The sequence below is a fragment of the Carassius gibelio genome, chromosome B2 (genome assembly GCF_023724105.1).
Source record: "Carassius gibelio isolate Cgi1373 ecotype wild population from Czech Republic chromosome B2, carGib1.2-hapl.c, whole genome shotgun sequence".
NCBI classification, from domain to species: domain Eukaryota; kingdom Metazoa; phylum Chordata; class Actinopteri; order Cypriniformes; family Cyprinidae; genus Carassius; species Carassius gibelio.
The window spans coordinates 30510045-30654223 of NC_068397.1; the positions used below are offsets into that span (position 1 = coordinate 30510045).

Below are 144179 nucleotides of genomic sequence, written 5' to 3' on the forward strand. Positions count from 1 at the left end.
TAAAGGGACTTTTTGTCTGGTTTAGTTCACTTCTAAACCAGACACACAAAGATCAAGCTACTCTTTCTTGCCTTGTAGTTTAAAAAATGCATGCTTTGTGTGTTTGAGAGTTGAAATGAACAGATGAGGGTTTATTTCAGCATGAAGTGGCCCGACGTTCCTGATATCTCCGGCCCAGGACTGATTTCTATTTAACTATGCTGCTCCTGCTGCTGCTGCTGCTGCTGATGATGATGATGATGAAGAGAGGTCATGTGACCAGGGGGCCCAGCTGCCAGTGAGGGAGGTTTCATCACACACACAGCTTGAATTGAAAGCGACCCCCATCAGGACGGTTCATGACCGGAATACTAAACACTTCAGAGTCTAATTGAGCATGTGAGGGGTTTGCTCTTAGTTAGGGCGGCTGCTTAAAGGAACAGTACACCCAAAAAAGAAAATCTGCTGAAAATGCGCCAAGATGTGGATGAGTTTGTTTCTACATCAGGTTCTTGCATCAGTGTCTAAGCAATGGATGCTCTGCAGTGAATGGGTGCCGTCAGAATGAGAGTCCAAGGGTCATTCCACTAAATGTTTTTCTTCTTCAAAATTAAAGATTTGTTTCAGTTTTGTCTTCTCCAGATGTTAACTGATGGACTGGAGCGCTGTGGATTATTGTGTTTTATCAGCTGTATGGACTCTCAATCTGACGGCACCCATTCACTGCAGAGCATCCATTGATGAGACACTGATGCAATGCTACATTTCTCCAAACCTGATAAAGAAACAAATTAATCTACATCTTAGATAGTCTGAGATTAAGGACATATTCAGCAAATAATAATAATAATAACAATAAAATAATAATAAAAATTGAGTGGCCTATTCCTTTAGCTAAACTTGCAGATTTCTTACCAATAAAAATGTAATAAATAAATAGTAAGGCCAGATAAATTAATTAACTTAATATGATGCATATTTTTCAGTCATACATAAATGAAACGGGTGAAAAAAGATTTTTCCTGTCAAAAAATCATGCATAGCTTATTATTAACTACTTGCATCTATTTTGAAATTTATATTTTCAAAATGCATTATTTTTTTTATTTTCAAGCATTATAGTGACTTGGTAAACAACACAACAACTAAATTTAAAATTAAATTAAATTAAATTAAATTAAATTAAATTAAATTAAATTAAATTAAATTAAATTAAATTAAATTAAATTAAATTAAATTAAATTAAATTAAATTAAATTAGTCAATAATAATGAGAAAATAAAAAAACAAAGCTCCAGTTTAGGAGCAAATGCAACTTTCTTTGTGGAAGGTGACAGGCGTTTTGTTCACCTCATTGTTTTGTTCCTCCACACAGCCGTGTTTCTGCTCTGGCTTCTCTTCTCAAAGCCATTCGATTTCCAAAAGCCCTCGAATTAAAATCTCATTAACATCTGGCATTTGATTCAGCAGGATGGTGTTTTTTAGCTCCAGACTGATTAAAATGCAGTTTGGTTCCTGTTCTGAACACAATCTTGCTGCTAACAAACACAGTCGGATGAATGACATAAGAACAATCTCAAATGAGTTAGGTTTTACCTCTCCAGCTGGATGATAACTAGTGACTCATTTCTGTTTACTGGTCAGGAGACCTCTGTGTCTTCTTAAACAGCTATTAAGTTTTCATCTCATACTGTATGCCCTACGTGTCATTACTTTGCTCTGAACAGAACGTTCACACCCTTCACGGTGCCATTGTGTTTGTTCATAAAGGTCTCATTTGCATTTGAAAAGCATTCATATTCAATCCTTTTCAGATATTAACAAAAATGTTTGATGCATCTGCCCTCTCGCGCTCGGATCCGTCTCTTCATATGAGCGCAAACAGTCACGCAACAATAGCGTTAGATTACAGAGCAGAGAAAGTAATCAGAGCTCACTAAACAAACACACCAGACATATGAAGAGAAAACACACGGCTGTGACCAGCAGACCACAATCAAGAAGCAAAAGCATTCCAGTCAAATGCATCTAAAATGCATTTAATTTAATCAATTATATTTAGTTAATGCTGTGCTCTGAGTCCAAATAACTGGGACAATAAATTAAAACCTAAGCTAATTTCAACATATACTAATGCAAATTAATTAAAATCAAAACTTGCATCTGTTAATATTATACAATGGACTTGATCTAACATGAACTAAAGTGTTTCTCACTTCTCAATAAGGTTGCATTTGTTAACATTAGTTAATGCACTGCATGCATATTCAACAAATGATTTATAAGTAAATCTTTAAACTGAGATTAATAGTCGCATTTTTTATAAAAAAAAAAAAAAAAGTAATTAAACAAATGTCAACAAAATATTTAAGTTTCTATTTTATTTAAATATTAAATTAAATATTCAACCGTGATTAATAAAAAAATATATTTAAAAATCTTACGTCAGAATATTCTAAATAATTCTGAATATTCCCTGCGGAAAATATTTTTGACATATGTTTATAGCTTTTTTTCTTTTCTGGATGTTAATTTGATTTGTGGCTGATTTGTGGATTATTGTGATGTTTTTATCAGCTGTGTGGACTCTAATTCTGACGGCACCCATTCACTGCAGAGCATCCATTGATGAGACACTGATGCATTTCTCCAAACCTGATGAAGAAAGAAACTCTTGGATGACCTGAGGATGCAAACATTTTCCGCTCATTTTCATTTGGGTTTACTCGCTGTATAAGGATTGCTCACTGAATGCTGTGTTTCGTGTTGGCTAAGACTAGCTCTTGGCAGATGGCTGATTGTTTTAAGTAGTCTTGACTCTATTTTAATCAACTTACTTCAGATGAGACGCTCAGACTCAAAGTCTGCAGAGTATATTTACACAGTTGACTGTTTTCACACACTTTTTCTGTCATTCAGAGCAAAGCGTTCACAATTCAACAGCAAATGACAAGATCACCCAGTAAACACTGCAAATATCCACCAGACAGAAAGAGAGACAGACACATTTCATCTGCCTCATAAATCTTCAGCATCTGTTTGTTTTAGCATTTCAATGTTTTGCTTGAAAAGTTTGTTTGTGATTCATATTGCACTTGCAATCTAATGCAAAGACATTTAGATATTTATATATTATTTTAATCTGGCAAACTCACATAAAAGCAGCAGGAATGGTTTAAAAGCTAATGAGGTGTTTTCAGTTTTATATGACCTCAGAAGTCACAGACTTCAATTAAGCAGAACTACAGAAGCAAAAATAGGCCTAATGATGATTTATTCTCTCTCTCCCAACAAATGGCTTCTTATAAAACAACATAATTATAAAAGTTAACCCTAAATTGGCCTATTTACACACATGCATAAGAATGCAGTTTTCATATCAGATATGACACACACACACACACACACACACACGTAAACACTGGCATTAACTGAGCTCTTTCATTAACTCCAGTGTAATAAGTTAGAGACTCACAAGCCTGACATCAAACCCGTGTTGTAATGTTCCTGTCCTGTCACTGCAGTTCAACATCAGCGGAGCAATAGCGCCATCTACAGGCTCCTCAATTCACACACTTTACTTGTACAACAACAGTATGATTTTTTTATGTTGCAAACAAAATTATTTTAATTAATTGCAATTATTATCAACACATATTATTTCAGGACACTTTGTTATTCTTCTAGTTTTTTTTTTTAATGCTTATTATTATTTATATGTATATATTATTTCCATATTAGTAGCTATTAAAACGGTAGTCTAGGAAATTTAATATAAAATAATATAAATGTTTAAAAAAAAATTAAAAAAGAATTGGTGCGAGTAATAGTAAAATATATATATATATATATATATATATATATATATATATATATATATATATATATATATATATATATATATATATATATTTTTTTTTTTTTTTTTTTTTTTTTTTTTTTTTTTAAAGATACATTTTAAATAAATTGAAATTTTTTTTAGAATTAAAATGTATTTTTAGTTCATATATAATTGAATATAAATTAAAATCAGTCAGACTTTCTCGACTTCAAATATTGCAGACAATAAAATCAAATCAAGTGTGATGGAGACGATTATGAACAAACTTTCACGAGCCAGTAATTTACCAAACTCGTTCATCCAGATGTCTTTAATGAAGTAAATCAATTTAGTGATAGCTGGCTTATACAATCAAACTACAATCAGTAAACGTGTGTGTGTGTGTACTTATTTATATTATGTATATGTATAATTATTTATAATATATAGTATGTAATTATTTAAGAAAATGTAGTGCAGTTTTCTAGTGTAATTCACACTTCCGCCACATGAGGGCATCACAAGAGCGCCACTGTCACAACCTTTGACCCCAGAGCAGATCGTCATCTGCATCTGAACAACATGTAATTCATTCAGTCTGACATTTAACATTTGAAGAACATTTAAAAACTAATGTCATGTTTGCAGATGACATGCAAACAAGGAAAGAAATATATATCTGTGGAAATAAAGACGCTAGAAAGTGTCTCAGTTCCAGATCAAGAGAAAACCCTACACTTGATCAGCCACAACCAGTATCCAGCCAAATCTGTCAGGACAACCCCCCTCGAGAATGCACACACACACACACACACACACACACACACCTTCATCTGCCCACTTACACACACATATATTCAGACAGACATACACTGATGTATGATAGTTTAAGTTGGCTTTACTCTAAGTTGAAAAGAAAGAAAAATCTCACTGTACAGAAACCAGTCACAGCTTCAGACAAAGTGATTCATTTTTAATGCACTGAGAGAGAGAGAGAGAGAGAGAGAGAGAGAGACAGATCAGGTCCATCAACAGGCTTGACCTCTGACCTCTCGGATCAAAAGGTCAACTGACCTGTGATTAGTGTGTGATCTTCTGTTGTTGTGTCACTAGTCCTGCCATTATTTCACTCATTACACAAGTGTTATACTTCATGATATATTCAAATCGGATTCTTAGTGGCAGATAACAATGAACTGACTGCAGATCTTTAGATATAAACATCATTCATGTGCCTGATGTGTTTTATGACAAAATATAGCTTTTAAATACAGCTTTTATATTAAATGTGGACTCAAAAAACAAAAACTAAAAAATAGGCCTACATTTAAGATTTATGTATTTAAATTGTACATAAAATGTTAATATAAACAAACTAATAAACTTAATGTGATGCTTATTTGTCAATAAATAAATAAAAAAGACAGTTGATCATTGTGCATGAAATGCATTAATTAAAATAGCCTAGAATCAGTATAAATCCATGAAAAATAGATATTATAATAATAATATTAAGTATAAGTAAATACATATAATATTAGAAAAAATGCAAGAATAAATGCAAAACTAAAAGAGAAACTAGCAATGCAAAAAATAAAATCAAGACTAAATTTAATTACAAATTTAATATTCTTTGGCAAGCTTATTTATTTATTTCATACTTAATTCAAGCAATATCTAATTAGTAAAAATATAGAGATTAAAACAAGATGTATTTATTGATTATACAAATATAAACCTGATTTATTGTGTATTTAAAACGCATTTGATTTACAGTATTACAGAAACCTGAGCTGTTTCATTGAGTCATGACTGACAGATATACACATCACATTATGTTTATTAGTTTATGTAAAACTGTGAAATCCAAGTGCATGGAGGTTTTAAATGCAGTGTGTCGTGGGAAAGACTTCAGGTCATATTGAGCGGCTAACACTCGTCTCCCCGGCTGTCTTTGGCATGTTCACACAACTTCCCTCGGCATTGTCCCGCCGACGAATGGTGTCTGGCTCCGTGACCCCGTGACCCCGCTCTGAATATATGTTTAATCTGGTGAGGAAACTATGGGAACGCTGTGAAAACGATCTCTCAGACACAGAAAGTGTTCCTGAAATATTACCATTGACTCATGAGCCACTGATATGACGAGTTCAATGATAAAAATTCATGCTTTCCTCCAGCAACAATTATTCACCAGTGAGACGGTTCAATGCACGAGAAAGCCTTCTTCCACTTGACCTCTGCTTTAAAATGGAATTGAAATGAGTTGAAGAAGAGGAAGACGTCCAGAGGAAGGAAACTCTGAGCTCTTCTGATTCTCTACTCAATTTTCTTTCATGAACTCTTAAACGAATAAACTTTCACATCCTTACATTTCTTTTTTACATTAGTTGAGTTGATCTTAAAATGAGTAAGTAATCAGAGAGTTCAGTATGTCATATCTCACCCCATAATCAAAAAGAGAGATATCATATTTTGCATAAAGGAGATACAATTTTAGAAACATTGATAAATATACTGTGTATTTGTGTTTGTAAAATTATATAATTATAATTTAAATCCCTTCTTTAATTTAGAGTTAAATGTGACCTAAACACTTCTGCAGGGATGTAGTGAAATGTCTGCTCATGCATTTGCGAATGACAAAAAATAACATCATTACAATATAATGTAGAGATTTAGAAATAAGCTCTGTAGAAAAAAAAGAGCAGCACTGTTTCTCTGACGAGTGTGGTATGTTTCTTCCTTTTGATAAAAACCAACAGTTTTTACAGGTTTTCTAAAATAAGTCATAAACTGTCCCAATGCAAATTACTGGTTGAAAATATCACACATGGCGTCCCTCTATAAGTGCTACATAGATTTATAAAATTGTAAACATACCATAAATACAATTTCGACATTTGTAAATTGTTTATTTTGCTGTTCATTAAATTGCAGAATATAGAGATTAAACAAAGAAATATTGAACGATGATTGCAATGATCTAAACTTAACCCTAAAAAACATATGCTCAGATATTTTGTACAATAATCCCACATACTTTATATATTTATTTCTTTGTTAAACAACTATGTGCATCATAGTTTAGATCAATGCATGGATCAAAATGATCAACGTGATGATAATTGTTGTTCTTTATTCTTCAAGTCATCTTCTGTGAAGCTGAGAGTATTTTAATCAAAGCACGCTGCAGAGTTTGATCTTTGTATGATCTTGTTTTCAGAAGTCTGCAGTGAACTCATTAAAGTGTGGCCCGTCTGTTTGAGAGAAGCTGAAGGACTTGAGTTAGTTTTGAAGCCAGACTTGAGCTTGAACTTGACCGTCGGAGTCGTCTGGGAAGCCAGACGTGAGCTTGACCCCTGCTATTATCATGCAGACGTGAGGGTCAGCCCTCATTTGCATATTCCCCCGCCTGCCTTCAATTAAAAGAGCAGAGCTGTGAGAAAACACTGAGACGTGGTCAAGGACTCGAGACGGACACATCAGCTTCAGTCGATCACAAGTAAGGACGCTGTTCCTCAACACACATTAAGGGAAATTATGTTGTGGATTTATATTAAGATTATTAATAAGAACATCAAAGTATTGCCAGGTTTGTTTTTTGTTTGTTTGATGAATCTGAAGCTCTGTAAGAGTAAATGAGGATTCATGTGATTTTAAAGAACATCATTGAGAGACTATTATTATAATTATTAATTCTTCTTGTTAATACGCATATATAGTTTGCATTCATTTTTATTTCAGGATTAGTTTATTTTAGTGCATCAAGTTGTAAATTATTAAATTAAAATGAGAAATGTTGGAAAACAAAACTACCTGAAATACGTTTTTTATATTTTATTTGTATTATATTAGTTTCATTTCATTCATTATGGTTTTAATCTCTAGTTTAGTTAACTATAATAACCCTGTTGAAGAATTTAACCCTTTAGGGTGCATTGTGCTTATGTTTAATTTGCCTCAGATCTAGCATCTAAATTTCTTCCTGAAATATTTGCATTCGAATTGAGATCTCTGGCTTCTGATTGCAAACTTTGGCAAATAAGCACAGTTAGAGCCATTCTTGAGAAACTTACTTGATTTATTTTTTCTCTTTTAAACATTTGAGTCTACTTCAATCTCATTGCAGCAGGAGAAATTAAAGGTTTGCTTTTACACACAGTGCACACATCTATTCCATGTTGAATGTTTTTGTCATTTTAAGACCTGCAAATAGTTCTAAATGTGTTTAGTTCAGTGAGACTGTGGATGTCTGTGTGCAATGAGAGTTCAGCGTTTGATCATGTGACAGCAGCTCACATCCAATCACAGCTGTTAAACGATGATGATCTGTGAAGAGCATCATAAAACATCTCTTTACTTTCCCCATGTGGAAATACAAACTACTGTGAGCTGTTTAAATGGGTTTGTGTTGGTTGGGATCTTTGTAATATTATGGAGAAATTGCAAGTAACGCATTGCATTGAAGCAGAACGACTGGATTTGGTTTTATTTACATCTTTGAAAAATATTTTACAGTGTATCTTACAAACAGCTTTTTCTGCTGAACATTTCCACTCATTTTAAACTGAATTTAATAGATTATGAATTTATGTCATCAGGATGTTTTTATATATGGCCTTCGTTTTAAATAAAACTGAGCATGTGTAGTCTGTGTGATGCATATAATATTTTATTGAAATAATTGTGTTTCTTCAAATGCATCCGAACACAAACAAACAGAGATGCCTGAATTGAATTGAAAGCTGTTAATGGAGTGTAAGAACCAGTTGTTTATATCAGGGTCAGTCACACACTTTATGAACAGAATAAAAACACAATGTAAGACTCCATTCAGATGATTGTAGTGGTTATTGCATCACAGAAACATTGCAATGGTAGAAAAGATGTGATAGGATTTTTACATTAGTGTGTAAAATAGCCTTATGATACCTAATGCTGCAAGTTTTCTGAAATACTTGGTGATTTGATGCATGCTGGTTTTGTTTTGTACCAGATGAACTGGATGTTCATGCATTAGTCGTGAGCTCTCAGGTGTGCAGTGAGCACAGGTGAGCAGGTCGTCCTGCATTAATGCATGTTTAGCGTTCGGTGTGTGTTAAAAAGCTTTAGGAAATGGTTTAAAAAGGGTGCAGTTGTTCTGTAATTTGCATTCAAATTTTTAAGTGAGATTAATGCACACGAAGAAGGGAGATAAACAAACTTTAGGGCTCCAAATAAGTGCAGTTTTGTAAAATATGTGGTTCTTTTGGGGAGAGAGAAAAATCACATAATTGGAGGACTGATAAATTATATATATATGTATTTTTTCAAATGTATTTATTGTTATTTTGCCTTGTGTGTATGCTAATAAAATTAATGCATGAAACAATATTTAAAATGCAAATAAATCTAGTCATTTCTGATGCTTCTGGACTAAATCATTGAACTGTTTCATTGGATATATGCTGGAATACATACTATATGCAATGATTTATTGCAAAAACATACAGACAAAAATACAGAAATATTATTTCTACCATTCTGTTTTAAAAAAAATGAACAAGAATATATATGTAGAGGCATATTGCCTGAGAAACAGAAATGCCTTCTTGATTTAAGATATTCAATTTGCTTACAAAGAACATAAATATAATTAAATAAAAATAAAGAATACTATAAAGTACATTTTGTATTAACATAGCAAACATTGTGTTTTGATTTCTATATTGAAATTCAAATCAAAATAAAGAGAGCAGATTAAAATATATATTGTTAAAATATTACATTAAATAATGTTTACATTCAAATGCATAAATAATTATGATGGAAAAGAGAAAGTTTTGATGACTGACCTTTTTAATTCGATGGGCTGATTTATTTATTTTTCTTAGCAATCTGAAATATTCAGAGGACATCTCCTTGTATTATTAAGTTGCTAATAATAAGACTCGAACCGAATTATAAATATACCCAATCTATTTTCAGTCATAAACCTTATTTGTAGGCTATCTCAAATCTCAAAAGGTCGAGAAAAAAAAAGAAAAGTTTGCTTGTATTTCAGTTATCGAATTTTAGATGGAATTTAATTTTAGACGTTCGTGTTTTTTAAACTCTAGAACTGCAGCAGAATTTTTAATAAAACAAGTTTAAATATTAACGACATTACATTTTAATCTGCAGAATTATCAATCCTCAAAAATGATTTCCTTGTTTATTTCTTCATGAAATGACGAGCACGAGAAACATTTGATTACTAAAATTAATCCTTCAGATTTAATCAGTTTAAATGAGGATTAAAACATTTCTAAACATATTTGATTTTTTTTAACGAAAAAAGTCTAAATAATGAATATAGCTTATTCATTTTGGCAATATTTTAATATTTATATATGTGCAGCTTCTACGTTTTTTCTCATTAATGAAATGTTGTGTAGCTATAAATGTAACAGACAGTGCTGAACCCAATTATTATAACTGAAAAATAAATATAAGCAGACGTGTGTTTAAACATTCAACACGAGGTTGAGATGAGCGCTTATATTGGTTAATTACGCACGGTGCAGAATGACGTCATCACGCACTTTCTCTCTCTAAAGTGATTTTATTCTGCTGCGAATCTCTCGTCTTTTGATCCAGTGAGGTCTTCAGGACTTCTGCATGCCACATTGTGATAATATCATATGAGATCAGAGAAAAAATGTGAGATCTGTGTCAGTAAAAGCTTTTAATATCTTTCGTCACTGTTCATGAATTTCTAAAATAAAATGACAAATTATTCTGAATTCAAAATATCAGCTCAAGGAACGTCGTTAATTAGCCTACTTTTTGTTTTATTATATTTAGTCTTTTTATTATGAATGAATCGTTTCTACACATGGATTACAAATGTAAGCTTATAATATTGCAATGTGAGTTCGCATGATTTCAAGTTGAATATAATAAATATATTAACCTGTATTTCATCAGTTTAACTCAACCTTATAAAAGCAAATACACTGCTTTGACGGTTTAAATTCTACATGCGATTTTATTTTATGTACTTTATTCAGGGTTGCAGGGTTGAGTTGCTTTCCTCTTAAATGGCAAAAATAAATCTAAAATTGCAGGCAAATTTGCACATTTAAAATAACAAATACATTCTAAAAAAAAGATTGCAATCAATTGTATTTTGGATAAGGAAACTCTTTTAAAAATCACAAATCTCCCCGAGCATTCAAACAGCACTTTTTATGTTATGTTTAATGTTTATTATTTCCATGAATTTATAATTCATACATCCGAATAATGCATAAGATGTTGCATAACAGCTTATTTTCTGTAATTTTATGCGTGGTATGATCACACTCTCTCCTCGCGTTCGCGTTTGGGGCGCGCGCGCACCGGTTTGAATGCGCCGCGCGCAGCGTGAATCACACCAACACCGGCCAACCGGAGCTCGCGCTCGCGCTGTTGAGTTATTCAACATGGCGAGCCGTGCATGTGCTCCAGACATGTGTGTCCTGTTACACACGTGAAGCATGCGTGGCTCGGTCTGTCATCTCTACACGCAGTTATGAGTGAAGTCCTGCAGCAGTCAAAGCATATTTAAGAGAGAATGCACTCGTAACCTATTTTCTTGTCATGAAGTCATTTGAGAGTTAGCAAAAAAAAACATATTAGCAAGTGTTATGATGCATCAACCCATTATATTATAAATAATTAGCACGATGTATTAATAAAACGCGCAGTTTTCCCTGACAACACACACAATCTGCTGCATTGGTTCTTTTCCCTGGGAATGGATGCTCGCTTTGTCTCTCTCTCTCTCTCTCTCTCTCTCTCTCTCTCTGCCCCTCCCCTCACGTTCTCTATCTCATTCTCTCGCGCTCAGTCCGTCATTCTCTCGGTTCTCGGTCTCGAGGCTGTTTGCAGACGAACAGAAACGTTAAAGGATGTAAATGAATGAAAGGAAAGAGCTGGAACAAAAGCAAACGAGCCGCAATGGAGGAGCGTCTAGCTGTGCTTATGATGCTGCAGAGCCTCCTCTAACTTTCATCCTTCACTTTCATTTGGAGCTGAAGACACGAGCACACGGTGAGCACTCACTTCAGCTTTCATGTGCATTCACGATGCTTCCGTTGCACAAGAAACCAGAACAGATAATGTTCTTGTTATATTAGATTTTAATCTGAGTAAAACAGTTTAATGCGCCAAAAAACTTCACGGTCGTTTATTATTTTTGCACGTGATGGATAGATGCACACACTCTTAAACTTTCAGACTTTTAATGCAATTTTTTGTGCATTTAAAGTAAACTCCATAAACTATTATAAGGTGAAGATATGCAGTTGCATTCTCAGTTTTCTGTTGTTGCATTAATTTCTGAGTTTATTCATGCTGTTCTGCTGTGTTTCTGCTCTTTGCATTGAAACAAATATTCCATGCATTGCCATATTCATAACCTGTGTATAAATCTACTCATTCCAACAAATAACACATTTAATTATGATGGAGAGGACTGTAGGGAAGGAAGGAAGTCTGAGGCCTGTATGTGTTCAGCTCTTCATGGGAAAATGTGGCCAGCTCTCGTGTGTCTGTGGCCCCTCGCTGCTCCCAGACTGTATTGTGATGATAATGAGAACAGCTCGTTGTTGAACTTGATGTTGACTTCTTTCTTCAGGCCTCATTTTACTCGGTCACTTGTTTGTGGTGTGTGTGTGTGTGTGTGTGTGTTTTCACACGGTTCTTCAGCGAGGATTATTTGAGAGGAACAATAGACTGATGAATAATGACAGTCGCTTCTTCTTGAAAAGAGAAGATATCTTTAGTAAGATTTGCATACGAAATGTATTTTATTAATTTAATCTCAGTGGTTTATGAAATTAAAAAATACTACAATTATTTAATGTTCATTTCAACAATATTAAATAATTGTAATAGGCGTAATTTATTTTTTAATACTAAATATGTTCTTCTTTTACACACACACACACACACACACACACACATGTATATATATATATATATATATATATATATATATATATATATATATATATATATTCACTAATCAGAAGTAGATATTTACGCAAATATATTTTCTATATATTATTTTTATATTTAAGTGCATTTCTATTCGATGTGATTTGTGTTTCGTGCAGTTTTAGATCAACAGGTGCTGATGAGGCTCTGTATTCACTGTTCAGATCATCATGAAGAAAAGCCTTTGATGTCTCATGATGCATTATTAATTTAGGCCCATTTAGTTATTTTTGCACGGACTAAATCAAAATCATTTAATTACGAACGTCTTCCACAGCGGCTCTTTTGAGCAGCTTTTTTATTTTAATTGTTTGGCGCTGATAATTAAGGTGATGCAACTCAAGACTTTTTAATGCATGCTGAAAAAGATCACAGACTCATTTAGATGAATTAAAAATGAAAGATATAAACACAAAATAAGGTAACACGTGCACGCACAATGACTCTTCAAAGTGTGGCTTGTCATATGTATCGATCATATTTAATAATCTGTAATACCTGCAGCTGAAGCTCGTAATAATGCACAGCTGATTTTAGACTGAAGCTCCATGCAGATGCACCTGTATTTAACACGGATTTCTGTTCGAGACACACTACTTTTATACCATATTCCACTTTAGCATATCAGTATTAGGGTTAGATTGTCTAAGCAAATACAAAAGCATCTTTCGTATATAAAAAAAGAAAAGTTAATGTAAATATACACGTAAATCATTCTGTGAAATCGAAAAATTTCTGTCGAAAAGTGAAAACATGCTGCAGGGATGAAGCACAAGGAAAACAAGACAAAAAGGCAAAAAAATAAAACTGAAAAAGAGAGATCAGAAGAATAAGAAAAGAAACAAAATTCGAAACATTTTAAAACATTAGAAAATATAACAAAACGCGTCACATATGCACCTTATTAAAACTATAGACATTTCTTTAATTCAGTGCCAAATGTTTTGTTCTGTTTATTTTGAATTAGTGTATTGTATGATATTAAACTACAGGTTATTAATGTCATTTTACTCTCTGACAAAAAATAAATAAATAATAATAAATAACATAAAATAGAGATAAATGAGATAGAATGGTGTAGAGAGGGTTGCTTTTCAAAATGAAATAATTAAAATTAATCTTTAATTTTTTAAGTAGGCTATAAAATGTAACAATCCTAATAATGTTTAAAATGTGTCGATAAAAGGACAAATGAAGTGTGTTTGTGTGTTATTGAGCTCGTGAAATCATCTGCTCACAGTTACTTCTCATAAACTCCGGCTTTTCACTCCGTTGATTAAATAGTTAATTTAATTTAAACCTCGATTAATGACTGTTCTGGTGCTCGGATTGTTTAAACGTGAACGTCATTCTAATTGTGTTTTTGTAGAATCATAAATGATTTTAGATCTGAAGAGCTGTTGTGTGTGTGTGTGTGTGTGTGTGTACACTGCATGCAGAGAATGGAATATTCCACCATGTAAACCAATAGACGTGGACGATCCCATTATTTGCAAACCAGTGTGTGTGTGTGTGTGTGTGTGTTTGTCTTTGATGACGTGTTCTAAAATATTTCACCTAAATATAGCGCATTAAGGGGAATGGTGCAGTTAAAGGCCTCTATTCACAAACACAAGTCCTGCAGGATCATAAAACCTAATTTAACAAATCATAAAGGCCGAAATAATGCCGATAACTGATTAATACATGCGTAAAATAATAAAAACAGTTTATGTGTGATGCATGAAAATAGATTTTAATACAAACATATTGAGATTGAATCTATTTTGTGTGCGTTATATGTGTGTGTATATAAATGTATATATATTTGATTTATGAAAGCAATATGTAGCTATATAGATATCATCACATAAAATATATTGATATATTGAAATGTTTTTGTATTATTCTAAAAATGCAAAAGGTTTTCTTTCAAAGATTGGGGTGTTTAATGCATGTATAATACATGCATAAAGTACTTTATATAAACAGAGGAAGTCTACGGTGTGTCCCCATTTATTGAAATGCAAGATTAAGTAGGCCTAGACTTGTGAGAAAGAGGCGGAGTCACAGGATGTGGGAGGGGCTTGTCATGTGTAATGAGGTCAGTGCTTCTTAGATGCTGCTCTGAAGATTGAAGCATGTGTGGGTCTCATCTTTAGTGTCTAGCATTATTAAAACAATCTTAACCAATAGTCTTTGGATTTATAAAAGCAAGTGGAGTGTACCAAATGATCTGAGCATCACAAATAAGGTATGTCTTTGAAAAGTTCATTTGTATCTCTTATTGCATCCATGCAAGTGAAGTCAGCTAGCGCTTTATATAGAACTGATACTTGCACTACAAAGGTGCAAACACATTCAGTTAAGCTATGTTATGTGTTAAAAGATATAGATTTTAACTGAATATGGAAATAAAGTCGATTCTGTTGATCAGTTAATGTAAACAATAGACCATAAATATCTAAATTCAACATCAGAGCTCCACAAATGTATAAATGCTATCTGTTTTTGTTATTAGGTCAAATCACAACCCTATACTGAGTTTATTGGAGTTGCTGCATGCACTTGTGTGTGTGAGGGAGTGATGCTGATGAATGGAAATGACATTGTCTAAAAGCTCTCAGTGTGTCTCTGCCTCTTTAACACGCACGGGCTAGTTTTTCTCTTTGGTTATCTAGCTGTATGAGTTCATGCATATCATAAAGCTAGAGAACCGAAAGCAGAAACTAATCCCACTGACTTCATGAACCACAGAGAGCGGAGGCACGGAGAGAGAGAACCGGGACCGAGCGTGTCATACAGGCTTTTGTGGAAGTGCATGAACAGAATCCATGCTTTAAAATGAATTACTGCAGAAATGTGTGTGGGATGCGTTGATGACGCAAATTGCGTTCAGGGAGCGCGTGCACGCGCAGCGTCATTCATCACGCGTGTGTTTCAGGTGCACGCTGTTCCTCTCGGGGCCTTTCACGGTGTCGGTCTTTTGTGCGGTTGTTGTAAATGCATGAGCCAGCAAGGCTGATATAATTCACTTCAGTATCCATATTGCATGTTCTTGAATCCAAGCTAAAAAAAAAAAAAAATGCGTTGCAATGAACGTTATGCAAACGTGCAATTAACCATTTTGTGCGTTTTGAAAGTAATCTAAAGTCAGATGGCTTAATGTATTAAAGCATTCATGCACAAGGAGTATACAAGTAGCCTACATTATCAAAACTTAAACATTTGTGTCTAAATGGCCCAAATTGGTACTTTAAATGCACATATTAAAACCTGAAAGGTACAAAAGTGTACCTTTTAATCTGAAAAAGTTGCTTCCCCATTAACAGCTTTTGCACCTTTTTTCTGAGACTGCATCAAAACATTTAAGTGCATATTATATGTTCTTGAATCCCAGCTGACAAAGACTAAATATTTTACTAATGTTCCTATTAAGTCGATTAATATTAAATGCTGTGATTTCTGAACATCCAGTTTTTTATATATATTAAGAAAATGTTGCAATTTATGATTTGCAAGCATTATAGAAATGTTGCTTTTTGATGTTCAAATAAAGTTTTTATCAAGTAGTAACATGAAAAAGAAAAAAAAATGTTGCATAAACTCAGAATAAAGGTTACTTGCATAAAAACCCTTTAGTAAATCATAGTAAATCAAAAGCAGTCTTTAGTCGCTGGGGTATATTTGTAGCAAAATCCCAAAAATACTGTATGGGTCAAAATTATCAATTTTTCTTTTATGCCAAAAATCATTAGGATATTAAGTAGATAATGTTTCATGAAAATAATTTGTACATTCATTATCATAAATGCATAAAAACGTAACTTTTTATTTGTAATATATATAATAGTAATATGCATTGCTAAGAGCTTCATTTGGACAACTTTTCTCAGTATTTAGATTTTTTTTTTTTGCACCCTTATATTCCAGATTTTCAAATAGTTGTATCTCAGACAAATATTGTTCTATCATGATTCTTTCCAATTGCAAAAACTGCTAACCTAAAACCAGTGTTAATCTAGTGTTAAATAACAACAAAACCCCATAATCATTAATATTCCCTCTCTTAAACAACTCTTTCTGCATGCAGCACAAAGAAACAGTGCTATTTTAGTGTAAATAACAACACAAATCCAGAATTCTTAAGCGTGCTTCCTAAAATCATTCTTCCTAAATGCACAGAGCTAAACTAAAAACAGTGTTATTTTAGATTTAAACAACAACAGATCTACTATTCATTATATTGCACTTCAATAAAAAACTCTTTCTGAATGCACAGCTAAACTGAAAACAGTGTTACTTAAAGAACAATAGCAAATACTCATAATTATTCAAATGCACGCCCTCAAACAACTCTTTGTAAATTCACAAACAGCTAAACCGAACACAGTGTAATATTAGGGCTATTGAACAATAATAAAAAACATTAATACATAAAAATTTATGTCCAGAACCTACTATTTCTGAATGCACAAACAGCTAAACTAAAAACATTATTCTGGTGTTAAATAACAACTAAAACTCATAATTATTCAAATGCACTTCCTTAAATGGCTCTTTCTGAATGCACATCCTGCTAAACTGAAAACAGTATTTTGCTTGTATGAAGAATACAACGAGCACGTTTAAGGTGGCTGTTCTTTGTTACGGATGGAAAGCAGTCCCCTTTAACATTTCTATGCAAACTAGAGCTTGAATAATGAGATGTGTTTATGAAGGTGGGGGTTTGGGATGGGGGGGCTGGGGCTTCCATTGGTGCAGTGCAGCTGTGAAAAGATTGGGCTTCTTTTTCCCACGACCAGCCAGACACAAAACAGCCAGGGTCATGTCACAGAGCTAATATATACGTACAGAGAAAGAAAAAGAACATATCGAAGTTGTGCAAATTAACGAGCTGTCTGATGAGACAGAGAAAGAAAGAGAGAGAAAGAGAGAAAGAGAGAGAGAGAGAGAGACGGAGCTGCAGCTCATGCATTTCATTTTGTTTGTCTGTTTCTTACATACAGCTTCACCTTCACGTGTGTATTTATGAAACGTTTACTTGAATTTCAAAATGTTTTGCCCGTTTTCACATACAAACACGGGTGTTTTTTATTGCATTGCTTTGTTGAATTATGAATTAAATAAAAATTTACTGATATGATTTATTTCATCATTTTACAAAATCAATAATTCACTAAAATCTGTGCATTACAGTGATTTCAACCAAAGACAAGAGGTTGTTTAAATAACTACAAAATCAAACCACATGGATATAGATAGAAACAGAAAAATATATATATATATATTTAGCACAATATTTTAAATGCAATATTATTTTTATTAGACTTTTTATATAGAAATTTTATTATTTGTAAATTAAGTTTACACACATACACACACACACACACACACACACACACATATATATAGATATATATATATATATAAAATATATATTTTTTTGTTTATATATTAAATATATTTATCTGTAATATAAATATAAATATATACATGTTAATGCATGTAAATATTTTCTAAATATATACTGTATATGTTTGTATTTATACATAAAAAATATACACAAAACTTTTATTTTGGATGGATGTGATTAATCGCGATTAATCATTTGACAGCACTAATATATGTGTGTGTGTGTTTTATTTTATAATTTGTAAATGAAATGTATATATGTATGTGTATATGTAGATTTACTAAAAGCTTTATTAAAAAGCCCTAAAAACCATAAAGTACAGGAGGAAAGAAATGTATTAAAACTGATCTCAACTCATCAAGCAGCAAAGGTTTATTAATTCCTTCCCTTCACCCATTAGTCACTTTAAACTTGGCCTTGTGTCTCAGGACGCAGACAGACAGACGACTGTGAGACTCACACATAGCAACTCAGAAGGAATGTCTCTCTGCCACACATTCAATACGATCTGTGATCTATGTCCAAATAATAGGGGGCCAGCTGTGTGTGTGTGTGTGTGTGTGTGTGTGTGTGTGTGTGTGTGTGTGTGTGTGAATGAGCAGCGCTTCGGAACCTTCTTGAATTTGAATTTGTCTCACTTTTGAATGTTGGAAAGATGTTTGGAATATCATTATCAGCTTTAGGAATAACTCGAGAAGAGCTTCATCACACAAACAGATCAAAAAGTGACGTCAGTTCTGAATAAAATAATTATTTTATGGTATTTTACATTATTTCTTGGCGAACATGTTTCGTGTATAAATATGATCGTATATGACACTAATCTTAAATTTTTAAAGAAATTTATACTTTTATTTATCAAAGTTGCGTTAAGCTGATGACAGTTAAAGAAATTATAAAAGATTTCTATTTCAAATAAATGCTGTTCTTTTGATCTTTTATTAATCTGTCAATCCTGCAAAATAAAATGTATCACAGTTTGCACAAAAAAATATTGTGCAGCACGACTGTTTTCAGCAGTTATAATAATCAGAAATGTTTCTTGAAGCATTAAAATGATTTCTGAAGATCATGTGACACTGAAGACTGGAGGAATGATGCTGAAAATACAGCGGAGCATCACAGAAATAAATTACACTTTAATAGATATTCACATAGAAAAGAGTTAATTTAAATTATAATAATATTTTACTATTTTCTACTGTATTTTTGATTAAATAAATGCAGCACTGATGAGCAGAAGAGACGTTTCATTGCAGACTTTAAGACAAAGTTTGATCAGGAGAAACATCAAAATATGTCCCTCTGCTGAAAAACAGAAACAAATGAAATATTAAAATCCATTTAACACATAAAAACATATAGTATATTTGCTGTAGCTGTGTGTTTTTAGTCTAATGATCTGACACTCAGGCCTCAGCGTCTCTCTCTTTGGCTCTTTTGATGGTTTTCCCTCGTAGGATCCGCAGGGATGCCGTTCCGCTCAATTAGCTCGCCAGGGCCTTGTTTACTCTTCTTTATGGAGGAGATCCTCAAAGACACAAGCCTGTCCTTTCAGTAAAGAGGACCCAGCGCGTCTCTCCTCCTCTGTGCAGTGATTCAGATGGAAATGGGACGGGGGTCTCCCTGTAATTAGCTCAGTGTGTGGATGCTTGTGTGTGTGTATTGTGAGGAGATGTAATGTGCTGAAGGACCGAGTCGGGCTCCGGCTCTTTGAGCAGCTCTTCACTCAAGCTTTTGAGGAAGGACTCGGGCGCAGGTGATTTCCCATGGACCCGGCGCTGCTGCACAAACAAAGCCTCAGTATGAATAAATGTTGGGTTTCTGGGGGCCTTTACAGACGTTTAGGGAAGAGAGATGCGCCTCGACTGACATTGGTGCTGTCCATGGTTCTTGACACATTACCATTCATATAAATCTGGTCAAATGACAAATTTCTGAATTTCTTTTTTTTATTTTATGGTGTCTCTTTTTATCTAAGCAGTGTTATAACTATTATAGTATATATATATAAAAATATATATATACTATAAATTTATTTTTATTTATTTTTTTCTTGTGATTTTTTTTTTATATGTATATATGGTTTCATACATTTTTATTCATTCATTTTAGTAATTTTATTGTGCATTATCTTTTGTATTTAGCAATTTTGTTTTGTGTTTGTATTTTTTTTAAACATTCTACACTGTTTAATGCTGCATATGAGATTATTACCAATATCACATGCAAACATGAAGCGTCAACATACAGACACATTTATTTCCCCTATCTGTATGTAGAAACATACATTTCATGAATTGTAACTCTTTGCATGAAGCACCTGAAGACATTAGCAGCAGTCTGACGTCTCACACTCGTCTCTGTCTGCAGGGAAGCCAGTGTAAGGAGCGCTGAAGGAGCATTTGGAGAGATGGAGAGATGAACGTGTGTTCTCCAGCAGGATGATGGGAGATGAGGAAGAGGTGAGTGCTTGAGTTTGTGCAGTTCACATCCACACAAACCCATAAAATTATAATTTAGGACATAAGAGATAATGTTTTAGTGCAAAAATATTGTTAACCCCAGCTCACGCTCATAGGTTTGATTTGAACACATCATATCCTGCTCGCGGTCAAACATTTTACTGTATCCAAAACTCAACTCAGATCTGAAAATGAATGGCTGCTAGTTGGCTGCTTAGTCGGAAGAAAAAACGATTTAATTAAACACACAGAGAGTCCTGACTCAAACTCATGTGATTGGTCAAATCAGAATTAGATACATTGGATCGAACAAATCAGCGTTTTGAAAGCATCACAGATTCACTTCTACCAATCTACCAATCACTGACTTACACATTGACATTTCCCTCCAAACCGATGAGAAAATGGATGTTTCCCTCCAAAGAGATGAAAAAATTGATGTTTCCCCCCCAAAGAGATGAGAAAATGGATGTTTCCCTCAAAAAAGATGAGAAAACGGTGGCCATTTCTCTCCAAAAAAATTTATGTTTCCTCCAAAAAGATGAGAAAATGGATGTTTCCCTCCAAAAAGATGAGAAAATGGATGTTTCCCTCCAAAAAGATGAGAAAATGGATGTTTCCCTCCAAAAAGATGAGAAAATGGATGTTTCCCTCCAAAAAGATGGGAAAATGGTAGCCACTTCTACCGACTGGCCATTTCCCTCCAAAAAGATGGAAAAATGGATGTTTACCTCCTAACAGATGAGAAAATGGTAAACACTTCTACCGACTGGATGTTTCTCTCCAAAAAAATGGATGTTTCCCTCCAAAAAGATGGAAAAATGGTAGCCACTTCTGCCGACTGGCCATTTCCCCTCCAAAAAATTACAAATGGCGGCTCCTTTCTGCCGACTAGCCATTTCCCTCCAAAAAAATTTATGTTTCCCTCCAAAAACATGAGAAAATGGTAGCCGCTTCTGCCAATTGGCCATTTAAAAAAAATGAATGCTTCCCTCCAAAAAGATGAGAATATGACGGCTCCTCTCTGCCAACTGGCCATTTCCCTGATGAGAAAATGGATGTTTCCCTCCAAAAAGATGGGAAAATGGTAGCCACTTCTACCGACTGGATGTTTCTCTCCAAAACAAATGGATGTTTCCCTCCAAAAAGATGAGAAAATGGTAGCCACTTCTGCCGACTGGCCATTTCCCTCCAAAAAGATGGAAAAATGGATGTTTACCTCCTAACAGATGAGAAAATGGTAAACACTTCTACCGACTGGATGTTTCTCTCCAAAAAAATGGATGTTTCCCTCCAAAAAGATGGAAAAATGGTAGCCACTTCTGCCGACTGGCCATTTCCCCTCCAAAAAATTACAAATGGCGGCTCCTTTCTGCCGACTAGCCATTTCCCTCCAAAAAAATTTATGTTTCCCTCCAAAAACATGAGAAAATGGTAGCCGCTTCTGCCAATTGGCCATTTAAAAAAAATGAATGCTTCCCTCCAAAAAGATGAGAATATGACGGCTCCTCTCTGCCAACTGGCCATTTCCCTGATGAGAAAATGGATGTTTCCCTCCAAAAAGATGACTGAAAGAGCTGACAAAAATGACAAAATGGTGGCCACTTCTGCCGGCTGACCATTTCCCTCCAAAAAGATGGCGGCTCCTTTCTCCGTTTGCCATCTGTGCCACCCTTAGCTGCTCACAATCTCTGTCTAATTTCATTTGCATATCCTTGATTTAGCTGTAGGGGGAGGAGAACAATGCTAATCGCTCGTGAACGAGCATATAAATCTCTGGACGGGAGAAACAATCCATTCAAAGAGGCATTTTTGAGCAGTCAGCACGGTTGAGATGGGGCCGCTCTCGCTGCCGTATGGAAAGTGAGACAGAGACCCCTCGTATGCAAATCCCTCACTGTAAACACCAATGAGAGGGAGGGAGAGCCAACTGCAACCGGCTAATAGATGAACAAGCTTAATTAGTATGTTCACTCAGCGAGTGAATATAAACCCCAATATTACTGAGCCTTGGAAATCGTTTATGGTGGCTGTTTTGATTGCAATTATCATGATTTAGAAGCAAAAACACATAGTAAATGATGTTATTGAGTAGAGCTTTCTCTTAATGGAGATTTCATGTGTGTTTCAATAAAGTTTCAAGATGTTTCCTCCCAAACATACATAAAAATAAGCCAAAATGGATCAATAGTTGTCTTACTGTAAGATATTAGTGTAGAGCTAATATAGAGAGTAACATACAGATATGAAATACATGTGAAAAACAGCTCATATAATTTTGTATGCACCATAAATTTAAATAAAATGGAAATCACAATGACATCAAATGGCAAATTCGGAAAGGTAATTAAAATAAATATATGCGCTGCAGGTTTATGAGTAATTTTATAGCTGTATTATACAAATCTTATTTTTATTCTATTTTCTTAAATACAAATTTTTTGTTTTCTTTTTTATATTTTAATATTTTAAATATATTATTAAGTAGTAGTTATATTATTATTATTATATTTATATTTTATATATATATATTTTTTTTCTTAAATATTAAATTATTGTATTGTACAATAATATAATAAAAGTAATAAGATTTATTGTTTAGTTTTATATTTTTATTTAGCATTAGTAGTATTAGTAGTAATTATATATATAATAATAATGTTATATCTTATTTTACTGTAAAATAATAGTTTCTTATTATTCTTATTTTGTTTATTATTTTGTGCAATGATAATAATAACGTATAATTATTAGGATTATTTAGTATGTTAATACTTATTTATATTATAATCACAGCATTTTTGTGCAGCCAATGAATTATTGAATATTTATGCAGATGAACAAAGTTTGAGTCATTTTTGAGATGTCATGGTCTGAAGCAGGAGGCTTCAAATGGGGCTTCATCAACATTTCTGTCGAGAACGAAACACTAGAAACATTAGAGACGTCAATGTAGGTGTCCAGTCACAGTCATTTCAAACTATTAAAACAAATGCATTTGAGCAGTGAATTCAAATGAACACAGGGTTAAATTAGCTTCTAATTCTGTCACTTCACATTTATTTTTAGATGAAGCGAAGCTGTCCGAGATGTAGGACAGAATCGGTCTGTTTTGTTCCCCTTGTGGAAACAGGACAGAGACAGAGACAAACTCAAAACATCAGTACCCCTTTATACATCAGTAAGACTAACCCCAGTCTTCAGTGTCCCTGCTCCTCGTGTTGAGTTATAAAATACGATCAAAGCCACAGTAAAATAACAAGCTGTGCAAGCAAGCATTACAACTTTAATATAGAGTTTTACAGATTTAAACATTAGTAATTCTAATATGCAATTTAAATAGCATGTGACACCAGTGGCGTAGCCTGGCACACCTAAAAATAGATGCAGAATTATTTTTCATAGTCTCAATAAAAAATGTTTACTAAACTTGGACTATTGTTGTTTACTTAGAATATATATATATATATATATATATATATATATATATATATATATATATTTTTTTTTTTTTTTTTTTTTTTTTTTTTTTTTTTTTTTTTTTTTTGTTCGCGACTCGGTTGATTCAGATCGGCACTTCGGAGCCTGTTCGCGACTCGGTTGACTCAGATCGGCACTTCGGAGCCTGTTCGCGACTCGGTTGACTCAGATCGGGACTTCGGCGCATGTTCGCGACTCGGTTGATTCAGATCGACACTTCGGCGCATGTTCGCGACTCGGTTGATTCAGATCGACACTTCGGCGCATGTTCGCGACTCGGTTGATTCAGATCGGGACTTTGTAGCATGTTTGAGATTTTTTTAAATTCAGATTTGGACATCGAAGCAGGAAGTGTCTGTCAAACAGTTAATTGGTGATAAATTAATATTTGGACTTTTTAAGGCTTTTTTTACCTGCCGATTCAGCATGTACATGGACCCACACACAAAGGTGGACACACTCTAGACGGGTGTGCCAGGTAGGGTGCGCGCACAGCGTTTGAAGCCCAATACATGCCTCCCACAAATTGAGACTGTGTCACGCATAATCAATGCTTGCTAAAAAAAAAAAAAAAGTCGGTCGCTATATCTGGAGTCACCAACCCGTCGATCGCGGTCGACAAGTCGATCTTGGAAGCATTTTAAGTCGATCGCGAAGATTTTTCAAAATCTGAGAAAAAAAGGTGCAAACCTCCGGTGCGAGTTGTGAGGTGCGAGCCTCCTCTGACTGCGCGCGCACCTCCCGAAACAGACGAGACATTTATACTTGACACAACTGTTTTAGACTGAAAACCAGACCATACAACTGATTTAGACGCGGGTGCCGGTGTGATGAGATGTACTAATATCTGTCTGCTCGGACATGATTGTTTTAGGCCTGTAATTGATTGATTATTGAGGTAATAGGGATGGCACAGTTTGCTGAAATAAAAAAACCAAACCGTTCGGTTCACCACACACGTTCGGCACGCGCTTCAACTTAAATCTGACAAAGCATCTGTAATATTATCTGTAATATGGCTTGCTATAAATGGCACGTAAAAAGACAGGGTTCAGCTAATAAATGTTTATGTTGATGCATGCGCATTCTGGCTTCCCAGACATTACAAAAACATTAAAAAAAATATCTATATTGAGCAACTACAATTCATTTTAATCCTATAATTATATATTATAATTGATTTAAAGTGAATAAACTGTAATGAAAAATAAACAAAATGAAATAGCTAATATTTCAAAATTATCGTATTTGGAAGAAAATTATTAAATTTAACAATTAACTACATTTTGACACGACCTGCAAATTACCACTAGGAGTATGGTTGGACGGAAGAAGTGTGACAAAAATACTATCCCATAATTTTGCACAGTAATCTGACAATAAATGTGGCACACCCAGATTTTCATATGCACACCCAGAGTCTCTTTTCTGGCTACACTACAGTGTGACACTGAAGACTGGAGCAATGATGCTGAAAATGCTCACTGCATCTTTGATCAAATAAATGCAAGCTTCATTAAGCAATAAAATAATTATTTCAAAAACATAAAAAAACAGGACATGCTCATTGAAAAATATAAATATCTGTTATATATAGACTAAAACAGCCAGGTGAAAATTGCATGCATTCAAGTATTAAAATGTTTAATAGTTTAAAGGTTTAAATATCATTAAATCTAATATGCAATACTAATAGACTGGAGTAATGATGCTGGAAATTCTGCTTTGCATCCCAGGAATGAATTGCATTTTAAAATACATTCAAATCAGTTATTATAATTGTAATTATGTTTCACAGTTTTACTGTTTTAACTGTATATTTATCAAACAAATGCAGCCTTGATGAGCATTAGAATACTTCCAAAACTTCCCCAAAAAATTTTTAACAGTAGTGCACATTGAAAAACTTTTTCAAAATATGCTATATATACACGACCGAAACCACAGTAAAACAGCCAGGTGAAATCATACGCATGCAAGTATTACAACTTGAATATGCAAACACTAATATGCGATACTAATAGCGGTAATAATGTTAATGCATGACTTATATTGAATCACACAATAGTGGAGACGAGAAATGGTGCTTGTGCATTGTGTCGGTTTGTCTGCGCTAGTGTTTGTGTGATTTGGGGGTTTGCACTTGAACATGAGGGTTTGTTTGAGGGTTCATGTCTGGGTCATCAGAATGTCTGTCTGGGTATGAATGACACCTATTAAAAGCATCCACGTGTGTGTGTGTGTGTGTGTGTGTGCTAATGTGGGGGTCGCCGGACAGAATAGTGTCTGGGTTGGTGCATGTGTCCATTTGCATATATACTCGTCGCTGGCCGCACATATGCTGCTCAGTCTGAACAGATGCAGTGACAGGCAAATGAGACACAAGCCCCGCCTCTCTGTAAATTCAGCACAACACACATCAGCTGCCGGGGAAAGCATTCACCAAATGTGACGCATATGCACAAAACACCCTAAATAATAGTAGTGATGTCACTGTGATCTCCTGAGTACTACAGCAGAGCAGCGCATGACGGCAGCCAATCAGAGCAGAGCAGGAACAGGAAGTCAGCTGAGAGATGTCGACTTCATATAATAATACATAATATATTTTTTATCTATCTATCTATATTATTTTAATTATATTAACTAAATTGCTTTATGTATGAATGGAGCTGATAGTGACCAAAGCGAAACTATTAACCTCACTGGTAGACAATAGACGTCTAGACGGATCTGAACATAAATATTAAGCCGAAGGTGCTTTTGTGGGGCTTGAAGCATGAGAACGTGGCCTGAATGCAGCGCAGCAGGTGAAGAAAGAGCCTAGAGGTCAAGGTCAAACCCGTCTGGGGTCGCATGCTAATGAGCCGGCTGATTAATATGCAGCGAGTTATATCTGTGTTTGCTCAAGTTCAGGCTTCCTTTGTGTGATTCTGGTCTGAAGAGAGCAAACACGTCTCCTGTTCATTTAGAGTCTCTCTCTCTCTTCATACAAGTGCATTTTACATTAAAAGCGACATTATTTAAAATGCAAATAATGCAAATACATGTTTTATGCAAATGTGCTTAATTTTCATTCTAATTTTTTTTTAATAATGTTAAGGCTTTTTTTCTTTATGCAAAATATTAAAAAAAAAATTTAGTGGTGAAATGTGACTCGTGCATGAGACTCTGTCATGTGGATATTTCATTCTGCAATAATTCTCCTCGGTTTTTCTACTTTTTTTTATTTCACATCATTCAGAAACATCCTCTTCGTGGGGTTCAAACACATCATCTGACCTACAGAAGTTAGTCTTAATCTGAAATAAGACCATTCTCTCCTCATTTTGTGACGCTGGTGTTTCTGAGGAGAGTTTTATTGCTCATTTAAACCAAAAGAGAGTTTGTTTTATCGGAAATGTTTCCTCTGAGATGAAACCAGAGAGATGAGTCAATTAAGCAAGCGTTGTGTAAAATCAATGTGAGATGCTGAGAGCAATGAAGATGTAACTCTGTATAGCAGTCTCTCTCTGTAAATTCATTTTTATTGGTGTGACTAAAGCTACTAATGTTACGATCTGCAAACAGCATCTGTTCGGATACAACATCAGCAGTAATAAAACGACAATGTTAAACATTTAACAGAGCTTTTAATTGTTTCTGAACTCAGTAATACTTGTCTGTCATCTCTCTGTCAGCTCAGCCCTTCTCTCGTCCGCTGTTTTTAACCTTTCCTCCGTGTCAGCAGAATGTCCCGTCAGGGGCTCCTGTCCATCATAACGTCCATCTGTCTGTCTCTCTGCGGCTCTGTGTCAAATCCTAGTGACCCAGAGACCTATGTAGGCAGCCTTTTAAGGTTACATCTGCAGCACACTACACCTTTAGAGGTGTGCAGAATAAGTCGTACACACAGCTGTTGTCCTGAATGAAGGTCAGTTTCTGCTTTCTCATCACTACGTTATATTTGGAAGCAGATGACCAGTGTGTTTGGGCCACCTGCTTTTACCATCAGGCATGTGGATCGGACAGCTATGAGGACAAACCCAGGGGTCCTGATTTCATTCGTGGGAGGGCATGCAGGAATATTTGTGTCTGAAAATGAATACTAGTGAACTGCAGTGAAGTGTGTCGCCCACAGTTTAGAATAGCACGTGAAAGTAAACGACATGCACATTACACACTGTTGCAACAAATTAAGATTTTTATTTTCAATTTTAATAGTAACTTAATAGTATACACAACGCTGTATTTAAAAGTTTAGGGTGTGTAAGATTATTTGTTTTTTTCTGCTCACCAAGGCTGCATTTATTTAATTAAAAATACAGAGAAAAATGTGAAGTATTATTAAATTTAAAACGACTGTTTTCTGTGTGAATCTGTATTAAAGTGTAATTTATTTCTGTGATGCGCTGCTGTATTTTCAGCATCATTCCTCCAGTCTTCAGTGTCACATGATCGTTCATTTGTAATCTTTTAATCTGTGAAATTGCTGTAAATTCAAGAGTATGCTGAATTTCTTTGTAGTGTTCTGGAGTTTCTCTCTTTCTCTCTCCGCTGAGAGCTGGTTTCTGCAGTGGATGCTGAATAAAAGATTTCAGGGCTTTTACAGACAGGCGTTGACCTCTGACCCCGGCCCGCCGCGGGGATGCGGTTCCCATTCAGCACACAGTCACAGTCTGTTAATTCAGCTCACAATCTCTGGATTCAGTGGAGGTGTGATCCGATGACATGTATTTTTAATGAGGGGCGACGTCTTTGTTGGACAGACACAATGTCCCGGCGCTGGAGAATGAGAAAAAATTAGAAAGCATGCAAAATCCCACTAGATGTTTTCCTTTTTAACCGATTTTCAACACTGTTTATAATCAGAAATGTTTCTTGAATCATTATTCTGATTTCTGAAGATCATGTGACACTGAAGACTGGAGGAATGATGCTGAAAATACAGCTGTACATCACAGAAATACATTACACTTTAATATACATTCATATAGAAAACAGCTGTTTTAAAATTCTAATAATATTTCAGATATTTTGCTGTATTTATGAACAAATAAATGCATCCTCGGTGAGCAGAAGATACTTTTTTAAAAACATTTGAAAAAAAAAATCTACATTTGAACAGCAGTGTAAATCTGAGAACATTAAAAGAGTAAATGCAGTAAATTCCTCAAATGTTTGGTAATCTTTCAGATCTCAAAAATGTCTCAAACTGTCCTTGACTTTGCCACAAATCTTCTATATTTATCTTTTAGCTCTATAGGACTCACTTTTGTCTTCTAAGGAACATCTGAGACAAAGTTAATCCTTCTATCAAACAGAATTGAAATCTTATACATCTTGTCTCATATTTGGGAAGATCCACACACACACACACACACACACACCTGTCATTGGTGTTTAAGTGTCTTTCTAATACAGATCTGCTCTTGGACACACTTATAAACCCCTTAGCCTCACAAACACACACACACACACACACACACTCTCTCTCTCTCTCTCTCTCTCTCTCTCTCTCTCTCTGTCTGCTCTAGTGTGCTCTTCAGACATTAACACACATCTGTCAGACAGCATGTCATCAAAACTCACTATTTATTTATCAAAGCTATTACTCACATTGGGTTCATGGGTGTAAGTTACCATGCTAAAATATGTCCTTGCTGTTATATCATTACCATACACAAATATTTATTAATTTTAAATTGCTACACAGATTTAAAAACTTAGACAAACTTGTAAAAATGAACAAAAATTTGTTTTTTTTTTGATCTGCAGAAATCCCTGATTGCACTGAACTGAGTGATGTTAGAGATGCTTGATTTGATGGGAGTTTATCATCTCTGTGTGTGTTTCCGTTAAGATGAGCTGTTGACCCTGATCTCCCCAAAATAATGATGTCTGGGTCTAAACACACACACACACACACTCACTCAGACATCCTAGACGATGACCTCTCTGTCTGTCTATAGGCTCAGGTCACTGAACAGTCTGTCTGGCTGCTCCCGCACACACGCACACACACACACACACACACACACACACACACACACACACACACACACACACACACACACACTTTCTGGGTTCCTAAAGTGACCTCTGGGTCCGGGGTAAAGAAACCCCCTGAGACCCAAATAACATGCCCCACGGGACAATAAAAGTAAACACACACACCTCCAATGTCTGGCTTTCATAAGCGTCACATGATCTAAACTACACACATAGACTTATTAAAGCGACAGTTCACCAATTTACTCACTCTCAACATGTCCCAAACATTTTTAAATATTGTAGAAATAGCAAACAATTTTTTTCCAGTGAAAGCAGTTGCATGAGACATTAAAGCTTTGTTTTAACATGGTAAATAAGTACACTATAAAACAGAAAGTTCCGGTCCTTGATTCTGATTGGTTGAGCCACGTTCAAAGCTGTTGTAAATAACTCTACAAAGTAACAAACACCTTTGTTTACGTCTGTGTGTTGCTCGGCAACCACTTAGAACTGTTTCTGAGGAACTGCATTGCTTGGTGGAAGAATACTTGTTTATATTAATATCATTAAAAATTAAATAAAAAATATTTTTAATATCATTACACTTTATTTGCTCTGTTTTATTCTGTGAAACCTTACTACGTATATGGACTGACCGTTTTATAAAAGCAACAATCTCCGTGAAGCCATGGTTTACAGTGGATTTATAACAGCTAAGAGGGTTTTAGACACGTTATAAATTCACGCGGTTTATTGCTTTTATAAAAACTACTGTTGTTTTATCTGTTAAGGTGGAAAAGATCCCGTTTTTGATGTCCTTTCCCCACAGACACACACATCTCAACTGTACCATGTGGATGCGGTTGAAAGTACAGCCTGATATGAAAAAAAAAAAAAAAAAAATTATTAAAATGACCTAAACAATTACACTTGCAAGAAAGCACATAACTTGTACTCAAAATGAGTGTAAAATAAGCCTAAGTGTAATCATGGATAGTAAAGATATCCTTCCAAAAGCACGAACATTACTATATATTCACAGTGCAAATATTATTAGAAAATGTTAACAATACATTTAAAACAGTTACAATTACAGGTGCATCTCAATAAATTAGAATGGCATGGAAAAGTTCATATATTTCAGTAATTCAACTCAAATTGTGAAACTCTTGTATTAAATAAATTCAGTGCACACATACTGAAGTAGTTTAAGTCTTTGGTTCTTTTAATTGTGATGATTTAGGCTCACATTTAACAAAAACCCACCAATTCGAAATTAGAATATGGTGACATGCTATTTTTATTGTAAGAGTGTGAATAAATTCCATGCATTTCTTTCTGTCATTTTATGAATCATTTCATGCTCTTCTCCGCAGTAAAAATGTGAAAGACAAACTCGGATGGATCCGAGCTGATCCTGTATCACTCCGAAGATGCACTGATGTCACTTCCTCTGCTTCCTGTTGTAACTTCACCTGAACACAAACAAACACCATAAGACACTTTTTTTTAAAAAGTGGAAATCAGTCCTATCTCTGGTTTTTATGATCTTGTTCATTTTATTTTTAAAACCAGGTAAGTGAATCTAGTAATGCACATGCTGTTATTTTGTTGCATTTCGATATATGCACATTCACCTCAAGCTTTCTGGATGGATTACAAAATCTGTAAATTATCATAATAATAACACCTGGACCTGTAATTTAGATTCACTAATGCAATGACCCTCAGAAGTGCTTCATTCACCTGATTCAGTAGTTAATAATACAATGAGCATCTGCTGTAATTCATCAGTGTGTGCTTGAGTAATACTGCATTGTGATGATTTTAAATAAAGCTTCTACTTGTGATTTATGACACTGCCTGGTGTGAGTTTTTGATGTTGTGGTTTATGCCATCGTATAAGTAGGTTTTATGTATTTGATTGTATTGAAGTGTGTTTGTGCATGTATATTCATCATGTAATGAAAAGGCATTCAGTCATTCGTAAGTGTGAGATCAGAGTGTCTAATACTTTAATCATTCATTCGCTAACAGCCAAGACATTAAGACTTATTCTATATGCGCTGACATAAATAATGATTAGAAATAACTTTAAGACCACAGAGTAAACTAGTCAACTACTAATACATATATAAAGCCTCACATTTGTGATATTAATGTTATGATGAGTGTTGATTTGGAAAGGTCAAATGTTGATATAAGAGAGAAAAGAGCTGAACAGCTTTGCTCTTATCGTTTTCAAATAAAAATATATAAGAATCACAAATTAAACATTTGTTGTGTTTTACAAGATTACATGCCATTTAATAAACTACTGGGAAATATGGGAAGAACAAAACAAAATACAAACTGATTTTCTGGTGGTGTTGAGTTTATATTGGCATAATAAATGAAACGCTTCACTCACCATTTCTCTGGTGGTCAGCCATCTGTCAATCATCTTTCAATGTACAGACGTGCACATAAAAGTCACGCAAATGTCACTATACTTTTGAAAACAGATGATTTATGAAAAATCACAGTGTTTTCTTTCATAATTGTCTTTGAAGATGTAATTGTCTTACTGCTTTTTTTTTTTTTTTTAAGTATTGTGTAGTAGCTTATTCGAATATCAAACACACAGCCTACATCTAAGAATATTAAAATATAATAATAATAATAATAATAATAATACTGATCAGAAGTTTTTTGTATTTTGTGTGATTTCCAAATTAATCTGCTGGTGTGCAGGTGTCCGGCCCTTTAAATAATAATAATAACAGAAAAAAGATTATTTATGCTCCATTGTGGACACGCCCCTTTCTGACATCCTCCAGTTAGCTGTTTCCACAACTGTGACATCATTTCCTGTGAAGTACAGTGAGCCAATAAACCAAATACAGTACATGCAATAACCAAGTTTCTATAAAAAATTCTGCATTTATTGGAATTTAGGCCTAATGTTTTATTAAACTGCATATTAAAAGAAATTAAAAGCAGTGATTATAATCTATCCTAGGTTAATATCTATATATTGTTATTGTGGGATCTTCTGTGTAATACATGAGAGAGTGTTGGACTGTAAAGATATCTCAGGTGTAAGGCTCATAACTTGTGTTTGCAGTGATGGATGAGGAGCAGAGGACGCTGCTGTGCTGTAAATTATTCATGAGCAATTTGAATACATGCAAATACATTGGCACAGCTCCAGGTAGCTATGGCAACGCCCGATGACCCCGCCCACAGCATCAGCACCAGCAGAGTGCTTTTGTTCATCTGTGTGTGTGAGAGAGCTCGATTCAGTGATGAGGACAAAAACATTCAAATCAGTGACGTCATTCGATCACTGAATATTCAACAAATGCATATTCAGATGTTACTTATAATAATAATAATAATAATAATTATTATTATTTGACTTAATTTAAAAACATTATAAAAATATTTTTAAGTCCTAATAAAATTTGTATATATTGTTTTGTTATTCATTTATTATTAATAAATAATATGTAATTTTATTGTTACTTTATGCTATAATATTAATATTCTTTTAATCTTTTATTATATATATATATATATATATATATATATATATATATATATATATTGCATAATTAATAATTTTATGTTATTTTAAAACTGTTCTTGTTATTAATTTATTATTAATGAATAATACAAAATAAAGAGTAAATCATATTTTATTAAAATATAATATTAGTAATATTATTTTTTAGATGATGATGATGATGTACTTTCACCCTTAAAGTTGTTTAGTTTGTAAAAATGTTTTAGATTAAACAAACTATAATTAACTAAAACAGCATTCAAAGAAAACTATTCATTGAATTTAACTAAATGTGGTTGCAATCAATTTTAGTTACATGAACAACTGTAAATACAACATTAATTACAACTAAATGTATTTAAATGTAGCTAAAATAAATTGATTGCAACCCCTTTCCTTTAAAAAGTGTGATTTAAATTAATTCTAATAAATTATTTTTTTCTACTTTTTATTGTTCATTTTATTTCTTATGTACAGTACCCTTTGATGCAATAATTTATTTTAATGTTTGATGCTTATGTAAAGTACTTTTCATATGAATTAACAGATAAATTCAGTACAAGCACATCATGATGTTATATAGAGTTGATTGGGGCAAGTTGTCACAGTGTCTGAATCAGGTTTTGAATAAAAATCCAAATAATACACACTTTTTTCACTTTTGTCTGTTGGTTTGGAATTCTGATCTTTAAACTAAAAATGAATGTTAATATCTGTTGGGAATCATGTGAACACAATTATTGCAGTGTATTCATTACAATTTCAGTTGTGCAAAACAATAGTTTGATGTCTATTTTGCTATTATACATTTTTTATGGAAGATGGCTTTTATTTTAACCCTAGAAAGTATATTTCATGCAAGGAGATTCTTAAACAGCAGAGATAAATGACAAAGAAGCTCATCTGCTGCTTCATGCTGCCATCTAGAGGACATTATGACTCCTTAAAACACACATTTAATTCAAGTCATCAAGCAAATATAAATAATTGACAGATAAGGCTTGTTTACAGTGTCATTAGTTTAATATACATTCATTTGCCACGAATCATTTAAATTAACAAACAATAGTCTTGACTCAAGACTCCAAACGAGTCATTTCAGTGAGAGATTTGTTCGATTCCTTTGAACCCGAGAGAATGAATCACTTTAACACGAATCATTTTGTAACGAACTCCACAATGAATCCCACCAGCAAACGATTCTGCACCGAGACATTTCAATAAACATGAAATCTTCTATCAAACACTGAGAGGTTCCAGAACTGAATCTCCAATGAACAAGCAGATCACCCGTGACTCGAAACATCGAATCTTTGACTCGATTCAATTGAATCAGCGGTTCATTCGATGCCTGCGATGTTGGTTAACGTTACAGTGCATTTAATGCCATTTACAACATTTTAAATGCCATCTGGATGACAATCATTATGCTTTTCTGCGATTTTCAGGTTAGTATGGGTCTTAGTTCGTTCAGAAATGAGTCATGAGTAAATACGACGTCCACAAGAAGTGTCTTAAAACATTCAAAATGTCTGAATGCCACTAAATGAGATGAGAAAATAGCCAAATAAATGTTATTTGTTATAAAGAAAGATATGCAAACTGGTTTGTTCAGTTTAAAATGTAAAACAGGTCAGATTCTGACACATTTGTAATGAATGAATATTCCTCGGAGTCACTGAATCAATACTGAATCAATAATGTAATACAGTCACTGTGAGTAATGGTGTATTTTATAACTGCTCATCTCAGTAAATGAACAAACACCACAATGATTAAAGACCAAACTTTTTTTTTTTTGGTCATAATCTAAACAACTAGTTGATCATTGGTTAGTTACAGCAGTCAGTAACACTGTTATTGGTTTGTGTGTTTATGTGTATGTGTCTGCTTTCTCTCTCCAGCCACGGATTCATATATGTGCAAGATGCTGCACACACACACACACACACACACACACACACACACACACACACACACACACACACACACACGCGCACACACACACACAGCTGTAAACTCAAAATGCATGTGTGGAGAGATGAACATTCAGCGCGTCTCTGTACCAAACACACCCCGCAGAAATCAGCTTCTTGACCAGTGTTCTTGTCTTGCTTTCCCGTACAAATTCGAAACACTATTAAAACAAGATACATGCAAAAAGATGCACAATTGTTTTTTGAATAATTCATCAAAATGAAGTAAAACAAGAATAAACACGTGCCAGTGGAGTAAGAAAAATTATTTAGCTCTCACTTTGAAGTAAGAACTTGTTTCTGACCCTTTTGGCAGATATTTGTTCTTCTTGTTTGAAGCGTAAACTCATCTCATTTTGAGAAATTCTGATTCTCAAGTAAATGCATCTTAATTTAAAAATGTTTATACATCTGTATTGGAAAACAAGACTAAACTACCATTATATTTGCTGTGCATATGATGTTTTTGCATCGTAAAACAGAACTTTAAACTAGTCAAATAACCCCAGGCATTCCCCGTCCTCCTCACTGGCAGCATTTGCTCAGGTTAAAAACAAAAAAGCTATAAAATGTTGTTTTTTAGCTACCGCGCACTGTGGTTGAACTGCTGAAGTTTGCTCAGCAGGACCTGCATGAGGTCAAAGGTCATGAAGCTGATGCCGACGGCGATGGGCCCTTTGACCCAGTTCATGCTCAGGCCCTTGTAGAGGCCACGGATCACGCCCTCCTCCCTCACGATGTCCCGTATGGTGCCCGAGATGCTGCTGTAGGTGCGTCCAGTGACCCCCGCCGTCTGCATGCGTCTGCGCACCACGTCCAGCGGGTACGAGGCCGACTGACCGATCAATCCTGCGCATGCACCGAACGCCAGACGCTCGTACGAGAACGGCTGAGAGCGGCCCGTGTGCTCTGAAACAGACAGAGGAGACTATACTGAATACTACTACCAAAACAGGGCTAAATAATAATAATAAAATAAAAGATCGACAATCTCTTAATGCACATTAATAATAATAAAAAATAAAAAAATATTTTTTTATGTATAAAATTTAATAAAACAACATACATGCTTATGTTAATAATAATAATAATAATAATAGTAATAAACAAAACTATATATATATATATATATCAAATATAATAAATCAAAATATACATGATAATGTAGGTTAATAATAATAATAAATCAAAATGGCCAAATATTTTTTTTTTATAAATATGAAATTTACTAAATATAATATACTTGTTAATGTACTTTAATAATAATAATAATAATAAATAAATAAAAATGGCCAATTAAATAAATAATTATACATATATATATATATATAGTTTTAATAATGTTTTATTAAATGCTGGAATTCACATTAACTAAGATTAATAAATTATTTAAAATGTTCATTTCAATGTTTATTAATACATTATTAAAATCTAAAGTTGCATCAGTTAATATTATTTAGCAGAGCTGAGCTAACATGAACTTAAATGAACAGCCATAGTTTTATTAAATAACATTAACAAAGATTAATAAATATTGTAACAAATGTAATGTATATTGTTAAAATTAGTCAGCCAATGAGATCTTTTTGATAAATCTTGCTGTTTTATGTGGTACAATTAAAATCTAAACTAAACACAGTCAATTATTTGAAACTGAAACTAAAATATAGATAATAATTGAACGGAAGATGGTTAAATTTCAACACTATAATAACCCTGAATCACACAGAGTTGGGCTTTACCTGAGTGGATTTTCTTGAAGGTCTCGTAGGTGAAGAAGCTGAGTCCCGCGTACGGCATGATGCCGAGGATTGTGGGAGTGAAGCCTTTGTAGAGCGTCTGCAGCCCCTCTTCACGAGAGATTCGGACGAACACCTGCAGGATGTTACTGTACCTGACCAGCAACGACATCACACAGTGACATCACACAGTGACATCACAGATGCATATACGCATAATAATGTGTAGACGTAAAGACAAGATTTCCGATGTCAAAATAAAAGTCACATCCATATATATCATTAAATATACACACTTTATCATTATATAACCATACACATTATTTCTAATATTTAACCTAAATCAGCGAGTAACGAGTTTTATGTTGCATTCATGTGCTTTTATAAATACAAGCTTCCTGAGTTCAATTCTAGAAGAACTGGTCATGCTATTTCATGAAGAACTTGAGTATCAACTCAATACTTCCTACTGCAGAAGCAGCTCAACTAAATGAACGTGATGATTATAATGGAAAAATTATAATAATGAAAGTACCACATCTAAGAAGGGGTTAAATTGGGATTTAAAATTGTTAATTTCCAGCTTATATATATATATTTCTCAATGGTAGTGTAAAAAACACTTTTTTTACCCTGTCAGAAACAGCTCTTTTCAGAGCAAGCCATTTTGTAGCTATATCCTTTAAATGTTAATGAGCTCCACTGACTCCGCCCCTCCCTGACGTCTCAAAGACAGGCATCTGAGATCGGCTCGATTTGAGAAAGGGGAAATCATTTAAAAAAAAAAAAACACTGGATTTTTATCATTATAGTGTGGCTTGTACACACACTGTCAACATGCATTTAAGTTCAAACGATGTGCATACGATGACCCCTTCAAGACCCTAGAGCAGTGGTTTTCAACCTGTGGTCCGCGGCCCCCTAGTGGGCCGCGGTGGTATTGCAGGTGGGCCGCCAATTATTTTCTGTTTATTTCCAGTCCATTCTAGGGCTGTGCGATTAAAAGAAAACGTCCTAAAATCACAATTTGAGCGTGCGCATATGCCTAACTCCAGGTTCACACACTGTCTGTGATGCGCATTTTTTCTGAGCCAATGTTGACGGATCAGAGCGTTCTCACTGCGGTAAAAGGCTAGAAATAAAAACGTGCAAAATAATTCATGTCTAACACATGAGCATAGAGTGAATTTGTTAGTGAACAGGATACAGTTTAAGTGAGAGGAGACACGTTTTAAGTGTGCACACTCTCTCCGCGCAGAGCAGCGTGTATCTGAGCAGGCACGACCGGTTTTGTGACGGAGCAAAGGAAATCTGCTGCGAACAGAGAGATTCGCACTCGTGCATTATTTTAATGTGCTTTCGCGTTATATTTATGCGCTCTCACTGCTGACCGCATACACATACTACACACTGCAAACACCTGAGGCACCGCTACAATTAATGAGCTCTATGAACAATGCATGGCAAAAAAGAAAAAAAAGTCCCTGTATACAGGTTTTTTAATTAATTTTTTTTTTTTTTTTGCCACAAGTCTATACATTTTTTTTACATCTTCACTATAGTGATAATTTTGACTTATGTCTGTTCTAGAGATGTTACAACTTTTTGATAAAGCTCTGATTGGTTTTCTTTTGGAAATATGTTTCAAATTAATCCTGAATGCATTTATGACTGTAAAAGCACAATTGCAAAATTGATCAAAAAAATCGCGATAGTTTATTTTTTATTTTTTTGTCCATATCGCACAGCCCTAGTTTATTCAATAAATATAGTTTAAAATCTAGCTTGTGAGTACTAAGTTATTAACCCAACAATAGCGGGGTCAGTTAATTTTTTTGAAGTGGGCCGCGCAAACATATGTGTTTGGTTGTGTGGGCCGCGAGTTGAAAAAGGTTGGGAACCACTGCCCTAGAGAATCATGTCAACTTGTGGAAAATGGGCATTTCCTGTAGCATTTTTGCCTCATGTAGATGATGCAGGTCTTACATCTCTTTGGGTGTGACGGCCATGCGAGCTCGGACCATGTCCAGAGGATATGTGATCATGGTAGCAGTGGTTCCTGCCAGCGAACCGGCCAGCAGCCGCGGCACAGGAGGCAGAGCTCTGCAAAACAACACACGGTTTCATTTCTTATTTGGAAGTCGTTTCAGCTAAATGAACAGAAGAAGCTCCATTTAAAATTATAATAATTTTTTGTATAAGTCAGTCCAAGTAAAATCAATATAACTGCAGTTGGGTGATTTGATTAAGTACTAACAACTCAAACAAATACAGGTAACTTACAAAATTAAAGTTCATTGAAAGTATGTGCTTTCAAACGATTAATCGCATCCAAAATAAAAGTTTTTGTTTACACAATATAGGTGTGTATACTGTGCATATTTATTATGTATATATAAATACACATACATGCATGCATGTATATATTTAAGAAAAAATGTTATGTTAATTCACTTTTGTTCTTTAAAACTGGAATTTATACTTTCTTTTTTTTTTGCAAATGAACTCATGTGAATGTCTGTGTAAATGTGCAGTAATGAAGCAGCAGAGAGTATCATCTCACTCACTTGCCCTGGAAGCCGTAATACTGTCCCAGAATCCTCTTGTATTGTTCATGACCGCAGAACTGGATGGCTGCGTATGGAATAACTCGCACCATCGTGGCCGAGTTTCCCCTCCACAGACTGAAGAAGCCATCCTTCAGATACGTTCGGTAAATCAACCTGTACGCCTCCTGCAGGCCACAAACATCCCAGAATGAAGTTTTTGTGCAATCCAATACCATTTTACATCACAAGCATTTCAAATCATATTCAAAACCACTGACACACTACAGTACAGTATTACAGTATTCACAAACACAGAGGAAACACTCACCTTAGCAGAGAATCTATTTGACGACACTGAAATGAGAAGATTCAGAGTTGAGCTGATAAAGAATAAATTAAACTTTAAAGCACTATATAAAATATGGATTCCTATTTATTGTGCTACTATAAGGCTTATTAATTCAGCTTTAAACAGGATACCAGCTTTAAATTGTAAATTACACCAAATTTTTGTGCGAAGACATGAATAAAAATGGCTAGTAACATGCTAATCATGCTAGAAAAATGCCAGTCACTCGCTAATCATGTTAGCAACTTGCTAGTAACATGCTAATTTTGCTAGAAAAATGCCAGTCACTCGCTAATCATGTTAGCAACTTGCTAGTAACATGCTAATCTTGCTAGAAACACGTTAGTAGCTTGCTAATCAAGTTAGCAACAGGTAAGTTACATGTTAATCATGCTAGAAACAGGCTAGTCACTTGCAAACCATGCTCGCAAAATGCTAGTTACATGCTAATCATGTCAGAAATATGCTAGTAACAGGCTAATCATGATAGTAGCATGCTAATCATGCTAGAAACAGGCTAGTCCCTTGTTAATCATGTTAACAACATGCTAGTGACATGTTAATCATGCTAGAAACAGACTAGTCGCTTGCTAATCACAGTAGTAACATGCTAAGCATATGCTAGTAACAGGGTATTCATGCTAGTAACATGCTAATCATGCTAGAAACAGGCTAGTCACTTGCTAATCATGTTGGCAACATGCTAGTAACATGTTAATCATGCTAGAAACACACTAGTCACTAGCAAATCATGCTAGATACACGGTAGTCACTTGCTAATCACACTAGTAACATACTAATCATGCCAGAAATATGCAAGTAACAGTAATCATGCTAATAACATGCTAATCATGATAGAAACAGGCTAGTCAATTGCTAATCCCGCTAGCAACATGCTAATCATGCCAACAATATGCTAGTATAAGAGTAATTATGCTAGAAGCTAATCATGCTAGAAACCCGTTATCAACATTTATCTAATCAGTCTAAATTTTCAAACTTCTGGCTTTTACAACTGCTTTAAACTTTCAGGCCAGGTGTTCTCATGCCAACTTGAACTTTTTTTTTATGTAGTTATTATTATTAGTACTTTTACTCTAGCAGGAATCCACCAGAAGATCTAAAAGCTGTTATTTTGTTGACAGCACATTTATACATTTTTCTTATTACAAATTTGGAAAAAGATGACAGGTGCATCGTGCTTTCAGAAATGCATGTCAGAAGTGACCCACACTCGCTGGACCTAAACACATCACACAAATGACCTCTTTGAGGTGCAATGGGGACACGTTTGCATCATGGTTAAGTTCAGATGAACTGATCCAGTCACGCCTGACACTAAGAATCTGCACCTTAATGCAATGACATTCAGACATCTACAGGTCAGACTGAGTGTTTAAATACTTCAGCGCATCTGTAAATGTTTAGTCAGTCAGGGAAGGTTTTTAAGCATTCAAGTTCTCGCCTTGGAAGATAATCTTGGTTCGGTCCAGCGGGGCGATGGATGTTTTGGCCACGGCTCCTGCAAACGCCCCCGAGAGTAGAGAGTTCAAGACTGTGTGACCCTGATTAAAACCCTGCGCGCACACACACACACACACACACACACACACACACACACACACATACAGAGATCACACATTAGTTCTGATTCTTCTCATCAGGTCACAGCATGCTAAACTACTGAAAACTACAGACTAGTCTTCTGTTTGAGCAGCACTTAGTCACTTTTTATACAAAACAATGAATTTGCCATTTCAATCTAAATATGAAGGCTCTAAAAACAACCTCCAATATGATCCTTTTCCTGATAGATTCAATTAAAAAGGTTTCTACATGCTACAAATTAAGGCTGCACAATTTAAAATGTGATTTCAAATTCATTTATCGTAATGACTCTTATTCTAATTTTAAAATTTGTACATTATTTTGTGCTTCAAATCAACCCATACAATTTTGCATAAAGGAGCTGTGAAGTGATATGCACACCGGCTAACAGGATTATTATAATTAATGGAAACAAAACCCCACGCAAAAATTTTAATTTCTTAAAATATATATTTTTTAATGAAATAAAAAAATTATTATTATTATTTTATTTCAGCTAGTTGCTGAAAAGGAACATTTCTCATTTCATTTAACTGGATGCACTAAATTTGCTAAAACTAAAATAAAAAAAAAAAAATGCAAAAAAACAACAACTAAAAAAATACTTTTTGATGTAGATGTTTGTACATCTACATTCTTTTACAACTCAATGACTGATATGGTGCAATTATTTACATAGAAATACAATGCAACAGTCCTGTCATAATTCACTTGCCCTCAAGCCATATCCAGATGATCACAAAAGATGTCTACAATAACATAAGGATGTGTAAATAACGACAGGATTTTCTTCAATCTTTGTGGGCGGGTTCAGAAGAGAGTATTCTCACCTCTGATTGGCTGGAGGCGGGGAATGGCAGCACTTTGCCCTTTGACAGCGCCCCCTGGTGCTCTGCGTTCCCCATTCCAACCTGATCCATTCATAGACGCCAACGCAGAGTGTGCTCGCCGGCCCAGCACACACACACACACACACACACACACACACACACACAACAAACCTGGAACGACAATAGAGAAATATTGAAAGCAACACCATATCATATAAAGTTACAAATAACTAAATTAATAGTTGTTTTTTTCTCTTTGCATGTATGTACTTGAGTTGTGACCGACATCTGATTAAAATTCCATGTCAAACATTTCTTTAGAAACATATTTACTGGGAAAAATGGTGACGTGTTCAATACTTTATTTACACGCTGCATATATTAAAGAAAAATAATTAAAACGACAAAACTTTACCTGAAATTAAAGTCATCAATAATACAATTCAAAATTTAGAGATAAAGTTAATGTCCCAAATTGTTTTATTTTAGGTTTTGATGTGCTTAAGAGAATATATTTTGCCAAAGACCATCTCATTATATTTTTACAGCTCCTTTCTGAGGAGGTCTGCTAAGAACAGGTATGATTTGAGCCTGTCTAATTAATATTCATGAGCCTCTCTTCTGATTGGCCTGTTGTTTTCTGAGTGACGCATGGTCATGTATCATCTTGTTGTGATGTTGGGTGCCTGAATCAATGTCATACAGCCTCAAATTAGAAATCTGAATGCATATCTGCTTCCACTGCCAGACAAACAAATCGATGACAGCTGTGATCAAAACTACTAAATGTTTAAAACAAAGATTAGTAACAAAATCGGCTTTGATGCATTGTTCGTTTTTTTTGCATTATCAGATTTAAAAATGTTCTTCCTCAAATGCATGATTTTATGATGTCATGGGTTTGCAATCAAAAAATTTTGTTATAATGGAAGTCAATGGGGCAAAAACAGCCACGAACAGTAAATGAGGGGGATATAATTAAAATCTGCTGCTGCACAAAAACTTTTTTTTTTTTTAACAATTAGTAGTTTTGATGAGTTGTTTTGATCAGGACTGAGACAACAGATTTATGAAAAAAAAAATATATATATATTTTTTTTTTATCTGATACACTTTTACAGCAGTTTAATTTAGTGGATGTTTTCATCCCGAACATGACAAAAGGGTAGTGAATTTGGACACCCCTCAAGGGTATCTACCCTGAACTAGCGGCCAGTCAAACCTGAGCTCTGTTCTCAGCAGAGGAGGAGAATGAGGCTCAGTGGGTGAAAGGTCCTTCAGACTGACAAACATTCAGCGCATACGAACCCCTTCAGACCCTCTAAAGTCCTGCAGACGCACAACCTTGAAACGCTGCATGGCATGTCACATGTGACGCCCTCAGTCGCTGTAATCCTGAGAGATCCAGAATGTTTGGTGATTCATGATTAAAGGCTTTTAACAGCTTTTAAACCCCAGGCTAAGCAACATTTCACAGTTGAGGTTTTCATGCATGAAACTGCATTTAACTAAACTTGGTTTCAATGTTTCACAATGTTTATACACTGAAGAGAAAACATTTTCACTCAGAAATTACTATAGATTTCACAAAGAAACTGCAAGCATTAAACTGATTTTTTTTTAAGCTTAAAGAATTGATTTGAATGATTTTAGCTGTAGTTAAAACATCATAGTTAATGGGTAAAATATTGATCGTGTGAAACCTACAATAAGATTTCCTTGGTAACCCAGGCTTAAAAAGGACACAGGTTAAAGAATTTCAAGAGTGAAAAGGTTTTTTCATGATTAAATCACCAAGGCGACTGAAAGCAGAATCTGTTCCCCATTGGGCTGAAGTATTGGGACCTTTTCCAAAACTGTTTGCCTCGCTCTTTTATGTCTTTTATGCTCCCTGTGGATCCAATGACAGATCCACTGAAAGCTTTTTGTGATTTGCAAGGAGTGGAAATATCAAACAGCCAACAAAAATAACAACAGCTAACAAACGGTGACCATATAAACACATTCAACAGCTCATGTGGAACTACACGCTGTTATGCATGCATAGAAAAGTGACCTTAACATGCTAGCACAGGCTATAAATTTGACAAAGCAAGGCTTTTCAATTGTTTAGATGCCACTTAATATAATCACCCTTGTGCACATATTAAAATTTAAAAGACAGATACTGTATATATTTCCATTTATAAAGACCCAATTTATACTGTGCAAAATTATATATAGATGTGTAAAACATTCCATGTTTATTACAATATTTACTTTTTATTTTATTTTTTTAAATATTTAATTTAGTCTTTTTAATGCATTTTAATTCATTCATTTATTTATAAAAAAAAATACTTATATTTACATGTCATTAATGCATGCTATTTAAAAAGTATTAATAAACTTTCCAACATACCCCTAGACCTCAATCTGGTTTCTTATAACTATAATGTAATAAACATCACATATTTTTGATGCATTAAAACAAACATTGTGTTTAATAAAAATGACGTCAAATGAAATCGTCCGTCTTTAAATATTTAACGTCACTCGGATGAACTCATGATATATTTCTCAATAACAGTATTACAGTGCTTTAGCCTGCTAGCAAGACAACTGTTATCATGCTTACCTGACTGTCGGACAGCACCTATTGTAGCTCTCTGGGTAAATTCACGAGAAAAACACCGACTTTAACGGAATCTGGTGACGATGTGCTCAAACATTCCCATACTGCTGGTCTTCTAAGCTCATAAACAAACATATGATGAAGTGATAAACTCCAGTCACCATCCACTCACATACAGCAGGCAGCCAGTCAGTCACCATCCACACTACAAACCCGCTCGCGTCAAACTAAAGCGCGACTGCAGGCGACACAGTTTTGCAGGAGAGTCGTTTAAACACATTTTATTTCATTTTCCGCGACTTTAAGCTGATTTACTTGCGCATTTCACGAGTTTGAGTGCGAGTGGTGCTGCTGTCAGACTTGCATTAGAGCGTTGAAGGGCGAGACCCGGTGCATTGTGGGAGTTGTAGTACGGAGCGGGAGCGCGCTTGGCGTAGTAGAAAAGGGAAGGGTTTGGAGTTTAAGAGAATAAAACAGAAACAGCGAGAAAGGCGTGTATATTATATTTAGTATTATTATGTTATCGACACGAGTATTACGCCTTTGTACGCGATGTGATAATAATGAAAGATTGTACCAAATAATTACTACGGTATCTGGTAATCAGATCGTAATAATGACTTTATATTTATTTAAAGCACAGCTGAATCACTGCTCGTTAGCAGGAACTAATACTAAAAACCCTTATATTTATGGCAGTAACATTGACGTTTGATATACAGTATCGGTACTGTACTATATAGTACATAGAATATCACAATATTTTTACAATAAAATATATCACAATATAGTTTTATATATATTTTTTTACAATAAACTATATCACGATTTAGTTTTACAATATAAAAAAACATGGTAGGGCTACACATCTAAATAATTTAAATTTTTGTAAATGTAACATTGTTTCAGTTAATTTTATTATTTTTTATATTTACCATTTTTTGTAAATATCACTTCTTCATTGTAGGCTATATATATATATATATATATATATATATATATATATATATATATATATATATATATATGTGTGTGTGTGTGTGTGTGTATATATATATATATATATATGTGTGTGTATGTGTGTGTGTGTGTGTATGTCAGTATGTCTATTGTTTTAATTATTAAATCAAGTCAAAATAAATGTAAATACAAAAACATAAAACTAAAAACATAAGTTTTTTATATTTTATAAATATTATATTTATATATTTTTAATTCAGTTTGTTTATTTTTAGAAACAAAATTCAAGATTTTAATTTTATAAACCATACAGTACCATGGCATATTTATGTGTATTAATATCTAATACCACTACTGAACCACAATACCACAATAAGAAGTTATCAATGATAATTTCTACTAAAATACTTGTTACTATAATTATAAAATCTGCATGAATTAAAATTAAATTAAATGTAAACTTCATTTTCAGCAAAATAATTACATTTCTATTATGCTTTTAAACTTTAGACATGTTATTGCATTTAGTTATATTAATTTATTAGGACTTTACAGTTGCAACTATAGCGATCATGGCATTTCATATTCAATTTACGGTTCATGTTTGTGAGGGAATATTGTGGGAATATAGTGACTAGAAAATTGTGAGAGCTGCTTGATTTAATCACAAACACTATCAGTTCAAGCACAGTCTGGATTTAATCAGGGTTTAATATTGAAACACAGAAAACACTTGTGACTCATATTTTGGCAGGGTGATGGTTTTAAGATGAAATATATAATTAAGGGTAAAACGGCCACAGTGTGACAATCCAGCAATACACTTCTGAATTAAGTAAACTTGATTCTAGCTGTCAACATCAGCTCAAATGAATCTACAGAAAAAAAATTGGTCATTCGTGGGTAAAAAACATCATACAAACTATAAATAGTGCCAATAAAATGTTTAAAGTATTGCTGTCAAACGATTAATCACAATTAATCGCATCCAAAATAAACGTGTTTGTTTACATAATATATGTGTACTGTGTATATTTATATATAAATACAAACACATGCATGTATATATTTTAGAAATACATAAACATACACAGCAAGACAACATATATATTATGCAAACACAAACTTTTATTTTGGAAGCAATTAATCGCGATTAATCGTTTGACAGCATTAGTTTAACTCTTAAAAAAAACATACGTACACTGTAACCTGTAATGCATCCTATGCATGTTTACATCAGATGCACTTCTGCACATATATTTAGTATGAGCTCCACAGTTAAGACATGCTGTCGTATGATTATATCATGATTGTTTTGAGTTTGGCATCATTCATCAGCGACTCAGGCTTCCCTTCTTGCCCGTCCAGAGCTCTCGTAGCTCCACCTGGCAGCCGAGGTCTCTGAGCGCGGCTCGACCCACGTCTCCACAGTCTCTGTGAGCTGCCAGAGCCTGCGAGATCAGCGCCTCGGCTCCCATCTCCAGGATGAGCTGGCTGAAGTCACGTGTGCGGGCCACCAGGTTCCTCAGCAGCATGCACGACTGTTTCTGGAGCAGCGGGAAACAGTTACAGGACATTGTGGTCACTAAATGAATTTCATTAAACAATACAAGGTGCGGCTGGTTTGGTTTCCAGAAACAACAAGAAAGACAGGGATACTTGTTTAGAAGCTTGTTTTATTTTTTTTTAGAAAACAAAGGGAACAGAAGTATAAAGAGAACAAAAAATGCTTGTCAAAGTGTTTCTAATGGAAGAGGATTAGGGCCAAGCAATAGAAAAATAAAATAAAACCATCTCGAGATCAAAGTCCTTAAATTATGAGAAAAGCACGTTAAACTGAGAAAAATGTTAAACAAAATTCGTGTAAAAACTTGTTAAATTGCGATAATTACTAGAAGAAGTCGTTAAACATCAAGAAAAAAAATCTTTAAATTTTTGATAAAGTCTGAATAAAATGTTGAGAATAAATTACAAAAAAAAAAGTATAATCATTAAATTACTAGAAAAATTTGTTTGAATTGAGAAAAACAATGGATACATTGAGAAAAAAAAAAAGTTTAAATAAAAATGAATTCATATTGAAATGGTTTTATTTTTTTATGTTATTACTTGGCCTTAAACCTCTTCTGTAGTTTCTCAAGAAGCAAAAAATAAAGATATAAAAAAAATAAAAATAATAATAATAATAATAATAGTATTAAGAAATATGAGTATCAAAGTCTATAGCATATATATAAAATTAATTTTTGTCTGAACAAAGTTAGTCAAATTACTATATATGAGCTGGTGTTCTTTTTGTATAATACAAATATTGTTATAAAACAAAAATGTTTTAAAATATAAAACTAGAATTAGGTTTTATTTTAGATTTTCTATTAAATTTAGTACTTTTGTGATGTGTTTTTTTCATTTGAATTTCTTTTCTTAAAAAAATATTTTTGTATTCTTTAAAAAACATTTTTTTTTCTTTAGTAAATAAAATAAAACTAAATGAAAACAATAAATATTGCTAATATGATGGAGAGACTTTGAAATCATCTTTCATCAGTAGCTTGGCAACTAGCTGATTTTTTTTTTTTTTTTTAATTTTTTTTTATGTTAAAGTTAATTTAAAAGACATGTTTTATGCTTTTAGTATTTTTTTTAACTACATTATTTAATTTGTTAACTATAATAACTGTTATTTGAGTATTCACCAAGAAGCAAAATAAATTAAATAAAAAAAGTCTACCAAAACAGCATATTTAAATAAGCAATAAAATATAAAGGATTTAAATAATTAAAGGATTGTCTTGCACTAAGGACCAATTTTGTTATTGTTTTTGGTCTGACCTTAAGATGAAAAATTAGATGCAATTTCACCTAGTTTTGGATTGCATAAAGTTATTCTGCAACTAAAATTGTGAAAACTTGTACTTTGCCGTTACTGCATCAGAATAAAGTCCTGTTCCTGTAGCTGAAAGTGTAGGGCATGGCACTAGCAACACCAAGATTTTTTTTAAGCTTGAATGCAATCAATGTTAAGTCACTTTGGATAAAAGCATCTAATGCATGTGAGTCAGCGCACACTCTGGAGGTTTACCTGCACATTAACTTCAGCCGGATGAGTCTTCATGGCCTGCAGAGCCGCCAGCGCTCCGCCACACTCCACGATCACTTTACAGTTGTTGGGTTTACGTAGAGCGATGACACAGAGCGCCGCAGATCCCTGCTCACACACCTGAACACAAACAAGAGCCAAAGACACTGAGAGCAATTTCAGAGTTTAAGAACAGACTTAAAGAGTGACACTGAAGACTGGAGTAATGATGCTGAAAATACAGTTTGATCACAGCTATCACAGTTATATTAAATTGTAATAATATTTAACAATTTTACTTACTTTTTGAAATAAATGCAGACTTCTTTCAGTAATATAAAAAAAAAATCATACAGACCTCAGACCTTTGAACACTGGTGTATATAACTAGAAATTGAAATCTATTAATTATATAATAAATAACTAATTACTAAAAACTTTCGCTCATGCATCATGCATTTCCGTTGTGGAAACAAGACTTGTTTTTTAATTATATGATTATAACAATTACAAAAATGTTTATAATTAAAAAAAAAAACTCCTAAAAAAAATATATTCTAAATTCAATATTTTTTATTATTATTATTCTTAAGCTACATTTATTTTTTTATTCATATATAATTCTTAGGCAGCATTTTTTTTAAGTCTACTTAATATTTCATTTTTTTTTTTTTACATATAACTTTATAAAGCTACATTTATTTTTTTATTCTTCTATAATTCTTAGGCAGCATTTCAAACACTGATCATTGTCTATTAACATTACTGAATGTTTCTGAGTGTATGAAAACTCATTTACTATTAAACCGTTCATTTATAATTAAAAAATACACTTGAACTTACTAAAAGGTTTAAAAGCAGTTCAGAATCTGTGGACAGTAATCAGATAATTTTTTTAACAAAAAGGTTTGTTAAGACAAACTTTAGGTTGGCTTGAGAAAGCCTAGCCTGAAAGTTTTTAGCAGTTGTTGCCTGACTAGAGAGTTTGAAAAAGTTTAAAAAGTTTTAAGTTTGATGGCAAGTTACAAGCATTGTCACTAGCATAATTAGCGTGTTACTAGCATTTTCCTAGCATGATTAACAAGTGACTAGCATGTCGCTAGCATGATTAGCAAGTGACTAGCATGTTCCTAATATGATTAGCAAGTGACTAGCATGTTGCTAGCATGATTACCAAGTTACTAACATGATGCTAGCATGAGACTAGCATGTCATTAGTATAATTAGCAAGTGACTAGCATGTCGCTAGCATGATTAGCAAGTGACTAGCATGTTCCTAATATGATTAGCAAGTGACTAGCATGTTCCGAGCATGATTAGCAAGTGGCTAGCATGTTGCTAACATGATTATCAAGTTACTAGCATGTTACAAGCATGATAAGCAAGTGACTAGCATGTCGTTAGCATGATAAGCATGTTACTAGCATGATCAGCAAGTGACTAGCATGTCGCTAGCACAATCAGCAAAGTTGCTAGCATGTTTCAAACCTGATTAGCATGTTACAAGCATGTTCTTAGCATGATTAACAAGTGACAAGCATGTCGCTAGCATGTTTCTAGCATGATTAGCAAGTGACTAGCATGTCACTAACATGTTTCTAACATAAGCAAGTTACTAGCATGATCCTAGCATGATTAGCATGTTGCTAGCATGTCACTAGCATGTTTCTAGCATGATTAGCAAGTTACTAGCATGTCACTAGCATGATTAGCATGTTACTAGCCTGATCAGCAAGTGACTAGCATGTCGCTAGCATGATTAGCAAGTAACGAGCATGTCCGATAAAAAAGTTCGTCTTTCTCAAGCCAACCTAATTATTGGCATTCTACTGCACTTCTGAGGACACACCTGTGCATTAGACATGTGACGGTTCATCGCCATGACGATAAGCTCCGCCCCTCCAGCATTCACTATGGCATCTTTGACATCATCGTTTCCTGCAATGGCCTTCAGTGCGCTGAGCACCTGCTTCACAAGCTCCTGGAAGACAGACGCATCACAACAACAAGAGATTGGTTTGTGTTCACAGGAGACGATGCTGAAGCTCTCTCTGATCCTGCAGCTCACCGGACAATCCAGACTGTCAGCCAGGAGCGTGATCATGAACTTCAGGCCCCCCAGGTCTACGATGTCCTGACAGAACTCGTTTCTCACCGCCAGACGGGACAGAGTGCCACAGAGTTCACTGAGCACCGCTGCATTCTCTGGATGAGCTGAAAACAACACCATCATCACCATCAACATATATGTGTGACCCCGGACCACAAAACCAGTCATAAGGATCAATGTTTTGAGATTGAGACATCAACTTTCATAATGAAAGCTGAATAAACAAGCTTTCTGTTGATGTATGGTTTGTTATGATAGGACAATATTTGGCTGAGATACAGCTATTTGAAAATCTTGAATCTGAGGATGCAAAAACATTAATAAATCACCTTTAAAGTTGTCCAAATTAAGTTTTTAGCAATGCATATTATTAAGTTTCGATATATTTAAGGTAGAAAACGTACTAAATATCTTCATGGAACATGATCTTTAATTAATGTCCTAATGATTTTTGGCATAAAAGAAAAATCTATAATTTTGACCCGTACAATGCATTGTTGGCTATTTCTACAAATGTACTTGTGCTACTGATGACTGCTTCTGTGCTCCGGGTCACATTTATGCATTTATTAAAACTCTGCCCTGCATCATATTTCCTTCGTGAAATCCAATATGCTTCTTAATTTTTTTGTCGAATGCAAAAATTTTTCTCTTTTGTTCAAGCATGTCACACTTTCAAGAAAACATTATGCATTTCGTAGCATTCCTGCTTTCGAAAACCATTTGTACGGTAATTTTCATTGCAAAAACAATATAAAAAGTACAATACAACAAATGCAATAAAAACATATATACACATACATATAATTCCTTCCTTCTCAATTTCTATAGGCTTTTATTTTCACCTTTAGCAGCTTCAACGATGACTTTGAGTCCGTTGTGCTCCAGCACGATCATCTTGGCGTGTTCATGGGCGTGTCCAAACGGCACACGCACGTCATCGTCAAAGGTCATGACCCTCAGCGTGACACAGGCCTCCTTCACGACCTCGGGGTGATGGATGTGTCGTGTGATGCTGGCGGTGAGCAGCGGGAGCACACCTGCCTTCACCAGATCCTGCCGGTTGTTCTCGTGCTTCACACAGCAGTGTCTCACCACACGGATGCACAGACAGCTGAGAGCGGCGTCTGTCTGGTGCGCCGTCAAAGCACCCATCAGAAACTCTCGCCCTTCCACGTCCAGGAGATCCGGCTGGCCGTCTGTTAGCGCCGAGAGCGCGGCCAGAGCCACGGAAAGGGCTTCCTTCTCTCCAGCGGCTCTCTGGCAGCAGGCGAGGATCACGGGATACGCCTCTTTTTGAGCGGCCAGGTATCGCTGTGCGAAGCCGAGAGAGCACTGCTGGGTGAAGACCCTCAGATCCTCCAGAACGGATGCGGACGATGAAGCCACTGCAGTTTTGATAGACTCCAAAGCCTGGAAATACGCCACCATTAAACACAAAACATGCCAGTTTTTGGGGAAGCGAGGTTAGTTCTGCAGCAAAAACATCTGGTGTGAAGACTAGTAGTAAACAGCAGTGCTCATAAGTTTACAAAATAAGAGGGATCATGAAAACTGCATGTTATTTTTTATCTAGTACTATCTTGAATAAGCTTTTTCACATTACAGATGTTTACATATACGTCGCAAGACAAAATAATAACTGAATTTATAAAAAACTACCCCATTCAAAAGTTTACACACCCTTGAATCCTCATAATCCATGAGTGTTTTTATATTTTGTGATAGTTGTTCAAGAGTCCCCCATTGGTCCTGAACAGTTAAACGTCCTGCTGCTCTTCAGAAAAATCCCCCAGCTCCTGCACGTTCTTCAGTTTTCCAGCATTTCTGCATATTTAACCCTTTCAAACAGTGAATGTATGATTTTGAGATTCAAATTTTCACACTGAGGACATCTGAGGTACTCATGCACCACTATTACAGAAGGTGAAAAAGTTTATTGATACTGAAGAAAACAACACAATGCATTAAGAGCCGAGGGGTTGAAAACTTTTGAACAGTATGATGAAGCGGTCCCTATGTTGTTTAATTGTTCAGGACCAACAAGGGATTCATGAACAACTATCACCAAATATAAAAACAGTCATGGATCATCCAGGAGATTACACATAGAATTAAGATTTATGGGTATTTAAACTTTTGAAAGGGGTCATTTTTATAAATACATTTTTTTTATCTTGTGGTTATTTGAAATTGCTTATTCAGGACAGTACTAAATTAAAAATGGCATGCAATTTTTAGGATCCCTCTTATTTGGTTTCAGTTATTAACATTTTACAAGGGGGGTGTAAACTTATGAGCACAACTGTATTTTTATATAATGGCGTGTCAGCATCTTTTTCATGGCAAAAACTATACACTAAAAACCAGCGAACAAACAAACAGGTTATATTACACAAGACATTTTACATTTAACATATGATAAAATTATACTTAATATGTTTGACAGAAAGGAGAAACTTTGAGTAGGGTCTTCACCTTTAAGCAGAAATGCATGAGTCCATATTGTCTCCTATAAATACCACTTGATCAAATCTATTTTTAAAAGAGATAAAATATCTGTTTGAAATATCTGGATGGATTTTATACCTGAAGAACCTCATGGGTCTGATCCTCTGTGTTTTCTTCAGAAGAAACTTTGGGCACTGCTTTAACAATGTTGCTGAGATCCACACCTGCGAGGACAAATCAAACCACTTCATTGTTATATCACCGTATACAGCTACAAACCAATATTGTATAAAGTATTATAATCTGTACATTAATTATAACTGCAAAGATCCCTGTTATCACCATTTTAAATTACCTATAATATTTGTGTAGTTCACTTGAAAAGTCCTACGGTGTAAAAACTACATTTTATACAAGCTCCTAAATAAACCTGAGGAAAGTTTATATTGATATTTTGAACTCCGTATCAACAAATTATGATATATATATAACTTTATTTCTTCATTTACTCTGTAGTTTACTTAAATATTTAATATGAGCATTGATGTAACTTTATGCATGTATGTTCTGTTATTTATTTAAATCTTATGCAAACAATGTCCCATTTGAACATTATTTATACGATTATAAATCCGACTATTTATTTGTTTCATGCATGATTGATTGCATGATTTGCTCAAAAAATATTAGAAATTATTAGAAAATATATGCATATATTCACTCAGGGTAAACAAAATAATTAAATAGATATATTAAAGTCAACTAAAGGATTTTTAATTAACATTTTCTCATTAAAACACCAATGAAGCAGAGTTTTTTATTTTGTTATAATAACTCACCCTGAGACTCAAACTGCTCGATGGCCTCCTTCAAAGCTTCGCTCTCCTTCATGTCAAACTCCTCGATGTTTTCTCTGACCACTGCATCGAAGGTCTCCTGTGTGATCCTGCGCGTGGCCATGACTGCAGCAGCTGCTGGAAAACATCACAACAGAACTTCAGCTTCAGTGCATTCAAGAGGAAGAGGTAGATTGCATTTGGTTTATTTGGTTATTGGCTTAATGCATGCAACTAAGGCAGAGTTACACTAACAAACACCCACAATTGACCCGTTTCACATTTCGGGGTTTCTTAGCAGCGGAAGAGCAATGAATGGAAGAGTACCACAAATAAATAAATAAATACACACACACACACACACACACACACACACACATATATATATATATATATATATATAAATTGTATTTTTTGGAGTTCCCATTTTCTCAAATAGCTAAAGAAAAACTCCACTATAGTGTTTTCATGACTTTCAATAATGTAAGAAAAAAATGAGACTAAAAACGGCAGTCAGAAGAGACAACGACGTCAAATTTCCCGCCCCTTCAATGAGGCTGCATTAGAAACACCCTCGCGTTAACGTTAACTGTTTTTTTGTTGTTTGGTTTTTCCAGCAAATTTGATACAATACTAAGAATAGTTATAAATGTACATACATAAAAAAAATACAAATATGAAAAACTGTCGAGGATTTACCGTTAAATGACCGTTAAGCGCATCATTACAGTCTTGTAAAAGGGCTAACGTACCATGGTTTTGTTGGACATATACCACTGTATGCTGTAAAGTACCTTACAGAAATATGAAAACAGCATTAATCACTCATTAATACTGTGCTATATATCACGTTACTCTGGTATTAGCATCTGACAGGTAGCATCCATCACAGGCTGCACCGAGGTACAATTCAATGCTATCAAAGCGTGAGTAACACAAAAACGTGTTTTATTACCGTAAATCACTCGACGTTAGTTATACTACCTGAGCGTAACATTCACTCGAACCCAAAGGAAAACAAGCCGATTTAACACAAAACTGATAATAATCCTGAAACTCACCAACACCCAGCCCTTTTGATAAAAGGCTCCCTGGAGAACAGTGGGCAGTAACTTTACGCTAAAAGCGTAAGCATTGAACAACGTGTGAGCGCAACGCAATTTAACCGACGCTAGCGCTTCGTGAATCAAAGCGTTGCGTTTTCTTTAATGTGGCTCGGGTGAGAATCGCGAGAGAAAATAGGTTCCGCTTCATATACGTATGTATGGACAAAACATTTTTCATATCTTAAAAAAAAATTCTTATGCAACTGATTTAACTGAAATTCTACAAATTAATGTTTATTTAAAGTACCTTGAGGCTAATTTGGGTATATATTTACATTTATTCTGAATAATGATTAATGTACACTAACACTTTTCGAAACAAATTTACAAAACCCCCACCTTAACCTAAAAATTCGACTTTTAAAACTCTAAACAAAATGTGTTGCAATTGGCCCCCCAAAAAAAGGTTAAATGATTCAAATTTATAATAAAATTATCTATTTATTGCAATTTAACGATGTTTAGGTGATGTCCTATTTAATCATTTATGTTTGCATGGATGTAACTGTTTATTTATTCTGTTATTTACATAAATATTATGCAACTCTAAACTAAAGTGCTCTATTTAAGAATTTATATGACCATGTATTTGACTGCTTCCTTATTTACTTGTTCTGTTGCTTGCTTCAATATTATTCAATGCCCCACTTTATTTATATGTGCTTGGATGTGACTATTTATTTATTGAATAATTTATACTGTCATTTACTGAATTATTATACAATTAATGTCCCATTTAATAATTTATATGAGCAATGATGTGACTATTTATTTATTTAGCTAGTTTTTTACTTAAGTATTAGACAATTAATTTCCTATTTAAGCATTTTATGTGTATGGATATGTTTATTCACTTATTTACTTTTTTTTTAACCAAAATATTACATAACTAATTTCATATTTGACCATTTTATGTGTATGTGTGTGTCTTATTTATTTACTTAGTTATTCTATTTTTTACCTAAATTGTGTCTTATTTAAACGTTTACATGTGCATGCATTTGTCTACTTAATTATTTACTTATTCAGTTGCTTACTTAAATATTATATAATGTCACACTTTATTAATATGTGACTATTTCTTTCTTTATTATTTCATTTTTATACATTTACTTAAATATACAATTAATGTCCCATTTAATAATTTAAATGAGCATTGATGTAACTATTTATTTATTTATTTAGTTAACTATTAGAAAATCAATTTTCTATTTATTTATTTGTGCAGTCAAATAATTAATCGAGATGAATCGCATCCAAAAGTATTGTGTGTCCAGTGTATATTTAATATGCATATATAAACACACACATAAATATTTGAATATATCTAAGAAAATATTGTATTAATACATAAAATATTTATATTTATTTAATAATATATATATCCACATACACACACAGACACACACAATCAATCAATTACGTCATATTTTGCTGTTGTGTGACGGCAGGGGGAGATGTATTTTTCAGCCGAAGGAAACAGCGTAGCGTGCGTGCTGCGTCATGACGCTAGGCTGAAAGCTTCGCCTGAATATAAGCGCGCGCTGCGTGATGACGCGTTCTTCTACCCTGCCTCTCCCCGCCAGCGGAAGGCAGCGCGCTCTCTGTTTAATATCAGTGCTGAGTGAATCCTGAAACATCTGCCACAATGGTACGTATCAGACATATTATTTGTTTTAATACAGATGTGCAGCGAGCAGACTTTAATATCTGATACAGTATTTGTGCGTTTAACGGAATTTTCGGTGAAATACACGCGCGGGAAAAGGCCGGCTATACGTTTACCACAAAACAAAAATGGCAGCGGCTGTTTTCTTTTTTTTTTTTAATCCTTCACAAATAATTTATCGTTGTTTCTGTCTAGATTGTCTCGTTTATTAAATGTTCATCGAGTGCAACTCTAACCATATCATTAATGGGTAGCTTTGAGTCGTTTGGTTTGTTTGTCATTTTGGGCCTGGTTAGCATGTTAGCTAACGGTGCCACGTATCGTGAAAAGAATTGCATGCTTGAGGGAAAATTCTCAATTAGCTTTTTTTTTTTTTAACTCCATGTCCTGTTATTTTGATCCCAGTACTAGTCCTTATGTTTTCTCTTTGTTTGTGACGGACTGCGTGCGGTTTTATTCACCTCGCCGGTCTGTTTAACGGCAGGTGTCGGGTGTGTTAGCACCGGCTCACAGCGGTCACATGTTACTGTAGTTCCTGCACGTGCGGCCTATCAGCGTGGACACATCACGCACATGGCCGTCTTTTGTTTGCGCAATGGCTTCCGGTAGACCGTGAGATGGTCGCTAGTGTTGAATATCTAAGCTGGTAACGTACCTATGAGTAAAAGCCATTGTTTTTAACGGCGCGCCAAAAATACAAATTTAAAAAAGCTTAAATTCGTTACCGCGTTACTATAACTTAGATACAATTGCGTGTCATGTTCAGATTTGGCGTAACTAGTTACATGTAACTTATCGGAATTACGTCATCTAATCACAAAATAAATATGACTGTGATTAGGTACTGATTGTCTAATTAAATTAGTTACTTTTGAAAATTGTCACTTACAAAGTGGGTTAACTAATTTCTTTTTTTTTTTTTACACTTTTCAGTAGATTGTTGATTTCCCAAATTGCATAGACAGATTTAAAACACGAGACACTAATGTTTCAGGAGTTTAGGACACATGGTTTTTTCAGGACTTTGTTGGATGCCAGTGTTTTCTATCACATATGCAAGTATTTAATTTCAAAAACAGTTTCACATCTAATAAACTGTTTCTTATGATTTTGATTCTACATTTAACCTCAGAACGCTCTCAAAGTAAGAGTCAGATTGAGCTGTGCTTTAACACTCAATTATAATCTTAATTTAAGTAAAGTATTTCAAAGTTAACTCTTTGCACGCGTCAATTTTTACTGTTACTGTATAAAGTAATTGAAATGCTTACTATTATATTTTATAAAATTTGTAGCCTATTACATTTCCAGTTTGCCTTCCCAACATGATTTATGTTTAATATAAATTTCACATTTGATCTCTACTTCATAATGTTTAATTTCCTTTGTGGAAGAAATGAACCGAATGCTTTAGGCCTACAGAAGTTTTGATGTTTTAAGGATCAGGATAAGCTCATCTAGAAATCCTAAGAGGTGTTTGTCAAGAAATGCTTGAGTTTTGATGTTGAATGTGTCTTCCAGGTGAACTTCACAGTCGACCAGATCCGTGCCATCATGGACAAGAAGTCCAACATCCGAAACATGTCCGTGATTGCGCACGTGGATCATGGGAAATCTACACTGACCGACTCTCTGGTGTCTAAGGCTGGAATCATCGCTTCGGCCCGCGCCGGAGAGACCCGCTTCACTGACACGCGCAAAGATGAACAAGAGCGCTGCATCACCATCAAATCCACGTAAGACGCCTGCAAATAAAATGTATATATAAACATTATCATGCACAACTAAACCTGGAAATATCAGGCAAATTTATAAAATGACAAGTCTGAGTAAATGCAATTTAGTGGATGATGTTCACTTTTCCTGTTCGACTAAACTTAGAAATATAATATTAAATAGAATATTGCATGTGACTAACTTTGGGATTTTCAAAGTTTCAAGTTTGATAGGAAAAATATTTCATGCATTACTGTATCTGGAAATATCAGGCTGTTTTAAATTTGCAAGCCATTGAAATTGCAATTAAATAGATGTTTGTGGTATAACAAATTAATGTAAATAAAATGCTCTTAAGTAGATATGAACATCATGCATGACTAAATCTGGAAATATCTGGCAGTTAAAATGGCAGTCCTGTAAATAAAATAAAAAAATGCAGTTAAATGGATTATAATCTTTATAGTACATATAAATTATGTTCAGTAGGGTGTGTGCTTTTTTTTTTTTTTTTTTTTTTTAGTGCTTCATAGTGTTTAGTCATGATTTCATACACTGGAGGATTTTGTTAGGGGTGGAACAATGTATTGCAAAACAAACATGTCATTTATAATCCACCTGAATGAAAGTTTAGATAGTTTAGCATTGCATAAGGTAAAACCAGGAGGTCATGGATGTGAGGTTCCATGTTCATAAATTATAAAACTAAATGCATTATTCAATAAAATACAATGTTTTGAGTGCTAACAGTTATTTACTATGCATTGTCTTGTTCGTTTTCTTTATTGCTCATAGAAAAATCTATTTTGTTGTAACTAACGTAACATTCATAGTAGGCCAAAACAGCCAATCATCTATGACCTGCTCACTAGAACAAAGTGGAGTGTCTGCTGTATGAAGAGTTAGTTGTTGATTTCCCTGTCATGGCTGTTTCTCAGTGCTATCTCCATGTACTACGAGCTGGCTGATAACGACCTGGCCTTCATTAAGCAGTGTAAGGATGGATCCGGTTTCCTCATTAACCTGATCGACTCTCCTGGCCACGTGGACTTCTCCTCCGAGGTCACGGCTGCTCTGCGTGTCACCGATGGAGCTCTGGTTGTGGTGGACTGTGTCTCTGGTAAACCTCTATTATTATTATTATTATTGTTTTTTACTACTATGGTTTTACATCAAAGTGTTGTTTATTGGTCTGAAGTCAAATTAACAATTTTTAATTGTACCAAAAGTCTATAAATAAGTTTTCCATCGCTCTATGGTTTGTTAGAAGGACAATATTTGTTTGAGATATAACTATTTGAAAATCTGGAATCTGAGGACGCAAGAAAAAAAATCTGAATATATTGAGAAGTCATCTTTAAAGTTGTTCAAAATGAAGTTTTTAGCAATGCATATTACTAATCCAACATTAAGTTTTGATATATTTACAGTAGGTAATTTACAATTTACAATTATTAATTTGCAAATGAGTTAAGCTATTGACAATGAATGTTCTTAATGTTTTCATGTTGCAAATTCAACTGTTTCTGTCCGTCTTAAAACATCCTAAATTGCTCTTTCATAAACTAAGCTCTTAAATTTAAGCAATTCATGAAGTTGATTATGATTTTACTGTGTTTGTCTTGTTTCCCAGTATAGAAATCTAATCGTTCTTAAATTAAGAACCATTTAATTGAGATGCAAAATGAAGAAAGCTTATTTGATGACCATTTTGCACTATATTTGTTTATGCTTTAATCATGAACTCACTAGCTTTAAATGACTGTTTCTCCTTGGTCTTTAATTGAACTTCATGATGCCAGTAGTAGTCCGGGTTTATGTGAAGAGAATGTGCTTAAGTTTGTCTCCTTCATCTGACTGCATGTTAACTGTGTCTCCTGCTCAGGTGTGTGTGTTCAGACAGAAACGGTGCTGAGACAGGCCATCGCCGAGCGCATTAAGCCCGTGCTGATGATGAATAAGATGGACCGTGCCCTGCTGGAGCTGCAGCTGGAGCCCGAGGAGCTGTTCCAAACCTTCCAGCGCATCGTGGAGAACGTCAACGTCATCATCTCCACCTACGGAGAGGACGAGGGTGGACCTATGGGAAACATCATGGTGAGAACACGCTTTCATTCAGTAATGGATGAAGTGTTTCAATGCACCGTGTGGTCTGTGAGGAGAAACCATGCACCACTCTGATGAGCTGATGAGCAACAACCAGAATATCTGAGACCTGCGCTGATCTGTTAGTGAGCTGTAACCCTCATGATATCAGTTCCTTTAGCTTGTGCTCCTCTGTTTCTCTCAGATCGATCCAGTGATCGGTACCGTGGGTTTTGGATCTGGTCTTCACGGCTGGGCTTTCACTCTGAAGCAGTTTGCAGAGATGTATGTGGCCAAGTTTGCTGCTAAAGGCGAAGGTCAGCTGAGCCCAGCTGAACGCTGTAAGAAAGTGGAGGACATGATGAAGAAGCTCTGGGGTGACAGGTGAGATTCAGATCCATAGACGAGTGTGTAAACATGAAGCTCCTTTGTGCTGTATTTTCAGCATCATTCCTCCAGTCTTCAGTGTCACATGATCTTCAGAAATCAGAATAATGATTCCAGAAACGTTTCTGATTACCTGAAACTGTTATAAACTCGTGCAGGTATTTTGATCCAGCCACCGGTAAATTCAGCAAGTCTGCCAACGGCCCTGATGGAAAGAAACTGCCCCGCACCTTCGCCCAGCTCATCCTGGATCCCATCTTCAAGGTACCTTAAAGAGCCTCAAATCATAGTACAGATCTCCTGTTGATCCACCGGTGATCACACCTCACTTCCTCCATCTCTAGGTGTTCGATGCCATCATGAACTTCAAGAAGGACGAAGCTGCCAAGCTGATCGAGAAGCTGGACATCAAGCTGGACACCGAAGACAAGGATAAGGAAGGCAAGCCGCTGCTGAAGGCTGTGATGCGTCGCTGGCTGCCCGCCGGAGAAGCTCTGCTTCAGATGATCACCATCCACCTGCCGTCTCCCGTCACAGCCCAGAAGTACCGCTGCGAGCTGCTTTACGAAGGGCCAGGAGATGATGAAGCTGCTATGGGTATGATGCACTCATGTTCTTGTCTACTTTGCTGTATTTGAAGTGTCTGACTGTTGTCTTGTGTTCTGCGCAGGTATCAAGAACTGCGATCCTAAAGCTCCCCTCATGATGTACATCTCAAAGATGGTGCCGACCACAGATAAGGGGCGTTTCTACGCTTTCGGCCGTGTGTTTTCTGGCATCGTGTCCACTGGGCAGAAAGTGCGAATCATGGGACCAAACTTCAGCCCTGGGAAGAAGGAAGATCTTTACCTGAAACCCATCCAGAGGTGTGCAGCGCTTCTGACTCATTAACACTAGAGATGCACTGAAATTACTTCATTTAGCCCAAAATAGTAGTAATAGTTTACATTTATTCATTTAGCAGACGCTTTTATCCAAAGCGACTTACAGATGAAGACAGTGGAAGCAATCAAAAACAACAAAAAGAGCAATGATATATAAGTGCTATAACAAGTCTCAGTTAGGTTAACACAGTACACGTAGCATGGGGTTTTAAATAATATAATAAAAAGAAAATGGATAGAATAAAAAAAGAATGGAGCAAACTAGTTAGAGGTCTTTACACACACACACACACACAAAATTGCATAATAAATGAAAAGAAAAATAAAATACATAAAGATTAGATTGGTAGTTAGATTTTTTTTTATTTAAAGAATAGAAGTAGAATAGTGAGTGTTAAAGTTAGAGGGTCAAATAAAGATGGAAGAGATGTTTTAAGCTGATTCTTGAAGATGGCTAAGGACTCAGCTGCTCGGATTGAGTTGGGGAGTTCATTCCACCAGAAGGGAACATTTAATTTAAAAGTCTGTAAAAGTGACTTTGTGCTGCTTTGGGATGGGACAATCAAGCGACGTTCACTTGCAGAACGCAAGCTTCTAGAGGCACATGAGTCTGAAGTAATAAATTTAGGTAAATGGGTGCAGAGCCAGTGGTAGTTTTGTAGGCAAACATCAATGCCTTGAATTTTATGCGAGCAGCTATTAGAAGCCAGTGCAAATTGATGAACAGAGGTGTGACGTGTATTCTTTTTGGCTCATTAAAAATGAATCTTGCTGCCGCGTTCTGAATTAATTGTATGTAACAATGGGTTTTCTGGAATCACAAGCAGTTCTGTCTTGGCAAGGTTTAGTTGAAGGTGATGGTCCATCATCCAGGAAGAAATGTCTGTTAGACAAGCTGAGATGTGAATAGCTACCGTCGGATCATCAGGATGGAATGAGAGGTAGAGTTGAGTGTCATCAGCATAGCAGTGTATGAAAAGCCATATTTCTCAATGACAGAACATAATGATGCCATGTAGACAGAGAAGAGATGTGGTCCAAGAACTGAGCCCTGAGGCACCCCAGTAGTTAGATGTTGAGACTTTGACACCTCACCTCTCCAAGATACTTTGAAGGACCTATCTGATAGGTAAGACTCAAACCATTGAAGTGTGGTTCCTGAGATGCCATTTGCCAGTAGGGTTGATAGCAGGATCTGGTGACTAACTGTTTCTAAAGCAGTGGACAGATCAAGCAGGATAAGTACTGAAGATTTGGATTCCGCTCTTGTCAGTCTTAGAGCTTCAAGAACTGAGAGCAAGGCCGTCTCAGAATGTCCACTTCTGAAGCCAGATTGGTTGCTGTCAAGGAGATTGTTGTGTGAGAAATGTAGGGACTTGTTTGAACACCGCTCGTTCAAGTGTTTTTGCAATGAAAGGAAGAGAAACTGGTCTGTAGTTCTCTAAAAGAGATGGGTTGAGGTTGGGTTTCTTAAGTAGTGGAGTTATACGTGCCTGTCTAAATGATGAGGGAAAACACCAGTGTGGAGGGAAGTGTTGATGATGTGAGTGAGTGCAGGTACAACTGCAGGAGAAATGGCTTGAAGATGATATGGAATAGGATCAAGCGGGCAAGTAGTAGGGTGATTAGAAAGGATGAGTTTATATTCAAATATCAGACCCTTTTTTTTTTCTTTTTTTTTTTGAATTTTTTTTTTTTTTGAATTTTACTACAATCGGTTCATTCTATCTTAAAGCATTCTTTAGTAACACTTAAATGTAGGCTTTAAAAAAATAAAAATACAGAAGTGTGTAAACGTGTAATAGCGCCCCCAAGTGTATAACAGTGGAAACTCATCTTTGGCAGGGAAGTGTTTTCTTGTAAAAGACGAGAACTCGTCAGTGGCAAGGAAAGAGTTAAATGATTAAAACCAGGTCAGGAAACTGTGCACTACTTTTCTGATGCATAACGCTTCTCTATTCCAGGACCATTTTGATGATGGGCCGTTATGTGGAGCCCATCGAGGACGTGCCATGTGGTAACATCGTGGGTCTGGTTGGCGTGGACCAGTTTTTGGTGAAGACGGGGACCATCTCAACTTTCGAGCATGCCCACAACATGCGTGTGATGAAGTTCAGTGTCAGCCCTGTGGTCAGAGTTGCAGTGGAGGCCAAGAACCCCGCTGACCTTCCCAAACTGGTGGAGGGACTCAAACGCCTGGCCAAGTCTGACCCCATGGTGCAGTGCATCATCGAGGAGTCCGGAGAGCACATCATCGCCGGTGCTGGAGAACTGCATCTGGAAATCTGCCTTAAAGATCTGGAGGAGGACCACGCTTGCATCCCGCTGAAGGTCTGTGCATCAGTTTAGGGACTGATTTGTTTCCCCCTTGTTTTAGTTGATGTATGATGTGACCTGTGTATTTGGTTCTCCAACAGAAATCGGACCCCGTCGTGTCCTACAGGGAGACGGTCAGCGAAGAATCAAACCAGATGTGTTTGTCCAAGTCTCCTAACAAACACAACCGTCTGTACATGAAGGCCAGGCCGTTCCCAGATGGTCTTGCCGAAGACATTGACAAGGGCGACGTGACGTCCCGTCAGGAGCTCAAGGCTCGAGCACGCTACCTGGCCGACAAATACGAGTGGGAGGTCACCGAGGCCCGTAAGATCTGGTGCTTCGGCCCTGACGGAACTGGACCCAACCTCCTGATGGACGTGACCAAAGGAGTGCAGTACCTGAACGAGATCAAGGACAGCGTCGTGGCTGGCTTCCAGTGGGCCACTAAAGAGGTGAGATGTTTGGGGTTAACAGGGTTTGGTTTACTAGCCGTGCTCTTGATGTCCTGCTGGTCTGTGAGGAGAAATCATGCACCACTCTGAAGAAGTGATGGATAACACCTACCATTAATATCTGAGACCTCCACAGGAAATAGCCAATAGAAATTAGTTGTAATAGTAGTTTATTATGAATTTATTTTAATGCTTTTGATTAGATGTATAATACCAGTAACACAATTTTTTTTTTTTGTTGGATGTTGAATCAGTGTTGAGTCTCTTCAGTCCTCATGGTTGTGTTTCTGTGCTCAGGGTGTGCTGTGTGAAGAGAACATGCGTGCCGTCCGCTTCGACGTCCACGACGTGACCCTCCACACAGATGCCATCCACCGTGGTGGAGGTCAGATCATCCCCACGGCCCGCAGGGTGCTGTACGCCTGCCAGCTGACGGCCGAGCCCCGCCTCATGGAGCCCGTGTACCTGGTGGAGATCCAGGTGAGACTCCTCTTTCCTCTCGTGTGACTCCTCTTTATCATACGAGCGTCTCTCACCTGCGTCTCTCTTCCTCTCTCAGTGTCCAGAGCAGGTGGTCGGAGGCATCTACGGTGTGTTGAACAGGAAGAGAGGACACGTCTTCGAGGAGTCTCAGGTCATGGGAACACCTATGTTCGTCGTTAAAGCCTTTCTGCCCGTCAACGAGTCTTTCGGTTAGTATCAGTCTTCATCACATTTTCCTAGTCTCTATTAAACCATGTATGTCTGTGTCCAGTCTCTTAACATCTCTTGTGTGTAGGTTTCACCGCTGACCTGCGCTCTAACACCGGCGGTCAGGCCTTCCCTCAGTGTGTGTTCGATCACTGGCAGATCCTGCAGGGTGACCCCAAAGACCCCGCAACTAAACCCTACCAGGTCGTGGCCGAGACACGCAAGCGCAAGGGCCTGAAGGAGGGCATCCCGGCACTCGACAACTTCCTCGACAAGTTATAAATGGTCATTCCTTCCCTCTGCGCTCGCTTCCTCCCCTCAGAGTTCAGCGGAGGGACTGGACTGTACAGGGCACAAACACCACACCTTTATCACATTCTGACGGCAAATTCAAGTGGATTATGTAAATCTAACAAAGAAAATAAAAATGGAAAATCACTGGCCTGCTTGTGTGCTGTGCTTCATTGCCAGTGATGACATTTGTGTTTTCAATTTTATATTTCTAATTTAGTGTCTGTGCTAATGATCCAGTGCTGTAACTTAAGTCCAAATATTTCATGTAGTTTTTGAGCTCCGTAATTGTTCGTGATTATGTGAGATTTGTCAATCCATTATTTAAATAGTAACATCAGACCAGAAATTTTGAAAAGTTTGCTAGCATTAGCAATAAGCAAGTGACTACCCTGTCATTAGCACGATTAGCAAAGTTTTTATCATGATTAGCATGTTTGTTACCATGCGCCTAACATGTTTCTAACATGACTAGCATGCGAATACCATGTTGCTACCATTATTTTAGCATGATTAACATGTTTCTAGCATGATTAGCATGTCGCTAGCATGTTGTTAGCTTTTTCTAGCGTGTCTCAAGCATGATTAGCATGTTGCTAGCATGTTGTTAGCATGATTAACATGTTTGTTAGCATGATTTAAGCATGATTAGCATTTTTCTAGCATGTTAGCATGCGACTAGCATGTTGCTAGCATGATTTTACCATGATTAACATGTTGCTAGCATGATTAGCATATTGTTAGCATGTCGGTAGCATGATTTTAGCAAGATTAGCATGTTGCTATCTTGTTTCTAGCATGCCTAACATGCGACTAGCACGTTGCTAGCATTATACGCATTTTAGAATGATATAAGCATTTTAGAATTAGTATGTTGTTAGCATGTTTCTAGTGTGACTAGCATGTTGTTAGCATGATTTTAGTATGATTAGCATGTTGCTAGCATGATTTTAGCATGATTAGCATGTTGTTAGGATAGATAAGAAATATTGGACAGATAGATAGAAACAGTCATAGATAGATAGAAACAGATGGATAGAAATAGTCATTGATAGATAGATAAATTAGTTAGAGTTTGAATGAGTTTAAAATGATTAGCATGGAAGCTTGATTCAGGATTTGGAGCTTGGGTCATCTGAACATCCTGTCAATGAAAGTCTATGGGAAGAAAAAAACTATCCCCCCTAAAATGTTTAAATTCGACCACTGTATAAATAAATTTTAATATATAATATTAATATACATATAAATTAAATTACAATAAAGATTAAAAGCTTAATAATTTATTTTAAGTAACGTTTCCCTGGGGTCCACAGTTTATAAAAACGTAGTACTGGGGATTTAGCTGTTTGCTTTACACCTCGATCTAACCTGTTTTTTTTAATGCTTAGCTTAGCTCTCACTATATATTATAATAGTTTATATCATATTTTTTGTAACATTGTATAGGTATTAGCCTACTTATTTATGAAACTGTATGAAAATAGACGTTTAGATTATAGTTCAGGTTTATTTTGTATTATTTTTTACAAAATATATATATATATTTTTTTTTAAATATCTCAGTATAGCCTAGTGAAAAAGAAAAAAAGTTAACCATGCATTCAAAAATTTGCAATAGGCAATTATTTCATTTTATTTAAATGTCCACATTTTTGAATATTTAAATATTATATTTAAATATTCTCTTATATGTAATATAGAAGTCACTTCAATTATAATATTCGGTCCCTACATGAAGAGAGAGTCGGTGGTCTGCTGCGTGAGGAAAGTGAGTCTCCGGCTGCGCAAAGTGAGTCGTTCACTGAGGAAAGTAAGTCGTTCGCTGCGTGAGTCATTCGGTGCGGAAAGTGAATGGAAGTATGGTGCGGGTCTCTTTGACGCTGCAGGGAGCTCGTATGGGTCGATATTTTGGATGCCTGAGAGCTTCTTCCAAATACCACTATTTTGCACTTGGTGTAACCTAAAAATAACTGTATTACATTGTTCCTGATTGTTCCATATGTATCGTGTGAGGTTACTGGATCAGTTTTTAACGCAACAGTAACTTCCAGGCGTGGTAAAACAATGCAGAATTGCGAGAATCTCCTCTACTGCCGAGTTAACAACACACGTAAACAATCATCTTTCGCCGCAGAGCTCCTCGGCGCGTTGTGTTAGTGAGTCACGTGACGACATAACAACGAATCACACCAGAGCAGCAGGAAGGGGACGAGTAGCAAAGTGGGCCAGCCCGGAGACCTCCTAGTGGGAGGAGCTTTTGCCGCTAGTGGGCAGGACTTTACAAATGGGCGGGGTTTAAGCCGGGGTGAGCGCGAATGAGGATGGCATGAATTAGCGATACTAATGAAAAACAGATTTATGGTTTTCATTTGTTTAAATTTACATTAACAAGTGGTTGTTATATAATTTTGTGACAACTGCAAACATTCAAGTATATTAAATGATATTAATTTATAATTTTATCAGTATCAAGAAAATTAATGTGTAATTTAGAGCAATAAAATGTTTACTGAATGTTGTTTGTCTTTAATCTTTTTCTTTAATGCAAGTTTGAAATCTGAGGGTGAATTATATTGTGTAGATTGTTGCAACTACGTGGCTCTAGGTGAAGCAACATTACAAAAGGCCACACGTGGAAGTACATTTTACAAATAAACATTTAATAAAAAAAGAAAAAAAAATCAAAATAGTTATACAAGAATGAATTAAAAAAAACATTCCGAGACTTCAAGCTGCGGTAGGGAACTTTTGACTCTCTAGCGGTTAATAAACAGAACTGCTTGCGTCTTGCGGAAGAACATCGTAGCCGGAACTACTTCTCTCTGTTTATGTCTATGAAGAATCACAAAGGTACTGGGTTACTCCGCCGTGGTATCCCCGAAGCAATCTAAAATAGTCCGAATATAAACACTTATTAAAGGTGCACCCTAGTGATTCAGGGCAAGCTAAAAACACGGTTTGGAAAATGGATTCATGGTGTACTCGCTTATTATATACATTTTTCTACATTTTGAACACAAACAAAGTCACGGACCGCAGCTCTGATTGGTTGTTTCTTACCGGGAGCGATGGAGTTTCTGCAAATGGCAATAGGACACTGGGAGGAGCCAGAGGAGCTTGATTTTTTCACAGATTATCTGTCTCATATTCTACTGTCAGAACATAATGACAGGTTTAATAAATATGTAAAAATATATATTTTTTTAAAGTTCCCTACAGTACCTTTAAGAGGAAATATTAATTGTACTTAAGTCCAATTTAAGACAATCCTTTGCCCATCTCCTTTTTATCACCAACTCAATCACAGGTAACGCTCCACACCATTCAAGACTCAAGTTTTATTTGTTATATGACATACAAAAAGCGGTGAAATGTAGGTCTGGCATACTCTTTTTAGACTGTGCAAAAAATAAGAGAACATTAGATCCAAATAATGAAACAACAGGGGAAAACAATGATTTTTTTTTTGGAGATAATTAAATACAAATAATGAAATATACAAATTATTTTAAACTACTACACAGATGATTTGTAGAGATGTAAACAATGTGCAGTGAGGAGGAGTTGCATAGTTAGGTTGTGTCAAAAAAGTGCAGTGAGTTATTGGGTAGCCCTAAACAACCAGTCTATAAAGTTCAGTGGGTTTAATGTCCATGTTTAGTAGTCTGATAACATGAGGGAAGAAACTCCTCCTGAGCCTCTCCGTTTTTGCCATCAGACTGCAGAAGGGTCTGCCTGACTGTAGCAGATGAAACAGTGGATTTCCAGGGTGTGTGGAGTCTTTGAGTATCTTAACAGCCCTAGATTTACATCTTCTGGTGTGGATGTCATGTAGAGAGGAGAGAGATGTTCTGGAGATGTGCTCAGCTACTCTTTGCAGGGCATTTGCAGGTATTTGAAGCTGCTCACTCTCTCACACTGGGGTCCCGTTATTGATGATTGGGGTAGATCCACTGCTGCCTCAAATAGAAAAAGAGTTATTGTACAATATTATTACAATTTACAATATTACTGTTTCTACTGCATTTCTGAGCAAATAAATGAAGGCCTGGTGAGCATCAGACTTCAAAACCATTACAAAATCTGTTCAACCCCAAATTGTCCTGTAGAACAGATATTTAAGGAACCTGAGGTTTTAACCTGCTTGATTTTTTATCAGCATTGGAACACTTTGCTGCTGCTTTCACTATGGATTATATTTTTACTGGAATGAAGTGTCATTAGTCACTAAACATTCAGTCCAATGACATCGTAAAATAATTCACTGTTGACAAGTTAACATTAACTAAAGTACAATGCACATTTATGTGAGACGTCCACAGAAAGTAATGTCATTTACATTCCAACATTTGTCATTTAGGACAGTCTCTGACCATACCCCTAGAGCAATTTTAGGGACAAGCGCTGTTGCAAATGTCCACCTTTAACGTATGAACATAATTTATCCACACAAAGACCCACACACACACACACACACACACACTTTAGTCAAAAATCTTCAGACACAATAAATTACACATCTTGATGCATAGAAAAAAAGAAAAGAAAAAAAGCTTACAGGAAAGTGATCCTTTGGGTTTGCAGAGAGAGGCGGTAACCAGGTCACTGAAATGTAACTTCTGGCCACCCAGACTTGAACTTTCTGTAACAGAAAGTTTAAACATAATGTTTTTGTTTGTTTGTGTTTCCTACAATGACAACATTAATTCTACACCTCATACTGTTGATATGTAATGCATTCACAGCTTGCATTAACCCCATGACATTAAATAAACCAATCAAAAGACTCTGGAGGTTTGTACCGCCCACTTGGAGCTGAAGTCCCGCCCATTTGGAGCTGGCTCCGACCTCCGTTTATACCAGGATGTGAAAGCAGTGTTTGTTCAGGATTATAGAAGTAGAAGACACGAGCAAAGTATAATGAACGCAGAGGAGAGATATGTAAATTAAAATATTGATTCAATTACAACTGTATCCATCCGATACCAATACCAGGGTTGGCATCGATACTATCGATATTTAGATCGATCCGCCCACCCCTAACATCTGCCACAATGGTACGTATAAGACATATTATTATTTATTTTTAAACTCCATATCCTGCTATTTTGATTCCAGTACTAGTTTCTTATGTTTTCTCTTTGTTTGTGACGGACTTTGTGCGGTTTTAGTCACCTCGCCGGTCTGTTTAACGGCAGGTGTCAGGTGTGTTAGCACCGGCTTACCGCGGTCACGTGTTGCTGTCGTTCCCGCACGCGCGGTCTAATCAGCGTGCACACATCACATGTTTTGTAGGACAACCCGGAAGTTTGGTCTTCTAAGCGAACAACCATAGACGAAGCTAGCGACCCGGGAGAGACACTTCCTCAAACTTTATAAAAAAAAAAAAACACGCTCGCTCTTAATGATTTGCGCTGTGTATGAACACTTGTCCACTTTTCCATGAGAATATTGCCTATTCGTTTTTTTTTTCTTTTTCTAAATGTTAATAAACAAAACTAATTTTGTTTATGTGAGTCTATGAGATTTTTTAAAATCTTTTAGTAATTTTTTATTTATTCGTTTATTTTGTTATTTTATAAAAATCTTAATATTATTTTCTTTGTGATTAAGATTATTATGCCTTATCATTGTGCCTCAAATAAACATTAAAGTTTATCTTTCACTGTATTATGTTTGATTGTATGTTTGCATACCATTTGCTAATTCGCCAGAAAAAATCTCAGAAGCACTAACGTTAGCTATGGTCGTATCAATTTCCATTAGATGCTGGTTTACTTACCGGTATTGTAAAGGCCAGCATGAGGGACAAGGTTTATCGAGTCTCGGAAAGTAAAACTAGGGAGGGATACCGTTAGAGGAGTTATAATAGTGTTCTATGTATTTTAGATAAGTATACAAACAATGTCTGAACAGGCATAACACAGTTAAATTCCAAACATTTAATATAATAGTTGTATATAATTACATATGTTGAATTGAAAGAGAATCGTCCAATAGCATCAACAAATGCTTATTATAATATAATATAAATAAACCATATATGTTCCCTGAATAAACCATATATACTCATTTTGTTCACATTTTCTATATATTTTTACCTGATAATCCACAAGCCTCAATTGAGAGCCAGTGTAGTAATTTTTATCTCGCATTCACATTACCGTGAGCTGACTGGAGTGTAATAGTATAAAAGTAGTATACAATAGTTTAACATTTATTTTTGGTATTTGTCAGACAGGCGACTTACAGTGCATTCAGGCTATACATATCAGCGTGTTCTCTGGGAATTGAACTCGCAAACTTTTGCACAGTTAATAAAATTTTCTAATAACTGAGCCACAGAAACCTTACAGAAAGAGTTGTAGTAAACTTCTTTATTTTCATAAAATAAGTAAACTGAAAACAAACTATATACTAATTGCAAAAACTGATAATGCACACAACAGGTCTCTACAAGGAAAAATTGCATATTTGCTACAATGGGTGGTTGAATATTTCAGGGAGTATGAATGATCTTCCAAAATTTGTCCAGTGGGAACATCGTTTGTGGATAAAATCAAAACAGGGACATTTTTTTCCCCCTGCAGGAAAATGACAGCTGCAGATGCGAGAATGGACACTGGGCTTCCGGTCAGCTCGTCTATGGATAAATTCAAAATAAGCAATATTAGTTTTATGGAAGTCACACGTCACGTAGCAGCGCTTCCGTGTCCAAACGCTCTATCAGTTACCACGAGAAAACAACAAAAGGTGCTAATATAAACTCACAATGTGATAGAATACTAGCGAAAACGTTGTAATCTTAACCTTTAACTCCATACCTTAACTTTCATAACTTTCAATAGATTAAATTGATTTGCCAAATTGCATCGACTGCTTAAAAAAACATAAAACACTAATGTTTCAGGAGTTTGGGACACATGGTTAATAAACAATATTTAAGATTAAGTTTTTTCAGAGCTTTGTTAGATGCCAGTGTTTTCTATCACAGATATGCAGGTGTTTGATTTAAAAAAGTTTCACTTTTAACAAACAATTTCTTATGATTTTGAATCTACATTTAACCTCAGAACGCTCTCAAAGTAAAAGAGTTAGATTGGGCTGTGCTTTAAAACTCAATTATAGTCTTAATTTAAGTAAAGGATTTCAAAGTTAACCCTTTGCATGCTTTAAATGTTTCAAAATGATTAAATATGAAATCAATTACTTTAATAAATGTAATTGAAATGCTTACTATTACATTTCCAGTTTGCCTTCCCAACACTATTTATGTTTAATATAAATTTCACATTTGATCTCTACTTCATAATGTTTAATTTCCTTTGTGGAAGAAATGAACCCAATGCTTTAGGCCTACAGAAGTTTTGATGTTTTAAGGATCAGGACAATCTCATCTAGAAATCCTAAGAGGTGTTTGTCAAGAAATGCTTGAGTTTTGATGTTGAATGTGTCTCTTCCAGGTGAACTTCACAGTCGACCAGATCCGTGCCATCATGGACAAGAAGTCCAACATCCGAAACATGTCCGTGATTGCGCACGTGGATCATGGGAAATCTACGCTGACCGACTCTCTGGTGTCTAAGGCTGGAATCATCGCTTCGGCCCGCGCCGGAGAGACCCGCTTCACTGACACGCGCAAAGATGAACAAGAGCGCTGCATCACCATCAAATCCACGTAAGACACCTGCAAATAAAATGTATATATAAACATTATCATGCACAACTAAACCTGGAAATATCAGGCAAATTTATAAAATGACAAGTCTGAGTAAATGCAATTTAATGGATGATGTCCATATTTCCTGCTCGACTGAACTTACAAATAGAATATTGCATGTGATTAACTTTGGGATTTTCAAAGTTTCAAGTCTGATAGGAATAATATTTATCATGCATTACTGTATCTGGAAATATCAGGCTGTTTTAATTTTAATTTGCAAGCCATTGAAATTGCAATTAAATAGATGTTTGTGGTATAACAAAAACTTTAATGCAAATAAAATGCTTTTAAGTAGATATAGACATCATGCATGACTAAATCTGGAAATATCTGGCAGTTAAAATGGCAGTCCTGTAAATAAATAAATGGATTATAATCTTTATAGTACATATAAATGATGTTCAGCAGGGTGTGTGCTTTTTTAGTGCTACATAGTGTTGAGTCATATTTTCATACACTTAAGAATATTTTGTTAGGGGTGGAACAATGTATTGCAAAACAAACATGTCATTTATAATCCACCTGAATGAAAGTTTAGATAGTTTAGCATTGCATAAGGTAAAACCAGGAGGTCGTGGATGTGAGGTTCCATGTTCATAAATTAGAAAACTAAAATGCATTATTCAATAAAATACAATGTTTTGAGTGCTTGTAGTGAAGGACAGAGTGCTAGCAGTTATTTACTATGCATTGTCTTGTTCGTTTTCTTTAAGTTCAAGTTCAAGTCTGCTTTATTGTCAATTCCTCCACATGTACAGTACATACATACAGAGAATTCGAAATTGCGTTACTCTCAGACCCCCGGGGCACACAAATAACATTAACATTAAAGCCTAAAAATCTAGATAAAAATATAAAATGTAGATGCAACTATACAATAAGGGAATGTTAAAAAAGACATATAATAAAATTAAAAATAAAGTTAAATAAAGCAGCGCAAAGCAAAAGGCAGATAGAGTGCAAATCAATGAAGTGAACAACAGTGCAGATAAAAGATTATTTATTGCAAAAACAAAGCTTATTAATTCTGATTAAAGTGGCAAAGGGCTCAAGAGCAGTTATTTTATTTAACTGACTGATGAGGTAGTGGAATGACGTCAGTTCCATGGAGAATGAGGTAGTGAGCAGACCAATGCTGCACAAAGTGACTGGTGCATGTCATCTTATATTAGTGGTGGGGGGAGTGTCATAGTTCAGTGGTGCCTGGGGCAGAAGAAGGGAGGGGGGAAAGTTTGGGAGTAAGTTCAGCTTCCTGACAGCCTGGTGGATGAAGATGTCCTTCAGTCTGCTGGTCCTGGCCTGGAGACTCTGCAGTCTCCTCCCTGATGGCAGCAGACTGAAGAAGCTGTGTGATGGGTGAGTGGGATCACCTGCGATGCAGAGGGCTTTGCGGATGAGACCGGTTCCATAAATGTCCTGGAGGGAGGGGAGAGAGACACCAATGATCTTCTCAGCCACTGTCACTATGCGTTGCAGAGTCTTTCGGCAGGACGCGTTGCAGGCGCCATACCACACAGTGATGCAGCTCGTCAGGAGGCTCTCGATGGTGCCTCTGTAGAAGGTGTACATGATGGGGGGCGGGGCTCTGGCTCTCCTCAGTTTGCGGAGGAAGTAGAGACGCTGCTGTGATTTCTTGGCCAGTGCTGCTGTGTTTTCAGTCAAGGAGAGGTCCTCTGTGATGTGCACACCCAGGAACTTGGTGCTGCTCACTCTCTCCAAAGTCACACTGTTGATGGGCAGAGGAACGTGCTGAGTGTGTGCTCTCCTGAAGTCAACAACAATCTCCTTTGTCTTCTCCACGTTCAGAGAGAGATTGTTGTCACTGCACCACCCGGACAGGCGGCTCACCTCGCTCCTGTAATTTGTCTCATCTTTGTTGCTAATGAGACCCACCACTGTCGTGTCATCTGCAAACTTAATGAAGAGGTTGGAGCTGTGTGACGGTGTGCAGTCATGGATCAGCAGAATGAAGAGGAGGGGGCTCAGCACACATCCTTGGGGGTCCCCAGTGTTCAGTGTGCTGGTGCTGGATGTGTTGCTGCTGACCCGTACTGCCTGAGGTCTTCCAGTCAGAAAGTCCAACAGCCAGTTGCACAGCGAAGTGTTGAGCCCCAGCTGAATCAGCTTGTAGATGAGCTGTTGAGGGATGATTGTGGTGAATGCTGAATTGAAGTCTATGAACAGCATTCTGACATATGAGTCCTTTTTGTCCAGATGTGTGAGTGCTGAGTGGAGGGTAGTGGCGATGGCATCATCATCGGTCGAGCGGTTGGAATGATATGCAAACTGGAAGGGGTCCAGGGAGGGGGGGAGGGCAGACCTGATGTGGTGCATGACTAGCCGTTCAAAGCACTTCATGAGGATGGGGGTAAGTGCAACAGGAAGGTAGTCATTGAAGCAGGATGGAGATGGCTTCTTCGGGACTGGAATGATGGTGGTAGTTTTAAAACATGTGGGAACAACAGCCTGTCTCAGTGAGATGTTGAAAATGTCTGTGAAGACATCAGTGAGTTCTGCTGCACAGTCTCTCAGTACACGCCCAGGGATGTTGTCTGGAGCCGGAGCTTTGCGTGCATTGATCCTACTGACGGATCTCCTCACGCTGTCTGGGGTCAGCGTCATCACATGGTCACCAGGAGGAGGTGGAGTCTTCTGTGCAGTGGTGCTGTTTTGTTGCTCAAAGCGAGCGAAGAAGGTGTTCAGCTCGTTCAGCAGAGAGATGTTGTCACAGGTCCGTGGTGGGGGCTTGTAGTCCGTAATGGTCTGTATCCCCTGCCACAGGTTCCTAGTGTCTCTGCTGTCGCTGAATTGATGAGCTATCCTCCTGGAGTGCTGTCTCTTAGCCTCTCTGATGCCGCGGGACAGGTTGGCCCTGGCTGTTCTCCGGTCCACCTCATCTCCAGCTCTGAAGGCAGCGTTCCGTGTCTTCAGAAGTCTGTAGACCTCCCCTGTCATTCACGGCTTCTGGTTGGTCCGGACAGTGATGGTTTTTGTGACCGTTACATCATCAATACACTTGGTGATGTAGGCAGTGACAGTCTCTGAGTACTCCTGGAGGTCAGTGGTGTTATTGCATGTGGCAGCCTGTGTTGAAGCATTCTTGAAGAACCTCTGATGATCCTTCTGGCCACACTTTAATCTGTTTGTAAACTGGTTTGGCGACTTTAACGAGTGGTCTGTATGCAGGCATTAGAATAACAGTGATGTTGTCTGAGGCTCTGAGGTGGGGGAGGGGGGAGGGCTTTGTAAGCTCCTCTCTGTGTGGTGTAAACAAAGTCCAAAATGTTATTTTCTTGTGTTGGAAAGTTAATGTGCTGGTGTATTTTTGGAAACACACTCTTTAGGTCAGCATGGTTGAAATACCCAGCTATGATGAGAAAAGCATCGGAGTTGTGCTGTCTGTTGCTCACTGATGTGCTGGTATAGTTCATTTAGTGCGTCGTTCCTGTTGCTGATGATGTTGAACGGGGCAATGAGCAGTATTGCAGTATATTCCCACGTCAGATAGAACGGCCGGCACTTAATAATCATAAACTCCACCAGGGGTGAGCATTGTTTGTTGATCACAACAGTATCGCGGCACTTTATTGCTCAAAGAAAAATCTATTTTGTTGTAACTAACATAACATTCATAGTAGGCCAAAACAGCCAATCATCTATGACCTGCTCACTAGAGTGTCTGCTTTACGAAGAGTTAGTTGTTGATTTCCCTTCCATGGCTGTTTCTCAGTGCTATCTCCATGTACTACGAGCTGGCTGATAACGACCTGGCCTTCATTAAGCAGTGTAAGGATGGATCCGGTTTCCTCATTAACCTGATTGATTCTCCTGGCCACGTGGACTTCTCCTCCGAGGTCACAGCTGCTCTGCGTGTCACCGATGGAGCTCTGGTTGTGGTGGACTGTGTCTCTGGTAAACCTCTTATTCGTTTAGTTTTTTTTCTACTGTGGTTATACATCGAAGTGTTGTTGATATTGGTCTGAAGTCAAATTAACAATTTTAAATTGTACCAAAAGTCTATAAATATAAATAAGCTTTCTATTGCTCTATAGTTCGTTAGAAGGACAATATTTGTCTGAGATATAACTATTTGAAAATCTGGAATCTGAGGATGCAAGAAAAAAAAAATCTAAATATTGAGAAATCATCTTTAAATTTGTTTAAAATGAAGTTTTTAGCAATGCATATTACTTAATTACTAAAATTAAGTTTTGATATATTTACAGTAGGACATTTACAAAATATCTAAATTGAACATGATCTTTTATTATTTTTGGCATTAAAAGAATTGTTGGCCATCCATTTTCATAATCTGAAAACACGTTTTATATTAATATGACTTTGCATCTTGAGTCTTTATAGATTTGAACTGTAAAGCAAGTCAGAAAAAGATTAAGAACAGCAATGCATAAAAACTTTCCATATTAGTTTGAAAATGAGTTAAGCTATTGACAAAATGAAGAAAGCTTATTTGATGACCATTTTGCACTATATTTGTTTATGCTTTAATCATGAACTCACTAGCTTTAAATGACTGTTTCTCCTTGGTCTTTAATTGAACTTCATGATGTCAGTACTAGTCCGGGTTTATGTGAAGAGAATCTGCTCAAGTTTTGTCACCTTCATCTGACTGCATGTTAACTGTGTCTCCTGCTCAGATGTGTGTGTTCAGACAGAAACGGTGCTGAGACAGGCCATCGCCGAGCGCATTAAGCCTGTGCTGATGATAAATAAGATGGACCGTGCCCTGCTGGAGCTGCAGCTGGAGCCCGAGGAGCTGTTCCAAACCTTCCAGCGCATCGTGGAGAACGTCAACGTCATCATCTCCACCTACGGAGAGGACAAGGGTGGACCTATGGGAAACATCATGGTGAGAACACGCTTTCATTCAGTAATAGATGAAGTGTTTAAATGCACCGTGTGGTCTGTGAGGAGAAACCATGCACCACTCTGATGAGCTGATGAGCAACTAACCAGAATATCTGAGACCTGCGCTGATCTATTAGTGAGCTGTAACCCTCATGATATCAGTTCCTTTAGCTTGTGCTTGTCACGCTGTCTAGTCTCTGTTTCCCTGGGTGTCCACTAGTGGGCTCACTTCCCCTTAGGCACTTCACCGTAGGCACTAGAATTCCTCTAGTCTGGTCTTGTCTTCACAGTAATTGCACTCCTGTTAATTGCACCAGGTGCAGGAACTTTATTGTCATTAGCCTCCCTATATATTCCAGTCTTTTCCTGTTGTTTGTATGGAGTCCTTACCCTTCGTGTGAACAGCTTTCTCGTCCCCCGAGATTCCTCCTGTCTGCTTGTCCTCCGAGTCATCTCGCATTCCGAGTTCCCTTTTCCTGTCCCTTTCATTTGTTTGTTTGTTTGGACTGGTTTTGAGCTTGGCTGTATCCGACTACGATTTGGATTACCATATTAAAATACCTGCAATTGGATCTCTCACTCTCCCTGTGTCTTTCTGGGTACACGATCGTCACAGAAGGACTCCATCCCAACAGATCCAGTGGTATGTCCTTTCATGTCTCCTCCCCAGCCAGTATGGTGGAACGGAGGGTGAAATACCTTAAGTTAACCACCGACCACAGTTGACCCTCCAGATTCGAGTCATATTCCCGTTGATCCTCCAGAGTTGAGTCAGGTTCCAGTTGACTATCCAGAGTCGAATCAGGTTCCTGTTGACCATCCAGAGTCGAGTCACATTCCAGTTGACTATCCAGAGTCGAGTCAGATTCCTGTTGACCCTCCAGAGTCGAGTCAGGTGCCCGTCGAATTTCCAGAGTTGAGTCAGGTTCCGGTTGACCCTCCAGAGTCGAGTCAGGTGCATGTGGTCCCTCCAGAGTCAGGGTTAGTCACCGTTGACCTTCCAGAGTCAGGGTTAGTCACCATTGACCCTCCAGAGTCAGGGCTAGTCACTTTTGACCCTCCAGAGTAAGGGCTAGTCACTTTTGACCCTCCAGAGTCGGGGCTAGTTACCGTTGACCTTCCAGAGTCAAGTCAGGTCACTGGTGATCTTCACGGACAGAGTCAAGTCACTGGTGATCTTCAAGGACAGAGTCAAGTCACTGGTGATCTTCAAGAACCGAGTCAAGTCACTGGTGACCTTCAAGGACCGAGTCAAGTCACTGGTGATCTTCAAGGACCAAGTCAAGTCACCGGGGTTCTTCATGGGAGAATTCAAGTCACTGGTGATCTTCAAGGACCAAGTCAAGTCACCGGGGTTCTTCATGGGAGAATTCAAGTCACTGGTGATCTTCAAGGACCAAGTCAAGTCACCGGGGTTCTTCATGGGAGAATTCAAGTCACTGGTGATCTTCAAGGACCAAGTCAAGTCACCGGGGTTCTTCATGGGAGAATTCAAGTCACTGGTGATCTTCAAGGACCAAGTCAAGTCACCGGGGTTCTTCATGGGAGAATTCAAGTCACTGGTGATCTTCAAGGACCAAGTCAAGTCACTGGTGATCTTCAAGGACCGAGTCAAGTCACCGGGGTTCTTCATGGGAGAATTCAAGTCACTGGTGATCTTCAAGGACCAAGTCAAGTCACCGGTGATCTTCAAGGACCGAGTCAAGTCACCGGGGTTCTTCATGGGAGAATTCAAGTCACTGGTGATCTTCATGAACAATGGCAAGTCACCATTGATCTTCATGAACAAATACAAGTCACCAATAATCTTCATGAGCAGAGTCAAGTCAGCACTGATCTTCTGGAATCCAGTATAAACACCATGGGATTACCAGAGTCTCGTCACTCCTCTGTGGAATTACCAGAGCCTCTCCACGTCTCTAATGAACTACCAGAACCGTTCCACGTCTCTGCTGAACTACCAGAGTCTCTCCTCGCCTCTGCGGAACATCCAGAGACTCATCATGTCTCAGTCGATCTCTCTGAGCACCCGACTGTTCCTGTTGTGGCCACGGAGGCTACCCTTAACATGTTCATGTTCTATGTTTCTGACTTGCCCAACCAGACTTGTCCTCTGCTCTGCCCTGGGGGGCGTCCGTCCTGACCACACGGTTGTGGTGGTCTTCTGCTCCACCCTGGGGGGCTTCTGGTTCGGCCGCATGGTTGTGGTGGTCTTCTGCTCCGCCCTGGGGGACTCCGAGCTCGACCATACGGACTTGGTGGTCTTCTGCTCTGCCCTGGGGGGCACCCGTTCCGACCACACGGTTGTGGTGGTCTTCTGCTCGTCCTAGGGGGTTTCCGCCCTGACCACATGGTTATGGTGGTCTTCTGTTCCGCACTGGGGGGCGTCCGTCCCGACCACACGGTTATGGTGGTCTTCTGCTCGTCCTAGGGGGTTTCCGCCCTGACCACATGGTTGTGGTGGTCTTCTGCTCTGCCCTGGGGGGCGTCCGTCCCGACCACGTGGTTATGGTGGTCTTCTGCTCCGCCCTGGTGGGCATCACGTGATGTCCTTCTTGGACTTGTGTTTTTGTGTTTCTTTTTTTGTTGTTTTTCTGTCTGTCTTTCTTTCTGTTTCCTCCTCTGGACCTGGCCCTCCGTCCTTCCCCCTGATCCTCTGCTGGTCCACCTCCCTCCTGGGTTTCTTGTCTGTGTCTTTCGTTCTTTTTCTCTCTAAGGACCTGGCCCTTCGTCCCTCCCCCTGATCCTCCACCGGTCCACCTCATTCCTGGGTTTCTTGTCTGTGTCTTTCGTTCTGTTTCCCTCTAAGGACCTGGCCCTCCATCCCTCCCCCTGATCCTCCGCTGATCCACCACCCTCCAGGACTCCTTGTTTTGTGTTGCACTTCTCTTGTCTCTGTTTCCCAATTTTACCTGGTTGTCTTGTCGCTGTTTCCCCATGCTACCTGGTCCTCTTGTCTCTGTTTTACCATTTTATCTGGCCACCCCCCCCCCCAATCATCCTCCGACTCTATTGTCATTAGCCTCCCTATATATTCCAGTCTTTTCCTGTTGTCTGTATGGAGTCCTTACCCTTCGTGTGTCCAGCTTTCTCGTCCCTTGAGATTCCTCCTGTCTGCTCGTCCTCCGAGTCATCTCTCATTCAGAGTTCCCTTTTCCTATTTGGTTCTTTTTTTGGACTGTCTTTTTTGGTTTTGACCCTTGGCTGTATTAGACTAGGATTTGGATTATCATATTAAAATACCTGCAATTGGATCTCTCACTCTCCCTGTGTCTTTCTGGGTGCACGATCGTCACAGTGCTCCTCTCTTTCTCTCAGATCGATCCAGTGATCGGTACCGTGGGTTTTGGATCTGGTCTTCACGGCTGGGCTTTCACTCTGAAGCAGTTTGCGGAGGTGTATGTGGTCAAGTTTGCTGCTAAAGGCGAAGGTCAGCTGAGCCCAGCTGAACGCTGTAAGAAAGTGGAGAACATGATGAAGAAGCTCTGGGGTGACAGGTGAGATTCAGATCCATAAACAAGTGTGTAAACATGAAGCTCCTTTGTGCATAATTGGCAATTTAAATATCTTCTAGCTTATACACTTCCATTAGAATATTTTTAAAGTCTCTTCTGCTCACCAAGTATTTTTGATACAGCTGTATTTTCAGCATCATTTCTCCAGTCTCCATTTCTCACATGATCTCCAGAAACCATTTTAATGCTTCAAGAAACATTTCTCATTATCTTAAACCGTTATATAAACTATTTTTTTGTAAACCGTGATGCATAATTTTTTTTAAGGATTCCTTTAATGGGGGCAAAGGGCATTTTATTTGAAATAAGTTTACTTTCGATCAATTTAATGCACTTTTAATGAATAAAAGTATGCATACGAAGGCGTTTATAGGTTGATCTGTTGTCTTAAGGTTATTTGACTTGCACTATAAACATCTGCATGAACAGTAGAGTAAAAACGGAAAGCTATCTGTCAGCTATTACTCATTCTCTGCTGCTCGTGCAGGTATTTTGACCCAGCCACTGGTGAATTCAGCAATTCTGCCAACGGCCCCGATGGAGAAAAACTGCCCCGCACCTTCACCCAGCTCATCCTGGACCCCATCTTCAAGGTACCCCATCTTCAGCCTCAAACACTAGTGCAGGTCTCCTTCGGATCCACCGGTGATCACACCTCACTTCCTCCATCTCTAGGTGTTCGATGCCATCATGAACTTCAAGAAGGATGAAGCCGCCAAGCTGATTGAGAAGCTGGACATCAAGCTGGACACCGAGGACAAGGATAAGGAAGGCAAGCCGCTGCTGAAGGCTGTGATGCGTCGCTGGCTGCCCGCCGGAGAAGCTCTGCTTCAGATGATCACCATCCACCTGCCGTCTCCCGTCACGGCCCAGAAGTACCGCTGCGAGCTGCTTTACAAAGGGCCAGGAGATGATGAAGCTGCAATGGGTACGATGCACTAATTTTCTTGTGTCTACTTTGCTGTATTTGAAGTGTCTGACTCAGGGTCTCCGCAGGGTTGTAACCTTGGGAGTGTGTGTGTCTCTATTTCTCTTTCTCTCGCTCTCATGCAGTGGTGACGCGTTCATATAAACGGCACCTAAACGCTGTAAAAAATATTATGACATTTTCATTGTTTATTAATAATAAAGTTAATAAGATAATAATAATAATAAAGTTTTTCTGTGTCAGCTGCAGAGATGAAGTTGACACCGACTCGCGATCTTCGCAGTAGTGAACGTGCCGGAGAAAAATGCATTTCTTACGGATTAGACTATAGCCTACTTTTAGTTTTGAATGTTCCGTTTAAAAGTAGAAATTTCAAGCTTTTTGTAGATAATAGATATAGGATATTTCTAATGTGTTTAGGTCTGTGAGGCGAGTAGCCTAGGCTACCTATACGCTGAGTTTCAGTTCATGTCTGAACGTGTTGTGATTATACAAAATAATGAAACATGGATTAAAATCAAGATAAAATGAATACCAAACGAAATTAGTTTCAAAGGGAGGCTTTCGGAATGACGTCACGCGATGTGTACGTTGGGCGGTTCAAGCTGGTAGCTTGGAGGCAAACCTCTGCTCCGCGAGTTTACAAAGTAAATATGGGCAAGTGCAAGTTTTCGGATCTCTGGCTGGAGGACGCACAGTTTAAAGACTGGCTTAGGCCAGTAGATGGAAACAGCTGAGAAGCTTTTTGCAACGTTTGCAAGAAAATGATAAATATTACTTGAATGGGAGTGAAGGCACTTAATTCCCACAGGGAGTCTACTAGCCACCAAGCCAGGATGCGGGGACGTAACACCCAGCTACCGCTGTCGCTGTTTTGCGCCGGACCAACGGCTACATTGACGCCATCAACCTCCACTGCTCCCTCAACCTTTCCTGCTCGCTCCTCGCAGTCCACTGCCAGTAATCCTACCACCAGCATACAGACGATCTGCACCACCACCGTTACGCTACAGGCTGAAGTACCATGGTGTTTAGACTTGGCAGTGAAACACCACTCGTTCAAGTCCAATGATGGCATAGGAAAGCTGTTTAGCATGATGTTCCCGGATTCCCAAATCGCCAAATCATTCGCTTTGGCCAAAGACAAGACCAGCTACATGACCAAATTTGGCATCGCCCCCTATTTTAAGAAGCAACTGGTTGAAGCTATAAATCATACCGGACCATACGTACTTATGTTTGATGAGAGTCTGAATGAATTGTCAAAGACAAAACAAATGGACATACACATTCGTTTTTTGGAGGATGGCTGTGTCTGCTCAAGGTATTTTGGCTCACAATTTCTGGGACATGGAAGAGCTGAGGATCTGTTGCAGCACATCAAAGTAAGTTTATTTTTATATACTTATTGGTTAGGGGCAGTGTTGGGCAGTAGCGGCATTCCAAACAGCGCCGTTACTAGTTTACCTACATTTCTCAGTAGCGTCGCTATTTTCTACATCAAGTAGCTTTTCAGAAGTGAAACTATTTTACTGATTAAGTATGGTAGCATTCACAGAAGCTACATTTCCCAGCAGAGTTTCTGCTGCGGGGCAGCCCATTGACATGGGTGTTCCTTAAATTAATAAATAATTATTATATTAATTAATTATTTAATTAATAATGTTCCTTAATAGGCACTCCTGGGCAAACCAGGAACCAAGATAGGGGAACACTCCGTACTCAGCCTGAGAAGAGAGTGTTTGCAGAGTCTGATTCAAATCATAAAGAAACTGCAAGAAAGGTCCCCGTTGAAATTCCCCATTGTAAGGCAGATTGCCTGCCTGGATCCCACAAAAAAGAAGGTCAAAGATCCAGAGTGGTGCATCGTACAGATGAAGGCATTAGTACAAACTTTCATCCAAACTTTCATCAATTGAGAATAAAGCCGACAAGTGTGCAGAGATGGCTGAGGGAAAGGCAGGAACAAAGATGCCTGAGCTTATCACAAAATCCAACTCTCTTCGAAGAAGGCACAAGGACAAAAAAGCAGAACTTCTCCAAGTGGAAAAATTGATCAAAGAAAATTTTCATTGTTTATTAATAATAAAGTTAATAAGATAATAATAATAATAAAGTTTTTCTGTGTCAGCTGCAGAGATGAAGTTGACACCGACTCGCGATCTTCGCAGTAGTGAACGTGCCGGAGAAAAATGCATTTCTTACGGATTAGACTATAGCCTACTTTTAGTTTTGAATGTTCCGTTTAAAAGTAGAAATTTCAAGCTTTTTGTAGATAATAGATATAGGATATTTCTAATGTGTTTAGGTCTGTGAGGCGAGTAGCCTAGGCTACCTATACGCTGAGTTTCAGTTCATGTCTGAACGTGTTGTGATTATACAAAATAATGAAACATGGATTAAAATCAAGATAAAATGAATACCAAACGAAATTAGTTTCAAAGGGAGGCTTTCGGAATGACGTCACGCGATGTGTACGTTGGGCGGTTCAAGCTGGTAGCTTGGAGGCAAACCTCTGCTCCGCGAGTTTACAAAGTAAATATGGGCAAGTGCAAGTTTTCGGATCTCTGGCTGGAGGACGCACAGTTTAAAGACTGGCTTAGGCCAGTAGATGGAAACAGCTGAGAAGCTTTTTGCAACGTTTGCAAGAAAATGATAAATATTACTTGAATGGGAGTGAAGGCACTTAATTCCCACAGGGAGTCTACTAGCCACCAAGCCAGGATGCGGGGACGTAACACCCAGCTACCGCTGTCGCTGTTTTGCGCCGGACCAACGGCTACATTGACGCCATCAACCTCCACTGCTCCCTCAACCTTGCCTGCTCGCTCCTCGCAGTCCACTGCCAGTAATCCTACCACCAGCATACAGACGATCTGCACCACCACCGTTACGCTACAGGCTGAAGTACCATGGTGTTTAGACTTGGCAGTGAAACACCACTCGTTCAAGTCCAATGATGGCATAGGAAAGCTGTTTAGCATGATGTTCCCGGATTCCCAAATCGCCAAATCATTCGCTTTGGCCAAAGACAAGACCAGCTACATGACCAAATTTGGCATCGCCCCCTATTTTAAGAAGCAACTGGTTGAAGCTATAAATCATACCGGACCATACGTACTTATGTTTGATGAGAGTCTGAATGAATCATTTCGCATTTCGCAAATCATTTGAATGTTCCGTTTAAAAGTAGAATTAGACTAAAGTCCGCACAGCTGAGACACTTGTCTGTCTCTCTCTCTCTCTGTGTGTGTGTGTGTGTGTGTGTTGGACAGTGCTTGGCTTGTGTCCAGTGCAGTGTTGAAGTTATTTGTTTATTAATGAAATACTTTTATTATAGTGTACAATTGCACTTTATTATTACACATTGTGTAGCTGTTCATTCTAAAGGTCCAGTCTGTCTTCTAATTTTTTTGTAATTGTTACTCTTTGACATATTGAGTAAATCCTATGGACCAAGGCCTGTTGTGTTATCTTGATTGATCCAAGTCCTATGGTAGAGTTCCCTCTTACTTGAATGTAGCTCACTCACTTGCCCTAACACACATGCACACTCACATACTGTCAAGTGTCTTTTAACTGTGAGGTGCTACACTTGAAAAGGACCAGACTTGGGATTTCACTCAGAAGAATATTTATTTTGATCAGTTGATGTAGCAATGTTGTAGGATCGGATGTAACCGGTGTAAAACCTTTAAATAAATAAAAGAATAAGAAAACACAAACATTTTAAATAATCAGGTATTTTTCCTAACACAGGAAAGGTCAAATGCATTTTACAGGCAACACAGCTTGGTCTTTTACTCTGCATTTTACAAGCAACACTATACCAATCTAAGCATTTGGTCTTAGTTATCAGTTTCTCTTTTTTAAACCATGCAGTAATTATTGTTAACAGTCACGTGCGGGCCGGCATACAGAGCGTGCACAGGGAAGGCGGCATGCAGGAGAAAGAAAATGACATGTTGAACCACAACACAGAAGATGTACACAGAAGACAGCCATACCTCCACCGGGTTAGCGCGACACCTCCCACTCGATCTTTTACGTGGCCATACCTGGAAAGATTGCACTCTCAAGTGGGCTGGTCTCCGACCTGATCCTTCCACCGGCATGAGGACCACAAGGTGCCAGACGTCCCAATGCAGAATGGTGCTCAACTCGCGATCTCTGGCACCCGGTTTTGGATTTCTCACCAAAATGCTGGAGCTTAGAGAGACCCTCACATAAACATCTCGAAGAACACTTCTGGAATCAGGATTAACGCCGACGACTCTTGCAAGTCTGAACTGCCCTCTCAGTGCGTTTTGGTCACAGAGCCAAATTATGTCTCCAACGACAACGTTCCTTTCAGCAGTATGCCACTTACTGCGAATGAACAGGTTCGGGCCAGCGAGTTGGCTCCAGAACTTCCAGAAATTGTTGACTTTAGTTTGTACTTCTTTGAGTCTTTCGAATGGATAAATGGTGTAGTCGACAGTTTTGAAGTCTCCTCTTTGTGTGGCTCGACCAAGTAACAGGTTGTTCGGCATGATGTACTGGATGTGCTTTTCTCGGCTCTGAACTCTGGCGTCGATGGGTCTCTCATTAGCAAGATTGGCAGATAGCTGAAGCACAGTCAGGAACTCACTTGAAGGTAAGGCCTTCCACATTGGTAAGACTTTGGAGGGCTCTTTTAGTGACTCTGACAGCAGCTTCGACGGCCCCGTTTCGGTGAGGTGAATCGGCCGGGAGGATTTTTCACGTCCAGGTGGTCTCATTTCTGGCAGCATACTCTTCAAGCGACTCTTTGTCCTGTTGATTCAGGTAAGTATACATTTCTTTTAGGACCGGTTTTGCTCCGACAAAACTTTTACCAGGATCAGACCAGATTTTCCGGGGATGGCCTCGGACAGTGGTGAACCTCTGATAGGTAAGCAGAAAGCTCTCTGTTGATAATATGTTTGCTAACTCTACATGGACAGCTCGGCTGGACATACAGCAAAATACGACACCCCATACTTTCATAGTTACTTTCTTCTTGACATCATCCATCACATAGTAAGGTCCAAATAGGTCAACAGACATGAACTCGAATGGTGCAGCAGGACTTGACCTCTCTTCAGGCAAGTTTCCCATTATCTGCTTGCAGGTTCTTGCTTTTGCTTTCCTGCAGAAGATACACTTGTCAACAACTTTTCGGGCAATAATTCTTCCTCTTATGACCCATGCCTTCCTTCTCATCAGCAATAGAGTTCCCGCCACTCCATCATGTCCCTCACTTTGTGCTTCTCTGGCTAGCAGGGTGGATAACCAAGCTTGGAATGGTAGAAGAGGAACAGCTCTGCGGTCATCTCCAAAGGTCTGGACTCTGCCACCACAAACCAGAAGTCCACTTGTCTGATCCCTGTAAACGACTAGTCTGTGTATTGTGGCACTTGGGAAATTGACACCCTCTTGAGCTGCTAGGCAAAGGTCTTGGAACACATCTCGTCTTTCGCTGACTGTAAGGACACCTGAGGATGTTACTGCCTCCCACTTTTCTTGGTCTCTGATCTTAGCACTCAGGAACTTTTTAGCTGCTCTCCAGATCCACGCCACAGTCCCGACCAACTTTCTCAGGTTGCTGAAGCACCTTTTATCGACGAGCTGTCGAATTGCTGATCCTGCTGGTCTTCTGGACTCTACCCGGGCTGGATCGTATGCTGGATCGTGTGATGGATCGTGTGCAGTCTTCAGGCGACTTCTGGTAAGTACTGCTACAAATGTCTTTTTCTGGATCTTTGTGACTTTGTCTCTGGTTTGGGCTGCAACGTCTTTAGCGGATTTCTTTGGCCACTCATCATCAGGAAGTTGGAGGAACTTTGCCACTGCCACTCGGAGTACTCAGTTAGGGCATCTGGATTGGCACCTCTGGTGATGATGTCTGCGAGGTTTGCTAGCCCTGGACGGTCTGACTATCGACAAGATAGTACCAAGACAGTGTCTCTGTCTGCAAATACGGCTCAGCACATCTCAGCTTTCACAGGATCGCCTCTGTGGTTGAGAGGGGTCAGCTTGGCTTTGGATTCAACCAGTCTCACAACAACACCATGGCTGCAGCTCCAGCGAAGATACATCACAGCGCCGTATGCGTTTTCGCTGCCATCAGAGAACGTGATGGCACTGGGCTTTATGCAGAGATCTGGTGGAGTCAGAGATCTGGCGAATCGAAGTTTGCTCAGGTCAGCATATTCTTTTAATAGCTTTATGGCGTCTTCTCTGAGACCTTCAGACAAGGCAGCGTCCCACGTGTCTTCTAAGCAGTACCTTACTTTGGCTTCTTGGAAAGCTCTCCTAACCAGAATGGCACCCTTTTGCTTGACAGGAGTCACAAGGCCGAGTGGGTCGTACAGGCCAGAAACTTGGCTTAGAAGCTCTCTTCTAGTGAGTGGAGCCGGAGTTTGATTTCTAACTTCTTCTCTTAGCAGGTTTTGACCAAGGCACATCTTCCTCCTTTTCTTTAAAAAGTTAACTGCAACCATGACATGAAGCTTGTCAACATCGACGGTGTAACCAAGGCCAAGGGCTTTGTTTTCATCTTCCAGCAGCTGGTTTGGCTCTGTTCTGGGCATTTCACTCGTGGGATCTTTCCTCCCACTTCGAAAAGAGTAGACCCAGGGCTTCATGTAGAATCCTCCAGCTTTCAGGATGTGCTCGGTGTTGGCTGTGAGGCATTTCAGATGGTCAAGCTCGTTGTGCGAAGTCAGAATGTCATCGACGTAGGCATCTTCTTCCAGCACACGTCTCTCTTCTTTGAAGTTTGCAGTCTCTCGCATGGCGACTTGGGCTATGCAACTGGCAGGTTTGTCTCCGATGTTAACTCTTGTGATGGCATAATCCTCTATTTAAGTATCTTCACTGTTACTTCACAGAAATCTGTGCAGGTGGACCTCTTGATCTTCCAGCCAGACGGAGTTATACATCTTGCGGATGTCACCAAGGGCAGCATAGACACCAGTTCAGAACCTCAGCAGGACAGCTCTGATCGGGTTCAGGACATCAGGACCTTTGATGAGGATGTTGTTTAGACTGAGACCTTTGTACTTTTGGCTGCTGTTCCACACTAGTCTGACTGGGGTGGAGACTGAGTGTGGATTTGGCGCGATGAGATGGTTAATTTAATTTAGTGCGACACATACACCTACAGAACCTCTCCTGGCTTTCTCTTTCTCACTCTCTCTGGTTCTCTATCTCTCCCTCCCAGTGTTGAAATTAAGTTATAATTGCCTCATTAAATTGTGATTAAATATTTTATTAATTCATTTTGGAAAGATATTTAATGTCTTTACTTGTCATTTTACTTAACACTTAACACTGCTACAGTTGAAGTTTGAAGCTGTGTTGGAAGTAAAAAAATTGTGATGGTAGTAAAATAGGTGGCAAAAAGGTAGTAAATTAAATTTAAGAATCTCTGTATAAACCCTGTGACTGTTGTCTTGTGTTCTGCGCAGGTATCAAGAACTGTGACCCTAAAGCTCCCCTCATGATGTACATCTCAAAGATGGTGCCGACCACAGATAAGGGGCGTTTCTACGCTTTCGGCCGTGTGTTTTCTGGCATCGTGTCCACTGGGCAGAAAGTGCGAATCATGGGACCAAACTTCAGCCCTGGGAAGGAGGAGGATCTTTACCTGACACCCATCCAGAGGTGTGCAGCGCTTCTGACTCATTAATACTAGAGATGCAATGGAATTACTTCATTTAGCCCAAAATAGTAGTAATAGTTTGTATTTAACCAGCACTTTATTTTATTTGCACATGGCTGTCTTCATGTGACCTGTGCTGACAAAATGAGTCACGATGAGCAAATTTACAAAAATTTGTTTTTGTGAAGTTTCCAAAGCAAAAGCACCTAGCAACTTACAATTTTCTCAACTTTCTTTATTAATATTAATTACCATTTTAATAAGCCACAATGTTCATTTACATTTACATTTAATCGTTTAGCAGACGCTTTTATCCAAAGCGACAAATGAGAACATTAGAAGCAGTCAGGTAGATGTTTCTTGAAAATGAGTAAAGACTCAGCTGTACAAATTAAGATTGGGAGGTCATTCCACCAGCTGGGCACAGTCCAGGAAGACGTCCGTGAGAGTGATTTTGAACTTCTTTGGGATGGCACCACAAGGCGTCGTTCACTTACAGAGCGCAAACTTCTGGAGGGCACATAAGATTTAACAAGAGAGTTTAGGTATGTTTGTGCCGTGCCAGTGGTCGTCTTGTAGGCAAGCATCAGTACCTTGAATTTGATGCGAGCGGCTACTGGTAGCCAGTGTAACCTGATGAGGAGAGGAGTAACATGAGCTTTTTTTGGCTCATTGAAGACAACCCTCACTGCTGCATTCTGGATCATTTGCAGAGGCTTGACAGTACATGCAGGAAGAGTCAGGAGAGCATTACAATAGTCCAGTCTGGAGAGAACAAGAGCTTGGACAAGAAGTTGGGTTGCTTGCTCTGACAGGAAGGGTCTAATCTTCCTAATGTTGTATAAGGCAAACCTGCAGGACCGGGTCGTTGTAGCAATGTGGTCTGTGAAGCTTAACTGATGATCCATCACAACTCCTAGGTTTCTGGCTGTCCTTGAAGGACTAATGGTTGATGAGCCCAGCTGTATAGAGAAGTTGTGATGAAGCAATGGGTTAGCTGGAATCACCAGGAGTTCTGTCTTCATAAGGTTAAGCTGAAGGTGATGGTCATTCATCCAACTAGAAATGTCACTCAGACAGGCTGAAATGCGAGCAGCTACCGTCGGGTCATCAGGCTGGAATGAGAAGTAGAGTTGGGTGTCATCAGCGTAGCAGTGATAGGAAAAGCCATGCTTCTGGATGACCGATCCTAATGACATCATGTAATTGGAGAAGAGAAGTGGTCCAAGTACTGAGCCTTGAGGAACCCCAGTAGCAACTTGTTGTGACTTAGAAACATCACCCCTCCAAGACACACTGAAGGATCTGTCAGAGAGGTAGGACTTAACCCACAGGAGAGCAGTTCCAGAAATGCCCATCGTTCTGAGGGTGGACAGGAGAATCTGGTGATTAACGGTGTCAAAAGCAGCAGACGAGTAAGAAGAGTACCGAGGATTTTGAAGCTGCTCTTGCCAGTCGCAGGGCTTCAGTAACCAAGAGCAGAGCAGTCTCAGTTGAGTGACCACTTTTGAAGCCAGATTGGTTGCTGTCCAGGAGGTTGTTCTGTACAAGGAACATAGAAAGCTGGTGGAACACAGCTCACTCAAGTGTCTTTGCAATGAATAGAAGAAGGGATACTGGTCTGTAGTTTTCAAGAAGCGCTGGATTTAGAGATGGTTTCTTGAGCAGTGGGCTTACCCGAGCCTGCTTGAATGCTGAGGGAAATGTTCCAGAGTGAAGAGAGGAGTTGATAATGTGAGTAAGCGAAGGTATGACTGAAGAAAGATCACTTTAAGGAGGTGAGTGGGGATTGGATCAAGTGGACAAGTAGTAGGATGATTGGACAGGAGAAGTTTGGAGACGTCCATCTCTGAGAGTGGGGAGGAGGAGGAGAAAGAGTGTGCATCGGTCATTGTGAAGTTTTCCTCAGTCTGCGGTGTGGAGAATTGGTCACTGATGGATCTTTTCTTTTTGTGAAGAAAACTGCAAAGTCGTCCGCTGTAAGAGTCGGTGGAGGAGGTGGTGGCGGCAGATTAAGAAGAGAAGAGAAAGTCTTTCAGAGTGTCCAAGCGTCACAACAGCTGTTTATTTTGTTGTGCTAGTAGGATGTTTTAGCCGTGAAGACATTTGCAGAGAAGGAAGAGAGGAGATACTGATAAACACTGAGGTCGGTAGAGTTTCTTGATTTCTGCCATTTCCTCTCTGCAGCCCTGAGTTTAGAGCGATGTTCACGGAGAACCTCGGACAGCCAGGGGGCAGATGGGGCGGTGCGTGCTGGTCTAGACAACAGTGGGCAATAGTTGTCCAAGCAAGATGTTAAAGTTTTTTTTTACAATCTGTTCATTCTATCTTAAAGCATTCTTTAGTAACACTTGAATAAAGGTAGGCTTTAAAGGAACACTCCGACTTTTTGGGACTTTAGCTTATTCACAGTATCCCCCAGAGTTAGATAAGTCCATACATACCTTTTTCATTTCTGTGCGTTCTGTAAGTGTTATTTGACGCACCCACCGCTAGCCTAGCTTAGCACAAAGACTGGATGTAAATGGATAATGGTAGCATAGTAATCCCAATAAGTGACAAAATAATGCAAACATTTTCCTATTTACATGTTGTGATCTGTATAGTCACAGCGTGTACAAATAACAACGCTATATGAGACCGAGACCATTTTTAATCATTTAAATACTGGGAACTATATTCTCACTAGGCGTAGGAGCACAGCTAATGTTACTTGGGCAGAGTGGCTACTTGGGCGGAGTGATTAGTGCAGCACCCGAGACGCGCCGTGGTGAGGAGCAGACGGCAGTTGTCATTGTTTTTCCCACTGTGACAAGATCAACTGGAAGAAAGGCCCCATGCCGAGTGAACCTAATGGTCAGCTGTCCACCAAGTAAGTGATTATGATCATTCATAGTTCAATGAAATTGTAGTATAGCCATTGCATACAGTGTGTCAATACACAAAATATTATTGAGCGATACAGTGTGTTCATGACAACACAATAATAACAATGAAGGGGATACACGGAGCCCCTATTCACGTAATAGTGTCACTACTAAGGTTATATTACATAAGCATGGCACTGTTACAGTATGACTAATGTTAGTCATCTCAAAACATAATGGAACACTTACTGCAGCAACAGGTGATCCAATTTGTCCTGTCTTTATTATCGATGGTATGGCTGTATCCTTTAGCACACGTTTCATGGTCCGTATGACAACTTGCATTTTTTCAAAAATAGTCGTCTACAGTAAAATGTTCAGAGCAAACGAAATACTTCATTATGGTGTTTACAGGTGTGTTTGGATCTATTTCCAGAGCAAGTAGCCATCGATTCATATAAATGTACTATCTAGTAATTGCTGACTTTATTACTCTAACTCTGAGCGAACTCTTTGCTCCTCACCACGCAGTGGCGGCGCTAGACAATTTTGATTGGGGGGGCAATGGGGGGGTCCTGGTCTTTTCAAGGGGGATCTCATGAAAACCAACAAAAAATACAGTGGACATGGCTAATAACTGCATATTTCTGCTACTAAACAACAAAAACACCTTTGCAATGTAAACAAATGACAGGCTACATTTGTTATTCATATCCTTCACACAGCACTTTCATGTCAGGTATGTTATGCATTATTATTGACATTGATATTTTTACATTTATTTCCAGATAGATATTATTGAGTTTACAGGCTAAAGTGGTCTTGCTGTTGTAAACACTGTTGCTTTTGTAGAAAAAAATATTTGCATCACATTTAAAATATAATTATATTTTAATTCATTTCTGAATTGTTTTTATTTTTAGAATGATAATTCAGAGAATGAGAAAATCTGAATAAGCCTTACCAGTGTTGTGATAATTATTTTTACGTGTTAAAAATAAATAAGTACTGTAATATAATAAAAGTTTATTCAAATAACATAAAAAAGACCAGACCCCTCGATGCCTGTGAAACTTTTCTCCCTCAAACAGCACGCTAGTGTTACTTCTACACTACAGGCTACACACAGCAATATAAACAACATATCTGCATGTTCTCACATCACATCGTTCTTGTAAAATAATAATAAGTAAATAAACAGCAAAATCACTTCGCTGAGAATGAAACACCACTTACCAGCTGCCACGATGTTGAAAATATCCTCTAGCAATTAAAAAATGCGCGTGCAGCATGAGGAATCTTCCCGGTTGGATGAGGTCGTAGTCAGGTGAACTGTCATCATGTTGGTCATTTTATTTACGGCTAAATTATTATTAATAAATTGTACTAATATTATGATTGGACGTGGGCAGGCATTCACAAAAGTTTATGTTATAACAAAAAAAAAATTAGGAAATTTTGCTTTGACAAAAGGGCACTTAAGGGGCAAAGGAGCAGGTGCTCAAGTGAACCGGTTCTTTCGGACAATTCGATCAAATAAACCAGCTGAAAAAAAAATGGTTCACCGGTTCTTTTGCGCTCGATGTAATGCCGTCATTGGCGATGATTGCCCTTCATTCAAGCCTTTGGTTTACCCGCGCTTATAACATTAGCAAAGAATCAGTTCAGAATCAATCACCAAAAGAATCAGTTCGGTTCAGATGCGCTCTGTGTCAGTCTGCTTCGCGCTGAATCACGCATGCGCAGTTATCATCAGCTCATCGGTTCTCGAATCAGACGCGTCCGACAGAAACGGTTCTCGGTTCAGTGTATGAATAAATGTCGAAATAATTATTATTTATTATTGTTCTGCGTAGTTTGAAGAGAAACATTTTTGGATCTTTATCCCGAATATATATATTTTTCAATCAGGAAGAGGCTGGGGGGTCAAATGGGGGGTCAAGGCATTTTTTGGCAGGGTCTTGAGACCCCCCAAGACCCCCCCTGGCGCCGCCGGTGTCACCACGGCGCGTCTCGGGTGCTGCGCTAATCACTCCACCCAAGTAGCCACTACGCCCAAGTAAGGTTAGCTGTGCTCCTACGCCTAGTGAGAATATAGTTCCTAGTATTTATACGATTAAAAATGGTCTCTATCTCATATAGCCTTGTTATTTGTACACGCTGTGACTATACAAATCACAACATGTAAATAGGAAAATGTTTGCATTATTTTGTCACTTATTGGGATTACTATGCTACCATTATCCATTTACATCCAGTCTTTGTGCTAAGCTAGGCTAGCGGTGGGTGCGTCAAATAACACTTACAGAACGCACAGAAATTAAAAGGTATATATGGACTTATCTAACTCTGGGGGATACTGTGAATAAGCTAAAGTCCCAAAAAGTCTGAGTGTTCCTTTCATAAAAAATACATAATTGTGTGTAAACGTTTAATAGCACCCCCAAGTGTATAACAGTGGAAACTCACCTTTGGCAGGGAAGTGTTTTCTTGTAAAAGACGAGAACTCGTCAGTTGCAAGGAAAGAGTTAACATGATTAAAACCAGGTCACAGAAATGTGCACTACTTTTCTGATGCATAACGCTTCTCTATTCCAGGACCATTTTGATGATGGGCCGTTATGTGGAGCCCATCGAGGATGTGCCATGTGGTAACATCGTGGGTCTGGTTGGCGTGGACCAGTTTTTGGTGAAGACGGGGACCATCTCAACTTTCGAGCATGCCCACAACATGCGTTTGATGAAGTTCAGTGTCAGCCCTGTGGTCAGAGTAGCAGTGGAGGCCATGAACCCCGATGACCTTCCCAAACTGGTGGAGGGACTCAAACGCCTGGCCAAGTCTGACCCCATGGTGCAGTGCATCATCGAGGAGTCCGGAGAGCACGTCATCGCCGGTGCTGGAGAACTGCATCTGGAAATCTGCCTTAAAGATCTGGAGGAGGACCACGCTTGCATCCCGCTGAAGGTCTGTGCATCAGTGTAGGGACTGATTTGTTTCCCCCTTGTTTTAGTTGATGTATGATGTGACCCGTGTGTCTGGTTCTCCAACAGAAATCGGACCCCATTGTGTCCTACAAGGAGACGGTCAGCGAAGAATCAAACCAGATGTGTTTGTCCAAGTCTCCTAACAAACACAACCGTCTGTACATGAAGGCCAGGCCGTTCCCCAACGGTCTTGCCGAAGACATTGACAAGGGCGACGTGACGTCCCATCAGGAGGTCATGGCTCGAGCAAGCTACCTGGCCGACAAATACAAGTGGGAGGTCACCGAGGCCCGTAAGATCTGGTGCTTCGGCCCTGATGGAACCGGACCCAACCTCCTGATGGACGTGACCAAAGGAGTGCAGTACCTGAACGAGATCAAGGACAGCGTCGTGGCTGGCTTCCAGTGGGCCACTAAAGAGGTGAGATGTTCAGGGTTAAACAGGGTTTGGTTTACTATTTGCTATTGATGCTTTTACTACAAACAATATTTTACCTTTTTATGCTTATATTTTACCCTATTTTTTGTTTTGTTTAGTTTTTGGCAAGGCAAGTTTATTTATATAGCACATTTTGTACACAATTGTAATTCAAAGTGCTTTACATAAAAGGAAGTAAAATAATCATAGAAAAATAAAACAAGCAATTTTAAAACTTTGAAAATGATTTAAAAATTTACTCAATTAAGAATGAATTTAAAAACCGTTAGAAATAAAAAAAGATTTTACATTTTAAAAAAAAGTGTGATATGGAATACATTTTATTGTACTATAAAAATCTAAATTATTACAGTATATATAACTTTATCGGTTGCATTTACTAAATAGTCATACGCTTTAAAACCCAAAGTTGAGTTTTCTAACATGTATTGCTGGTTGGATCTTGAATCAGTGTTGATTCTCTTCAGTCCTCATGGTTGTGTTTCTGTGCTCAGGGTGTGCTGTGTGAAGAGAACATGCGTGCCGTCCGCTTCGACCTCCACGACGTGACCCTCCTCACAGATGTCATCCACCGCGGCAGAGGTCAGATCATCCCCACGGCCCGCAGGGTGCTGTATGCCTGCCAGCTGACGGCCGAGCCCCGCCTCATGGAGCCCGTGTACCTGGTGGAGTTCCAGGTGAGACTTGTTCCTCTCGTGTGACTCCTCCTCTTTACCATACGAGCGTCTCTCACCTGCATCTCTCTTCCTTTCTCAGTGTCCGAAGCAGGTGGTCGGATGCATCTACGGTGTGTTGAACAGGAGGAGAGGATACGTCTTTGAGGAGTCTCAGGTCATGGGAACAACTATGTCCAACGTTAAGGCCTTTCTGCCCGTCAACGAGTCTTTCGGTTAGTATCAGTCTTCATCACATTGTCAGAGATACAACTATTTGAAAATCTGGAATCGGAGAGTGCAAAAAATCTAAATATTGAAGAAAAACATCTTTAAAGTTGTTCAAGTGAATTCTTTGCAATGCATATTACTAATCAAAAATTATGTTTTGATATATTTATGGTAGGAAATTTACTAAATATCTTAATGGAACATGATCTTTACTTAAAAAAACTTTGTTGGCATTAATGGAAGTGCATTAGCATGGTTTAAATCGTACTTATATGACCGCCATCAGTTCGTAGCAGTGAATGGAGATGTATCATATTGATCACAAGTGCAGTATGGAGTACCTCAAGGCTCAGTACTAGGGCCGCTACTCTTCACACTTTATATGTTACCCTTTGGAGATATCATCAGGAAACATGGTGTTAGCTTTCACTGTTATGCTGATGATACACAGCTCTATATTTCTTCGCGGCCTGCTGAAACACACCAATTTGAGAAACTAATGGAATGCAGAGTCGATATAAAAAACTGGATGACGAGTAATTTCTTACTGCTAAATTCTGAAAAAACAGAGGTGATAATTATAGGACCTAAAAACTCAGCTTGTAATAACCTAGAACACTGTCTAAGACCTGATGGCTGCTCTGTCAATTCTTTGTCATCAGTTAGGAACCTAGGTGTGCTATTTGATCGCAATCTTTCCTTAGAAAGCCACGTTTCTAGCATTTGTAACTGAATTTTTCCATCTCAAAAATATATCTAAATTACGGCCTATGCTCTCAATGTCAAATGCAGAAATGCTAATCCATGCATTTATGACCTCAAAGTTAGATCATTGTAATGCTTCGTTAAAATGCACTACTAGTCCAAAATGCAGCAGCAAGAGTTCTTACTAGAACCAGGAAGTATGACCATATTAATTGAGGTGACTTAAGCCCAGTTCAATGTTGATTCTGTTGTAGTTTATTCATTATCAAACCACTTTAAAAGCAGTAAAAAAAAAAAAAATACAGTTCCTCAAAGGAAAAATGTTCATTTTCAACAGTATAATTTCATTAGTAATGGTAGTATTATTCACTTTTTTTAATATATAAAATTGCTGTGCACTTTAACTTCGATTGTAGTATTTGATTATATTATCTTAATAGTAACAAATGTTAATACTGATAGTGATTTATTAGTATATGTTTATAATAGTGGTAGTATAATAGTTATCAGTTTTATTAGTATTCAGTTCCTGGGTTTAAGAAAGCAGTTTTGTGTTAGAAGCCGTTCTCATTCCTAATGGAAGTGTCCTAGTCTCTATTAAACCATGTATGTCTGTGTCCAGTCTTTTAACATCTCGTGTGTGTGTGTGTGTAGGTTTGACCGCTGACCTGCGCTCTAACACCGGCGGTCAGGCCATCGCTCAGTGTGTGTTCGATCACTGGAAGATCCTGCATGGTGACCCCAGACACCCCGATACTAGACCCTACCAGGTCGTGGCCGAGACACGCAAGCGCAAGGGCCTGAAGGAGGGCATCCCGGCACTCGACAACTTCCTCGACAAGTTATAAACGGTCATTCCTTCCCTCTGCGCTCGCTTCCTCCCCTCAGAGTTCAGCGGAGGGACTGGACTGTACAGGGCACAAACACCACACCTTTATCACATTCTGACGGCAAATTCAAGTGGATTATGTAAATCTAACAAAGAAAATAAAAATGGAAAATCACTGGCCTGCTTGTGTGCTGTGCTTCATTGCCAGTGATGACATTTAGTGTTTTCAATTTTATATTTCTTTAGATTCTGTGCTAATGATCCAGTGCTGTAACTTAAGTCTCAGTAATTGTTCGTGATTACGTGAGATTTGTCAATGCATTATTTAAATAGTAACATCAAAATACAATGTTGTCTAACTATTGTATCTCAATATAATTTTTTTTTTTTTTAAAGTTTTATTTTTATTCGAAAAATGCAATAATAAAAATCAAGCCTTTATTTCTAATTTGTGTAAATGAGCAATTTATTCACATTGAGACTTTTTTTTTCATGACCGATTTTGGTGGTCACCATTTCAAGTGGATCAAAACCTTTCATCAAAGTTGTCCTAAAACCAAAATGTGAAGAGAGAAAAAAAAAACATGTATGAATAGGTCATGGTCACTTAATCTTTATACAGTATTGTTCAAAATAATAGCAGTAAAATGTGACTAACCAGAATAATCCAGGTTTTTAGTATATTTGTTATTGCAACATGGCAAACAAGTTACCAGTAGATTCTCAGAAAACAAACAAGACTCCACATTCATGATATGAACACTCTTAAGGCTGTGCAATTAGGCAATTAGTTGAAATGGGTGTGTTCAATAAAATAGCATTGTGGCATCCAATCACTGAGGTCATCAATTTTGAACATGCATTTGAAAGACTGAGGAAAATGGGTCGTTCAAGACATTGTTCAGAAGAACAGCGTACTTTGATTAAAAAGTTGATTAGAGAGGGGAAAACCTATAAAGAGGTGCAAAATATTATAGGCTGTTCAGCTAAAATGATCTCCAATGCCTTAAAATGGAGAGCAAAACCAGAGAGATGTAGAAGAAAACGGAAGACAACCATCAAAATGGATAGAAGAATAACCAGAATGGCAAAGGCTCAGCCAATGATCACCTCCAGGATGATCAAAGACAGTCTGGAGTTACCTGTAAGTACTGTGACAGTTAGAAGACGTCTGTGTGAAGCTAATCTATTTTCAAGAATCCCCCGCAAAGTCCCTCTGTTAAAAAAAAGGCATGTGCAGAAGAGGTTACAATTTGCCAAAGAACACATCAACTGGCCTAAAGAGAAATGGAGGAACATTTTGTGGACTGATGAGAGTAAAATTGTTCTTTTTGGGTCCAAGGGCCACAGGCAGTTTGTGAGACGACCCCCAAACTCTGAATTCAAGCCACAGGACACAGTGAAGACAGTGAAGCATGGAGGTGCAAGCATCATGATATGGGCATGTTTCTCCTACTATGGTGTTGGGCCTATTTATCGCATACCAGGGATCATGGATCAGTTTGCATATGTTAAAATACTTGAAGAGGTCATGTTGCCCTATGCTGAAGAGGACATGCCCTTGAAATGGTTGTTTCAACAAGACAATGACCCAAAACACACTAGTAAACGGGCAAAGTCTTGGTTCCAAACCAACAAAATTAATGTTATGGAGTGGCCAGCCCAATCCCCGGACTTTAATCCAAGCGAGAACTTGTGGGGTGAGTTTTAAAAAACTGGCCATACAACTAAATATTAGTTTAGTGATTCACAGGATTGCTAAATCCTAGAAACAAAAACGTTCAGTCAACGGCAGACAATGCTATTTATTTTGAACACACCCCTTTCAACTTATTGCCCAATTGCACAGCTTTAAAGCTACAGTAGGTAGCTTTTGTAAAAATATATTTTTTACATATTTGTTAAACCTGTCATTATGTCCTGACAGTAGAATATGAGACCGATAATCTGTGAAAAAAATCAAGCTCCTCCCAGTGTCCTATTGCCATTTGCAGAAAGACATCGCTCCCGGTAAGAAACAACCAATCAGAGCTGCGCTCCGTAACTTTGTTTGTGTTCAAAATGTAGAAAAATGTATATAATAAGCGAGTACACCATGAATCCATTTTCCAAACCGTGTTTTTAGCTTGTCCTGAATCACTAGGGTGCACCTATAATAAGTGTTTATATTCAGACTATTTTAGATTGCTTCGGGGATACCGCGGCGGAGTAACCCAGTACCTTTGTGATTCTTCATAGACATAAACAGAGAGAAGTAGTTCCGGCTACGATGTTCTTCCGCAAGACGCAAGCAGTTCTGTTTATTAACCGCTAGAGCATCAAAAGTTACCTACCGCGGCTTTAATAGTGTGCCATGTAGCAACAGCAAATATACTAAAAACTGTATAACACATTCAAAAACAACTGGAGTCTGCCAAAGTGCTGTACAGATGTATTAAAGAACAGATACTCGATCAAAAACAGTCAGATGTAAAGGATTCATCTTTATTGAACACGAGTAGTCATACATCAACAATCCAGAAACGCAAGCGTGTGTTTGAACTGAACAGTGTTGCACGAGAGCTGAGCTTCACGCTGTAAATAAATACTGTTCCTGAATGAGTCTCGGCCTCTCGTTAAATTAAGTGCTGAATGTATGAGGAACATCGAAGGAAAACCTTGGCACATTAGAGAAGAACAGATCGCTTCTCTCTGGTCTACAATCACTGCTGTACAGAAGCATAACGCAAACTTGATAGCATTTTTTTTCATATAATCTAAAATACACAGTTTTCGTCCAAATGCACTGACAAAATATTTAAATATTGCTTCTTGCTAATGCGCAAATCATTAGTTGCATACACATGAAAATCTGCTTTATTTAGATAAGAATTAAAGCAACAGTACACCCCAAAATTAATATTTTTTGAAAGTCTAATCCAAGATTTGGATGAGTTTGTTTCTACATCAGGTTTGTAGACAATGTAGCATTGCATCAGTGTCTCACCAATGGATGCTCTGCAGTGAATGGGTGCCGTCAGCCATTAAAGCGACTGTTTAAAATAAAAAATCTTGATGTATTTCTTCTGTCTTCACAAGATGGTAACTGTGATGCTTTTACCCGACTCTCATTCTGACGGCACCCATTCACTGCTACATTTCTCCAAACCGGACTCATTTGTGCGTGAACTATTCCTTTAAGTGTAAAGCTCTTAAACACTGTGAGGTGCAGGTTTGGCAAGAGTTTTAATTACAACCCAGATGCAAAATCAGATACGCAAAAATAAAGATACATTTGCATGTTAACAGTCAGCCTCAAAGTCTAATCGCAATAGTTACTATGTGTTATTAATGACAGAAGACTGTGTTTACGGTCAGTTCTCTGAATACAGCGTTACGGTCGAGTGCAACATCACGGACGCCAGCGGAGACTACGTGTAGAAGATGATCTCTGGGATCTGGCCGTCCTCCACAGATGTGCCGTTGTTGTTTCCCGCGGCGTAGCAGAAGGTGAAGCTGGTTTTGGTGCCGGAGCCGGACGACTCGTGCGTGACCTTCCTCATGCCTTTAGTGCCGTAGTGAGAGTCCGGACCCTGAGACAGAGGAAGATACAGATGTGTTAACATGCTCTCTCTGCACGTCTTCTATCAAACCTCTACGATTAATCCAGAACACGCAAGATGTTCATCATGACCTCAGTTCATCAATCTGCAATCGCGTAATATTCAAGACATTGATGTTTTCCTACAAAACCAGCACTGGCTCTCACGATTAGTCACTTGACAGCACTGATTAATTCAATTTATAACACCATACCAGCATCAAGGCTACAGTGACCTCAGAATAAATTACACCAGATTAACTAAATGAACAATGAACGAAAAGTTAAAGTTTCAAATCTACACCGGACAAAAATAATGAAATACATTCAGGTGATACATTTGTAAATCACACCTTTTTTAAAAACATTTTAATTGAGGAGTTAATAGCCGTATTTCATAATAAAAGTCCCTTCATAATAATAATAATAATAATAATAATAATAATAATAGGTCTACTAAACATAAGAATGTAACAAATCAGTCTACGCTAGCTGAAAAAATAAATATACATCTATACATTACGTATTATATATATATATATATAATATATATAACAATTTATATATATAATTTTTTTTTTTTTTTTTTTTTTTTCATGTAATAAACCCCTTTATTTTGCAAGGATGCTTTAAATCGCTCAAAAGTGACAGTAAAGACATTTCCAATAGAAGTTTTCTTTTTCTATTTAAAATAAATGCTGTTCATCTGTGAGTCCTGCAAATTAAAATGCATCACAGTTTCTATAAATCTATTCAGCAACACACTAAAGACTGGAATAATGATGCTCAAAGAAATAAATAAATATCATCCTAACATAAATTCAGTTCATTTAAATCGTAATAATATTTAACTGTTTTTAACGTATTTTTGATTAAATAAATGCAGCCTTTCAAAAACAAGAGACCTAGAAATAAACCGAACAGCAAATCTCTAGGTGTGTTTAGTTTCAGCAGATTGTAAGTCACCTTTAATGTGGCGCAGGCCGTGTAATTGACGTTGGGCAGAACCTCCACCGGCTCCTTGAACATGACTCTGAATGTGCTGGCGGATCCGTCGCAGCTGAAGCCCGTGTCGTTCTGACCCAGAACTGTGTTACTGTCCGTGTGAATGATCTGAAAGAGATCCCCACACTAAACCATGAAAATGAGCCTCTAAACACACCATGAATGCACTGAATAACTACAAATAGGCACACTGGAGGTTGATTTTTCTTTTCTTTTTACTAGAAGTTAAAATTGAATCAGAACTATGTACATTTAAGGTGTTTAACCAGTAATTAACTTCCATCATTTATCAGTTCATCTAAACAGTGGTGTGAAGAAAAATAACTTGATAATGTAGAGATTAATAAGAGGTGATAAAAACTGCTAGTACAATCATTTTATTATCGGATTGATGGTAAATTTGACACTTAAGGGATTGTAGTTTTTCACAAAGCTATATATAAATTGTATTTATCAGTGTTTACTTATTTTAGTATCAAGATACTATTACGGTTTTTATTCATATTTCTATATATATATATATATATATATATGATTTCTATATAAAAAAAATTCAAACTTTTAGTTGTTTTTTATTTTAATTTATATTTTTGTCTTTTTATTATTCAGTTTTTGGTTTATTTATTTTAGTACATCAAGTTTGACAAAATGAAAGGAGAAATTAGCTGAATTAAAAAAAAAAGTTTTTTTATATATTCTATTTAATAAATTATGATTTTTTTTTTTATGGTTTCAGTTTTATTTAACTACAATACCCCACTGGTATTTAGTGCAGGGAAAAAAAAAATAATTATATATATATATATATATATATATATATATATATATATATATATATATATATATATATATATATATATATATATATATATATATATATATAATTATGAACTTTACAAGATTTTCTGAATTTTTGACAACCCTTTTGCTTTAGACCATCTACAAATATTAAATCTAAAAATTTAAATTTAAGGCTACTATTGCATTTTTTTGAAAATAAATAAATAAATAAATGCAGCGACTGATATATAGTTTATTTATAATTATTTTCAAATCTTACTAAATGTACTGTCATTAGAAATTAAAAAAAAATATTTTATTGTTTATTTAATTCTAACAAATAAGTTGGTTATAAAAAATAATTGGTTTTTAAAATTTCCACACTGGAGAAACTTGGAGACAAAAAAATAAATATATCGGTATTTGCCAAAAAAAAAAAAAAACTAAGTTGAAAAATATCGGCATATGAGATAAAAACCGAATATGGTGCATCCCTACGGTGTGTATCTGTAACAATCCACCGAGCAGGGGACAGACGGGTTTGACATGCCTCACATTAAAATGAACTTGATGTGTGTTTGAGTCGCACCTGTATGTTGACCTGATAGTCTGTCGGTCCGTGAATGGATCCATAGAGGCCGAACCCCACGATAAATATCCTGCGATTCACAGAGAACCTGCAGACAGCAGTGACCGGGTTAGTTTGTGTTATCAGTGTGAAGGAGGTCACACACGGGGGTCTCTCTCTCTCTCTCACCGGATGCGGTCGCTGGTCCCGCTGTACCCCCAGCGGCTCTCCACCTGCCCGAAGCGCGTGATGCTGCACTCCTTCCCTCGCAGACAGCAGCGCGGCCGGTCGATGAACTCCACACGCGGTTTAGGATTCACCGTGAAGTGCAGGAACAGACTCACCACCTGTCTGTCCGTCAGGATGGCCGACTGAGCAGGACCTGAGTGAAACACACATGCTCATAAAGCTACTGCATCATATTTGGATATTCTAACGTATTTCGGGCTTTACAGGGTTGATGAGGTGCATGTATAGAGACCTGCGGCGAACTCCTCGATGGTCATGAGCGGGAAGCGGATGAGATTGAGGGCTTTCCCCAGCACACGTCTCTTGTTCTCCGGCGTGGGCTGCAGCTGCTGTCGATGAGCTTCAGCTTCTGCCCAGCGCACCGCGGCTCCGAACAGATGCACCTCACGCACGCCCAGAGTATCTCTCTCCAACACCGCCACCAGCGTGTCTGACGGAGACCAGAGACACACAGACGTCTGTGAGGACCAGAGGAACCCACGACCACAAACACACACTCGTCTGGAAGCTTTGGGGTCGGTAAGATTGCGTTTCTTAAAGGATGCATCAGGGCTGCATTTATTAGCATTCAATTATACAATAAAGACAGTGACATATTATTACAATGATTATACGTGAATATCTGTTAAAGTGATGCACAGCTGTATTTTCAGCATCATTCCTCCAATCTTCAGTGTCACATGATCTTTAGAAATCATGAAAATAACCCTTCTGAATATTATCAATGTTGAAAACAGTCGTGCTGCACAATCTATTCTTCATTATTAACAGATGAATAGAAAGTTATAAAACCAGCATTTATTTGAAATATAAATATTTAATTTAATGTATTCTTGCTGAATAAAAGTATTAATTTCCAAAAAAAAAAACATTGACTGTAATCTTCTGAATTGTAGTGTATGTTATTTTAAAACAATGGTATGTGGCCTTAATTAATTAAGTTCAAGTAAACATAACAATAGTTAAGTAGTTAACCAGGAAAGCACTAACAATTGTTAAAAAATAATACATTTTTAATTTAATTTTTAATTTTAAAAAACAAATAATTAGCTGATGCACTAACTAACATGAACTGACAATGAGCAATGCATTTATTACAGAGTTTATTCATATTCATCTAGAACATGCATCGTTTAATGTTCATTAAAATAATAACACTCTTCATTGTTTGTTTGTGTATTGCAATAACTAATATTAACTAGGGATGCCAGTTTAACACATTAACTTAATTAGTTATAAAATAAAAAATAACATGATTAAAATATTTGAATGCACTGGCCCCGCCCCCAGACACAAACGTCATCTTACATTACATACAGTTGACTTGTTGACAATTATGACGCATAAATGCACTTATGCCCTAAAATTCAAGATATTGGTGCAAAAATGCCCCGTATGTGTTTCTGTATCATATGTATATCATACAGTAACACATTAGAAAGAAAAGCAACAGGCTATTACACGAGATATCATATTTTGTCCTGAATATCAGGAGTTTAAATGTGATTTTATACAACAGTTCAGTAAATAAGAACTTGATATTGTGTTATATTTATATTGTTAAATATGATGTGTTTTTGCTCTATTTTGCATATTAAGTATATATTACCTTTAAAGCCATAATTGTTGTGCATCTCCGAGCAACACAGCCTGTTTAGTTTCTGAATGAATCCGAGTATTGAACGATTCAAGTGAATCAATGATTCAAAGATCCATTCAGAGAGAAAGCCGTTTACTTCATTCCTGAATGAATCAGCCGTTTGAACGATTCAAGTGAATCAATGATTCAAAGATCCATTCAGAGAGAGAGCCGTTTACTTCATTCCTGAATGAATCAGCCGTTTGAACGATTCGAATTAATGACTCAAAGACATTTACCGCCATCTGCTGGCAGATTGAGTTTCTTATTTAGAGTTTAACTTTATTAATAAACATTAAAGAGATAGTTTACCACAAAAAATGTTATTCATGTAGTCTCAATTCCCCTCAAATTGTTTCAAACCTTTCTTTTGTAAAACATAAGGAACGTATTTTGAAGACTGTTGGTAACAAAGCAGTTTTGGCTTATTTTATGTTCCAAAGTTAAAGTTAGGCCATTGTAGCCTAAACGTTTGTGTAATTCAAATCAAATATTTCTAAAACTACAATTTGTAGTATCTACTTGATACTTTCTAATTTAACACAAACATATCTTTAAACAATCTTTTGTGGGTATTTTCAGTCAATCTTATTTAGTGATTAATTGAAACCATATGATGTAATTGTAATCGACTGACAGCTTTAATATTAACAGATATTTTTTATAATGATTTATTAAAATGTTGCAATAAACTAAGATTGCTAAATGCTTTCAAAGTATCGTTCGTTGTTAGTTCGTGATAACAAATGGAGCATTAAGCAATGCAACTAAAAGAAAACAATAGGATGATGTAAAATAAAACCGTAAAACTATGTAAATGACAAAAAACGGATTTGTTTCGGTGATACAGTACCCAGATCAATATCTGTGAATCCCTCAGCAGCCAGAGCGTCTCCGGTGTTTTTGTCGATGTTCTCCAGGCACAAGCTGGCAAGCTGCGGCTCATCGAACAGTCTGGCCTTCAAAACAAACCACACACCAGCCACTTCATCATCAGATCCACAGGAGTCTGTGCAAACCTCCCAGACGTGAGCGAGTGAGTGAGTGAGTGAGCTCTACCTGTGTGAGCAGCATGAACGCATTGTCTGCGCGCAGGTTCTTCTTCAGAAACTCCACACAATGGGCCTCAAGAGCAGGGACGGCGTATTTCTTAGCGGTGTAGAGAGTCGTCATCACCGTCTCGGGTCCGATTTGAACCTCATCAGAGTACAGGAACCTGGAGAAAATAAACCTGAAGCTTTCTGGAATGTATGTATATACATGCATGCATGCATACAGAGAAAACCGCTTTTACTTGAGCAGTGCGAGGAATGCAGCAGGCTCTACATCAGGAAGCTCGATCTCTGTGGATGTGGTGGCCATGCCTCCATTAAACATGGCATCAAACACTGCACTGCCAGCGGCCAGGACAAACCTGCAATGGTGAAATAATTATTAGAATATTAATATTACATGCATTTATTTAGTAAAAGTATTATTTCAAAGACAAAGAAGCAGAAACTTAAAACCTAAATATGTTTACAAGATGGCAGTGTAATAGCTTTGCCTTTAACTTATTCTGATTTCACTTTAAAGTCACTGAAAAGTACAAACAAATACAAACAAATGGAAGTCAGATATATAGACATTTATGCTAATCAGAACTGATTCGTATTATGAATATATTTATGTGGTAAACAATTAATAGTGAAGTTAATACAACAAAAAAAAAGTCAGTAATGTAAAATATAGATTCCAGTTTCAAAACGTTAGAATGATGCATGGGAAGTTTTTTTTTTTTTTTTTTTTTTTTTTTATGAATAATGTCTTTAATATTGCTCTGTTTCTTACATAAAGCAGTCAAATGTTTTCGGAAGGCTTGTTTTATATAGTGCATGAGATTTATAGACTACTGTTAGGATGCATTTGGCCATTTTTTTTTCCCCGTTCACTTCAATTATAATGAAGCGGGTGCATGAACATCCCACTGAACATCTAAAGCAAGTCATACGGGTTTTAAGACGATATGGTGGTGAAGAAATGCAAGCCTGGAGCTCAAAAGCAGTCATCAGTAGCACAGGTGTAATTGTAGCAATAGACCACAATACATTGAAAGGGTGAAAATTATATTTTTTTCTTTTATCCCTAATATCATTAGGATATTAAGTAAAAAATCATGGTTCATTAAAATATTTAGTACATTTCCTACCATACATTACATTTTTGATTAGTAATATTATGCATTGGTAGGAACCTTGTTTGGACAACTTAAAAGCGATTTTCTCAATATTTTGAATACGTTTTTTTTTAACCCTCAGATTCCAAATAAGGGCATATCCTAACACGTCATACATCAACGGAAAGCTTATTTATTTAGATTTCAGATAATGTATACATCTAAATGTCTATTCACCCTTATGACTGGATTTGTGGTCCAGGGTCAAATATATAATGACAGAAGAGTCATTTTAATAATTTGCTGTCTTAAAGTCATCAGTGTTTATTAAGTGCATCACCTGTGCGCAGGTATCCGCTGGACTCCGATGCCTTTACCCACTAGAAAGTGAACATCACTCAGTACTTCATTATTGAACAAAAACGCAAATCTCTCTTTCACGGTGGTCTTCGTCGCCTGCCAGTTATAAACGGGCTCCCGGTACACGAGCACGGCGGCTGCAGACAGAGACGGGTGTGTCGCCGGGGTCACCGGTGCGTTTGACGGGTTTCCAGTCATGTTCGAGGCGGCCGAAGCCGGCGGCGCCACAGCCGGGAGAGAGTTCATCAGGTTCGGCGGCGGTCCTAAGGCAACGCCGGGGATTTCCAGGCCCGCAGGCCCCGGTTGGGGATTTGAGCGTCTCGTTACGTTTTGAGAGCCTCCGCTGCCGCTTCCAGCGGATCCGCGGTGACTCGCAGCCAAAGCGTAAGGACTGTTGCTCGGTTGGCTGTTACCCAAAGGTCCGGGTATCGACAAATTTAAACACGGAACCCGACCGCTATTGTCTCCAGCAGCCATCTTGGACTGAAGCGCGCACCCGCTGAATGAGTAAACAAATCGCGAGCGCACTACATCCGGGCTACATGTGTAGTGTTGTATATATTTCTTAATTATCAATATTTTTTTAACTACTTGAAATTAGTATTACATTTTTTTTCTATTAACTTTTCTATTTTTTTTCTATTAACTCTGATACTATTAAACAGACTTGAAACTGTTCTTGCAATATCTATAAAATGAAAGTCCTATATATAAATACATAAAATATATAAATTATTCAGTTATCAAAAGGAAATGATTGTCAATTCCCTGGTTTAATGCATTAATATTTTTATTTATATTATATATTATTCGAATATTATTTACATTATATTATTGTAGAATTATTCTTTCAATATATTTTATATTTATTTTTTGTTGTAAATTATTTTCAGTTGCATTTTTATTACATAAATATATAATATATATAATTGTTTTTTAGATACTTTAATTTAGATTTTTTTATATCGTGTATACATATATAATCTGAAAAAAAATATTTGCAAATCTGAAAAAATATTAGCTATTTTTAAATGAACTTCTAAAATTAACTATAATTATATATGAAATATATTTGTACATTCAAACATTGTATTTTAGAATTAAGCTATTATGATTTTTAGAATTGCAGAAAGAAGGATTCCTTGTCTCCAAATCCTCATAAACATTACTATTGCATGCAAAAATAAGTTAAAGAATAAATAATCTGTTGTCTCTATATACATTTGATCTGGTTTACCTGGCTGATCGCGTACTATTATGTCCACGTATCCCTGCAAATGACAAAAGACAAAGGATATTTACCCCAACACGATGTCAGAGTAATATGTCATGATGCCCTCATCCGGATGAGAGAGGAATCGCTGCAGTGACGTCACGCATCCAAAGCTGCATCAAATGCAGTATCTGCTGCGTGAAAAAGCCCTGTCATGAAACTGTATCCCATAACGATGTTGGGACACTGGAAATGCAGTTAGAATAGTGAATGAACCCACTCAACCCAAAGAGCTTCTCCTACATCTTCGTTTATGCATAGCATTTTATATAATGAAAGAGAAAACTCCAGTATCTTGAATTCGAAACATTTTAACATTTATATTATATTATTATTACATTCTATCAAAAAAAAAATAAAAAAAAATAAAATAAAATATATATATATTTTTAAATAGAATGCATTTTTGACACAGATTTTTGACAAGGCAACTGATTTAACAGCCTAAATAGACTGGTTTCATGAATTATTAGTCTATTAGCCCACAGGATTATTAAATTGTTAAATAAATAAAATTTTGAAGTAGAATAAGTAAGTCTAATATAATATTTTATTTTAAAGCCTACTCAAATAAGCTCCAACTCTTTTGTAAAAATAATTCAATAAACAATTTCATCATAATAAATTATTATTTTTTGAAAGGGATATTTCAATATATATATATATATATATATATTCAGTTTCCAAAAATCGTGTTTTTGTATTATATTATAATGTTTTTATTGTGTTAATTAGCTGTATTTTTTAGCTATGTTTTTACCTAATCAAAATAAATCGACTGCAGTTTGATTGAGATTAACTGGAAGTTATCTGGTTTTACATTTAGCAGACACATAGCAGTTTTTTTAAGTATTATATATATATATTATTATTACTATTTTGCTTTTCTTAATTGTAAAAAACAAAAAACAAAAAAAAAAAAACAATCGAATAGAATAAAATACAATTATTAGGAAAACGAGCAGTTAGTAAATGAATAGAATGCAAATTCACTCTTTTTTTTGCAAATACATCTACGTCTTTTTAATCAATGTAGACGTCTCCCATATAGGCTACATGTGAAATGTTTCCGTTTTCTACACAAATCGTAGATTTATCGTGTAATAAAGGCGGAATTTTTTGATCTGCTGTTATACAACTACAGTTCCGCACGCGGAGGAGCGGGAGTCCCGCATCTAACTCTAGCGCGTGGCGTGACGCTCCGTCTGCTTCTCATCGACGTGACGTCACACCGCGAGCTGAGCTGTCCGCGCGCCGCTGGTGCTGAAGCAAGATGGCAGTTGCGCTAGAGGCGCGAAACGGCCGATGAACTGAGGGACTAACTCACGGGGAAAGTGCTTTATGAGAACATTTTCTGTTAGTTCGACCGTTTGTTTACGCGTTTGTTGTGTAAAAGCTGTAGTTATAGCCGTGTGTTGAGCGAGCGCGGCTGAATCCAATCACAGCAAGTAAACGGACTGTCCCGTTCCGGCGGAGGTCGACGCGACGCGGCGCGGCGCGATGTCTCTGCTGTGCGTCGGCGGTGAGTAACAGTCTTACATTTGTCCATTATTGTAACAGATTGTTATTTGGTCAACATAATACGTTTATCATACAGAATACCTTACAAAAAGTAGAAGACTGAATCATTACCACACTCATTTAACACGGTATTTACATGGTACTTTTAGCTAAAGACCTGTTTTGATTACAAAACCATGGCGTTTTCACATATACTATATTAATAAATGTCAATACAATGGTATAAAACCACATTTCATAGTATCCTTCACAAAAAAGTACTATTGGACTTTACAATGAATTAATTTATTATGGTATTTACATGGAATTTCAAGGCATGATAATCAAAATAATGTGGTATAAGTGAATGTTGTGACCGTGGTCTATAATGATGCATGATATGATGATGTTTTTGTCTTGTCAATGGTGGTAAGATCTGTTTCTGTTTCTGTTTAGTGGAGGTGTGTGTGTTTTTCCTTTTAACTTTCATTCATCAACCTGTTAGTCATCGACCATTTAAGTGTTTATATCAGAATCTAATACAGACTCTATTAGGACATCGCATTAATATTTCAAGGATCTGATATGTAGAAATGTGTTGTTATGAAGGGGATTGCTCATATTGTTCAGTACAGAGTGGGAATCTCTAGCACGGCTCGGGAGGGAATCCTGTGTGTGTGGGTGTGTGAGCTTGATGAAATGAGATTTCTTGTGAAGATTATTCTGGTCACGCTCTACGTGGTGCAAACCAGGGCTTCACGTTTCTTCAGGTTCACATGCATTAGCTTTGTGGATGAAATGATTGATTGACAGGTTAGTTATGATCGATTTGGTAATGAATGGCTCAGATGCCTCAAAACACTGATAACGCTGCGTGTGCATGCTCTGAAAGCAACATCTGTACTCTATAATAGTCGAAGAGATTCCAGTGCATCCAGTGCACTTTAAAAACAAAGGATTGATAGCTGGATGAGTGTAATCCAGCACGGCTGATTTTGCTCTGATGCATTGACACGTGGCTCGCTCATTCTTATTCTGTGCTGCACCAGACTATAAAACACTAGCTGCTCTCTCACTACTGGTGCTGGTCACATGAGCGCAGTTGTTCAAAGCTGAATCTCACTAAACCTGCCAAGATTCATGCTTAAAAAAATATATAAATATTAAATATAAATAATAATATAGTATTTAAGAAAATACATAAATAATAGAATTGTATATTTATATATATATATATATATATATATATATATATATATATATATATATATATATATATATAATTACCCCCAAAATATTATTTTTGCATTACACTATTATGAAAATTATTATATTTTTGTTTGCGTATAATATATATATATATATATATATATATATATATATATATATATATATATATATATATATATATATATATATATAGCAAATTTGCATTACAATGATGTAAAAATATATAAATAATAAATATATTAAAATTATGCTTATTTTTTGTAGTTAAATATTTTGTGAAACTACAGTGGAAAAGCAAATTTCACAATTCTCGTTAGTGTGATGCAAAAATAAATGAATAATAATAATAATAAATATCTATGAAATAATTACCATAATGCAATTGTTTTTATATATACTGCATAGACAATTTATAATGTCTTTACCATGTCAGTATTTGTTTTATTGCCCTTCATTTATGTTGATTTAAATAAAAATTATAGTGTTTTAAATACAGTCATGAGAATTTGGAGCGGGAGATGCACTTTTTTGTAATGGAAAATAATAACACAGTGCAAGTAAGGTTAGTTTTATTTTTGAATTTTTATGGTGAAATATGACCCGGAAACTTACACTTAAGCATAATTTTAGGCTTCTGACAGTAGCTATAATGTGAATTCAAGTCCCTCATCTGGGAATCCCTGCACAGTAAACAGGAATGGTGTGATTTACAAGAAGTCCCTGAGTAAAGGCACAGCGACTGTTCAGGAAAGGAGTTATGGGTTTCTTGAGACGACAAAGCTCTTATTCTTGATGTGCAGTTTGTCATGACAGAGGTGTTGGATCAATGTTCATTACAGGAGAGACTGTGTAGCATGAAGGGTCATGACTGAATTAAGCTCTTTACTTAAGAGATCACAAAGATGTGTGCTTGGTTATATATTCTCAGGCACTCCACTAGTCAGTTTGCATATATATCCCTTAACAGATTGTTTAATGAAATCTAAAGATTAATGTATTACATAAGGCCTCTCCTTTTTCTGCTGTTGTGTTGAGTGATATAACTCTTATGATGTTCAGTGGTGTTGTCATATGCTGAATGTAGGAGTGTTTTTACACTTATGTAATATTGAAAACGCTTTTGCAGTCAGCATGGGCGGATAACATCCCACCTCCTGTTTCCAGCTAAACATCGCAGGAAAAAGCAAGGTCTTCACAGTTAGTAATGTGTTTTGATGTTCACGAGGAGTTTTATTGCTCATAATTGATGCTTTTGGAGAGACTAGACCACAGGGAAATAAAATCATGAATGAGATCTCTTATATTTCTCAGTTATTTCTCTTCGATGGAGAGCAAGTTGAAATGCTTGCTTCATAAGAGGAAAAATAGTTCACCCTAAAACCAAATTTGGTGGAAAATGTTCTCACCCTCAGGCCATCCATGATGTAGATGAGTTTGTTGCTTCATCAGATTTGGAGAAATGTAGCATTGCATCAATGGATGCTCTGCAGTGAATGGGTGCCGTCAGAATGAGAGTCCAAACAGCTGATAAAAACATCACAATAATCCACAAGTAATCCTGTCCATCAGTTGACATCTGGAGAAGACAAAAGCTATTTGTTTGTAGCAGTGTGTTTATAAGACATTAGTTAATGGACTAATATTACTTGTGGATTATTGTGATGTTTTTATCAGCTCTCATTCTGACGGCACCCATTCACTGCAGAGCATCCATTGATGAGACACTGATGCAATGCTACATTTCCACAAACCTGATGAAGAAACAAACTCATCTACATCTTGAATGGTTTGAGGGGAGCACATTCTCAGCCTATTTCCATCTTTGGGTGAACTAATCCTTAAATAAAGATTAAAACTCTTCTCAGATTTGCCGAGATCTCAAAATCTGCATTCGGGAGTCTGAAATCTCGGTATGAAATCTATTCACTATTTTAGGAGAATCATCTGAGACAATTTTACTTTAATGAAGCAGGATACTTAATGGAGCTCTAAATTATGAAGGGACAACATCTGAGCAATAACATTTTCCTCGGCATGTCAGTAAAACCCATTCAAGAGGCCTTCGTTCTTCATTTCCTTTCACAGTCAGCTGGTTCTTTTCCTCTCGGCTGTGGCGAATAAATGGGGTCTGGGAGTCATTGATTACGATGTGTTGTTTGTGGGCAGCAGATCCAGCTCTGAATTATTTATATTGGCAGTGATTTATGATTCTGAGCTATTATTAAGCACTAGTTTCCTGGGTTCTGCGATCCAGCGTCCTCTTCATTGATCTGGCCTGTATTGATATATTACAGTGGTCTGTTTTAACTGCACTCAGTGAAACACCATACGATAGAGCTGCCCACCTCTCTATAATTCAATCTTAGATGGAGCTGAATGGCAAAGATTGTTTCCGGTTTGTCGCCGTTCTTCAGTGTGTATTTGCTTGAAATGGAAAGAACTCCATGGCTGAAAATAGATCGGGTGTTTCAGCAGAGATATACAGTGGCCGCTCAGCTCGGATCGGGTCGTCATATTTCTGTCCACTATGCAGTTATAAAGAAGCTGTATCAGACCAGAGGATTTATTTTTATGTGGCTCTGGGGACACTAAACTGGCACAAGCATGATGAAAGCAGGACAGAGGACAGATGATACTTCTTTTTACTTTTATAATTTCCTTGTATTGTTCTCTCATTCTACTGTATTATTATGTCTGTTGTTTTGTCTTGCTACCCATCATCCATCCATCCATCAGTCTATTCATCCATCCATCATTTTTTCTAACATCTATCCATTTATCCATCTACCATTTTGTCCATTGTTTTGTTTATCTATCCATCCATCTATCATTTTGTCTATCTACCATCTCCATTTATCCATTCATCCATCTATCAATCCATCCATCCATTTATCCATTCATCCTCCATCCATCCATTTATCCATCCATCCATCCATCCATCCATCCATCCATCCATCCACCCTTCCACTGTTTTGTCAATCGTTTTGTCCATTCTTCCATCTATCATTTTGTCTATCTACCATCCATCCATCAGTCCATCCATCCATCCATCCATCCATCGTTCCACTGTTTTTTCAATCGTTTTTTCCATTCTTCCATCTATCATTTTGTCTATGTATCATCAATCCACCGATCCATCCATGTTTTGTCTATAATTTTGTCCATCCATCCATTTATCTTTCCCTCCATCCACCATTTTGTCCATCATTTTGTCTGTCCATCCATCCAATATTTGTCAAGCATTTTGCCCATCCATTCATCTTTGATTTTGTCTATTTCTCATCCATCCATCCATCCATGTTTTGCCTATCATTTTTTAATCCATCCATTTATATTTCCCTCCATCTACCATTTTTTCAATCATTTGTCCATCCATCCAACATTTTGTCAAGCGTTTTGCTCATTCATCTATCCATCTATCATTTTGTCGATCTACCATCCATCCATTCACCATTGTCTATTATTTTATTCATCCATCCATCCATTTTCACAATAACAAATGATCTACAACTCAAGCTCTCTCTTAAAGCACATGAACGAATGTGTGTATCTTTAACTGTGAGGGAAGAAATAAAATGAAACGTTGGTCAATTCAGGAAGCCATTGAATGTTGAGTGTGCGATGAGTCTGATAAATGACATTATCTGTTGATCTGATAGAGCAGAAAGAGGATCCAGGATTCATTAGTGACACCTGAAGCCCTGGGGAGAAAACGCTGTGGACTCGATCAGACCACAGAGAGACACAATGAGTCAGAACCCAAGAAAGCAACCCGAGCGAATGTTTTCCACTGAGGAATTTGCTGACGCACTGAAAACAGAATAAAGAGGCCATTGGGTGAAACTGAACCGAAGTCTTTATTTCTAAACTGTGGTGTTTGCTGCTGGAAAGACCAGCATTTATTGTGTTTGGATGATGGTTCAGATAGCCTCTGTTTTTATGACATTTCATTTGACATTTTTCTTTATTATTTATTGATTTATTTCTTGTGCTTTCCAAAAGCTTTTCTCGAAACCTCAAACATTAGAGCATAACAATGGCAAGATCAATTAAGTTCCAACAAATTTACATGCATGAACTACAAAAAATGTGGATAAATTTGAAAATGCCATTTTCGCTAAAAACGTATCATGTCTATTCCTTGTGTATCATCTGCAGTGAGTTTTTTTGAGGCTGTGCGAATGCGCAGAAAGCAAGTGAAAAGTTTTATGACGTTTCAGTGTGGATGAGACAAAGTTTGCAAAACGCTTGTGTGGACGGAGAGCGTTTTAAAATAAAAATGCTGTTTTTAAATGCATCTGGATTAATGTATATGTAGCCTAAATAAAAAAGCAAGGCTAATTGAATTTTTCTCTCAAAATTTAGATTTTTTTAAATGTGTTTCTGAGTTTATATCTAACAATCAAGACTTTGTTAATAATTTGTTTGTTATAAACTCAGAATTGAGATATAAACAATTCACAATTATGACTTTTCATATCTTGCATTTCTGAGTTTACATCTTTCTATAGTGAGTTAACAGTTAATTGTGTCTTTATATGTTACAGTTGTGAATAATGAACTGGTATTTAAGAAAATAAAAATAAAAATTGTGAGGAATAAATGTGCAATTACGAAAAAAAAAAGTCAGAATTTGATGTAAAACGTCTCTGATTCTCTCGACAGAAACAAAGTCTGATTTGTGAGATGTTCACTCAGAATTACAAGAAACAAAGCAATTTAAAAAAAATCCCCATGCGAGAAACCAACTTTCATATTAATCAGTATTTTTGACAGTTCAGAAATTAGTTGTGTGTCAGACTGACTCAGACCGCAATAAAGTGATCAGTTCGATTTGACAAAATCTTCTCTGATGTCATATCCTTTGGCGCTGTCTGGACTCTCGCTGCATGAGTCTGTAGATGTTCTCCTGAGCAACTTCCGTGAAATTAAACTAACGCTGGCACTTTCCTCTCAGATCTCATCATTTCAAATGGTTTTATTGGCCAGAATTCCGGTCAGAGGTGCCGGAACGAATCCGAACACATCGAAATTACTGCAGCACAGATGCCACAATAGCACTACAGTATGATTACCCAGAAAGCAACTCACTTTAGATAAGAGTGAGGATGAAAACCACATGAGGCGTTTATGGAGGAGTGTGTGTGTACAGTCAAGGCTTTATAACACACTCACTTCCTGTTTTAATGGCCATTCAGAGGAAGAGGAGAGAAGAGCAGCTTTGGGTGGGGTTGAATGGGGGTTCGGAGCGGGTTTGCATAATAATGCTCCTCTCCACTGCATGCCATGTGCTACAGCATGCATTGATAATGCATGGGAACACACGTCATCACAGTGCAGAGAGATGGAAAACTTTAAGAAATCCCCTCATTCCTGTACAAAGAGACTTCCACTCATCAAAAATGCACAAGCTCTTCTGTTTCTGAAGTGCATATACATTGTATATGCATTCTACCAGTGGAAAGTTACTTTGTCAGAATACCAAATGCAGAAGCCTTTACTCGTCTGAATGTTGATGCAAAGAGACAAACATAGTTTCATTGTGTTTGTTTAAGCTCGTTTTGTTCTGTTTTACTGGCTCATTTTCTCTCTGATACTTAACTCTTACTCTTCTGTCTGTTTTTTACAGTGAAGAAGGCCAAATATGATGGACCCCAGGGTGGGTAAACATCACAACATGATTTCACAGCTTTTTTCCTTTCGAGATATATATATATATATATATATATATATATATATATATATATATATATATATATATATATATATATATATATATATATATATATATATATATATACTTGTAAAGAATATTCATAGAGTACAATGCCATGTTTATTAGAAAGCTAGATTAGTGCATAGTTCATGTTACCTCTTTTTTTTAATACTTTATTTTAAGGTTAATTATAATAAATTGTTTAGTTTTTTACATTAAGTGATCTGGTTTTATGTTAATTTATATAGATTATATAAAAAAAATTGTCCAGTACAATACTTTTTGGTTTTACTGTAACTAACAATAAAAAAAAACATTTATTTAGTTTTTATTATTTATTATTTATTCATATCATTTACTTTTTCACATCCTTTACTAATCTAGTTTAATGTTAATTCATGTGAATTATTTAAAATAAAATAAATGTAATTAAATTTATAAAATCATTTATACATTAATTTATAAATTGTTCTGTACAATAATTTTTGGACATTACTATTTAACAAAAAAAAAGTTTTTACATAATTTAGTAATCTAGTTTAATTTTGTACATACATAAATGTATCCATTTATTCAGTACAATACTTTTGGAAAACTGTATATGAATGATATGATTGTTATCTCCTTTTTTTTCTCCTGCAGAGAAATTCAACACATACGTGACTTTAAAGGTTCAGAATGTGAAAAGTACGACCATCGCAGTACGTGGCAGCCAACCCAGCTGGGAGCAAGACTTCATGTTGTGAGTCCTTCATATTTTCCTCTGTCTTTTGATTTAATTTTTACTTTCATTTTCTCTTCATCTATGTGTCCCTCTCATCCCGTAGTTTTTTTCATGTGCCTTGTTTTTGTTCAGTTCTCTCCTGCACTCATTACAGTCAGTGTTTTATTAGTCTTAATCGAAACACATTTACTCTGATTATCTTCATGCTCATTTGAGTTCGGTTACAGAGTATTCCTGCTGCGTTCAGCAAGTCAAGAGAATCTCATTTGCTCAAAAGTTTCTCTCTTCTGACTCAGCACACTTAATGGAGTTTTTAAATATGACTTTATCTAAGACATTTTTCCTAGGTCAAATAAAAATACACATTATTGAGTCGAATAGTTTTAGATTATAGAGCTATACAACTAAATTATAACTTAATAATAAAAAAGATTTTAGGAGAATTTGATGAGATATGACATTCGGTTGGGTGATATGGCAAAAAATAAAAATATCTTTGACACATTTAAGAGATTCAAGATTTTATTTTATTTTTTTAAACCTAATTACGCTACGCTCCTGCTACAAAAACATCAACAACATGCTGCTGTAAGCATGTAAGAATATTGCTGATGCAAATATAACATACATGAAATAACCCCCATATAGCATACATGAATCACCGCGTAGCAGATCTATACAGGTGGAGCTGGGGATGGCGGAGGGTTTCTGAAGAGAGCTGCGACTACTATGGCATTCTCTAGTCATATATTTGAATGTTGAGCAGCCAGCTCATTGGCTACTGATACAGGAGAGAACCAATCAGCTGTGCCATGTGATAATGATGTCATCAGGTTAGATTGAGTTAGACCTATTGGACTGCACCATCTAGAGTTTCATGTATTTCTGTTATAAATGAAATTTTGATGTTTCATCTGCTTACCCCCAGAGCATCCAGGATGTAGGTGACTTTGTTACTTCAGTAGTTCACATTTTATTATTATTGTATTTACATTTTATATATTGTATTTATTTGTGATATGGCTTGCCATTTATTTCTTCTTATTTTATTACTTGACTGTAAACATTTTTAGATTAGATGACTGTAGTTTAAAAATATGTCCAAAAAATATACCCTAACTCCCTTCCAGTGTTAATTTTGACAGCAAATTCGGATTTAGTCTTAGTCTTAGTCTTTTGAACAACACACCATTTAGTTTTAGTCACATTTTAGTCATCTGAAATGTTTTAGTCTTAGTCTAGTTTTAGTCGACTAAATATCATAAGAGTTTTAGTCTTAGTCTAGTCTTAAGTCTTTTAGTCTTAGTCTAGTTTTTTTTTAGTAGAACAAAGTCAACTTAGTTGACTTGACTAAATGTTTCCATCAGTCTGTTATATAATGGTATTTATAAAATAAACATAAGGCCTGCTCTCAATGAAAAATATACATGCTCTCTGAAAAAGATATGCATTCGTCCTGAATGATATGCAATGCATATGACATTCTTTCAAGATGAAGTACAGTATTATTGAAATAGACAACCACCTATATTATATTTGTATTGTATGTTCATTCTATTTCTTTATTTGTGCTATTTACAAAGTTTACATTTTTTTAAGTTTGTTTTTGTTCATTTAAAATAGCACTGCATAGTCTTCACTGTAAAATAAAATACACAATCAAACCAAAATGTATTCAGACACCTTCAACGTTTCTTACAATATCACAGTTTATTTGCTGTAGTTTAGAAATTGGTAATAAAATATGACAATAACTCAGGGTTAAACTGTGTCAGAACAACAAATTCATCTTGATAATGTCTGATGCAATGCTTAATTTGGTTCAGTCTGTGGTGTGAAAAGGTTGCATTAGAAATAAAAGAAAGAAACACTTAAGCAAAACATGCACAGGTCCCTAATATTTTCTTTTTCTTTTTTTTTTTTTTTAGTCACTAGTAAAACAATATAATCTATTCTATCTGATTTTCGGATTGACTTTGGATAAATTCTTGTTAAAACTACAAAGTAATTCAATCAAGAGCAGTGAGTGATTTACTTTCATTTAAATACATTAAAGACACTGACAGCAAAGCTAGTAAATTAGGCGCGGTCACTTTAAGAGACAAATGCATCCATTATAAAGATACGCATCCGATTTCTTTCCAACGCTTTACTTTCACTGAAGACATAACTATAGACTTTTTCGAACACACTTTCCAAGACGGGTATTTCGACATATTTAGTATGTATTTGTTGTCGGTACAAAAGCAAGAAGACTTTGAGACGCGTCTCTGCTTGCTCCCTGAACACCAGAACACCAAGCTGCTGAATTGAGCTCTTTCACTTTTCGCTCTTTTTCTTATGTTTATTTAAAATGCGATTTGTATTTGTTCGTTCAGGGTGCAGGAGGACGCAAACGTCCTGAAAGAGAGCTCGGTTCAGTGTTACGCGAGTAACCAGCTGCTCTGCTCAGTTCAACTTTCCCGCATCGCGGGGCTGAAGCCAACTTGATGTGTTGAATGCTTGGAGCACGTTATAAAACGTATTCTTAAAATACACATTTCTGTTTTAATAAATGCTCATATTAAAACATAGCATTACACATAAGTAGGTACAAAAATAATCAGTGATACATTTACGACCCCATAAAAATTTGGGTCGCAATGGCATTTCAAAAGGTTGCAGTGTAGTTCCCTGTGTAAACAACTTAACTGTTATGAAAACGTCCTCGAAACTGTGCGAATTTCTGCAAACTCATCTTTGTTCTCTTTTCTGTGTAACTGCTGCTGCGTTTGTTTAGCTATTGCGCTCGCATTTGCCGCGGCTTTTTATAATGGCTTGGCTGCTTTTGCATAGATCAACCTACCCTCAAAGATTCGCACTGATTGGATCTCTTCTCCATTCGTCCCTCCCATATATTTTCGTCTCATTTTTATTCGTTGACTAAAGTGTCAGTTATATTTCGTCACGTTTTTCGTCATCATATCTGACTTTTTATTTAGTTTTTATTTAGTTTTCGTCCGTGAAAAAGGTTAGTTGACGAATATTTTTCGTCATAGTCTTCGTCAACGAAATTAACACTGCTCCCTTCTCAAAATAAAAAATTCCCCCGTAGGAGTCCCCTTATCACGGCTGTTTTGGGTTTTGGTTTATGTTCATGTCTTTTATTTTGTAGTTTGGCCACAGTCATGTTCTTCCCATGTGATTCTCTTAGTCTGTGTTGTGATTGGTCGTCTTAGTCTTGTGGCTTGTTTCTCATTGGTTTATGTCATGTGACCCTTATTGTTTGGTATTTATAGCCCTCATGTCACCATTGTTTCTGTGTAACTACTGTTTGTGAGTCAGTTCATGTTTAGTAGTGATGAGGAAATTAAGCTTTTCAAATCAAAGGTGGAAAAAGGTGCCTAGGCAGCCAGCGATTTTTGGACTAGAACATTGTTAAGTTGATTAATATTGTTATTAATTAGAAGTGGTTGTGAAGCGGGGATTACTATAAAATGAGCATGCACAGAACTACTCATGCACATATTTATTTGCATTATATTTCATTCTTAACAAAGAGGTGAATGACACTTGAAACCTGTGCACGGGGTTGACGTCATTTGAAACAAATGCGAGTTTACATCACACAATTCTGATAAAAGTGTTTTTTCTTTTTCACTAGCTGAAACATGCTTCCATAAATCACGCTTTCATGTCTATTTCTTTTTCAGTTATCCTGGTCTCCTCTCATGTTGTGATTCTATCCCTGTCATCTTCACTTTATCTCCCTCTGTCGCCCGCTCACTCGCTCCTGTGTTCATTCACACATCTTTCTCCGTGCGCTTTTGTTCATTGATAGCAGACAGATGAGCTCAAAGCGTTTGCTCTGGTGCAGCACGGCTGTTCTTACGTAACGCCGCTCTGCAGAGAATCTCCTTCTGCTCTCCAGTACGTGACGTGCCTTTGATAGCGCCGATGTTCAGAAGAGAAAACTGTACTGCAGACACTGCACTAATGACTACTGGGTTTAAAACTTGAATCCGAAGCAGTATGCAGTGAAAAATGTTTCAAACAGTAGTATGCAACAGCCTCAGCTAATATATATGGCTGTTTTGTGTTTTAAATAAAGATTCATATATATTATTGCTTCCAGTTGTCATACTAGAAATTAAATATGAGTACACGTGCATTTAAAATTTCTCTGTTGCATTGAATCTTACTTACAAAATAAGGTGTTTTCAGCTCAAAACATTTTGTTTCATGCACTGGTAAATTTAAATGTTTTGGGCTAATTTGCTTCCATAACATTATCTTCGTTCAGACTAGTGGAAATAAAACCATGCACTTCTGTTATATTGCACTTTATATATTTGTGTCTGTAGATTTATATTCCAATGAATATCTTGGTGAACTTCTGAGGTTTGTTCGTATTATTATTCACACACTGATTTATAGAACATTTAATTCCTAAAAAAAACAAATCAGAGATGTATTTCTTCTGAGTAATCAAACGAAAAATGATAAATGTCTCAAACTTTTCACTCTTATATGTCAACAAAATCAAACAAGAATTTTGAACCTGGATTTATGGCGGGTTCATATTTATGTTCTGGAAATGTATGCAAATGAGTGCATATTTAATTAGATGATGCCTCATTTGCATATTCAAACATAGCTTTTCAGAAATCTCGTAACACAAGACAAGTGTCTTAATGTACTGTTATTAATCAGCTGGGAAAATCGAGTGATTTTAAATTAGTAAAAAAAATATTTTTTATATTATTTTAAGTAATGGAATGTTTTCTGTCAAGCTTTATATACAGTAATTCATTATAGCTTAGAATTTATAAATTATATGTTCTTATAAGCACTGTATAGCTTTATATATTATTATACGTATCATCTGTGGTCAAGAAATTCTTGTTTGTGTTTGAAAGACATCAGGTTCGGCTTTCACTATTTTAATTTGTTGTACACGTGACTCACACAATGTTTCTAAACCCTGAGAAATGTGGCAAAATATCTGTATTTTTATTGGTATTATAATATTTGAAGCCACTCTGAAACCGCAGCATCTTAGAAATGTTGCAGTCTTCACTTCTCTTGTGGTTTTCTTTCTAACATTGCGTCCTGCTGTTCTGTAAATTAGGTGCGTGTTATATTTCTCCAGGCCATGTTTTGTTTCCTATTTGTTTCCATTTTGCCGTGATGTACTTATGTAAAGCAGTTTAGTCTATAAAATCCTCTCAGTGTGGTGCCAGCAATCAGATGCAAATGTCTCTCGATAAACATCGAATCTTGATTCCAGACGAGCTCTTTATCCTCGCAGCTCTCGGTTTGCTTTCCGCTTCATGCCAGGCTTGATCAAAGCTTTTAACTTTCCTCCGCAGAACATCTCACTGTCTTTATGAAAGTACAAGCAGCCTTTTCTCAGTCAGTCTTTGTTCTTTTTTGTTTCCTACTTATAGGTTCATTCAGCGGTTTACTCTGCAGTGCATCACCATTTATCTTCATTTAAAGGTTGTTCTGTTTTTTCTCATTCTCTTTCTTTTTCTGTCCAGTGAGATAAATCGTCTGGATCTGGGCCTGACGGTGGAGGTGTGGAATAAAGGACTGATTTGGGACACCATGGTGGGCTACGTTTGGATCCCACTGCAGAGTATCCGCCAATCAAACGAGGTCAGTGCTGCACTATTGAGTTTAAATAACACGGCTGATATGAGCGCTGTTATTTATACTGGTTTTTCGTTTAAAAGATTAATATCAGGTTGATTGAAAGATTAGTTTACTTAGGGATTTAATAGAGATTCCTGGGGCCGAATTCACAAAAATAGTTTAAAGAAATTTCATAAGATGAATTCCATTAAGGAAGAATGTTTTTAGTGCAATTCTTGAAAAATTCTCAAAAGTTCTAAAAAGATTTGATTTTTTTTTTTTATTAACAAGGAAATCAGGCTTTTATGAAAGCTTGTTTCTGCCACGTAATAAAAAATTCTCTTTTTCACAGAATAAAGATGATAAAGATAATTGCAACGGTTTTATCTGTTCTGCATCTTTTTTTTTTTTTTTTTTGCAATTTTTTATATAAAAAAAATCAATTTTTTTTTTATTTTGTTTGTTTATATTTTCCAATTCTACTTATTCTTCTCAAGAATTAAAAAAAAAAAACTTTTTTGCAATTGCAAGAAAAAAATCAGTAAAGTTGCAATTAACTTTTTTTATTCTATTTTTAAAAAACTTACTTCAAAAAAATCATAATAGTTAGATATCTCAGAATCACAAGAAAAGACTCATAATGCTGCATAATAATCATAATAAGTGTGCATATAATATTTGTTTATAAATAAATATAAGTTAAATAAATATTAAGTAAGAAAATAGAAGTTAAAAATAAATATTAATATTTTTATTTTAACTTTTTTTTTTCTTAAGTAAGAAAATAGACGTTAAAAACTTTTTTCACCATTTAATTTAGAGAAAAGACATTTTAAAAGACTGATTAAATTTTTAAGGTTTTATTAATTGATTTCACTAGACCCAGTTTTTATAGATTAGTACTGAATCATAAAACAGAATCAAGATTTTTTTTTTACATAGAACATAATATAGTAAAAGAAAATGCATTTCATGTGGCCCTAAATTAGCATTCATAGTTCTAACAAATATTGTCATAATATTTTACCCATCCTGCCCAGCCCTAGTTTCAATCTGATCAATTTTTTTAAATACAATACTTAATATCTTAAATAATTTTGTTTCTCAAGTAAATGTATCTTGATTTAAGCTTGCATTTGTATTGGAAAACAAGACAAAAACATCAAGTCATGAAATGTTGTGCAGAAACACATGCCAGATTGTAATATCTATATTTTAAAAGCTATGAAAGAGCCACATAAGAGCAGTACAGTTGTTCTCTGTGGTGAGGTCAGACTTTAAATGAAATCTAACAAGGATGACCGTAGCTGTGATGTCAGATAAGAGAAGTGAAGGTCAGGTTTTGGATTAGATCTGCTTCAGACACTGGATTTATGGCTGTAATGCACCTCAGATCTCCTCATCTCCTGTCCTGTTACGAAAGCCAATGTTTGCTTTATTTAAAAGCAGCGGTTTTATTGAGCCTCCTTCCATTTGCTGCTTTTATGTCCTGTTTTTATAAATGACCCATGAGTTTTTCCTTTTACTTTCATAACGTGACATGAATAATAAATCATCTGCTATCAATAATGAATGAGTATTTTCTGCTCTCAGCCTCTTCCTTCTTCTGATGTTCAGAGAGATTTGTTATTTTTGTGCATTTGTTCTGTAATATATGATTGTGCTTTATTGCTACTAGATTATATATAAAAAAGATATAAAAGCAAAGCAGTGGTGCATTATTTAATGATTCCTCAATTTATGTATCTTGTGCATAAAAGGTTTACTTTATAAAGTGATCGGATGCACAGTTTTCATCAAAAAAAAAAAAAATATTTTTTAAATCCCAGAGAATAAGGCTGTGTGTTTCAGAGAAAAAAAAGCTAATTAAATATTGTGAATGTGATTTATTTGTTTATTTTTTTACAATTAAAATAAAAGGCGCTTCAATTTTTGTGATTATATTATCAATATGACTAGATAATAATAATAATAATAATGATTTTGTTATTTATTCTGATCATTAGTATAACTAAACAGAAATATTAAACTTAAATTATATTATAAATATTCCGCTGTAAAATAAAAAATAGTAAAAAGAAATTAATTATTTAAAATGAAATTTAAAAAGTTTTAGGTTCGCTGTGCTTGTTTGAAGGGATGGACAAAATGGCCAAATTTTTGCTATAAAATAATAATAATATATTTTTATTATGATCATTAATAATAATAATTATTAATAATAATAATAATATAAGACAAAATTTTAATATTGTTATATATTTTATTTTATATATTTATATATTTTATATTTTACTTTATTTTAAGAAATAATAATAATAAAAATATAATCTATATAGTCTATAGTCTTCTTACAATTTTTTTTTTATTATTATTTAAAATGAATCCTTTTTTTTCAGGTTTGCTGTGCTTGTTTGTAGGAATGGACAAAGTTCCCAACATTTTAGCTATAAAATAATAATAATAATATTTTTTTATTATGATAATTAATTATTATTATTATTATTAATAATATAAATCAAAATTGTAATTTTGTTATGTTTTATTTTTATTTATTTATATATATATATATATATATATATATATATATATATATATATATATATATATATATATATATATATAATTTTTTTTTTTTTTTTTTTTTTTTTTTTTAAGAAAATCTATATTTTAAGAAAAAATATAATAATAATAATAATAATAATCTTTTTTTATTGTAGAACGGAAAAAAATATATTCTTAATTTCTTTATTTTCAAACATTAAACTATAAAGCTATTATTTTGGAATAAAAACCACATGAAGACCTTAAAGCTTCCCACGCTTCATGTTAGGTTTCCAAAAGCACATGATAAGTGACTGAAACAGATTCAAATGTGAGTTTATGTGAATCAGCATTTACTAAGATGCTGAGAACACTGGATTATGTGCTGCTCATGTGTAAATAAACACAGTTCTGCGTTTCACTCTGAAAAACAGTATGTGCCGACTCGTTTTACTTTCATTGATATTTGACTGAGAAATAAATGAGGAATACCTTTATTTGGTACTTTTAAGACGTCAAGAGAGATTAATGACCTCAGATTAACACTAACCTCGGAGCTCAGCCAATCATTGGAGCTGTCCTGATGATGTCACAGACGAGAGAAGACTAACGAGTCATCAGAAATCAAGGCGATGATCCCCAACGGCATTCTGGGAAGGAAAGGTTAACAGCTCTCTGTGACCGATCAGAGACGTGTATGAGGACATTGAGGCGTTAATGTGCAGTCGGAGACGAAGGTCCCACTTTTTAATTAAAAGAGTCGATCACTTTATTGGCAAAGACATCAGATGATGCATTTTTGCTGAAAAGACTTTACATGCTTGTCCTATAGGACTGACTTGAAAAATAGAGTTTTTAATCTGTTCTAAACTAAAGGAGTTAAATTGGGTTTCAATCAAACAATAGTTTGTTATTAAATTAATGAATGTTATATTAAAAAGCTGTCCCTATTACAGTAAATCTAAAGGAAATCCATCTTTTTTCTGCAGCAGGCCTTAAACTCTGAAATCAGGGTATAATTTTGTTACTTGAAATATTAGTTGACAAGGCATTTCATTTTTATTTTGGCATTTCTTGATCTATGCAAAACCTTGGGTCAACAACTGTTTTAAATGCTTCATAAATAAAGGCTGACTTGAATCAAATATATAGTAAATTAAAGTTATTTGTGTTTAACAAAGGCCCATTATAAATAAATAATATACAATATATGCATTGCAACGTATATATAATGCAATATGCAATTTATATTATACATGCATATGTATATACATATATACAAAATGTAAAGTATTTGTATTTAATGACAAAATTATATGCATGATGAGTCTTTAGGTGCATCCCAGTTCACAAGCATATGCACTGTTCTGTGTGTGTGTGTGTGTGTGTGTGTGTGTGTGTGTGTGTGTATGTGTGTGCGTGTGTGTGTTTGTGTGTGTGTGTGTGTGTGTCAGGAAGGACCAGGCGAATGGCTGACTCTAGATTCTCAGGTCATAATGGCGGATAATGAAATCTGTGGCACCAAAGATCCAACATTTCACAGTTTGCTTCTGGACACGCGCTTCGAGCTGCCTCTGGGTGAGATTAAACACATCACAGCTACAACCTCACTTGTTAAACACTTGTGCTGCCCAATGTTTTGATGGAAACCATCATTAATTGAATTTTTCAGGATTCACAGATGAATAGAAAGTTAAAAAAGCAGCATTTATTTTAAATAGAAATACTTTGTAAACATGTCATTACTTTTGATTTATTGAATGCATCCTTGATAAATAAAAACCTACTCCAGTGACACACAGACAACAGCAAGTAGAAATGTTTTGAAGGTCTGAGATGTAAATTAAAGGTAACTTTGGGCTATCGGTATATCCCATAATACTGTTTTAATAAGAAATGCATGAACAAAACAAAAACAATTGTTAATTTAAACATCATATTCATGTGCATGTTTATTAACGCTGAAACCGCTTAGCAGAACTTTTGCTGAAAGTTTTTAATAGTTTACATTTCTTTGCTACAAATGCATTTGTGAAGTCACAGACGGTCCTCAAACATCAGATGTGCCCTGTTTTTCTAAACAAATGAGCTCTTGTTCTCAAAAAGAAATACACCTTTATACTGAAGCTCTCTCGCTCAGTCAATATAAATGATGTGCTTTTACTCTGAAGTGGCTCTGCTGGAGTCTATTTCACTCTGCAGTCTGTTCTGGCCAAAGGTTAGACCGTTGTTTTCAACATCACATTTAGGAACTGGTGATTGTGAAACCGGCTTTGGATATCTTGGATGTTACTCAATCCACTGATTAGAGATTTGATGCTGAGACTTGTTTTCTGTGCGTGTGTTTCTCCAACAGACATCCCAGAAGAAGAGGCTCGATACTGGGCAAAGAAACTGGAGCAGCTCAATGCCATGCGAGACCAGGATGTGAGTCTCGTCTCTCTGTGCTGTAGTCTCTGCATGCACCAACACAAAAATCTCACTTAAAATTGACATATGTGACCCTGGTGCACAAAACCAGTCTTTAGTCTCTGAGGTGTATTTGTAGCAAGTAAAGATCATGTTCCATATATTAAAACTTAATTTTTGATTAGTAATATGCATTGCTAAGGACTTTATTTGAACAACTTTAAAGATGTTTTTTTCAATATTTAGATTTTTTTTTTGCACCCTCAGATTCCAGATTTTCCAGTTGTTGTATCTTGACCCTAATGACTGGTTTTGTGGATTCACTGTGGATTCACTTTCAAAACAGTAGCTGTGTTCACAATCGCAAATAAAACTTGTGAGATGCCATGTTATCATACATAGTAGTGCTGGGCAATATAACTATTAAAAAAAGCTCAATATTTTTCAAAATTTTGGAGAAAACACTGTTTTTTTCGTGCTTCCAGTGGAATTTAAATAGTTTACTGTAAAATCAAAAAAATATATTTATCTAGTTTTTGCGGATCTTTAAAAATTCTTGATTGGTTTCAGTTACTCAAATTAATGCCTTAAAAAGGTCTCAAATCAGAGCAGAAAGTCTTCAAATCATAAAGTCATGACATTAAATCTTGCATTCACTGCAGAAATAAATATCTTTATCTGTATTTTTTTTCCCAATCTTTAAATAAATGTAAATTTACTTGAGATGCTATATAAAGATGAAGCCTTGTTTTCTAATAAACTGAACGAAATGAAGTGCTTTTATGATGAGAACACGAACAAATATCTGAAACTTGTTTTCTTCCTGTTTTGATCAAGTGTGATTGATATCATAATCTCTCGTAAAGAGTTTGCATTGCCTTTAGAATGTTAATCTGGAAGCATTGCATTAATGTAACAGGTTTCACATGTGTCTGATGATTAGTATGTGTGTGATGTGTGTTACAGTATTCCTATCAGGAGGTTCAGGAGAGGCCTCTGTCAGTCCCGGGAACACAGTGCTGTGAGTCTGATGAATTACAACCTAAACTATTATGAAATTAACCCAAATATTTCCATTCCCTTTCTTTCACTTGTGAAATCCACCTGCATGCTTGACAATGCACACTTAAGCCGTTCTCCTTCAGATACTTTTCAAGCAAATATTAGTAAATGCTAAAATGCACATTTAATTCAAGCTTGCAAATAATGAATGTTTTATCTCAAGTCTCAACAATTTGGTAAAACCATATCTCCACATCTGACATGAGCGTGCAAGATCTTCTGGAGCTATTTCTGAGTAGCCATTGATTCTGATGGTCACTTATGAGAGCAGCAGATCAGATTCAGATTTCACCCGTAAATCGGATCATCTTCACAGTTCTGAGCATCTAAACCACTTAGTGCTGTAGCGGTTCAGTCCTTCCCGTATGTGTGTCACCGTTAATGTGATTCATGAATGATGGTAATGATAGAAGTCCTGCAGAATGAATGGAGCTCTGAGTTACGATCTTATTTCACACACACACATACACACACACACACATAGATTGCTGACACAGCTCCCAGGGGGGCGGGGCTAGACTGTGAGACCTTCTGATTGGCTGAGACATGCAGCTGGGAATCATCACTGGATGGCGGCCAGTAGCACAACACTGCGTCATCAAACCCATACTTTACTCTTTAGTCTTTTTGACTATCTGAGATGAGCTCTAGCCCAGAGAACCCAGCTGCATCGCTGCATGTAATTGAAGAATAGCTTTCTCATAGAGTAATATAGATTCAAGTTGCAGTTCTTGTTAAACGACAGTGTTTTTCTGAAGTACTCCTGAGCCCATGTGGCTATATCTAACACCGCAGCATGATGGTTTCTTATGCAATGCCATCTGAGGGGTCAAAGGTCAAGCACATTCACCTGAGCTTCCCTGCCTTGCCCTACACAGACTGAGATTCCTCTGTATTCCTTGAATCTTTTCACATTATTATTTATAGTAGTTGGCGGAAGACTTAAATTCGGTTCTGCGAAATGTGATTTTTGGCCGTCACAATCAACATTTGTTTTTATTTACGAAATTCATCAATGTTAGTCAATGAAAACTTTGGACATCTTTTCTTTGTACTTTTATCAATTAAATAAAAGTTAAAGAGAATTAACAAATCACAGATTCTTGTCTGGAATTGGGGTTTTCTGCTCTAGAAACGTCTGATTATTACCAATGTTATAAAAAAGTTAAGCAGTTTTATTTTAATTTATTTTATTTATTTTAACTGTGACACAATTTATTTTTCAAGATTTGTTGATGAATAGAAAATTGTAAGAACTGCATTTATTTGAAATATGAACTGTATGACATAGTTTACTAGCTTAAGTGCGTTTATTTATTTTTATCTTAAAAATATTGAAAAGGAAAGTACAAATCTAATCTAGAAAATCTGCATGGGTATGTCTAGTATTTATTTTAATAGCAATATACTGATAGATATAAATGTTGTATCAAAAATGATCAGCATTATGTCATCCTTTGCTTACCCTTATGCTTTACTGTTGTCATTGGAAACACTTTCAGCACAAACTCAGGTTAAACGTGAACACTGCATTGTGGGTAATTCTCTGTCTTCTTTTGTCTCTCACAGGTAACTGGTGGGGCGACCAGCAGAGTGAGTTTTCATATCTGTCATCATCAACTTATTAATCTGACATCTGCTGTCCTATTGGTTTTACATTGAATTAAATGTGCTTGATAAACAAACACACTCATGTTTCATTTGCTTTATGCTTTATGTGAAGGCTGACACAGTTATCACACTGACAGATATTCCACAAATAAACCGATTAATCATCTGCCTTTCGTTGCACAAAACTACGTTCATTTACAAAATGTTTACTGTTGAAGGCAGTAAGTTATTTGATCAGTATGCATTTTTATTTTACCACAGATTCACATATTTTGGATTTGTTTTCTTTTATATGCCATATTTCTGTCACTTTAGTTTAGTTTGTATTTCATGTTTTCTGAAATGTTTAAATATGCAAACAAGGCTTTATCTAATCAAACACGCACTAATTTGTGAATATTTCAGAAAGGAAATCTGAACATTGTATAAAGCCAGGTTCAAAATTCTTGTTTAATTATCAGAGTTAAACAGTTTTTACACCGTTTATTTATTTTTAACTGTAAAAAGCCATAAAAATAATCATGTTGGAATATAAAATCAGTGAAATGTGAACAAACTGTTCTCTTAATTCCTTCAGTATACAGAAAGGAATAAAACGTTAAAGTTTTTTTGAGAAATGGCCTTTAAAGATATGCATTGCAATTGAAAAATACTGAAGCAAATAGATAAAGTGTAATAAAACAAATGTGTATTTTAAGGAGTTTTCTTTCCAGTAGTCTATAAGAAGGCATGTTATAAAAATTGACCAATGTTTTTGTCTGTTCATTCAACACCAGGTCGTCACAGATTTGAATAGTCGTTTTAATAAACCCAAACGTGTCTTTGATTTGTGTGTGTGTGTGTGTGTGTGTGTGTGTGTGTGTAGACAATGATCCAGACAGCGCGATGGATGACCGAGACAGTGATTACCGCAGTGAGACCAGTAACAGCATCCCACCGCCGTACTACACCACATCACAACCCAACGCCTCGGTCCACCAGTATCCCATGAGCCACCAGCACCGCGGTCCCCGTGCCCCATACACACGCTCCAACAACTGCGACCTGGACTACGATCACCCGAGGGGCGTCAGGTGAGATGAGAGAGAAACTACTAGTCCTGTGCTCGTAACGCCAGCAGATTTCTAACAGTGCCTTAACCAGAGCCTTCGTGACCTTTGGTATTGTGTTGCTTGGCTTCTGTTTGTGTTACTAACATATTCCACATGGAATCATACAGAAACATCTCAGTAACCCAAAAAAAAAATCTATATGTAGAGCCTATATGATATCCCCCCAAAATATGTTTAAAAAAAAAAAAAAGTTATATATTTTTATTTTCCTCCATATATACATATATATTGTTTATATGTATTTTAAAGTATAAAACATTAATATTTATTTTTATATATTTATATTATAAAGCTTGTGGAAACAATTGTGGAACAATACTGTTCAAATGTTTGGGATCAGAATGATTTTTAATGTTACTGGAGTTTCTTCTGCTCATCAAAGCTGCATTTATTTGATCAAAAATACAGGAAAAATAATAATATTGTGAAATATAAGTATGATGATGTAAAATGACGTTTTTCGATTTTAATATACATTAAAATCAAATTTATTTCTGTGATGCACAGCTGTATTTTCAGCATCATTCCTCCAGTCTTCAGTGTCACATGATCTTCAGAAATCAGAATAATATACTGATTTATTATCAGTATTGAAAAGCTGCTTTATATATATATATATATATATATATATATATATATATATATATATATATATATATATATATATATATATATATATAATTTTTTTTTTTTTTTTTTTTCAGGATTCTTTGATGAATAAAAACTTAAAAAGAAGAGCATTTATTTAAAATAGAAAATTTTACAATATACAATACAGTTCGAAAGTTTGGGGTCTGTACATTTTTATTGTTTCTTTTTTTTAAGAAATTAAAACTTTTATTCAGCAAGGATGTGTTTAATTGATAAGAAGTGAAAGCAAAGATTTATATTGTTAGAAAAGATTTATATTTACAATAAATGCTGTTCTTTTTAAGTTTTTATTCATCAAAGCATCCTGAAAAAAGAATCACAGAATGATTTCTGAAGGATCATGTGACACTTTATACTGGAGTAATGATGATGCAAATTCAGCTTTGCATCACAGAAATAAAATATATTTTAAAACATATTAAAATAGAAACCATTATTATATATTGTAAAAACATTTTGCAAGATTACTGTTTTTTTTTCTTTATTGTTTTTTTTTTTATCAAATAAATGCAGCTTTGATGAGCAGAAAACACTTCTTTAAAAAAACATAACAAGTCATCCCAAACTTTTGAACTTGTAGCATATATATTTTATTTGTTTGTTTATTTATTTTTTTAACCTAAAATGTATTTTAAAATTTATTTGTGTGTGTGTGTAAGTGTGTGTGTCTTTGAAATATATTTGGGCAATCGGAGGTTTTAACAAAAACATATTTTCAATATGAAAAATACATATATATTTCATTAAGCCACACTGTTTCCAACATATTAATTTCAAATATATTTTGGCCAGACATTTGGTTAAACAGATTTATTTAATATTAATGAAACAACCCTGAAACAATCATGACACAGTGATTTGATGCGGTGTGAGAAGGTGTTTCTCAGCAGGTATGAAAGTGTGTATTTTGCTCATTCTTTCTCTTCGGTTCTCCAGTAATGGACTCATTCATCATGTCTGATCGGCGTGTCTTTTATCTCGCTCTTTTTTTCTGCTACACTTTTTCACCTCACAAAGACCTTTCAATTCGACTGTCTCTTTTGTTTCTCTTCCATTATTCAACCAGACGAGTTTTCATTGATTTATAAAAATACCTGACATCAGCATGACTTGCTAAAGGGCTCAATGGATCTGTTCCTGGATCAGCCCTGTTTGCAATAAGAAAGGCAGTAGTAGCCTGTTCACTCACATTTTTGGACATAGACTTTATAGTGCACAATTCAAACTAAAATTTTTATAATTCATGAATGAAAATATTTTGTAACATGATTTTGGTACCATTTACATGGTAATGCAATGTCTGATTCTAAAATGGGTTTTAAAGGATGAATTTTGAGATTTTAAGTTTTCAGTTGATAAATAATTTCTGATGATTTCTAAAATGTGATAGAGAAAAAGGCAAGTCATTTTTTAAAACAAAGGTCAAAACTCCAGTTATAATTTAGATTTTTGAGGCTGCACTCTTGTCATAAATTAATCTATTACTTTTCCTACATAATTTTTTAACAAAAAACATTGGTAAAATATATATTTGGGAGTCTTAGACCTTTCAAACGATTTATAGTTTGTCAAGATTAGATTAGATTTAATTGTAATATAGTTAGGTAAATGTAGGCGTCCCGTATACAGGACAGGGTGGGATTTAAAGGGTTAAAAAATGTCAGAGAAATTAACTTAATATAAACAGACCACATTTAAAAAAAATTCCCCCAATTTTTTTATATCCATAAATTTACTTCTCAATCAGTTTTTTTTTAGAAAATAAGAATTTTTATCTTATGTCATTGTGCATCTCAAGAAAATATGCACTGATTTAAGAATATTTAGGTATTTGTACTGGAAAACAAGACAAAAATACTGAGGAAGAACATCATTTAATTTAATTTAATTTAATTTAATTTAATTTAATTTAATTTAATTTAATTTAATTTAATTTAATTTAATTTAATTTAATTTAATTTAATTTAATTTAATTTAATTTAATTTAATTTAATTTAATTTAACAGACGCTTTTATCCAAATCGACTTAGAGTGCATTCAGGTTATAAATTAAATTAAATTAAACATTAGCCGACACAGTAAGGGATATAGTCAGGGAAATAAAGTCAAAATTAACCAAACTGTTTGCATAAAATGTGTGTAGACTTTTTTCACTCTTCCCAAAACACAGAGAGCATGCCGATCTATTTCTCTTCTTCTGCATAATCTTTGCTCACTTTCCGTCCTCCTCCAGCCCGACCGGGAGCTATGCATCCTCAGCCGAGCTCAGTCACTGCAGTTCCCAACTGAGCGAAGAGTACGGCGAGCGAGAACTTTACGACGAGAACGACTCGTACCACTCCTGCCACTCGTCCGTGTCCTACAGCAAGGGCTCGCCGGACTGGGACGAGACGCAGGGCGCCTACAGCGATGAATGCGCCTACAGTAAAGATGGAGGAGAAGAAGGTGCTCTATTCGAGGAAGAAGATGCTGACCTGTATCCAGAAGAGGTGGACATGTACGAGGGCGAGGAGGACTTCAACTATGTCGATGAAGATTTGTATCCGGTGGACGAGGACCAAGAGCTTTCGTTCACACCAACTCCAACCAGCATCGCCCCAATACTGGAGGTCCCATCAGCCGCGAGACCCCCTCTGGAGAAACAGGCCTCGCTTCATCAACAGTCTCAAAACGCCAGCCAACCATCCAATAAGACACAACCCCAACCTCAAATCAAACCCCCAAACCAGCAAGTTCCCACCTCCCAAAAACAAGCACCGCCCCAACAGCAGTCCTCAGGCCCCATCCCTTCGGTTCAGTCTTTCTTCGCCATGGCTAAGCCGTTGACTGCTGTGTTTGGGTTGGGTGGATCTACTTCTTCACCAACACCTCCTGCACCAAAAACTCAATCCCAACCTCCACCAGCACAATCCCAGCCTCCAGTGACTCAACCTCCTGCTCCTGCACCTATCCAACAGATGCCTCCACCTGAAACCAAATCCCCTGAGCTTCCCGCTCCTGCCCCAACATCCATCTCCAAACCTGCACCCGAACCTAAACCTCCAACCCCGACCGAGGAGAAACTGCCCTCAGTAGAGCCACCGATGGAGGAGGAGCCTCCACTTCAAGAAGACGACGCTGTCATGGAAGAACCTCCAAAAGAGGAAATAAAGATTGAGAGTCCGCCTCCATCTCCTACTTTCGAAGAGGAGGAACCGGAACCGGAACCTGAACCTGAGAGGTACTTAAAACCAACAAACCTGACAAACTTGGCCGCCTAAAATGCTTAAATATTATTTATTGTATGATTTGTTTGTAGGATATTTGACCTGGTGTAGGGGGTCGACCAGCTTGTTATCCAACTTGGCCAGGTGTTAAGTGCCAAAACCACTTTAAAACCAGTAAACCAGACTAATTTGGCCACCTTAAATGCACAAACCACAATTATTGGATGACTAAATCTGTGTTTCTTGGATATTTTACCTAGTTAAGATGGTAAACCAGCTTGTCTTCCAGTCTGGCAAGCTGATAAGTGCCCAAAACCACTTTAAAACCAGTAAGCTAGAGTAATTTGGCCACCTAAAATGCATAAACCACAATTATTAGATTATTTAATAGATGTCTTTAGGATATTTGACCTGGTTTAGATGGTCAACTAGCGTGTCTTCCAGTCTGGCCAGCTGATAAGTGCCCATAACCCCTTTAAAACCAACAAAACTTGACAAACTTTGCCGCCTAATAGGCTTAAATATTATTTATTGTATGATTTTAAACTGTTTTGTAGGATATTTGACCTGGTGTAGAGGGTCGACCAGCTTATTATCCAGCTCGGCCAGCTCTTAAGTGCCAAAACCACTTTAAAACCAGTAAACCAGACTAATTTGGCCACCTTAAATGCACAAACCACAATTACTGGATGACTGAATCTGTGTTTTTGGATATTTTATCTGGTTTAGATGGTCAGCCAGCTTGTCTTTCCATTCTGACCAGTTGATAAGTGCCCAAAAGCTTGGCCAACAAACCACATTTATTGGTTGAATTAGAGCTGTTTTTAATTACTCTAGTGTGGATGAATCCAAGAGACAGCTCCAGGGAATTGTTAGCCTAATTTTGTTGCATTAAAGATTGCAAACATTGTTGTCTGTCTGTGTAGTGAAGCGGTGAAGGAGGAGTTGAAGGAGCCGGTGGACCCAGCGGTCAGAGCTAAGGAGAACTGGCTACGACTCTTTGAGAAAGTCCGTCAACAGTTACAGGAGGTGAGGCAGTTCACTAGCTTCTGTAGAGCGCTTAAGCTATCACGCTATTGCTGGACCCAGAATCAGTTTATTATGTTGATTTATGTCTTGTTTTTACTTGCTTGAAATGCTTGAAATCAGCATGAATTCAGGAAATCACAATTGACCAGTTTATATCTGAATACCTGTTCTTGATGTTATTGCGAGAGATTCAGTTTGTGTTATTTCACAATAAAAAAATGCTTGTCTTTTAAATTTTTTTTCACAACCACTGCAAACTCACATTCATTTTCTCTCCGTTTCATTTACATTATGGAAGTATAATGATTTGCAAACAATATTTGTTTTTATATTTTCGTACACATTTTCTGCTTATAATGCGATGAGACACCATGCTAATGCTAACGCCATTCTAACCGCTGTCCTGATTATTTCGCATTTTGCCACGTCCTCTTTGCTTCTTTTTTGTGTGCGTTATTCTGTCGACACTTTATCCTTTTGTTGTCTGTTTGTATCCCACCGTTTTGTCGTCTTTCCAGTCTCTTTTCATTGCTTTAGCGATTTGCATGTTCGCTCAGATGACCCATGATTGGACGAGACTGTCAGGTGGGTCTGTTGTTGTTGGTGTGAACGTTCTGTAGTGGTTTTCTGTACGTTTTTAACTTGTGTGCATAAAACATTAGCTAAAATATTTGGCATTCATTAATTTTTAAGTAATTAAAAACATCACGAAATTCCTGCATTAGCTAAAAAATCTATAAATCTAAGAACGTTTTGCAAATGTTCCTTTTACGTGATATTTGTAAATATTTCTGGATGAACGTTCTAAAAGTCCAGCTTTTTAAATGTTTCGGAATATTTTTGTATAAATATAATTGCTTGTAAATTGCTGAAACACATTGCACATTTTGTTAAAAACTATATTTAATGCCAGTCAAATGCTATATTTATGCAGGAGGTTTACTGAATGATTGATATTCTGTTGTTTTTCTACTTTAGAAAGTAGCTTTTCTACTGTTTTTTTGCAGTGGTATTTTAGTGTGATGTACTTTTATAGTTTTTTATACATTTTATATATTTGTATATTTTCTATGTTTTTAATTTAATTAAGATTTAATTTACATTTTTTTGTCATTTTGTTGTGTTTTTGCCTTTTTTGTAAGGTCTATAATTTTTATTAATATATTTATTTTTATTTATAGAAATGTTGTCTTGACCAAAAAAAAAAAAAAAAAAAAAAAAAATGTATATATATATATATATATATATATATATATATATATATATATATATATATATATATATATATATATATATATATATATATAATTTTAATAATAATTTAAATAATAGTTTATATATATTTATATATTGAGTTAAATGTTTATTTTATTTTAAGCAAAATGTTGATGGTTTTAGCAAGTAAGCAATAACCCTGGTTTTTTGTAGTAAACTTTTGTTGTGTTGCCGTGTTTGTGTTGAATACAAAAAAATATTTTGACTCTGATCAAAGCTAATCAGCTAATAAAAATGATCAAATATTCATTTCTCTCTCTTTCTCTTTCTTTGTCTCAGGCACGAGGAGAAACAGACTCTCAGTCGCTGTGGTTCGGTAAAGGAGGGTGAGTCTAAGTCAAACTCTTCTCCAAAAACTGATTATAGAGCAATCAACAACTAATAAAAGACGTCAGTCAAGTGGAATGACATTGGTCTAATGCACACTTATATATTAAAGTGTTTATCTAATCATACTGATTCCTCAGACTTCTGAACAAACATAAGACAGTTTTACATGCCGTTAGGGAATGCATGAACTATTAAAACGCATAGCTTTAATGCAATGGTTAAAAACATCTGCCAAATGCACAAATGCAAAAATAGCAACATTTCTACTTCTGTATTAATTAGAGATGACATACTGTATCTTGCTCTGTGCATAATGGTTATATTGCTGATGACGAGGCAGTGAATGGATCTGATTTTCTGTGTGCATCTGAGGAAGGGAGGTTATTTTCATGCAACATTACGCTTATGATTATGTCTATTTCTCCAGGATGGGTGGAGCGCTGTACAGCATTGACAGCATGCCTGATCTGAGGAAGAGGAAGACCATTCCTCTGGTCAGAGATCTGGTGAGAATCCAACAGCAAAACCTCAGAAAGTTTATGTGTTAAGTTCCTCTCCATTGGGACGGATTGGTTTACTGGTTACAATTACAAACCACAATGCACTACAAACTCAGAAGTACAAAAATGACCAAAATTATCTTATTAGTAAAATTCACCCTTGTATAGAGTAAGACAAGCACACTTTAGTAATTGAGAAGTCAATGCATTTACTGTATCAGTGTTTCATTAGGGTAATACATTCTTAAAGTCTGTGCTTTCTTTTGATTGGCTGTTTGGGACACATTACTTTCTCTTTTAACAGTTTTTGTCTTTTCTTTTTTCTTTGCCTCTGCTGTCTGGACTCAGGCTATGGTAAGGATTTGTAATGATTAATTCACCATTGTTTTCTTTTGGTAAATGTTACAATTATCAGTGTTTTATAAGTTAACGTCTTGGTAAATCTGAGACATTCTTGAGATCTCTTCTGAAGAGGAGACACACGTGAGATTTTTCTCTTTGGTGAAACTCTGTGAAGACTCCATTTCTCTCTGTTTCATCTAATTGTTATGAGATATTAATGATCGTGTGGTGTTTTAGTCTTTAGTGCAGAACTCTCGTAAGGCTGGGATCACGTCTGCTATGGCCTCTAGCACACTCAACAACGAGGAGCTGGTCAGTGATGAGTCTTTCTACAAGAATGCCCTTACTAAAACAAAAACTAAAAATACTAAAAATATTTTTGACTATAATGCTGAAATAAAATAAAATATAAATATTGAAGTTGAAGTACTGAAGTGACAAAAACTTGAAATAAATTAAAATAAATTGAAATTTAAAATAAAAAATGTTAACTGAAAAAAGTTAATAAATATTTTATTTTGTAAAATATTTTTTTTTTTGTTCCTGTATAAACTAAATATCATTGGTGATGAGTGGAGAGATTTATTCTGATTGACAAAAAAAAATTATGTTAACAAATAAAATATTAAATTAATGTAAAATCAATAAAGCTTTAATAAAGAATATTTTGCATGCATTCGGAAAGCAAATATGAATAAATGGTATTTTTTATCATTTCATTTTTTTATTCTTTTATAAACAAAATGTCATAGTGATGAGTAGAGATTTATTCTGACGAAAAAATAGTTAAACAAATATAAATAATAAATTTAATACCATTTATATATATAAAATAGCTTTATATTTTTAACATGCATTAAGAAAAAAAAAAGACTAAATACCTAATAAAATAAATGTCATGCTGATGAGTGGGGATTTATTCTCATAAAAAAGCAATTGAGTTAAAAAACAATGTTAATCATAAATATAACACCATTAAATATAAAAATATATATTTATTATTAATAGCTTTATATGTCTAACATGCATTCAGTAAGAAAATATGAATAAATACAATATTTTATCATTTTATTTTTTATTTCCACATGAACTAAATGTTATGGTGATGAGTGGGGAGATTAAAAAAAAATATATATAATTTTAAGTAATATTTTAACACAAATGATAAATTACTGAATAAATATAATATCAATGTATAGCTTTAAATACTAAAAATGTTTCATGAAACTGAAACATGTGAGTATATAGTTCAGCCATAAATGTATTGGCTCATATATATATAAAAGCCTAAGTAACGCTGGTGTGTTTGTGCTGGTGCAGAAGAGTCATGTGTATAAGAAGACACTGCAGGCTCTGATCTACCCCATCTCTTGCACCACGCCGCACAACTTTGAGGTGTGGACGGCCACAACACCCACCTACTGCTACGAGTGCGAGGGTCTGCTGTGGGGAATTGCGCGTCAGGGCATGCGCTGCTCCGAGTGCGGCGTCAAGTGCCACGATAAGTGCCAGGACCTGCTCAACGCCGACTGCCTGCAGAGTGAGATTTCAATGCTTACTAGGGCTGTCAAAAATATTTTCAAATATTTGTCAAATTGAAATAAAAATCTACATTAGAATGCACGAATGTTGCATTCAAATTTTAGGTTTGCATTAAGTGTATCATTGCATTTTAATGTTTTTGTTAGCTTATCCAATTGAAGCCGCTAAATGCGGCGCAGCTGTTTTGTTAATTACAAATATTGCAGGAAAAGGGAACATCAATGCAGAGAAGATGCCATTTAAGTCAAAACTGAAACAAAGCCATTCATACAAAACACATATTTTGAACATTTTCTAGAGGGACATCTATCACCGTAGCCGTTTAGAAAGCCATGTAAAATTAAACCAAGTTTAACTTTGAAAAAACAGATCTTGAGATTTTATGGCAAGTTTT

At 36.5% G+C, this 144179-nt stretch overlaps 5 protein-coding genes and 1 long non-coding RNA gene across 16 annotated transcripts in view; 3 read left to right on the top strand and 3 right to left on the bottom strand.

Moving 5' to 3' along the window:
* Positions 1–11643: 11643 nt before the first annotated feature.
* LOC127950569 (uncharacterized) lies at positions 11644–31972 on the top strand. Its single transcript, XR_008152485.1, has 3 exons — positions 11644–11857; positions 20574–20665; positions 31495–31972. It is a non-coding gene; the product is annotated as an uncharacterized LOC127950569 (long non-coding RNA).
* A 2694-nt stretch (positions 31973–34666) lies between these two features.
* On the bottom strand, positions 34667–45739 carry LOC127950376 (mitochondrial coenzyme A transporter SLC25A42). Its single transcript, XM_052547380.1, has 8 exons — positions 45334–45739; positions 42717–42887; positions 41744–41855; positions 40258–40283; positions 39948–40114; positions 39367–39483; positions 37384–37535; positions 34667–36550 (listed from the first exon to the last, which is right to left on the bottom strand). The coding sequence occupies exons 2-8, from the start codon at positions 42804–42806 to the stop codon at positions 36225–36227; spliced, it is 990 nt and encodes a 329-aa protein (XP_052403340.1). The 5' UTR covers positions 42807–42887; positions 45334–45739; the 3' UTR covers positions 34667–36224.
* A 1231-nt stretch (positions 45740–46970) lies between these two features.
* Positions 46971–55981, bottom strand: LOC127951569 (armadillo repeat-containing protein 6). Of its 8 annotated transcripts, none has more exons than XM_052549534.1 (8): positions 55828–55981; positions 54770–54904; positions 54069–54154; positions 52325–52892; positions 51438–51583; positions 51219–51350; positions 49373–49510; positions 46971–47837 (listed from the first exon to the last, which is right to left on the bottom strand). In XM_052549534.1, exons 2-8 carry the CDS (start codon positions 54888–54890, stop codon positions 47625–47627), a joined length of 1404 nt encoding a protein of 467 aa, XP_052405494.1. In that variant the 5' UTR covers positions 54891–54904; positions 55828–55981; the 3' UTR covers positions 46971–47624. The 8 variants fall into 8 exon arrangements, with proteins under 8 accessions (XP_052405494.1, XP_052405493.1, XP_052405492.1 ...); XM_052549533.1 differs by having other exon boundaries at positions 54770–54901; positions 55751–55831; XM_052549532.1 differs by lacking the exon at positions 55828–55981 and adding an exon at positions 55751–55778.
* A 1348-nt stretch (positions 55982–57329) lies between these two features.
* Positions 57330–99957, top strand: LOC127951536 (elongation factor 2). Of its 4 annotated transcripts, none has more exons than XM_052549481.1 (14): positions 57358–57523; positions 59063–59277; positions 60196–60377; positions 61143–61354; positions 61548–61726; positions 61888–61993; positions 62074–62326; positions 62400–62595; positions 64578–64944; positions 65031–65243; positions 97201–97341; positions 97854–98036; positions 98116–98248; positions 99603–99957. In XM_052549481.1, exons 1-14 carry the CDS (start codon positions 57521–57523, stop codon positions 99794–99796), a joined length of 2577 nt encoding a protein of 858 aa, XP_052405441.1. In that variant the 5' UTR covers positions 57358–57520; the 3' UTR covers positions 99797–99957. The 4 variants fall into 4 exon arrangements, with proteins under 4 accessions (XP_052405439.1, XP_052405441.1, XP_052405442.1 ...); XM_052549480.1 differs by lacking the exons at positions 97201–97341; positions 97854–98036; positions 98116–98248 and adding exons at positions 65682–65864; positions 65944–66076; positions 66163–66278 and having other exon boundaries at positions 57359–57523; positions 65031–65384; positions 99719–99957; XM_052549479.1 differs by lacking the exons at positions 97201–97341; positions 97854–98036; positions 98116–98248; positions 99603–99957 and adding exons at positions 65682–65864; positions 65944–66076; positions 66163–66517 and having other exon boundaries at positions 57330–57523; positions 65031–65384.
* Positions 99958–102240: 2283 nt separating this feature from the next.
* LOC127951353 (BTB/POZ domain-containing protein 2) lies at positions 102241–110637 on the bottom strand. The gene is made up of 9 exons (XM_052549204.1): positions 110094–110637; positions 108893–109012; positions 108658–108814; positions 108452–108557; positions 106192–106389; positions 105900–106092; positions 105732–105819; positions 104324–104470; positions 102241–103349 (listed from the first exon to the last, which is right to left on the bottom strand). The coding sequence occupies exons 1-9, from the start codon at positions 110588–110590 to the stop codon at positions 103188–103190; spliced, it is 1668 nt and encodes a 555-aa protein (XP_052405164.1). The 5' UTR covers positions 110591–110637; the 3' UTR covers positions 102241–103187.
* A 2017-nt stretch (positions 110638–112654) lies between these two features.
* LOC127951549 (protein unc-13 homolog A-like) overlaps positions 112655–144179 on the top strand; it is a 66416-nt gene continuing 34891 nt past the window's right edge. The window contains exons 1-16 of the mRNA XM_052549495.1: positions 112655–112908; positions 119746–119775; positions 120475–120574; positions 126079–126196; positions 130171–130294; positions 131073–131143; positions 132092–132146; positions 133757–133780; positions 134664–134871; positions 137795–138781; positions 139694–139796; positions 141351–141397; positions 141829–141907; positions 142250–142255; positions 142481–142555; positions 143564–143783. Coding sequence (XP_052405455.1) covers positions 112887–112908; positions 119746–119775; positions 120475–120574; positions 126079–126196; positions 130171–130294; positions 131073–131143; positions 132092–132146; positions 133757–133780; positions 134664–134871; positions 137795–138781; positions 139694–139796; positions 141351–141397; positions 141829–141907; positions 142250–142255; positions 142481–142555; positions 143564–143783 — 2269 coding nt within the window. The 5' untranslated portion in view covers positions 112655–112886. The remainder of the gene's footprint in view (positions 112909–119745; positions 119776–120474; positions 120575–126078; positions 126197–130170; positions 130295–131072; positions 131144–132091; positions 132147–133756; positions 133781–134663; positions 134872–137794; positions 138782–139693; positions 139797–141350; positions 141398–141828; positions 141908–142249; positions 142256–142480; positions 142556–143563; positions 143784–144179) is intronic.

Excerpts from the sequence above, each read along its gene's own strand:
- LOC127951353 (XM_052549204.1), bottom strand. The coding sequence starts at position 110,590 with ATGGCTGCTGGAGACAATAGCGGTCGGGTTCCGTGTTTAAATTTGTCG. Across the intron at positions 106,093-106,191 it reads CATCGAGGAGTTCGCCGCAG|GTCCTGCTCAGTCGGCCATC; the intron begins GTCTCTATACAT and ends TGTTTCACTCAG. Across the intron at positions 103,350-104,323 it reads CGGCCTGCGCCACATTAAAG|GGTCCGGACTCTCACTACGG; the intron begins GTGACTTACAAT and ends CCTCTGTCTCAG.
- LOC127951569 (XM_052549527.1), bottom strand. Across the intron at positions 49,511-51,218 it reads GTCACATGTCTAATGCACAG|GTGTGTGAGCAGGGATCTGC; the intron begins GTGTGTCCTCAG and ends GTTTGTGTTCAG. Across the intron at positions 47,838-49,372 it reads CGGCTGAAGTTAATGTGCAG|AAACAGTCGTGCATGCTGCT; the intron begins GTAAACCTCCAG and ends CCGCTGCTCCAG.
- LOC127951536 (XM_052549479.1), top strand. Across the intron at positions 61,355-61,547 it reads GACCTATGGGAAACATCATG|ATCGATCCAGTGATCGGTAC; the intron begins GTGAGAACACGC and ends TGTTTCTCTCAG. Across the intron at positions 61,727-61,887 it reads AAGAAGCTCTGGGGTGACAG|GTATTTTGATCCAGCCACCG; the intron begins GTGAGATTCAGA and ends AAACTCGTGCAG.
- LOC127950376 (XM_052547380.1), bottom strand. The coding sequence starts at position 42,806 with ATGGATCAGGTTGGAATGGGGAACGCAGAGCACCAGGGGGCGCTGTCA. Across the intron at positions 40,284-41,743 it reads AACCAAGATTATCTTCCAAG|TGTCGTCAAATAGATTCTCT; the intron begins GCGAGAACTTGA and ends TTCTCATTTCAG. Across the intron at positions 39,484-39,947 it reads TATTACGGCTTCCAGGGCAA|AGCTCTGCCTCCTGTGCCGC; the intron begins GTGAGTGAGATG and ends GTTGTTTTGCAG.